A 134,892-nucleotide genomic window follows, 5' to 3' on the forward strand; every position below is an offset into this window, starting at 1 on the left:
TGGTTCTTCTGGGCCCATCTGGGTGTCCATCATCAACTCCTGGAGTCATCTTGAAGTCCATCATCTCCTCCTGGCCCTCTTGGGCCCATCTTGGCATTCATCATCTCTCCCTGGTTCTCCTGGAGCCATCTTGGAGCCCATCAACTCCTGGAATCATCTTGGGGTCCATCATTTCCTCCTGGACCCATCTTGGCCCTCATCATCTCCCCCAGCTTCTCCTGGACATGTTTTGGTGCCCTACCCCTTCTCCAGATCCTGTCCAACCCCTCTTGGTGGCCCAAATCTCCTCCTGGACCCACCTTGGCACCCATCAGCCCCTCCTAGTCCTTCAAAACTCACCCAGGACAGCTCTGCTTGACCCTTCTGGACTCATCCTGGTGTCCATCATCTGCTCCTCCTGCATCCATCCTGGTGTCCATCTCTGCTCTTGCATCCATTCTGGTGTCCCTGATCTCCTACAGGTCATCCAGGACCCACCTGGGAACCCATCTCCACCTGGTTCTGCCCAGCCCACCTTGATATCCCTGGTGTCTTCCAGGACCCATCTTGGTGTCCCTAATCTCCTCCAGGTCCAACCTTGGTGGCTCCCATCTCCTCTGGGTCCTCCAGGACCCACCTTGGTTCCCCCACCTCATCCAGGTTCTCCAGATCCTACCTTGGTGAACCCCAACCTCCTCCAGGACCCACCCTGGTGGCCCCAAATCTCTTCCAGGCTTCACCTTGGTGGCCCCAAATCTCCAGGTCCTCCACATCCCATCCTGATGGAGCCCAATCTCCATCAGATCTCACTTTGGTGCCCCCAAACTTGCTCCAGGTCGTCCAGGTCCCATCTTGGTGCCCCCAGTCTCTACTAGGACCCACCTTGGTGCTCCCAAATCTATTCCAGGTCCTCCACATCCCACCCTGATGGATTCCAATCTCCACCAGGACCCACCTTGGTGCCCCCAAATGTCCGCCAGGTCCCCCCCAGGGCACCCTCACCTCTTCCAGGACCCACCCTGGTGACCCCAAATCTTCTCCAGGTCCTTCAGGTTCTACCTTGGTGCCCCCTAGTCTCTACTAGGTCCCACCTTGGTGACCCCAAATCTCCACCAGGTCTCACCCTGATGACCCCAAATCTCCTCCAAGTCCCCCAAAATGGAGAGATTCTTAAGGCCAGGAGGGTCCCATGGGTCAGGGTAGTGGCCCCAAAATCAAGAGGTCTCCATAATGGGAGGGATCCCCAAGATCCTGGGTGTGTCCCCAAGGTGGGGTGGGGTCTCATGGGTGGGGAGTCCCCAAAGCAGGAGGGAGTCCCCAAAATGTGGGGTCCCCAAGGCCGGGGTTGATCCTCAAAGTGGGGACAACCCCCGAATTATAGGGTCCCATGGCAGGGGTGGTCCTTGAAGCAGGAGGGGGTTTCCAAAATGTGGGGGTGCCCCATGGGTAGAGGGGTCCCATGGAGGGGGTCCCCAAATTGGGGTGTTGGGGGGGTTCCCAAACTGGGGATGGTGGGGACAACCCAGCTCTACCTGCCAGCTCTACTCACTGCCAGGGGACCCCCACTTTTCTGCCACGTCCACTTAATTAAGTTTTAATTAATCATTAATTTCTGGCACACATTCATTAATTTTTAAGTCGTTTGCCCTCCTTTTTTTCCGGCGGTTTTTTTTTTTTATGTGTTTTTTTTAAAACCTCGAGGTTTTTATTTATTATTATTAAAAAAACAAACAAAAAAAAAAAACGACTGGAAAAAATAATCCGAATTAAAGGGATGGACCCACCCCTCCCTCCCCGGGATTTTCCCAGGATTCTCCCCAGTCCCGGGAATTCCCTTGGGAATTCCTTCGGGAATTTTCCTTGCCTTCCCCACAGGGGGGGTTGGATTTTGGGGTCCCCCCCAGGGGCCGCCAAATTCTGTATTTTGGGGGGGGGGCTCCGCCCCCCTCCCCCGCGTGTGAATAAAGCTCCGTATGGAAAGCGCTGCTCATTCTTGGTGCCTTTGAAGCGGGAAAAGCCGGGAATTTGGATTCTCCGTGTCCCCAAATGTCCCCAAGATGTCACTGGAGCCGTGTTCCTTCGGTCCGGCTCTGGCCCGCTGCCGGTTCCGCCCGGATCCTTTTTACTGCTGCACCCCACCGGGGAGGTGCCCCCCGCATTCCGGTCCCTCAGGCAGCTACATCCGGACGCCGCTGTCGCGACAGGGCGGGGTCCCGCGGGGTCGCCGCTCGCTGTCCCGACAGAGAAGCCGTCAGGGGTTTTCTTACCTAGATCAGCAGACACAGGGGTTTTTATAGGGGAATTTATAGGAGAAACCCCCAAAACAGCCCCTCCCATCCCAGGGATTCCCCGAATCTCCCCTAAGCCCCTCCCAGCCCCCCTAAAACCCCATAGGGACCCCTAAACCAGTCCAGCCTCTCCAGCGCCGCAAAACCATCCCACATCCTTTCCCGGGAGCCCCAAAATCATCCCAAAGCCCCCCCATAACACCTCATAGACCGTCTCAGCCCAGGGACCCCCAAAAATGCTCCCCCCATTCCATGGACACCCCAAAAAAGCCCAGGACCCCCTTAAAATAAACCTGCCCCATTCCAGGGACTCTCAAAACCAACCCAAACACCCTCTCAGACCTCAAAATGACCCCAAGGACACCCTAAAAAACGACAGACCCTCCCCTAAACCAAATTCCCCCATTTCAAGACCCCCCTAAACACTCTCCAGTACTCCAAAACCATCCCAGGGACCCCCAAAACAGCCCATACCTCCCCCCACTCCCAATTCCAGGGATTCCCCTCAGGGACTTCCCCCCCCCCCCCCCCACCTCACAAATTCCCGCCGCAGCCCCTCAGGAGCACCTGGCTGGGTTTCCGCCGCCGTTCCCGCAGGAATTCCGCTTCCCAGCGCTTCAGCAGCACCTTCAGCTCCTGCTGCCGCTCCATGGCCGCGGGATCAGGGATGGGGATCGGGACTGGGATCCGGGAATCGAGGGAAGCTCGGGCAGTACTCCAGGGCCGCCTCAGAGCGAACCTCCCGCTCCTGCCGCCCGTTAGCCTATAGAAAGGCAGGGATTAGTGATTGACAGCAATAGGAGCCAATAGGCACCAGGATTCCGCGAAGCGCCCGCCCACAAAGCCACAACCAATGAGAAGTGCTGATGAACCTTGACAGACAGCCGTAAGAACCAATAAAAATGTGTAGGCACACCCCGAGGATGGGTGCTGATCGCTGATTGGCGGATGAAGAGCGCAGACAAGGAGGTGGAGCTTCCGTACCGGCAGGGGCGGGTGGGGGTTGCGGGTAGGCGGTGAGTGGGGGGCGCCATGTTGGGGGGGGCGCCGGGGCCGGTTTCAGGGTTCGGGGGGTCCATGGCGGGATTTAGGAGACTGGGGGGGGCCCTGTGGGAGTTTAGGGGGCCTGCGAGCGCTCCTTGGTTGGACTTAGGGGGGATGAGAAGCGATCCCGGCATGGACTGGGAAGGCTGGGATGGACCCCGTGGGTGGGCCGGGCTGGACTGGGGTCTGCGGGGTCCCTGAGGTGTTTTGGGGGGGCTAGGCGGACCCCAGGGAAGGGAGGAGGGAGCTGATTTTGAGGGAAGGTCCTGAGGAGGGGGGATTGGCTTTTGGGGGTTCTTGGTGTGGTTTATGGAGATTCCAGGGGTGGGTATTGGAGAGGTCGGGAGGGGTCCCTGAGCTGGTTTAGGGAAATCTGGGGAGTCCCGGGTCTGGTTTGGAGGTCCCAGGGCACGTTTATGGGATCACTGAACTGATTTTGGGGTCCCTGGAGTGGTTTGTGATCCCTGGACTGGTTGAGAGAGGTCTGGCAGATCTCTGGGCTGGTTTGGAGCATCTCTAGAGTGATTTAGGGGAGTTCCTGATTGGTTTGGGGGGGTTCCTGGATTATTTAGGCGTCCTGAGATGGTTTTGGAGATCCCTGGACTGGTTTATGAAGGAGTCCCTGGACTGGTTTAGGGATCTCTGTGCTGGTTTAGAGGTCCCTGAACTATTTTTGGGGATCCTTGGACTGGTTTGGGGGATGCCTAGACTGGTTTAGGGGTTCCTGAACTGGATTTGGGTTCCCTGGACCAGTCCAGGGATCCCTGGGCTGGTTTTGGTGGGTCCCTGATGCACTTTGCAGGGGGGGTCCCTGGAGTAGTTCAGGGGTCTCTGGGCTGCTTTAGGTGTCCCTCAACTGGTTTTGGCATCTCTGGACTATTTTGGGGGTCCCAGGGCTGGTTTTGGGGATCCCTGGATGGGTTTGGGGGATACCTGGACTGCTTTGGGGGATCACTGAATGGCTTTGGGATCCCCAGACTGTTTTGGCGGTCCCAGGACTGGTTTAGGGGATTCCTCTACTGGTTTGGGGGTCCCTGGACTGGTTTAGGAGATCTCTGGAAAGGTTTGGGGGGTCCCTGGACTGGTTTGAGGGGTCTCTGGGCTGGTTTAGGAGACCCTATGCCAATTTTGGGATCCCTGGACTGGTTTATGGAGGGGTCCCTGGAATGGTTTGGAGGTCCCAGGGCTGGTTTTGGGGTCCCTAGAGCAGTTTAGGGGATCCCTAGACTGGTTTAGGGATCCATGAACTGTTTTGAGATCCCTGGACGGTTTTGGGGATCCCTGGACTGGTCTGGGGACACCTGGACTGGTTTTGGGGTCCGTGAACTGGTGTGAGGATTCCCTGGGTGATGCTCTTCTGGGGGTGCGCCAGGACCCCATTTTTACAGAATCGCCACTCAGGCTTCCCCTCCCCCAGATTCCCCCTTTGGCTTCCCTTCCCACACCCCATTTCTCCCACAGGTTCCCTTTGCGGCCCAGCGGGAAATCCCTGCATTTCGGGAACATTCCCAAAATCCGCCATGGCACCTTCACGCAGCCGCTCCTCCACCCGAATCCCACCGTGCATCCCAAAGCGCCAACTCCCGCCAGGATATTCAGATTCTCTCCTTTTCCTCTGCGCCCGCCGCATCGTGGCCCACCACCCCCTTCCCATCCTTCCCACCCTTCCAGCACACCTTTATCCCATCCTTTTCCAAGCCGCATTCCTGGATGGAAGACCCCTCGTCCTGCGGGATTTGGTGGCTGCTTGGCCATTCCCAGTGCTCAACTTCCAGCGGCTTGTGGGGAGGCGGGAGCTGCTCCGGGATCATCCCTGCAAGCTCTGTGTCCAGGCCGTCATCCTCGCCGTGGTGGCACAGCTCCGGCGGGAGTTGGAAGAGCCTGGCTGCGATTCCAGGTGGGTTTTGGAAATTTTGGGATGGCCACAACCTGCATTCCTCCAAATCCCTGTGGTATTTTCATGGTTTCTTTTTTTTTTCCAGCGGGTGCCAGCTGCGCGTACTGGATGTGACAGGAGTTCCAGATGATCCAGCTGGCCGCGCTCCGGATGGGATGAGCGTCTGGTCCGGCACCGTAGCTTTGGCCAAGGCTTGCGTGGAGGTGTCCAAACACCAGCGGGAATTCCAGAGGCGCGGATCCAAGAGGCACAAAGGCCGTTCTGGAGCCGCCACGGCAGCAGCCGCTCCACAGCCCCCGGGTGTGGATGTCCACGCTGACCTGTTTGTCAATGGAACGTCCTACGGGATCCTGCGTGACGCGCTCCAGACAGGAGCTGCCGGCCCACTGCGCCTCAAGTGCCGTGAATTCCAAGCAGAAAAGCTCTCCCTGGCTGGCATTGTGAGCCTGCTGGAATCTCTGGATCCATCCTGTGTGCGAAGGGTGGATCTGCGCTTCCGGAATTTGGGATTAACCGGGCTCTCAGTGATCCTGCCGCACCTTTCGCGCTTCCCGGAGCTACGCAGCCTCAAGCTCCAGTACAGCAATGTGGACGTGCGGCGCCCGACACCAGAATCAGCCATTGGTATCCGCTGCCTGGCTGGGCAGCTGGGAATGCTGCCCAGCCTCCGGGAGCTCAACCTGGGATCCTCCCGGCTCTCTGGGAATCTGCGCCAGATCCTCTGGTGAGTTCCCCATGGAGCAGGGCCTTCCCGCACTCTGGGGGGATTCCCATGGGTTGGGCTCTGTGATCTTGGGGGTCTATTCCAACATGAGCGATCCCATAGTTCCAGGCTTTCATTGTCCCAGTGTTCCCATGATTTCATTATCCCAATAGTTCGTGACTCCATTGTCCCATAATTTCACAATCCCAGATTTCCATGATTCCAGGATTTCCAAAGGCTGAACTTCATGAACTTGGAGATTCTCTCCAATCTTAGTGATCTCATGATTCCAGGATTTCATTATGCCAGTATTCCCATGATTCCATGACTCCGTTATCTCAGTCGTTCATGACTCAACATTTCCATTTTCCCATAAAGTCATTATCCCAAAATTCCATAATTCCAGGATTCCCAAAGTTTAGGCTCAATGGGTCTTGAGGGTCTTTTCCAGCCTGAAAGATCCATTGATTCCAGGAATTCATTATCCCAGTGCTTTCACGATTCCGTGATTCCATTATCCCAATAGTTTATGACTCAATTGTTCTGTCATCCCATTATTCCATGATCCCAAAATTCCATAGTTCCAGGAGTCCCCAAGGCTGAACTTCAGAATCTTAGAGATCTCCAGTCTTAGTGACCCCATGATTCCAAGATTTCAATATCCCAATATTCCCATGAGTCCATTATCCCAGTCTTTTATTCCAGCTTTCCCGAAGGTTGGACTTGATGATCCTGAAGGCTTTTCCAACTTTACCTGCTCTGTGACCCCATAACTCCATGATTCCATAATTCCATAACTGTGATCCCAAGACTCTGTAACTCCATAATTCCACAACTGTGGAGTTATCATGGAGTGGCTCCATAATCCCATAATTCTATGATTCTCAAAGGCAAAACCTGATGGTCTTGAAGACCTTTCCCCTCAGCCATTCCATAACTCCATGATCCCTGATCCAGGATTTTCAGAGGTTGAATTCAATGTTCTTGGACGCCTTTCTAAACTTCACGCATTGCATAATTCCATTATTTGATTCCACACCTCAATGACCTGTCGATCCCATAATTCCATTATTCTGAAACCTTGAACTTCATGTTCTTGGAGACCTTTCCCAACCTCACCCATTCCATAACTCCATCACACCATCATGGCAAAATCCCAGGGTTTTCAGGGATCGAACTCGATGTTCTTGAAGCTCTTTACCCACCTCACCCATCCCACAGTCCTGCGCTTCTACTGATGCAAACCCAGCTCTCATTCCCCACATTTCCCCCAGGAATCCTGACATTCCCAGCTCCCACCAATCCTCCCTTGGGCCTCACCTCTCCCTTCTCCCTCCCACCAGCGACCTCCAGGCTCCATTGGAAAGCTTGGAATTGGCCTTCTGCTCCCTCGTTCCCGCCGACCTTGCCTTCCTCTCCCAAAGCTTCCACGCTCCGGCCCTCAAAAGGTTGGATCTGAGTGGCCACGACTTCTCCCAAGGCCTCCTGGAGCCCCTCCGGCTGCTCCTGGAGGAAACCTCGGCCTCGCTGCTGCACCTGGATCTCATGGAATGCCGCATGGCCGACTCCCACCTGGACACGCTGCTCCCGACACTCCGGCGCTGCTCCCGCCTGCGCTTCCTGGGACTCTACGGCAATTCCCTGTCCACGGCCGCGCTCAAGGATCTGCTCCAGAAAACCTTGGAGCTGCTGGATCTCCACCTGGTTGTGTATCCCTTCCCCGTGGATTGCTACAAGCCAGAGCCTCCGCGCCGAGTCCCAGGATCCCGACGGATTTACGAGGAGCCTATGGATGGGGAACGTTTGGCAGCGGCCACCGCAGAGATTTCCCAGCTGCTGGCAAATTCTGGGAGAACCGACCTCGTCTGGACTTACAATCCCTATGGCCACGGAGCCCTGGACTATTTCTCCTTGTGATTTGGGAAAACCTCAGAGACGGGAAAAGCTCAGAGCCTCCATTGCAGAAAAGCATCTCCGCCTCCTTCCCAAAATCCCAGGGAGTTTTCCGCCTCATCCTGGTGCTTATCTGCCTCATTCCAGTGTTTTTTTCCTTTAATTTCGGTGCTTTTCTGCCTGGTTTTGTTAGTTTTCCATCTCATTCCAATGTTTTTCTGCCGCATTCCACGATTTTTCCCTGGTTTTGTAGCTTTTCTGCCACGTTTTGAGGTTTTTCCATCCCATCCTGATAGTTTCCACCTCATCCCAATATTTTCCCCTCATCCCAGTATGTTTCCCCCATTTCATTATTTTTCCAGCCCATCCCAGTGTTTTTTCAGCCCATCCTGTTATTTTTCTGCCTCATCCCGGTAGCTTTCCATCCCATTTCATGACTTTTGCAGCTCATCCTGGTGTTTTTTCTGCCAGGATTGGCTTTGCACAGCCAAATTCCAGGAGGCTCCAGGGCCTGGATTCCATGGGAAGCTTCCAGAAGCTTCTCCCGTGTTTGGCAAATCCTGTTGGGAACAGCGGCAGTGTCTCTGGAATAAGAATTGAGTATGAAGAAAACATACCACAGATGTAAGTCCAGGGCAGGAGTTTCAGAAAGGAACGACTCTGGAGATGATTCCAAGGTGCTGAAGTGGAAATTCCCAAAATTCTGTGGTGCATCCAAAGGGAAGCTCATCCTGGAGCTGGATCTTGGGAGTGACCTGCAGATCCATAGAAAAAGGAGCAGATTCCTGGCAGGAATCCCATGGAGCAAAAACCTTTGGAGCGGGATATTCCCGACTTTTTGGCCCCTTGGAAAAGTCCATGAGGAATTGTCTTCCATGGGAATGACCCATTGGAGAAATCCATGGAAAACTTGCCATGGGATGGATTTGCATTAGAAAATGCATTGAAAACTGACCTTGGGATGGATTCCCATTGGAGAAATCCATGGAAAACTGCCCTGGGATGGCCCCGGCTCCCAGCGCTGCTGGAGGCACTGAGGGAAAGCCGGGAAAGAGTGAACTGGTGGAGGGAAAAGCTGGGTTTGGGGTCTTGTTATCCTGCTCTGATTCCGTTGGAAATAAATCCATCCTATCCCAGAGCATGAGTCTGTTGTGCCAGATGGGATTTCCTGAGGGATCTTCCCCAATCCTTATCCCCATCCATGAATCCTCCACGATTTCCTTCATTTCCACCTCATTTTGGTTTTTTCCATCAAATCCTGCTGGTTTTCCACCTCATTCTGGGTTTTCTTAATTTTTAACCGCTGTTTTTCCACCTCATTTTGGTGGGCTTTGCCTCATCCCCGTGTTTCTCCACCTTTCCCAATGTTTTTCCCCTCAGTCAGGTGGATATTAGCCTCAATTTTGTATTTTCCCTCTCATCCCAGTGCTTCCCGCCTCATTTTGGTATTTTCCACCTAGTTTTGGTTGGGTTTTTTTTCATTATCCCAGTATCATCCCTCTCATGCTGGTGTTTTTCATTTCATTTTTATATTTTTAGACTTACTCAGTTGTTTTCCCACCTTGTTTTGGTATTTTTCCCCTCATCATGGTGTTTTTTCACTTCATTTTGGTGTTTTGGGCTTTATCACATCAAATTTCACGATAATTTTGGAACTTCTCCCCTTATCCCTGCGGTTTTCCCCTCATTCCTGTGATTTTCCACTTCATTTTCATGTTTTTTACCTCATCCCAGTGTTTTTCTGCCTACTCCTGGCACTTTTCTGTCTGATATTGGTGGCATTCTACTTCATGTCTGTGGTATTCCCCTCGTTTTTGTGGTTTTCTTCCTCATTTTGGTGTTTTTCCACCTCATTTCTCTCTTTTCATTGTCATTTTGGCATTTTCCATCTCACTTTGATGTTTTTCCCCTCATTCTGGTGTTTCCCCTTCATCCAAATATTCTCCTGACTCATTTTTTTGTTTCTTCCCCCTCATTTAACATTTCTTCCCCTCATCCTGGTACCTTTTCCCTCATCCCACTCTTTTTCCACCCTATCCCAGGTGATTTTCTACCCCATTGCAGTGATTTTTCCTTCATCCCAATATTTTCCCGCCTCATTTTCCCATTTTTCCCCTCATCCCGCTGCTCCTCCCGGTGCCTGTGGGGCCCTGAGGGGAAAATGGCGGGAAACGGAGATGGGGTGGGGGGGGCACCTATAGGGGATCCATGAGGGCACGCAGCACCAGGAGCCGCCTCTGGGCGATTTTTATGGGGTCCCTGAGGCTCGGTAGGGGTCCCAGACCCTATAGGGAAGCTCTAGAGGGTCTCTAGGGCGGACTGTAGAGTTCTATAGGGTCTGGAGATCCATAGGCGCCCCTATAGCGGCGGCACCAACCCCCGGGCCCTCTCCTTCCACTTCCGCTTCCCCCCGGAACCTTTTCACCGCCGCACCACCCGAGGTGCGCACACATTCCGGTCCCCCTCGCCCGGCCACTTCCGGGTGCCGCCGGTGGCGCTGCTGTCGCTGTCGCCTGTCGCGACAGGGAGGCGGCCCGGCCGTGTCGGGGGTCGCCGGTGGCTGTCGCCATGAGGGTGGGGGCGCTGCTGCGGCTCTGCGCGCTCCCGGGACCCCGGTACCTGCAGGGGCAGCGCCCGGGGCCTGGAACCCGCGAGTATTTTTATTATGTGGATCACCATGGACAGGTGCGGGGGGGATCTATAGCGGATTTATAGGCGATTTACTGGGAATCTATAGGGCATTTACAGGGCATTTATAGGGAATCTATGAGGGATCTCCAGGACATCTATAGGGGATCTCCAGAGTTGTAAAGGCAATCAATAGGAGATCTATAGGCGATTTATAGGGGATCTATAGCAGGCTTATAGGCAATTTATTTGGGATCTATAGGGGATCTCCAGGGGGTTTATAGGGGATTGACAGGAGATCTCCAAGGGACCTATTTGGGATCTATAGGGTATCTCAAGGGGATTTATTGGCAATTTATTTGGGATCTATAGGGGATCTCCAGGGCATCAACAGGGGATTTGGGATTGATAAGGGATCTACTGGGGTTTGATGAGGGATTTATAGGGAGTGATAGTGGGGGTCTGGAGGGTCCTGGGAATAGGATCCTGGGAAGATCTTGCCTGGATTCTGGGCAGATCCCAGCGAGAAGCCCCCCAAAAATGCCAGGGAGAATCCAGGTAGGATCCTGACCAGATCCCAGATTAATACCAGATTAAACCCAGACAGATCCCAGATATATCCTGGAGGGATCCTGGATGGATCCCAGTCCAGTTCCAGACATATCCCAGTCAGATTCCAGAGGGATCTCAAAAAGCCTTCCCATGGACTCAGAGCAAATCCCAGAAAACTCCCAAAAAGCAAATCCAGGCTGGATCCCCCTGAAAATACCCCAAGGGACATCCAAACAGATTCAGGATGGATCCCAAAATGATCCCAGAGAAAAATCCCGGGATTTGTCCAGGGAAACTCGAGCGTTGCGAGGCTTTTTCCCATTTTTCTCCACAGCTTTTCCTGGATGACACCAAAGTCAAGAACTTCATCACCTGCTTCAAAGGTATGTCCCTAATTAGCATCCTGTTGTTAATTGGGACCTGGTTATTAATTAGGATTGGATTATTAATTGGGATTTGAGCCTTAATTGGGATTTAATCCTTAATTTTGGGAGGGGGGGGGGGGTGGGAAGGGGTGGGACCCCCTAATTTGGATATGAATGCCTCATTAATTAATTGTTTCCTAATTAATTAGTCATTCCCTCATTCATTAAATTCCCTAATGATTACATTCCTCATTAATTCCTTAAATAATGAAAAAAATTCTTAATTTTCTCTCACCCCTTTCCCAAATCCCTAAAATTCCCAGAAAAACCCAAAAAGCTCCCCCAATTTGCTTAATGATCCCTCATTCATGAACAATTAATTAATAATTATTTATAATTATGATTATAAGTAATGAATCATTAATTAATTAGATAATCATTCTATCATTTACTAAATTCCTTAATTATTAAATTCCTTATTTAAATACTAAACTCCTTAATTGAAGAAGACAATCCCTCATTAATTAAGAAATTACCTCATTAATTAATTAAGAAATCTGGTTTTAATTTTAAAAAATAATTTTAGGAAGCATTTCCTCTTCCCAATTCCTTTTTTTCCATCATCCCTTTCCCCAAATCCCTAAAATTCCTAGTAAACCACTAATTTGCAAATTAATCACTCAATGTATCATTTCCTAATTAGTGTATCATTACCTCATTCATTAAATCTTCAATTATTAAATTCCTTAATTAATGGAAAAATCCTTAATTAATGAAAAAATTCTTAATTAAGAAATTTAGTCATTAATTATGAAACCCATTTTTAATATCAAAAATTAATTTTAGGAAGCATTTCTTCTCAATTCTTTTTTCCGTCATCCCTCTTCCAAATCCCTAAAATTCCTGGAAAATTAAAAAAACCTGCCCCTAATGTGCATATTAATCTGTCATTAATGAATAATTTCAATTTAATGAATAATTCTTTCATTATGTAAATTCCCTAATTATTAAATTCCTCAATTAATTAAGAAATCCCTTAATTAATAAATTCCCTCATTAATTAATCAAGAAATCTGTTTTTAATGTAAATAATTATTTTAGGAAGACATCCCTTTCCCAAATCCCTAAAATTCCTAGAAAATCCCAAGAACAACCAGAAAAACGCCAGGTAAAGTCTGAAAAAAATAAAAAAATTTAAAAAACCCAGGAAAATCCCCTTTAATCAACCATCCCGGAATTCCTGGAATTGTCCAGGAAAACTTGAGCATTCCTGGAATTCCAGGAGCATTGATCCAGTAATTTCTCCATCTGAACAGATGTTGGATTCCTCTCCTTCTTCTTCAAGCACCTGGAGCGGAACCGGAGTGGGCGCTACGAGGCGGAATTCCCGTTTCTTTCCCGCTGCGGCCGGGAACGGAATTTTCTGCGCTGTGCCGATGTTCCCGTGGTTTTCACACAAATCCTGCCCGGATCCAATGGGAATTCCCTCCTTTCCTACTGCGGAGGTGGCTCCAAGCTGACGGTGCCGTTCCAGCCAGAAATGCTGGTGGTATTCCCAGAAAATGGGCGGCTTTATCACCCAGCTCCGGAAAAAACCGGAGGAGTTGGGTTAGTTCGTTCCGCGCTGGCATCTGAGTGGAGCTCAGAATTCCAGTTCGAGGAAGGGCCAGAAAAGCCCCCGACACATTTTTTGTGGGAAGGGAGGAGGTATCAGCTCTCTGGGGAATTGTTGGGAATTCTGCGGGCAGAAAAATCGGAATTGGAGGTTGAGTCCATCAGATCCTAAAAGGGAATTCTCCCTTATGCAGAATTGGAATTCCCAATTATTGCCCCAGGAGACAGGAGATTCCCAATATATTCCCAAGGAATCGGAGCATCCCTAAATTCCAGGCAGTCGAACCCCCTGGTTTTCCGGTGAAATTCCCCAAAAAAACAAGAGTGGAAGTTGCTGTCAATTCCTTGTTGTGCGAATTTGGGATCAAGGATTTCAGGATTTGGGATGAAGGACTTGGGAATTTGGGATTAAGGACTGGGGGATTTGGTATCAAGGATTTGGGGATGTGGGATGAAGGATTTAGGGATTTGCGATCAAGGACTTGGGGATTTGAAGTGAAGGATCTGGGATGAATGATTTGGGAATTTGGGATGAAGGATTTGGGAGCGATTTGGAAAGAATTTTGGCAGTGGCACCTTACTAAATAATAAATAACTATTAATTAACAATTAATTAATATCCCATGGGAAAAAAGGGAATTCCAGGAGTATTTCCCTCCGGATGTGGCAATAGAAGTTCGGGGAAAAGAGGGGGAAAAACATTGGGATTGGGGTGGAAAAACACCAAAACGAGGTGGAAAAAATCCAGGATGAGGGGAAAATATATAAAAATGAGGTGGAAAAACATCAGGATAAGGCAGGAAAACACTAAAATGAGACAGAAAAATATTGGGATCGAGGAAAAATATCAGGGTAGGGAGGAAATATACTGAAATAAGATGGAAAACATTGTGATGAGTCAGAAAAATAACAAAACCAGGCAGAAAAGCACCAAAATAAAGAGAACAATCCAATGGGATGACACGGAAAAGCAGCAGGATGAGGCGGAAAACGCCTGGATTTTGGGAAGGAGGTCGTGGTGCTTTTCTACAGTGAAGGCTCTGAGCCTTTCCCGCCTCCAAGCTTTCCCCAAATTACAAGGAGAAGTAGTCCAGAGCTCTGTGACCATAGGGATTGTTAGTCCAGACGAGGTCGGTTCTCCCAGAATTTGCCAGCAGCTGGGAAAACTCTGCCTTGGCCACTGCCAAAAGTTCCTCATCCACAACCTCTTCAAAATTCCAACCGGACTCCACCGGTGGCTCCGGCTTGCAGCAGTCTGTGGGGAAGGGATACACAACCAGGTGGAGATCCAGCAGCTCCAAGGTTTTCTGGAGCAGATCCTTGAGCGCGGCCGTGGACAGGGAATTGCCGTAGAGTCCCAGGAAGCGCAGGCGGGAGCAGCGCCGGAGTGTCGGGAGCAGCGTGTCCAGGTGGGAGTCGGCCATGCGGCATTCCATGAGATCCAGGTGCAGCAGCGAGGCCGAGGTTTCCTCCAGGAGCAGCCGGAGAGGCTCCAGGAGGCCTTGGGAGACGTCGTGGCCACTCAGATCCAACCTTTTGAGGGCCGGAGCGTGGAAGCTTTGGGAGAGGAAGGCAAGGTCGGCGGGAACGAGGGAGCAGAAGGCCAATTCCAAGCTTTCCAATGGAGCCTGGAGGTTGCTGGTGGGAGGGAGAAGGGAGAGGTGAGGCCCAAGGGAGGATTGGTGGGAGCTGGGAATGCAAGGATTCCTGGGGGAAATACGGGGAATGAGAGCTGGGATTGCATCCATGGAATTGTGGGATGGTAGGATAGGTAAGATTGGGAAAGGTCTCCAAGAACATCGAGTTCAAGGTTAGAGAATCATGGAATTATGGGATCAAGGAATCATGGAATTGTGTAATTCTGTAATCAGATAATGGAATTCTGAAATTACTGAGGTAGGGAAAGATCTCCAAGAACATGAAGTTCAGGCTTTGAGAATCATGAAATTATGGGATCACTGAGCCGTGGAATGACAGATGGACTGCAATTGGTAAAGACCTCCAACACCCATCAAGTTTGACTTCTGAAAATCCTGCAGTCATGGAGTTACGGAATGGCTAAGGTTGGGAAAGACCTCTATCAAGTTTGACTCCTGAAAATCCTGGGATTTTGGAATGATGGGGTCATGGAATCATGGCATAGTGGAATAACTGAGGTTGGACAAAATCTCCAAGACCATCAAGTTTGTGGTTTGAGAACACTGGGATTATGGAATCATGAAGCTCAGGAATTGTAAAATTGTGGAGTTATGGGGTCTTGGGATCACAGAGTTATGGAATTATGGGATATTGGGATCAGGAAGTCATGGAATTATGGGATCATGGAGTTGTGGGCTGATGGAACCACTGAAGTTGGAAAAGGTCTCAAGATCATGAAGTCCAAATACTGGGAATCCTGGAATCAAGGAATTATGGGATCATGGAGTCACAAAATCACACAGTTATGGGATCATGGAATCATGGAGGCATGGACTATAGGATAATGAAATAATGGGAACTTTGTGTATTAAGGTTGGAAAAGACCTCCAAGAATGTCAGGTTCAGCCTTTAGGAGTCCTGGAAACACTAAATTTTGGGATCATTAATTATGGGATGATGGAATCATTGAGTCATGAACTCAGGGTAAGAGAATCATAGGATCATGGGAACACTGAAATAATGAATTCCTGGAATCGATGGATTTTCAGGCTGGTAAAGACCCTCAAGACCCTTCGAACCCACACTTGGGGAATCCCAGAATCATGGAATACTGGGATCATGAATTTATGCGATAATTGAATTCTTGAGTCATGAACTATTGGGATCATGGAATCATGGAATCATGGGAATATTCAGATAATGAAATCCTGGAATCATGAGATTGCTAAGGTTGGACAAGACCTCCAAGACCCTGACGTTCAGTCTTTGAGAATATTGGAATCATGGATTACAAGGATCATGAAATTATGGGACAGTGGAATCACTGAGTCATGAACTACTGGGATAATGGAATCACAGGATCATGGGAAGATTGGGATAATGAAACCCTGGAACCACAGGATCACTCCAGTTGGAAAAGACCCCCAAGATCACTGAGCCAAACCCTTGGGAATTCCCATGGAACAGGGAAAGACCCCACCCCATGGCAAACTTACCAGAGGATCTGGCGCAGATTCCCAGAGAGCCGGGAGGATCCCAGGTTGAGTTCCTGGAGGTTGAGCAGCATTCCCAGCTGCCCAGCCAGGCAGCGGATTCCGATGGCCGATTCTGGTGTCAGGCGCCGCACGTCCACATTGCTGTACTGGAGCTTGAGGCTGCGTAGCTCCGGGAAGCGCGAAAGGTGCGGCAGGATCACCGAGAGCCCGGTTAATCCTAAATTGTTAAAGCGCAGATCCACTCTCCGCAGAAAGGATGGATACAGAGATTCCAACAAAGTCACGATCCCGGATGCCGAGAGTTCCTCCGCTTGGAATTCACGGCACTTGAGGCGCAGTGGGCCAGCAGCTCCAGTCTGGAGTGCGTCACGCAGGATCCCGTAGGACGTTCCGTTGACGAACAGGTCGGTGTGGATGTCCACGCCCGGGGGCTGTGGAGTGGCTGCTGCTATGGCACATCCAGAGTGGCCTTTGTGCCTCTTGGATCCACGCCTCCGGAATTCCTGCTGGTGCTTGGACACCTCCAGGCAAGCCTTGGCCAAAGCTACGGTGCCGGACCAGACACTCATCCCATCTGGAGCGTGGCCAGACACGGAATCCGGGAGTCCAGTCATGTCCAGCACACGCAGACTGGAAAAACAGGAATAATTCACAGAATTCCTAGGTTGGTAGAGACATTCAAGACCACGGAGTCCAACCCATTCCCTAACACCTCAACTAGACCATGGCACTGAGTGCCACATCCAGTCTTTTTATAAACACATCCAGGGATGGTGACTTCACCACCTCCCCAGGCAGACGATTCCAGTACTTGATCACTCTTTCCGTGAAAAACGTTTTCCTCATTTCCAATCTAATTTTCCCTTGATGCAGCTTGAGGCTGTGTCCTCTGGTTCTGTCAGCTGCTGCCTGGAGGAAGAGACCAACCCCCCCTGACTGCACCCACCTTTCAGGGAGCTGGAGAGAGTGATAAGGTCACCCCTGAGTCTCCTTTTCTCCAGGCTGAACAAGCCCAGCTCCCTCAGCCGTTCCTCACTGGGTTTGTGTTCCAAGCCCCTCACCAGCCTCGTTCCCTCCTCTGGATATGCTCCAGCATCTCAACATCCTAAACTGAGGGGCCCAGAACTGGATACAGCACTCAGGGTGTGGCCTCACCAGTCCTGAGTCCGGGGCAAGAATGACCTCCCTACTCCTGCTGGCCACACCATTCCTGATCCAGGCTAGGATGCCCTTGGCCTTCTTGGCCACCAGGGCACACAGCTGGCTCGTGTCCAGCTGCTGTCCATCAGTGCCCCCAGGTCCCTTTCTGCCTGGGCACTGCCCAGCCACCCCTTCCCCAGCCTATAACACTGCAGGGGGTTATTCTGGCCCAAATACAGGACCCAGCACTTGGACTTATTAAACCTCATCCCACTGGACTCTGCTCATCCATCCAACCGTTCCAGGTCTCTCTGCAGAGCCCTCCTACCTTCCAGCAGATGGACACATGCTCCCAGTTTAGTGTCACCTGCAAATTTCCTGATGAAAGACTCAATACCCTCATCCATGTCATCAATAAAAATATGGAACAGGACTGGCCCCAGCACAGAGTCCTGAGGGACACCACTGGTGACTGATCCCCAGCTGGATCTGTCTGCCACCCTTCAGCACCACTCTCTGCCATCCATCCAGTTCCTAACCCAGCAATAAGAAACCATCAGGTAAACCCGCAAGAATGGATGGAGGAATTGGAGGTTGTGGTCATCCTGGAATTCCCAAAACCCACCTGGAATGGCGGCCAGGCTCTTCCAAATCCTGCCGGAGCTGTGCCACCACAGCCAGGATGACAGCCTGGACACAGAGCTTGCAGGGATGATCCCGGAGCAGCTCCCGGCACCCTACAAGCCGCTGGAAGTTGAGCACTGGAAAAGGCCAAGTGGCCACCAAATCCCGCAGGACGAGGGGTCTTCCATCCAGGAATGCGGCTTGGAAAAGGACGGGATAGAGATCGGCAGGAAGGGCGGGAAGAGGGCGGTGGGCAACGACGCGGCGGGCGCAGAGGAAAAGGAGGGAATCCATGGATTCAGGATGGCTCATGGAATTGGGTGAAATTGGGGGACCCCCAGGATGAGGAAGAACCAGGTGAGAATTCCACTGAAACCCCGAATCCAAGGATATCACGAAGAAAAGGGAGACTGTTGGAGAAGGTGAGGGCCGTATGGTTAGGATACCCCCAGCGCTCTCTAAAAAGGGGGTCCCGGACTTCCCCCACCCCACGTGAGGCACTCCAAAATCCCTCAAGGATCCCAAACCCTTCCGGGAATCTCGAAATTCCCACAGGGATCCCCAAAACTGGCTTCACCTCCTCCCCCCACCACATGCCACCCCCACTAGTCGCCCGCTTTTAACCCCAACTCGCCCCCAGCCCGTGCGGAAGCTCCACTTCCGTGTCTGCGTGTTGTAGCACCCAATCAGCGAGCGAGACTCACCCTGGAGGCGGATTCTTTACTGTTAATTAAACCTTGCAGCTGTCTGTCATTTCTCTATATAATTCTCATTGGTTTAACAGAACTGCGGCCGGACTCCTTCACATTCCGCCCCTCCACTGGTTCATTTCCCTGCCAATCACTACTCCTGGTTCTCCTATTGGTAGACGAGTGGAGAGTGGGAGGTTAGCTCTGAAGCGATCCTGGGGTCCCCCCCGAGCCTCCCTCAGTCTCAAATCCCCATTGCCGATCCCTGATCCCGCGGCCGTGGAGCGGCAGCAGGAGCTGAAGGTGCTGCTGAAGCGCTGGGAAGCGGAATTCCTGCGGGAACGGTGGCGGAAACCAAGACAGGTGCCCCTGAGGGGCCGCGACGGGAATTTGTGGGGGGGGGGAAAGCCCCTGAGGGGCATCCCTGGAATTGGGGGAAAGATGAGGGATGAATTGGTGGTTCCCAGGATGGTTTTGGAGTTCCAAGGGGGGCCTCTGGGGTAGTTTCGGGGGGTCCTAGAATCGAGGAATTTGGATTACTGCGGTTCTGCCGGTTTTTGGGGTGTCCTTGGGGTGGTTGATGGGGTCCTTGAGGTGGTTTTGGGGTAATAGGACGGTCTTTGGGGTGATATGGGGATCCCTGCAATGACAGGTACTGGTTTTGGGGGGTGGGGGGTGCTGGGGGTTTTTGGGGTGTCCTTGAGAGTGGTTTTTGGTGTACTGGGGATGTCTTTGGGGTGGTTTTGGGGTCTGAGGGGGCCTTTGGGTACATATACAGAGTCACTGGAATGGGGCAGGTTTCGTTTAGGGGAGTCCCTGGAAAAATTATTAAATGGGATGAGGTGGAAAAATACAAGGATGGGCTGAAAAAACATGGCAATAAATAAAGAAATGGGAAGAAACATACTGGGATGAGGGGGAGAATATCGGGATGAAAGGAGAACTATCTGGATGGAGCACAAAAACTTCAAAACGTGGCAGAAAAGTTATGAAACCAGGGAAAAATCTCAGGATCAGGCAGAAAAACATTGGGATGAGGCAGAAAATGCCCAGACTTCAGGAGGGAGGTGGTGGCACTTGTTCATGATAGAGGCTCCGAGCTTTTCTGGCCTCTGATATTTTTCCCAAATCAAAAGGAGAAGTAGTCCAGGGCTATGTGGGCATTGGGTTTGTAAGTCCAGACAAGGTTGGTTCTCCCGGAATTCTCCAGCAGCTGGGAAATCTCTGCAGCGGCTGCCGCCAAAAGTTCCTCATCCACATCCTCTTTAAAATCCCAACCAAATCGCGATGGGTCCCCCCTGTAGCATTCCTTGGGATGAGGATACATGACCAGCTGGAGATCCGGAAGCTCTAAGGTTTTCTGGAGCAGATCCTTGAGCGCAGCCATGGACAGGGGATTGTGGTAGAGTCCCAGGAAGCGCAGGCGGGAGCAGCGCAGGAACGTCGGGATCAGCATGTCCAGGTGGGAGTCGGTCATGAAGCATCCCATGAGATCCAGGTACAGCAGTGAGGCCGAGGTTTTCTCCAGGAGGAGCCGGAGCGGCTCCAGGAGGCCTTGGGAGAAGTTGTGGCCGCTCAGATCCAAGATTTTGAGGGCCGGAGCATGGAAGCTTTGGGAGAGGAAGGCAAGGTCGGTGGGAAGGAGGGAGCAGAAGGCCAATTCCAAGCTTTCCAATGGAGCCTGGAGGTCGCTGGCAGGAGGGAAGAGGGAGAGGTGAAGCCCAAGGGAGGATTGGTAGGAGCGGGGGGAATGTTGGGATTCCTGAGGGAAGTGCGGGGAATGAGAGCTGGGATTGCATCTGTGGAATTACAGGATTGTGGGATGGGTGAGAGAGAGAGCTCCAAGAGCTCCAAGAACATAGAGTTCAACAACTGAAAATCCTGGAATTTTGGAATGATGGGATCACAGAGTTATGAAATGGATGCTGTTAGGAATGCTATCCAAGACGATTAAGTTTGAATTACAAAAATCTTGGGATTATGGGAATTATGGGGTCATGGAGTCATGGAATCATGGATTCACTGTGGTTGGGCAGAATCTCTTAAAACCATCAAGTTCAATCTTTGAGAATACTGGGATTATGGGAGCATAGACCGGGAAATTGTGGAATTTTGGAGTTATGGGGTTCTGGAGCCATTATAGTTGGAAAGGGCTTCTGGATCATCAAGTCCAACCTTTGGGAATCTTGGTATCAAGGAATTCTGGAATCATGCAATCATGGAGTCCTGGACTATTGGGATAATGGGATCATGGGAACCTGGGATCACTAAGATTGGAAAAACTCTCAGGGAGCATCAAGCCCAAACTTTGGGAATTCTGGAATCAAGGATTGGAATAATGGAATCATGGGAATATTGGGATATTGAAATCTTGGAATCATGTGATCATTAAGGTTCGAAAAGACCTCCAAGATCGTGAAGTTCAGCCTTCGAGAATCCTGGAATCACAGAATTCTGGCATCTTAGAATTATGGGACAATGGAGTGACAAACTATTGGGATAACACAATCATGGGAATATTGGGACAATTAAATCCGGGAACCATGGGATCGCTCAGGTTGGAACAGACCCCCAAGATCTCTTACGCCAAACCTCAGGACAGGGGAAGGCTCCGCTCTATTGGGAACTCACCAGAGGATGTGGCACAGATTCCCGGACAGCGGGGAAGATCGCAGGTTGAGCTCCCGGAGGCTGGACAGCATTCCCAGCTGCCTGGACACGCAGCGGATTCTCTTGGCCATGTCTGGTGTTGGGTGCCGCAGGTCCACGTCACAGTACCAGAGCTTGAGGCTGCGCAACTCCGGGAAGCGGAAGAGGTGTGGCAGGATCACTGACAGCCCAGTCAATCCTAAACTGCTGAAGCAGAGATTCACCCTCCGCAGAGAGGACGGATCCAGAGATTCCAACAAAGTCACAATCCTGGATGCCGGAATGTACCCTGCTTGGAATTCGCGGCACTTGAGGCGCAACAGGCCGGCGGCTCCAGCCTGGAGCGCATCGCACTGCAACTTGTCCGACCATACATCGATACACAGGTCGGCGTGGATGTCCACACCCGGGGACTGTGGAGCGGCTGTGGCTGCTCCAGAATGGCCTTTGTGCCGCTTGAATCCACACCACTGGAATTCCTGCTGGTACTTGGACACCTCCACGCAAGCCTTGGCCAAAACACCGGTGATGAACGAGGTATTCAACCCAGCAGGAGTGCGGCCAGGCACAGAATCCGAGAGTCCAGTCATGTCCAGCATGCGCAGGCTAAAAAAATGGGAATGAACCATCAGGAAAACACACTAGGATGGACGGAGGAATTGGAGATTGATGCCATGGCAAAATCCCCAAAACCCACCTGGAATGGCAGCCAGGCTCTTCCAGCTCCCGCTTGAGCTGCTCCACCACAGCCTGGATGACGGCCTGGACACAGTCCTTGCAGGAATGATCCCGGAGCAGCTTGTGGTGCCCAACGAGCTTCTGGGAGTGGAGCTCTGAGAAAGGCCAAGTGGCCACCAAATCTCGCAGGACCAGGGGTCTCCCATCCAGGAATGCCACTTGGAAAAGGATGGGATAGAGACCAGAAGGAAGGGCGGGAAGAGGGTGGTGGGCGACGACGTGGCGGGCACAGAGGAAAGCGAGGGAATCCATGGATTCTGGGGGGCTGCGGGAATTAGGTGAAATTGGGGGGACTCGTGAAATAGAGAAGTTGAGAATCAAGCATCAAGAATTGCTTTGACTAAAAGCCGGCTGACAAAACTGTACCTTTACTGTAATTTATGGTGCTTACAGTAGAAAAAGAGGAGAGCAAGGCCCCAGGGTGAGATCAAGAGTTAGAGTGCGCAAAGAGGATGCAAGGACAAAGGCACCACAGGATAAGGCGGTCCTCAGACCCCGGAAACCTGGAAAACTGGTATCAAAGTCCGGAAAATGACCAAAGTATGAAAAAGAGAGCATGGCCAAGGAGGCAAGGTGAAGAGTTCTTCTGATAGGAGACTATTTCCTTCATCCCAAAGACCCCCAGATGACCACCAGAGCAACCAAAAAGGAACAAAGCGCAGCGGCAAAGAGGCGAGGAGTTCATTTCAGAATGAAGCGGCGATAGGCAATGAATCTGTAGGAGGGGTATTGTGTAGTCCCAGTTTGTGGAGAATAAAAGGAGAGGCGCAGGTCGCCAAAGGTGTGCATGTTTTTGGAGGAGCTATCCCCCATGCACCTGTGATAATTGATAAAAGATTCGTGTTAATCTTAAGTTTTGGAGTTTGTATTCAGGTAAGACATGGAACTAGATAAAGTGAAATATATTATTAAAACCATCCTGTTTAAATCCCCCTGTTATATATATTGTGCTTTCTAAGTAATTTATATTTGATACCAGTTTGCAAAACGAGGTTTTCCCACAGCCTGAAAGATTTTGCAAAATCAGATTTCGTGCCTTTGTGTAATCAATTGCAACCTATCTGCTAAGACCAGACTTCCCACTTCTGCTGTTCTTTATCTACCAAAACCAGATGGTTACTTGACAAATTGTCCAGAGATTTAACACAAGCGGTCCCACGAATGTTTTTTTTGACCACCACTGCTTACCTGGCAGAATTATGACAACAAAAAAATAACAATTATTGATTACTACAAGGAAAACCGTACTATAAAAAAGGAGTTGCAAACCAAGGTTCAACGGAGCATGGAGTGGGCAGTGACCCTGCACGTTCCCCAGCGCTGCTTGCTCCGTCTATATCAAATAAAGCAACCTAAATATTGCTAAATTTCGAGATTTTTTGTTTCTCATATAAAACACACCTCAGCGCTGAATCAATACATACCTACTCTTATAACTTATTTTGCGGGTTATAGAATGTTTTTCCGCGATTCATGCCCAGAATGAGGAACCACCGGGGGAGAATTCCTGGGAAACCCCGAATCCAAGGATATCCCGAAGAAAAGGGAAGCTGTGGGAGAAGTGGAGGCGGTGTTGTGAGGGTAACCGCAGCGCTGCTCCCTAAAAAGAGGCTCCCAAAATACCTCCCCTCCCCCCACAATCACTGCCACTCCACAACCCGTCAAGGATCCCGAAACTCACCGGGAATCTGGAAATACTCACAGGGATCCCCAAATTATCCCAAAGTCACCTCAGAGATGCCCAAAAGTGGCCCCGCCGCCGCCCCCCCCCCCCATTGTCTGACGGCAATTCGAATTCGACCCCAGAACGTACGAAGTTACACTTCCGTGTCTGCGCGTGATAACAGCCAATCAGAGAGCGAGACCCACCCTGGAGGCGGATCCTCGAGTTTTAATAGGTTCGCAGAGCTGTCTGTCATTGTTTTAGTTCATCTTATTCACTGCGGAGCGACGTGGGCGGACGCTTTAAAATTCCGCCTTTCCATTTCCTCATTCGGCTGTCAATCACTCCTCACTGCCTTACCATTGGCTGGCGATTGGTGGGGGGCCGGCATTCGTTTTGAAGTGACTGTGGGGTCACGGCCGTGCCTCCCTCGATCCCCGATCCCCGACGACGACCCCTCATCCCAGACCCCGATGCCGATCCCTGATCTCGCGGCCATGGAGCGGCAGCAGGAGGCTGAAGGTGCTGCTGAAGCGCTGGGAAGCGGAATTCCTGCGGGAACGGCGGCGGAAACCCAGCCAGGTGCTCCTGAGGGGCCACGGCGGGAATTTTTGAGGGGGGGGGGAAGTCCCTGAGGGGCATCCCTGGAATTGGGGAAAAGATGGGGGCCTGGTTTGGAGGTTCCCAGGGTGGTTTGCGGCTGCTGGGGTGGGTCTTTATGGTAGATTAAGGGGGGTCCTGGAATTGGGGATGTTGATTTAGTCGGGTCCTTGGTTTGTTTTGGGGTGTCCTTGGGATGGTTTTAGGGTGTGAGGAGGTCTTTGCGTTGTTTAGGGAACGGGGTGAGTTTGGTTTAGGCGGGTCCTTGGGATTTTAGGGTGTCTGGAGTCGTTTAGGCCGTCCTTGAGGTGGTTTTCGGGTGCTGGGGCATCTTTGAGGTGATTTAGGGGGCTTTTGAGGCGTCCTTGGTGTGGTTTAGGGAGTTTGGTGTAGTGGGGTCCTGAAGCTTTTGGGGTTTCCTTCACAGTGGCTTTGGGTTGCTGGGAGGGTCTTAAGGGTGGTTTAGGGGTGTCCTGGAACAGGGGTTGGGTTGCTTTAGGGGGTGGGCTGGATATTTCTGGGGTGTCCTTGAGCTGGTTTTGGGGTCCTTGGGTTGGTTTAGGGAGTCCTAGGAATGGGGAAGGTTTGTTTTAGGGGAGTCCTGGGGCTTTTTGGGGTGTCCCTGGAATGGGGGAGGCGTATTTGGGGGTTCATGGGTTGTTTTATGAAGTTGGAGAGTGTCTTTGAGGTGGTTTTGGGGTTCCTGGAATGAAGGGAGTTTGGTTTAAGGTGGTCCTGAGGATTTTTGGCATGTCTTAGGAGTGTTTGAGGGGGCCCTTGAGGTTGGGGGGGGGGGGCAGGGGGGCTTAGGGGTGGTTGATCCTGACGCTTTTGGGGTGTTCTTGGGCTGGTTTTGAAATACCGGGGGGGGTGGGGTGGTCACTGGCGAGATTTGGGGGTCCCTGCAATGAGGGGGATAGGTTTGAGGGGGTACTGGGGGTTTTTGGGGTGTCCTTGAGAGTGGTTTTTGGGGTGCTGGGGGTGTCTTTGGGGTGGTTTTCTCATCTGAGGATGTATTAGGGTTGGTTTTAGGAATCCCTGGAATGGGGCAGGTTTGTTTCAGGGGGGTCCCGGGGCTTTTTGGGGTGTCCCGCGGTGACCCGGAGCAGGCAAACAGGGCCATGGCTCGGCAGTTTTTGCGCTGCAGTTGGCGCAGGCAGGGCTGCAGGTTTTCTTGCTCATGAGGTTTTCTGTGCGTTGTTTGCTGTGTTTCTATTACAACTATTACTATTATAACTATTATTATTATTGTTATATCATTCCTCCCATCCGCCATCCTCTAGCCAGGTGCCACTTCAGAATAGGTCTGAGGCCCTGGATCTAGAGAGGCAGCCAGATGATTGAGATGATTTAGAAGAAAATGATCTGCCCAGTGAGCCTCCCCCATTACGATTTGTCTGAAACACGGATCAGCACCTCTGAGATCCCAAAGAAAAGAAGGGGAATCGTGGTGGCTGAGTCCCTTGTGAGGGGAACAGAGGGCCCCACATGTGGACAGGAGCCATCCCACAGGGAGCTGTGCTACCTCCCTGGGGCCCGGGTACGGGATATCACTGAGAGACTCCCGGGGCTGATCCAGCCCTCTGATTATTCCCCACTGCTGATAATCCGGGCTGGCAGGGATGAGACGGAAAAGAGGAGCATCAGGGCAATTCAAAGGGACTTCAGGGCACTGGGCCAAGTGGTCGATAGGACAGGAGCACAGGCCCAGAGAGTGGTGCTGCACGGTGGCAGACAGATCCAGCTGGGGATCATTCACCAGTCGTGTCCCTCAGTGTTGTAATGCAAGGGCTCGGTGCTGGGGCCAGTCCTGTTCCATATTTTTATTGATGACATGGTTGAGGGTATTGAGTCTCTCATCAGGAAATTTGGAGATGACACTAAGCTGGGAGCTGAGACGCTGGAGTAAATCCAGAGGAGGGAACAAGGTTGGTGAGGTGCATGGTCTAGTTGAGGTGTTAGGGCAGGGGCTGGACTCGATGCTCTTGAAGGTCTCTTCCAACTCAGGAATTCTTTGAATTCTGTGAAAACGCCATCAAATCCCAAAATCCTCCGAATCCCAAAAAAGCCCAAATTTCAAAAAAACCTCTGCCGCACCATCAGTGAGCCAGGTAGACCAGCTAGTGTCAACAGTCTCAGAGACCTTAAAAACAAATGGTTTTGAACTCGCAAGTGCAAAAATAAAAAAGGGACCATGTATAACCTTTTTGGGAGTGGGAATTTCAAGCTCCTACATAACCCCTTCCCAGACAAAAATACGCTGAGACATCAAGACGCTCCACGTCGTGCAGCAGCTGGTAGGATCCCTACAATGGCTCCGCAACATCGTTCTGATTCCTCCCGAGGTCATGGAACCCTTAAATGATTTCTTGAGAGGAAAACACCCATGGGAGGGGAAAATTCTGACACCAGAAGTGACAAGCTCACTCGATTTTATCGAACAGCAAATGTCAGTGAGCACGCTCGCCAGATGGGACTCGGGCGCATCAATCAATTTATACGTCCACTTTACAAAGAAAGGGGGAGTAGGAGCGCTAGCCCAAGGGCCCCCCGACAAAGCCCAACCAATAAAATGTGTGATCTTCGGAAAGCCGTCACGCGCATTTTCCCCGGGAGTTGAGTGTCTTAGCAACCTTATAATGAAAGGCAGGAAACTTGCCCTAAGGCACTTGGGCAACGAACCCGCCAAGATATATCTGCCCTTCCACAAACAGCTTTCCACGCAATCAACTACAGTATCAGAGCATCTAGCCATAGCCCTTGCTGGTTTTGGAGGAGAGATCCCCTATGCAGCAAAACCCCCTTGGATTCAGCTGCTTGCGATTGTCGACATTAATCTCCCGCCGAAAGTCATTGACCGACTGCAAGCAGGACCGACGATCTTCACAGACGCATCTTCGCTAACCTCAACCGCAACGACGGTATGGCAGTCAGGAGAACAGTGGCAATGCATCAAAACAACCAACCCTACGCTTTCAGCTCAGCAACTCAAAGCAGCCGCCGTAGTGCTGGTGTGTGGACTCTTCCCAGAAGAGCACCTCAACATCGTAACCGACTCTATATTTGTGGCCAAGCTCTGCCTAGCCATGTCTGGGCCCGGTGTGTCAGTGTCCACGGTGGCTGTGATGCTTGAAGAGGCACTTTTTTCGCAAAAAGGCACCATATCTGTCATCCACGTTAACAGCCATAATCCAGTTAAAGGATTCTTTCAAATTGGTAGCGACAAGGCAGACACCGCCGCAAAAGGACCGTGGACACTGAGCGATGCCCGTCAGCTACACGAGTCTCTTCACATCAGACCTAAAGCACTAGCAGAAAAATGCAGGATTTCAACTGCTGATGCAAAACACATCGTAGCCACATGCCCCCACTGCCAAAAGTCACCACTGAGGTCCAGCAGAATCATCCCCAGAGGCCTTAAAGCCTCAGAAATATAGCAAAAGACTTTACCCTATGTCAGCTGCTAAAATCCCGAGCGTGGCTTGCAGTGACTGTAGACACATATAGCGGAGTGATCGTGGCCACACAACACCTAAAAGCTGACTCCAAAGCAACCATCCAACACTGGCTAACAGCCATGGCGTGGCTTGGCGTTCCAAAGCAGATCAAGACAGACAATGGCCCAAATTTTGTTTCAAAATCGAGCCGAGCATTTGTTTCAACATGGGGTATCACTTTAATACATGGCATCCCATACAATAGCACCAGGCAGGCCATTGTTGAGGGAGCAAATCAAACTCTGAAAGCCAAATTAGAAGTATTAGCAAAAACAGAGGGCTTTACTAATTCCATTCCCCCAGGAGACCAAGCGCACATACTGGCAACCTCTCTGTTAGCACTAAATCAATTTCCCAGGGGAGATGAGACAAACAGTCCCGCCCAGAGACACTGGGCCACCCGAGCACTAGAGGAAGGCCCACAGGTTGTAATTAAAAATGAACTGGGGGAATGGGAACAAGGTTGGAGACTAGCGCTCACGTGGCGAGGGTACGCAGCTGTTAGAAAAGACGGTAGAGTCAAATGGTGTCCACTTAAGTCAATCAAATCAGACCTTCAGAGTAGGACTAATGAGAATTGTGAGGCTTTATTTGCAGGACTGGATCCTTGGATGCCCGCGCAATTTGTACACCCCAGTACCAGAGGAAAGTGACGAATCATCGAGCAACCCGACAGTGCCCAAGAATCCCACGCCAGTGAGATCCAGGCAACAATGGTATCTTTGTGTAATTTTGCTTTTAGGATTTGTTGGCAGAGGGCAGGCTGATGCAAGGCATTACCCTCACCAGCCATTCAGGTGGGTTCTACGCCATCTTTCAAGCGATAAGGCAATCAAAGAAACCATCACACCGGACAGCCCATTTTTTGAGTTTGAGTTAAGAGACATTTTTCCCCCACAACTAGGATTCCCCAATTTTCAGGGTTCATCACTGTACCAGACCTATTGGTGCCCTGCCTCCAACCCAGGTAAAAATTACTGTAATTATCCAGGGTACAGATACTGTGGATATTGGGGGTGTGAAACTATCGTGACAAGCGATAGATGGCAACCGCAGCAACCTGATAAGTTCCTGCAAGTCAAGTATGCACCCCATGGCTGTCGCGAACCAAAATTTGGAGCTGACAAGCAAATATATACGCCCCAAGATGGGAGGAGACACACTTGTAAGAACTACATAATGACAATTTTGCAGCCGACCCATAGGAGTTAGGCCACGGGTAAAGTGTGGTCGGTGTTTGTTCGCGCCTTTCGCGACAGCTGGGTGAACATACAAATTATCAGGCTCCTACCGTCAGTATCCCGAGCAATCGGACCCAATCAGATTTTTACAATAAGCGGATCCAAGACAGAGACTGCAACTAGCACCAATTTTATGCCTAATGCACAAATATTAAATCCTACCTCCACCCCATCCAGCTTTTTAGCTAAGTCAGTTCCTTACGATCCATTTCTTAGTGTGATGAACAATACCTTTTTGTCGTTGAACCAATCAAACCCGAACCTTACAAGGTCATGCTGGTTATGCTATGATGCGAAACCGCCTTTTTATGAGGGCGTTGTCCTTAATGTTTCTTTTAATTATTCAACGGCAAAAAATCCACACCAGTGCAGGTGGGACACCCCCCGTAGAGGAATTACCTTGAGTCAGGTCACAGGCCAAGGCAAGTGCTTTGGCAATGCAACCTTAGCAAGACAGATGGGCAATATCTGCACTGAATTTATTGAGCCTACTACAACCGACAAGTGGGCGATCCCATCCGTATCAGTAATGTGGGTCTGCCAGCAATCCGGAGTGAGCCCCTGTGTGCTCCTTGATAAATTCAATAAATCTGTTGACTTTTGTATCCAAGTTTTAATTGTTCCTAGAGTCCTGTATCACCAAGAGGAAGAAGCGTATCACTTTTTAGAGGAACCCAACCGGCTCCACAGAAGGGAAGTAATAACAGGCATAACCATTGCGATGCTCCTCGGCCTAGGAGCCACCGGCGCAGCCACAGGTTTTTCGGCCCTGGTAACCCAACACCAAGGACTTTCTCAGCTGCAAATGACCATTGACGAGGTCTTACAAAGAACTGAGAAACCCATCTCCTTTCTAGAGAAATCTGTCTCCTCGCTTTCGGAAGTCGTCCTGCAGAACGGGCGAGGACTGGACCTCTTGTTCATGCAACAAGGAAGCCTGTGTGCCGCCTTGAAAGAAGAATGCTGTTTTTATGCAGGCCATACCGGAGTCGTACGAGACTCAATGACCAAACTAAGAGAAAGGTTAGCTCACAGAAAAAGAGAAAGAGAAGCCAAACAAGGATGGTTCGAGTCATGGTTCAACAAGTCTCCATAGCTGACCACCCTTGTTTCCATTTTAATAGGCCCTCCTACCTTGATACTCCTGACGTTGATTTTCGGGCCTTGCATACTAAACAAATTAGTGTCACTTGTTAAAAACCATTTAGAAAAAGTTGACATTTTATTTGTTGATCGCCAACAATCGCTTTGAAGCGCGATTATTATAGACACGTTATATCACCTTTTACAACTTATTATGTTAGTTTTACTTACCATTTAATAGCCTTTTTAATAGCCTTTGTATTTTTTATAACGTTCATGTTTTCTACGTTTTTTAGTTAATCATATGGGGGGGAATGTGGATAATTAGGGATAGGCGATCGGAAGGTATCGCGTTGTGACGGAACCCCTCCCCTCAATAGTTAAAGTTACTTAACCCCCTTTAGTTAGCCAGCAACATCCAGTTTACGACGCAAGCAGAAGGAAGTGACGCGGTAAACCCAAGCTATATAACCCCAGTGAACCTACTGCTAAACGCCATTTGCCGTCCACCATACTGGTGTCTGTGAGCTTATGGCCCGAGAGGCCTGCGGTTGGCCGACGTGCCGTTCCTGAACCGGGTCGCCACACCTCAGTGAAGGCAACAAACCTCTATTCCTCTCAAACACCCAAAATCCCACCCAGAAAGCCCAAATCCCATATTCCAAACCCCAAAACCTTAAAAATCCAAATCCTAAAGGCCACACAAAAACCCAAAAAACCCTCAAACCCCAGAAACACAAAATCGTCCCGAAAAAAACTCAGTCCAAAAAACCCAGATCGTCTTGAAAATACCCAAAGCCCAAAAAATCCCAAATCCCACAAAAATCCCAAATCTTCACCTCTGGTCCATTTTTCCCTTCCAGGCTGACATCTAGGAGGCTCCGCAGAAATCCCGCAGTGAGTTTGGGGAAAATGTGGGGATTTTGGTGCCTCAAAACCTCCAGAAAAAATAAAAATCTCTCAATCTTCCCCGAGCTGTCCATGGTGATGCACGGAATAAAAACACTCGCGGGTTCCAGGCCCCGGGCGCTGCCCCTGCAGGTACCGGGGCCCCGGGCGCGCGCAGAGCCGCAGCAGCGCCCCCACCCTCATGGCGACAGCCACCGGTGATCCCTGACACGGCCGGGCCGCCTCCCTGTCGCGACAGGCGACAGCGACAGCAGCGCCACCGGCGGCACCCGGAAGTGGCCGGGCGAGGGGGACCGGAATGTGTGCGCACCTCGGGTGGTGCGGCGGTGAAAAGGTTCCGGGGGGAAGCGGAAGTGGAAGGAGAGGGCCCGGGGGTTGGTGCCGCCGCTATAGGGGCGCCTATGGATCTCCAGACCCTATAGAACCTTCCAGTCCGCCCTAGAGACCCTCTAGAGCTTCCCTATAGGGTCTGGGACCCCTACCGAGCCTCAGGGACCCCATAAAAATCGCCCAGAGGCGGCTCCTGGTGCTGCGTGCCCTCATGGATCCCCTATAGGTGCCCCCACCCCATCTCCGTTTTCCGCCATTTTCCTCTCAGGGCCCCACAGGTACCGGGAGGAGCAGCGGGATGAGGGGAAAAATGGGAAAATGGGGCAGGAAAATATCGGGATGAAGGAAAAATCACCTGAAGGGGGTGGAGAAATGGCAGGATGATGGAAAAAATACCAGGATGTGGGTAAAAAACTTGGAAATGAAGCAGGAAAATATTGGGATGAGAGGGTAAACACCAGAATGAGGGGACAAACACCTCAGTGAGCTGGGAAACACCAAAATGTGGATGAAAAGAGAGAATTGCAGTGGGAAAACACTAAGCATGAGGCAAAAACCCAACAGAATAAGGCTCAAAATATCAAAATTACTTTGGAAACCACTGGAATGAGGTAGTAAAACACCACAATTAAGTGGAAAAACACCAAAATGAGGGAGCATATAATGGGAGAAGAAAAACAAAAGACAAAAAACGAAATGAGTTGTAAAATAAGATAAATGAAGGGGGAAATACGAGAATGAGAGGGAAAAGAATGGGGTGAGGGGTAAATCTCAAAATGAGGCGGATAAAAGTAAAATTAGTTGAAAAACACTGGCATGAGCAGCAGAAACACTGGGATGACGCACAAAATCAACCAGGTGCAAAACCCACCAAAACGAGGTGGAATAGCAGCAGGGTTAGGTGGAAGAACTCCAAAATGAGGTGGAAATGACTGAAAATGTAGAGGATTCATGGACTGTGATAAGGACTGGGAAGGATCCCTCAGGAAATCCCATCCATGCACAAGACTCAGGCTCTGGGATAGGATGAGTTTGTTCCCAGCAGGATCAGAGCAGGATAACAAGACCCCAAATCCAGCTTTTCCCTCCCCCAATTCACTCTTTTCCAGCTTTGCCTCAATGGCTCCAGCAGCGCTGGGAGACAGGCCCATGCCAGGGGAGTTTTCCATGGATTTCTCCAATGGGAATCCACCACACAATGAGTTTTCAATGCATTCTCTAACACAAATCCCTCCCACGGCAAATTTTCCGTGGATTTCCCCACTGCGTCATTCCCAGGGAAGACAATTCCTCCTGGACATTTCCTCAGGGTCAATACTCAATGATCCAAAGGTTTTTTCCTCCGTGGGATTCCTGGCGGCAATCTGCTCCTCTTTTCATGGATCCACAGGTCCCTCCCAGGATTCACTTCCAGGATGAGCTTCCCTTTGGATGCACCACAGAATTTTGGGAATTTCCACTCCAGCACCTTGGAATCATCTCCAGAGGTGTTCCTTTCTCGAATTCCTGACCCAGAATTCCAGCTGTGCTATGATTGGTTTCTTCTGACTCAATTCCTACTCCAGAGGCACTGCCTATGTTCCCAACAGGATTGGCCAAACATGGGAGGAGCTTCTAAATGCTTCCCATGGATTCCAGCCCTGGAGCCACCGGGAACGTGGCTGCGCAAAGGCAATCCTGGCAGAGAAAATACCAGGATGAGCTGGAAAAATCATGAAATGGGATGGGAAAATACTGGGCAGATTTATAAAAATACCAGCATGAGCTGAAAAAACACAGGAAAAAATAATGAAATTGGGGGGAAAATATCAGGAGGAGGCAGTAAAATATTGGGATGAGGGGAAAATTGTCGCGAGGGGGTAGAAAACCATTGGATGAGGTGGAAAACCAACAAAAGCAGTCAGGAAAGTGCAGTAACTGGGACTGACAGCGCTGTGCATTGAATTAGCATGTGCAGTTTGATAACCGCGATGCCTTGGCAAGAGCAAACAGAGCTTGGAAGATTACAAGGAGGTTGGATCGAGACTGGCGAGAGGGAAGACGATGGAACAAAGTAGAAATGTGAAGTTTATCTCTGTGATTTTTAACCCAATGAAGGCAGTAAAAAATTACTAGCCCTCCTGAAAATGGGATATAAGCATAGGTAGCTCAGAGTAAAATTGGGATTCTGATCACGAGTCAGTAGTACCCGTCTGTCTCTCAATTGTCAATAGAAAAGCATCGAAATGAAGGGGAAAATCCACTGGAATGAGGCAGAAATGCAGTGGGATGAGGTGGAAAACACCTGGATTTCAGGAAGGAGGTGGCGTGGCTTTTTCTTGATGGAGGCTCTGAGCTTTTCCCGCCTCCAAGGTTTTCCCAAATCACAGGGAGAAGTAGTCCATGGGACAGTGCTCATCGGGATCGTCAGTCCAGACGATGTCGGTTCTCCCAGAATTCTCCAGCAGCTGGGAAATCTCTGCAGCGGCTGCCGCCAAAAGTTCCTGATCCGCACATTCCATAAAATCATAATAGAATTCCACTGGGTCTTCCCTGTAGCAGTCGATGGGCTCAGGATACACAACCTGGCAGAGATCTGGAAGCTCCAAGGTTTTCTGGAGCAGATCCCTGAGCGCGGCCATGGACAGGGGATTGTAGTAGAGTCCCAGGAAGCGCAGGCGGGAGCAGCGCTGCAGCGTCGGGATCAGCACTTTCAGGTGGGGGTCAGCAATGTGGCAGCACTCGAGAGTCAGGTGCAGCAGCGAGGCCGAGGTTTTCTCCAGGAGCAGCCGGAGGGGCTCCAGGAGGCCTTGGGAGACGTCGTGGCCGCTCAGATCCAAGATTTTGAGGGCCGGAGCGTGGAAGCTTTGGGAGAGGAAGGTGAGGCTGGCAGGAAGGAGGGAGCAGTAGGCCAATCTCAAGCTTTCCAGAGGAGCCTGGAGGTGGCTGGCAGGAGGGAAAAGGGAGAGGTGAGGCCCAAGGGAGGATTGGTGGGAGCTGGGAATGTCAGGATTTCTGGAGGAAATGCGGGAAATGAGAGCTGAGATTGCACCAGTGGAATCGTGGGATTGTGGGATGGATGAGAGAGAGAGAGATCCAAGAGCTCCAAGAACATCAAGTTCAACACCTGAAAACCCTGGGATTTTGGAAAGATGGGATCACGGAGTTATGGAATGGGTGCTGCTGGGAAAGATATCCCAGACCATGAAGTTTGACTTGTGAAAATGCTGGGATTATGGGAATTATGCGGTCATGGAGTCATGGAATCACTGTGGGTGGGCAAAATCTCCAAGACCATCAAGTTCAAGCTTTCTGAATCCTGAGGTTATGGGATCATGGAGCCCGGGAATTGTGGAATTGTGGAGTTACGGGGTCGTGGAGCCATTCTAGTTGGAAAAGGCTTCAGGATCATCAAGTCCAACCTTTGGGAATTCTGGAATCAAGGAATTACGGGATCATGGAATCATGGGGTCCTGAACTATTGGGATAATGGGATCATGAGAACCTGGGATCACTAAAGTTTGGAAAGATCTCAGGGACCATCAAGCCCAAACTTTGGGAATTCTGGAATTAAGGACCGGAATAATGGAATCATGGGGATATTGGAATATTGAAATTCTGGAATCAGGGTATTACTAAGACTGGAGACGATCTCCAAGATTCTGAAGTTCAGCCTTTGGGAATCCTGGAATTATGGAATTTTGGGATCATGGAATTCTGCGATGACAGAATAATTGAATCATAAACTACTGACATAACGGAAACACAGAATTTTGGGTATGTTGGGATAATGAACTCCTGGAATCAATGGATCTTTCAGGTTGGCAAGGACCCTCAAGACTCATTGAGCCCAAACCTTGGAAATCCTGGAATCACAGAACTTTTGGATCATGATTTTATGGGAAAATGGAAACGTTGAGTCATGAACTACTGGGATAACAGAATCATGGCATCATGGGAATACTGCCAAAATGAAACCCTGGAATCATGGGATCGCTAAGGATGGGAAATGGCTCCATGATCCTGAACTTCAGCTGTTGAGAATCCTGGAATCACAGAATTCTGGGAGCATAGAATTATGGGACAATGGAGTCACAAACTATTAGGATAACAGTATCATGGGAACACTGGGACAATGAAAGCCTGGAACCACGGGATCGCTCAGGTGGGAATAGAACCCCAAGATCTCTTAGCCCAACCCATGGGAATGCCCCCAGAGCGCGGGAAGGCTCCACTCCACGGGGAACTCACCAGAGGATCTGGTGCAGATTGCCGGAGAGCTTGGACATTCCCAGGCTGAGCTCCCGAAGGCTTGGCAGCATTCCCAGCTGCCAGGACACGCAGCAGATTCCGAAGGCCGATTCTGGTGTCGGGTGCTGCAGGTCGATTTCGGTGTTCCACAGCTTGAGGCTTCGCAGCTGCAGGAAGCGCGAGAGGTGCCGCAGGATCTCTGAGAGCTCGGTCAATCCTAAACTGCTGAAGCAGAGATCCACCCTCCGCAGACGGGATGGATCCAGAGATCTCAACAAAGGTACCATACTGGCTGCCGGAATGAACTCTGCTTTCAGTTCACGGCACTTGAGGCGCAGCGGGCCGGCGGCTGCCGCCTGGAGCCCGTCACGCAGGGTCCTGTAGGACTCTGTGTCGATACGCAGGTCAGCGTGGATGTCCACGGCCGGTGGCTGCGGAGCGGCCGAGGCGGCTCCGGAGCAACTTTTGTGCTGCTTGAATCCATGCCTTTGGAATTCCTGGTGGTCCTTGAACACCTCGACGCAAGCATTGACCAAAGCAACCGTGCTGAACGAGGCAGTCCACCCAGCGAATACCAACACGGAATCCACGTCATCGGTCATGTCCAGAATGCGCAGTCTGGAAAAAGGTGAATAAACCATCAGGAAAACTCGCGAGGACGGACGGAGGAATTGGAGGTCGTGGCCATGGCAGAATTCCCAAAACCCACCTGGAATGGCAGGCAGGCTCTTCCAGCTCCCGCTTGACTTTCTCCACCACACCCTGGATGACGGCCTGGACGCAGTCCTTGCAGGAATGATCCTGGAGCAGGTCCATGTGCCCAACAAGCCGCTGCAAGTGGAGCTCTTTGAAAGGCCAAGTGGCCACCAAATCTCGCAGCACCAGGGTTCTCCCATCCAGGAATGCCGCTTGGAAAAGGATGGGATGGAGATGGGCAGGAACGGCAGGAAGAGGGTGGTGGGCGACAATGCGGCGGGCACAGAGGAAAGCGAGGGAATCCATGGATTCTTGGGGGCTGCGGGAATTAGGTGAAATTGGGCGGACACGTGAGACAGAGAAATTGAGAATTGAGAATCAAGCATCAAGAATTGCTTTGACTAAAAGATGGCTGACAAAACTGTACTTTTACTGTAATTTACGGTGCTTACAAGAACAGGAGGATAGCAAGGCCCCAGGGTGAGATCAAGAGTTAGAGTGCGCAAAGAGGATGCAAGGACAAAGGCACCACAGGATAAGGCGGTCCTCAGACCCCTGAAACCTGGAAAACTGGTATCAAAGTCCGGAAAATGACCAAAGGATGGAAAAGAGAGCGTGGGCAAGGAGGCAAGGTGAAGAGGTCATCTGATGGGAAGACTATTTCCTTCATCCCAAAGACCCCCAGATGACCACCAGAGCAACCAAAAAGGAACAAAGCGCAGCGGCAAAGAGGCGAGGAGTTCATTTCAGAATGAAGCGGCGATAGGCAATGAATCTGTAGGGGGGTATTGTGTAGTCCCAGTTTGTGGAGAATAAAAGGAGAAGCGCAGGTCGCCAAAGGTGTGCGTGTTTTTGGAGGAGCTATCCCCCATGCACCTCAGCGCTGAAGAAATACATACCTACTGTTATGACTCATTTTGTGGCTAACAGGAAGTTTTTCCCCAGATTGCCCCGAGGATAAGCAAAAACCTGGAGAGAATTCCTGTGAAGCCCGGAATCCAAGGATATACCGAAGAAAAGGGAAGCTGTGGGAGAAGGTGGGGACGGTATTGTGATGGTAACGGCAGCGCTGCTTCCTACAAAGTGGGTCCCAAAGATACCCCCCCCAACCACCCTAAAACCCGTCAAGGATCCCAAAACTCATCGAGGATCTCCAAATTCCCACAGGGATCCCCACATTTTCCCAATGTCACCTCAGTGATCTCCAAAACCGGCCCAGCCGCCCCCCCTCCAACATGGCGACCCCCACTCATCCCCTGCCTTTAGCCTGCACTTCGCCTTGCAGTTTGTACGGAAGCTGCACTTCCGTGTCTGCGGGCGAAAACAACCAATCAGCGAGGTAGAGCCACACTGAAGGCGGGTACACTTTCTCTAATTGGGCCTTGTATCTGTCTGGCATTGCGACTTTAAATTCCCATTGGCTCCGGCTCGTCGGGGGCGGTGTCTTTTACCCTCTGTGCTTTTATTGGCTCATCCTAGTGTCAATCACTAATCCCTGCTTTCCTATTGACTGACGCTCCTCGGCAGCGGGAGGTGGTTCCCACCGAGGGGACTGTGGGGTCACGGCCGAGCCTCCCTCAGTCTCAGATCCCCGATCCCAGATCGCCACCCGAGACCCCGATCCCTCATCCCAGACCCCGATGCCCATCCCTGATCCCGCGGCCATGGAGCGGCAGCAGGAGCTGAAGGTGCTGCTGAAGCGCTGGGAAGCGGAATTCCTGCGGGAACGGCGGCGGAAACCCAGCCAGGTGCTCCTGAGGGGCCGCGGCGGGAATTTGTGAGGTGGGGGGGGGGGAGGTCCCTGAGTGGAATCCCTGGAATTGGGAGGGGGAGAAGCGTGGTGTGGGGGTCTTTAGGGTGGTTTTGGGGTGCTGGGGGCGTCATTGGGGTGGTTTAGGGTATCCCTGGCATGTGGGAGTTTGGTTTAGGGGGTTTCTTTATCCTTTTTCCTTTATCCTTATTCCTTTTTTGGGGTTTCCTTCAGAGTTGTTTTAAGGGGTGCTGGGGAGGTGTTTAGTGTCGTTTAGGGTGTCCTGGAATGGGGGTTGTTTTTTTAGGGTGGTCCTCGATATTTGGGGGTTGTCCTTGAGCTGGTTTTGGAGTTCTTGGCTTGGTTTAGGGAGTCCCTGGAATGGGTAGGTTTGTTTTATGGGAGTCCTGGGGCTTTTTGGGGTCTCCGTGGAATTGGGGGGGGCCATGTTTGGGGGTCCCTTCAGTATTTTAGGGGATCTGAGAGAGACATTGAGGTGGTTTAGCAGTCCCTGGAATGAGGGGAGTTTGGTTTAGGGGTTGCTGAGGCTTTTTGGGGTGTCCTTGGACTGACTGAGGGGGTCGTTCAGGTTTTGGGGTGTCTGGGGGGACATTGGGGTGGTTGGTCCTGCGGTTTTTGGGGCGGTCTTTGGGTGGTGTTGAGGAACTGGGAGGTCTTTGGGGTGATTTGGGGATCCCTGCAATGAAGGGCACTGGTTTGGGGGATACTGGGGGTTTTTGGGGTGTCCTTGAGAGTGGTTTTTAGGACACTGGGGGTGTGTTTGGGGTAGCTTTGTCATCTGAGGGCGTAGCAGGGCTTGTTTTGGGACTCCCTGGAATGGGGCAGGTTTGTTTTAGGGGGGTCCCGGGGCTTTTTGGGGTGTCCCGCGGTGACCCGGAGCAGGCAAACAGGGCCATGGCTCGGCAGTTTTTGCGCTGCAGTTGGCGCAGGCAGGGCGAGCAGGCAGGGCTGCAGGTTTTCTTGCTCGTGAGGTTTGCTGTGCGTTGTTTGCTGTGTTCCTATTGGCCGGTTGGTTTTGGGGTTTGTGTTGGGAACGGTTTTTGCACCGTGGCAAACTGCGGTCGGTACAAGTGCGTGTAAGCAAAATGGAACCCTCCAAAAAGGATGAGTCTGTGCAGACCCATTCCTGCCCGGAGTGTTGGAGCTGAGCAGTGGTTCCGGGGGGCTGCGCTGGGAACAGCTGAACCATCTCCTGTCGCTGCTGGCCTGGGGGAAATGGATTTGTAGAGAGTTCTCAGGGCCTGCCAGAAGGCTCACACTGTGTGCGACCTTGGAGACAAGAAATGCTTGGAGATGAGAGATGCCGTGGAGTAGGACAGGTATTGTGGAGAGACAAACGGAGCTAGAGAAAAGTTTCAGAGGGTGGCCTTGCAAATAAGAGTGGATACTTTGGAGAAACAGAACTGTGGAAGATGTGCTGTAATGGAAGGCACGAGGGGTGATTGTAGAGGATGGGCTTGAAGGCATTTGACAGCAGGATGTGACAAAAGCTGATGGGCCAAGAAACGCTTCTAAATGTATTGGAATTAGGAAAGAGTTGGCTTCTGATTGGGATGGCGTGAATTATAACATCTGTATTGTCTCAGCCTCAAGATTCGTCACGGCAAAATTAGATTGGAAATGAGGACAACGTTTTACACGGAAAGAGTGATCAAGTACTGGAATGGTCTGCCCGGGGAGGTGGTGGAGTCACCATCCCTGGATGTGTTCAAAAACAGACTGGATGTGGCACTCGGTGCCATGGTCTAGTTGAGGTGTTAGGGCAGGGGTTGGACTTGATGGTCTTCAAGGTCTCTTCCATGCCAGTGATTCTGTGAATTCTGTGAGAATTCCATCAAATCCAAAAGAAGCCCAGATCCCCCCAAAAAATCTCAAATCCCTTCAAACACCCAAAATGCCCCCAAAACCCCAAATCCCAAATTCCGCGCCATACCACCAAACCTTAAAAAAAATTTAAATTCAAAATCCCTTAAATCCCAAAATCCCCACATCCTATAATCACCCCATGTCCCAGGCACCCCGTATGCTCCCCAGAAATCCCAAATCCCAGTAAAACCCCAAATCCTGCATAATCCCCAAATCCCCAATTCTGGCCCATTTTTCTCTTCCAGGCTGACATCGAGGAGGCTCTGCAGGAAACCCGCAGTGAGTCTGGGGGGTATTTTGGGGATTTTGGTGCTTCAAAACTACCAGAGAAAAATAAAAATCCATCAATCCTCCCTGAGCTGTCCATGGTGATGCACGGAATAAAAACACTCGCGGGTTCCAGGCCCCGGCCGCTGCCCCTGCAGGTACCGGGGTCCCGGGAGCGCGCAGAGCCGCAGCAGCGCCCCCACCCTCATGGCGACAGCCACCGGCGACCCCCGACACGGCCGGGCCGCCTCCCTGTCGCGACAGGCGACAGCGACAGCAGCGCCACCGGCGGCACCCGGAAGTGGCCGGGCGAGGGGGACCGGAATGTGTGCGCACCTCGGGTGGTGCGGCGGTGAAAAGGTTCCGGGGGGAAGCGGAAGTGGAAGGAGAGGGCCCGGGGGTTGGTGCCGCCGCTATAGGGGCGCCTATGGATCTCCAGACCCTATAGAACTCTACAGTCCGCCCTAGAGACCCTCCAGAGCTTCCCTATAGGGTCTGGGACCCCTACAGAGCCTCAGGGACCCCATAAAAATCGCCCAGAGGCGGCTCCTGGTGCTGCGTGCCCTCATGGATCCCCTATAGGTGCCCCCACCCCATCTCCGTTCCCCGCCATTTTCCCCTCAGGGCCCCACAGGCACCGGGAGGAGCAGCGGGATGAGGGGAAAAATGGGAAAATGGGGCAGGAAAATATCGGGATGAAGGAAAAATAACTGGGTGTGGTGGAAAAACAGCAGGGATGGGTTGGAGAAATAACAGGATGAGGAGAAAACACGTTAAATGAAGGGGCAAAATACAACAGAGTCAGGCAGGACAATATTGGGATGAAGGGGAAAACACCAAAATGATGGATAATATGTCAAAGTGAGGGGGGAAATAGCAAAACGAGCTGGAAAACTCGAAAATGGGAATGAAAGAGGGAACTGAGATGGGAAAATGGCAAACATGAGGCAAAAAACCAACAGAGTAAGGCTCAAAATAACGAAATTAGATGGGAAACCGCTGAGATTGGGGGAAAACCACTGTAGTAGGGTAAAAGGCCCCCAAAATTAAGGCAGAAAAGCACTGTTGTGAGGCAAAACATAAGAAGTCGAGGTGGGAAAAACACCGGGATGAATCCTAAAATATTGAGTAAAGCAAAAAAAAACCAAAAAAACAAACAAAGAAACAACCAAAGAAACCCCCATAAGCATAATGAGGTGGAAAACGACCGAAATGAGGAGAAAAACACCAGAATGGGAGGGGTGGGGTGGGAGGGTGGTGGAAAGGGGATGAGGGGAAAAGAACAAAATGAGGTGGAATCCAGCAGAGTAAGGCTCACAGTACTAAAACGAGTTGGACAAACACCAGGGTGAGGGGAAAATACTAGGTTATGGCAAAAAGACCCCACAAGAACGTGAGATATGATCAAAATAAAGGGGAAACACCCCAGAATGAACGGACAATGAATGGGAAGAGGGGGAAATTGCAAAATGAGAGGGAAACAGAAAAATGAGGTGGAAAAACACGGGGATGAAGCAGAAAAAAAACTGGGGAAATGTGGGAGAGCACCAGGATGCAAAACCTGCCAAAACGAGGGGGAAAACCAGCAGGGTTAGGTGGAAAAGCTCTGAAATGAGGTGGAAATGAAGGAAAACATAGAGGATTCATGGATTGCAATAAGGATCGGGAGAAATCTCTCAGGAAATCCCATCCGGGCATGACACACTCAGGCTCTGGGAGAGGATGAGTTTATTTCCAACGGGATCAGAACAGGATAACAAGACCCCAAACCCAGCTTTTCCCTCCCCCAGTTCACTCTTTCCCGGCTTTCCCTCAATGCCTCCAGCAGCGCTGGGAGCCGGGGCCATCCCAGGGGAGTTTTCCATGGATTTCTCCAATGGCAATCCATCCCAAGGTCAGTTTTCAATGCATTTTCCAATGAAAGGCCATCCATCCCACAGCGGGTTTTCCATGGATTTCTCCACTGTGTCATTCCTGGGGAAGACAATTCCTCCTGGACTTCTCCAAGGGGTCAATATGTCGAGAATATCCTGCTCCAAAGTATTATTCCTTCGCTGGATTCCTGCCAGGAACCTGTTCCTCTTTTCATGGATCCACAGGTCCCTCCCAAGATGCAGCTCCAGGATGAGGTCCCTTTGGATTGGATGCACCACAGAATTTTGGGAATTTCTACACCAGCACCTTGGAATCATCTCCAGAGTTGTTCCTTTCTCGAATTCCTGACCCAGAATTCCAGCTGTGCTATGATTGGTTTCCTCTGACTCAATTCTTACTCCAGAGGCACTGCCTATGTTCCCAACAGGATTGGCCAAACACGGGAGAAGCTTCTGGAAGCTTCCCATGGAATCTGGCCCTGGAGCCTCCTGGAAATTGGCTGTGCAAAGGCAATCCTGGCAGAAAAAGCACCAGGATGAGATGGAAAATCATGAAATGGGATGGGAAAATACCGGGCCGATGTATAAAAATATCAGTAGAAAAAACTGGGCTGAAAAAACATGGGGAAAAGTAATTAAATGGCGGAAAACACTGGGATGAGGCTGAAAAATACGGAGATGAGGGGAAAATATCAGAATGGGATGGAAAAAACCTCAGAACATGGCAGAAAATCGAATACACCTGTGAAAATATTGGAACTGTTCAGAAAACCAACAAAAGCAGTCAGGAAAGTGCAGTAACTGGGACTGACAGCGCTGTGCATTGAATTAGCATGTGCAGTTTGATAACCGCGATGCCTTGGCAAGAGCAAACAGAGCTTGGAAGATTACAAGGAGGTTGGATCGAGACTGGCGAGAGGGAAGACGATGGAACAAAGTAGAAATGTGAAGTTTATCTCTGTGATTTTTAACCCAATGAATGCAGTAAAAAATTACTAGCCCTCCTGAAAATGGGATATAAGCATAGGTAGCTCAGAGTAAAATTGGGATTCTGATCACGAGTCAGTAGTACCCGTCTGTCTCTCAATTGTCAATAGAAAAGCATCGAAATGAAAGGAAAAATCCACTGGAATGAGGCAGAAAAGCAGTGGGATGAGGTGGAAAATGCCCAGATTTCAGGAAGGAGGTGGCGTGGCTTTTTCTTGATGGAGGCTCTGAGCTTTTCCCTCCTCCAAGGGTTTTCCAAATCACAAGGAGAAGTAGTCCGGAGCTCTGTGGTTATCGCGATCGTAAGTCCAGACGATGTCGGTTCTCCCAGAATTCTCCAGGAGCTGGGAAATCTCCGCGGCGGCTGCCGCCAAAAGTTCCTTATCTGCAACCTTTTTAATAACGCCCAATTCTGATGATTCCATATGGCAGCACTCCTTGGGCTCAGGATACACGACCAGCTGGAGATACGGAAGCTCCAAGGTTTTCTGGAGCAAATTCTTGAGTGCAGCCATGGACAGGGGATTGTAAGAGAGGTCCAGGAAGCGCAGGCGGGAGCAGCGCTGGAGCGTCGGGATCAGCGTGTCCAGGTGGGAGTCGGCCATGTCGCATCCTGAGAGATACAGGTGCAGCAGCGAGGCCGAGGTTTTCTCCAGGAGCAGCTGGAGCGGCTCCAGGAGGCCTTGGGAGATTTTGAGGTGGCTCAGATCCAAGATTTTGAGGGCCGGAGCATGGAAGCTTTGGGAGAGGAAGGTGAGATCGGCGGGAACGAGGGAGCAATCATTCAATTCCAAGCTGTTCAATGGAGCTTGAAGGTCCCTGGCAGGAGGGAAAAGGGAGAGGTGAGACCCAAGGGAGGATTGGTGGGACCTGCGAATGTCAGGATTCCTGGGGGAAATGGGGGAGATGACAGATGTGATTCAATCCGTGGAATCATGGGATTGTGGGATGGGGGAGAGAGAGAGATCTAAGATCTCCAAGAACATCGAGTTGAACAACGAAAACCCTGGGATTTTGGAAAGATGGGATCATGGAGTTATGGAATGGCTGAGGTTGGGAAAGGTATCCAAGACCATGAAGTTTCACGTCAGAAAATCCTGGGGTTTTAGAATTATGGGGTCATGGAGTCATGGAATAATGCAATAACTGAGGCTGGGCAAAATCTCCAAGACCATCAAGTTCAGGCTTGAAAATCCTGGGATTATGGGGTCATGGAGCCCGGGAATTGTGGAGTTATGAAGTCATGGAGCTGTTCTAGTTGGAAAAGGCTTCAGGATCATCAAGTCCAACCCTTGGGAATCCCAGAATCAAGGAATTATGGGATCATGGAATGATGGAGTCCTGGACTATTGGGATAATGGGATCATGGGAACCTGGGATCACTAAGGTTGGAAAGATCTCAGGGACCATCGAGCCCAAACTTTGGGAATTCTGGAATCAAGGACTGGAATAATGGAATCATGGGGATATTGGGATATTGAAATCCTGGAATCAGGGGGTAATGAAGATTGGAGGCAATCTCCAAGATTCTGAGGTTCAGCCTTTGGGAATCCTGGAATTTTGGGATCATGGAATTCTGTGATGACAGAATAATTGAGTCATGAACTATTGGGTAACAGAATCATGGAATCATGGTAACATTGGAATCATGAATTCCTGGAATCAATGGATTTCTGATGCTGGAAAAGACCCTCAAGACCCATTGAGGCCAAACGGTGGGAACCCTGGAATCCTGGAATTTTGGGATCATGAGTTTATGGGATAATGGAAACGTTGTGTCATGAATGACTAGGATAACAGAATCATGGCATCATGGGAATTCTAGCAAAACGAAATCCTGGAATCATGGGATCTCTAAGGTTGGAAAAGACCTCTACGATTCTGAAGTTTAGCTGTTGACAAATTTGGTATCATGGAATTATGGGACAATGGAGCCACGAACTATTGGGATCACACAGTCCTGGGAACATTGGGACAGTGAAAGCCTGGAACCAGGGGATCACTCAGCTTGGAATAGACCCCGAATATCCCTGAGCACAACCCTTAGCAATCCCCCCAGAGTGCCGGATGGCTGCACTTCGTGGCAGACTCACCAGAGGAGCTGGTGCAGATTCCCAGAGATCTTGGAGCATCCCAGGTTGAGCTCTCGGAGGCTGGGCAGCATTCCCAGCAGCCTGGACACGCTGCGGATTTTGATGGCCAATTCCGGCGTTACCTGCTGCAGGCCCACGCCTCTGACCTGCAGCTGGAGGCTGCGCAGCTGTGGGAAGCGCAAGAGGTGTGGCAAGATAAACGAGAGCTCCTTAAATCCTGAAAAAGATAAGTAGATATTCACCCTCCTCACACGCGATGGATCCAGAGATCTCAACAAACGCACGATCTTGTATGGGGGAAGTTGCTTTGCTTGGAATTCGCGGCACTTGAGGCGCAGCGGGCCGGTGGCTCTGGCCCGGATCACCTTGCGCAGGGTCTCATAAGAGCATTTAGCAGTACAGAGGTCGGCGAGGACATCCACGCCCGGGAGCCGCAGAGCGGCCGAAGCCCTGGCAACTCCAGAGCTGCCTTTGTGCCGCCTGGATTTGCGCCTTTGCAATTCCAGCTTATGCTTGGACACCTCCACGCAAGCCTTGACCAAAATATCCGTGATGAACGAGGTGGTCAACCCAGCAGGAGTGCGGCCAGGCACAGAATCTGGGAGTCCGGTCATGTCCAGCTCATGCAGGCTGGAAAAAAAGGAATGAGCCATCAGCAAAATGCATGAGGATGGATGGAGGAATTGGAGGTTGTGGCCACAGAATTCCCAAAATCCACCTGGAATGGCAGCCGGGCTCTTCCAGCTCCCGCTTGACTTTCTCCACCACACCCTGGATGACGGCCTGGACGCAGTCCTCACAGGAATGATCCCAGAGCAGCTTGCGGTGCCCAGCGAGCCGCTGGAAGTGGAGCTCTCGGAAAGGCCAAGTGGCCACCAAATCCTTCAGGACCTGGGGTCTTCCATCCAGGAATGCCACTTGGAAAAGGAGGGGATAGAGATCATCTGGAAGGACTGGAAGAGGGTGGTGGGTGACAATGATGCGGGCGCAGAGGAAAGCGAGGGAATCCATGGATTCTGAGGGTCCTGTAAGAATTAGGAGAAATTGGAGGGGGCCCATGAGACAGAGAAATTGAGAATTGAGAATCAGAGATCCAGAATTGCTTTGACTAAAAGAGGGCTGACAAAACTGTACCTTTACTGTAATTTATGGTGCTTACAAGAACAGGAGGAGAGCAAGGCCCCAAGGTGAGATCAAGAGTTAGAGTGCGCAAAGAGGATGCAAGGACAAAGGCACCACAGGATAAGGCGGTCCTCAGACCCCGGAAACCTGGAAAACTGGTATCAAAGTCCGGAAAATGACAAAGGATGGAAAAGAGAGCGTGGGCAGGGAGGCAAGGTGAAAATTTCATCTAGAGGAGGACGATTTCCTTCATCCCAAAGACCCCCAGATGACCACCAGAGCATCCAAAAAGGAACAAAGCGCAGCGGCAAAGAGGCGAGGAGTTCATTTCAGAATGAAGCAGCGATAGGCAATGAATCTGTAGGAGGGTATTGTGTAGTCCCAGTTTGTGGAGAATAAAAGGAGAAGCGCAGGTCGCCAAAGGTGTGCGTGTTTTTGGAGGAGCTATCCCCCATGCACCTCAGCGCTGAAGAAATACATACCTATTACTATGACTAATTTTCTGGGTTATATATTTTCTGCGCTTCACCCCAAGGATGAGAAACCACCGGGACAGAATTCCTGCGAAACCCGGAATCCAAGGATATCCTGAAGCAAAGGGAAGCTGTGGGAGAAGGTGGGGGCGGTGTTGGTGGGGTAACCGCAGCGCTGCTCCCTTAAAAAAGGTTCGACCGTACTCCTCACCGCCACCCACCAGAGGCAACACAAAACCTGTCAAGGATTCCAAAGCTAACCGTGAATCTCGAATTTCCCGCAGAGATCTCCATTTATCTCAACGTCACCTCAGGGAACCCGAAAACCGGCGCCGCCGCCCTCCCTCCAACATGGCGACCCCCACTCATCCCCGCCCTTAGCACCCAACTCCCATGCAGTCTGTACGGAAGCTGCACTTCCGTGTCTGCGGGTGAGAACAACCAATCAGCGAGCGAGAGCCACAATGGAGGTGGGTACACTTTCTCTAATTGGGCCTTGTATCTGTCTGGCATTGCGACTTTAAATTCTCACTGGTTCAAGTCCGTCGTGTTTTACACTCTGTGTTTTTACTGGCTCATCCTACTGTCAATCACTAATCCCTGCTTTCCTATTGACTGACGCTCCTCGGCAGCGGGAAGTGGTTCCCACCGAGGGGACTGTGGGGTCACGGCCGAGCCTCCCTCAGTCTCAGATCCCCGATCCCAGATCGCCACCTGAGACCCCGATCCCTCATCCCAGACCCCGATGCCCATCCCTGATCCCGCGGCCATGGAGCGGCAGCAGGAGCTGAAGGTGCTGCTGAAGCGCTGGGAAGCGGAATTCCTGCGGGAACGGCGGCGGAAACCCAGCCAGGTGCTCCTGAGGGGCCGCGGCGGGAATTTGTGAGGGGGGGGAAGTCCCTGAGGGGAATCCCTGGAAGTGGGGGGGGGGGGGGGAGAAGCGGGGTGTGGGGGTCTTTAGGGTGGTTTTGGGGTGCTGGGGGCGTCATTGGGGTGGTTTAGGGGATCCCTGGCATGTGGGAGTTTGGTTTAGGGGGTTTCTTTATCCTTTTTCCTTTATCCTTATTCCTTTTTTTGGGGTTTCCTTCAGAGTTGTTTTAAGGGGTGCTGGGGAGGTGTTTAGTGTCGTTTAGGGTGTCCTGGAATGGGGGTTGTTTTTTTAGGGCGGTCCTCGATATTTTGGGGTTGTCCTTGAGCTGGTTTTGGAGTTCTTGGCTTGGTTTAGGGAGTCCCTGGAATGGGTAGGTTTGTTTTATGGGAGTCCTGGGGCTTTTTGGGGTGTCCGTGGAATGGGGAGGGGCATTTTTGGGCGTCCCTGCAGTGTTTTAGGGGTTCTAAGAGAGACATTGAGGTGTTTTGGGGATCACTGAAATGACGGGGGATCTGGTTTAAGGGGATCCTGCGGCTTTAGAGGTGTCCTTGGAGTGATTTTTGGGGTGCTGAGGGGGTCCTTGGCTTGGTTTTGGGAATCCCTGGAATGGGGTTGGGTTGGTTTAGGGGGGTCCTGGGTTTTTTGGGGTGGCCTTCGGCTTGTTTTGGGGGCTGGAGGGGGCTTGAGGGTGGCTTTGGAAGGTCTTGGAATGGGTGGAGTTGGATGAGGACGGTCTGTGGACTTTTCGAGTGTCCTTCGGTCCGTTTTGTGGTCTTTGGGCCGGGTTTGGGAGGCCATGGAATGGGGCAGGTTTTGTTGAGGGGACTTCTGAGCAATACTGGGGAGTCCCTGGAACGGGTGTCGTCATTTTTGGAGCTTCCTGAGGCGTTGTAGTGGGTCTGAGAGTGTCTTTGGGGTATTTAGGGGATCCCTGGAATGAGTGGGATTGGTTTAAGAGGTCCTGGGGTTTGCGGTGTGCTCTTGGGTTGGTTGAGGGGGAGACCTTGAGGTGTTTTTGGGGTACCCGGGGGGTCTTTGGGGTGGTTTGGGATCCCTGCAATGAGGGGCACTGGTCAGGGGGAGTACTGGGGGTATTTGGCGTGTCTGTCACAGTGGTTTTTTAGGGTGCTTGGGGTGTCTTTGGTGTGGTTTTGGGGTCTGAGGAGGTTTTTGGGTGGTTTAGGGTATCCCTGGAATGGGGCAGGTTTGTTTTAAGGGGGTCCTGAGTCTTTTTGGCATGTCCGTGGAATTGGGGGGGGCATTTTGGGGGTCCCTTCAGTATTTTAGGGGATCTGAGAGAGACATTGAGGTGGTTTAGCGGTCCCTGGAATGAGGGGAGTTTGGTTTAGGGGTTGCTGAGGCTTTTTGGGGTGTCTTTGGACTGACTGAGGGGGTCGTTCAGGTTTTGGGGTGTCTGGGGGGACATTGGGGTGGTTGGTCCTGCGGTCTTTGGGTGGTGTTGAGGAACTGGGGGGTCTTTGGGGTGATTTGGGGATCCCTGAAATGAAGGGCACTGGTTTGGGGGATACTGGGGGTTTTTGGGGTGTCCTTGAGAGTGGTTTTTATGATACTGGGGGTGTGCTTGGGGTAGCTTTGTCATCTGAGGGGGTAGCAGGGCTTGTTTTGGGACTCCCTGGAATGGGGCAGGTTTGTTTTAGGGGGGTCCCGGGGCTTTTTGGGGTGTCCCGCGGTGACCCGGAGCAGGCAAACAGGGCCATGGCTCGGCAGTTTTTGCGCTGCAGTTGGCGCAGGCAGGGCGAGCAGGCAGGGCTGCAGGTTTTCTTGCTCGTGAGGTTTGCTGTGCGTTGTTTGCTGTGTTCCTATTGGCCGGTTGGTTTTGGGGTTTGTGTTGGGAACGGTTTTTCCACCGTGGCAAACTGCGGTCGGTACAAGTGCGTGTAAGCAAAATGGAACCCTCCAAAAAGGATGAGTCTGTGCAGACCCATTCCTGCCCGGAGTGTTGGAGCTGAGCAGTGGTTCCGGGGGGCTGCGCTGGGAACAGCTGAACCATCTCCTGTCGCTGCTGGCCTGGGGGAAATGGATTTGTAGAGAGTTCTCAGGGCCTGCCAGAAGGCTCACACTGTGTGCGACCTTGGAGACAAGAAATGCTTGGAGATGAGAGATGCCGTGGAGTAGGACAGGTATTGTGGAGAGACAAACGGAGCTAGAGAAAAGTTTCAGAGGGTGGCCTTGCAAATAAGAGTGGATACTTTGGAGAAACAGAACTGTGGAAGATGTGCTGTAATGGAAGGCACGAGGGGTGATTGTAGAGGATGGGCTTGAAGGCATTTGACAGCAGGATGTGACAAAAGCTGATGGGCCAAGAAACGCTTCTAAATGTATTGGAATTAGGAAAGAGTTGGCTTCTGATTGGGATGGCGTGAATTATAACATCTGTATTGTCTCAGCCTCAAGATTCGTCACGGCAAAATTAGATTGGAAATGAGGACAACGTTTTACACGGAAAGAGTGATCAAGTACTGGAATGGTCTGCCCGGGGAGGTGGTGGAGTCACCATCCCTGGATGTGTTCAAAAACAGACTGGATGTGGCACTCGGTGCCATGGTCTAGTTGAGGTGTTAGGGCAGGGGTTGGACTTGATGGTCTTCAAGGTCTCTTCCATGCCAGTGATTCTGTGAATTCTGTGAGAATTCCATCAAATCCAAAAGAAGCCCAGATCCCCCCAAAAAATCTCAAATCCCTTCAAACACCCAAAATGCCCCCAAAAACCCCAAATCCCAAATTCCGCGGCATACCACCAAACCTTAAAAAAATTTAAATTCAAAATCCCTTAAATCCCAAAATCCCCACATCCTATAATCACCCCATGTCCCAGGCACCCCGTATGCTCCCCAAAAATCCCAAATCCCAATAAAACCCCAAATCCTGCATAATCCCCAAATCCCCAATTCTGGCCCATTTTTCTCTTCCAGGCTGACATCGAGGAGGCTCTGCAGGAAACCCGCAGTGAGTCTGGGGGGTATTTTGGGGATTTTGGTGCTTCAAAACTACCAGAGAAAAATAAAAATCCATCAATCCTCCCTGAGCTGTCCATGGTGATGCACGGAATAAAAACACTCGCGGGTTCCAGGCCCCGGGCGCTGCCCCTGCAGGTACCGGGGCCCCGGGAGCGCGCAGAGCCGCAGCAGCGCCCCCACCCTCATGGCGACAGCCACCGGCGACCCCCGACACGGCCGGGCCGCCTCCCTGTCGCGACAGGCGACAGCAGCGCCACCGGCGGCACCCGGAAGTGGCCGGGCGAGGGGGACCGGAATGTGTGCGCACCTCGGGTGGTGCGGCGGTGAAAAGGTTCCGGGGGGAAGCGGAAGTGGAAGGAGAGGGCCCGGGGGTTGGTGCCGCCGCTATAGGGGCGCCTATGGATCTCCAGACCCTATAGAACCTTCCAGTCCGCCCTAGAGACCCTCCAGAGCTTCCCTATAGGGTCTGGGACCCCTATCGAGCCTCAGCGGACCCCATAAAAATCGCCCAGAGGTGGCTCCTGGTGCTGCGTGCCCTCATGGATCTCCTATAGGTGCCCCCACCCGATCTCCGTTTCCCGCCATTTTCCCCTCCAGGCCCTCAGGGCCCCACAGGCACCGGGAGGAGCAGCGGGATGAGGGGAAAAATGGGAAAATGGGGCAGGAAAATATTGGGATGAGGAGGGAAATACCAAAATGAGGGGAAAAATACCAAAGTGAGCGGGAAGACAACAAAATGGGGATGAAGAGAGGGAAATGAGGTGGGAAATCTCCAAGCATGAGGCAAAAAAACAAAGAGTTAGCCTCTAAAAACCAAAATGCGATGGAAACCTATGAGAATGAGGGGATACGCAGTAAAATGTGGTAAATCCCCACCAAAATGAGGCAGAAAACCACCAGAACTTGGTTGGAAAAAACTGGGATGAGACAAAACATAAGAAATTGAGGTGGAAAAATACCAGGATGAGAGGTAAAATAATGGGTTAAGAGAAAAAGAAAAAAAAAAACAAGAAACAAAACAAAAAAAACCACACACACAATAAAATGACACAAAAGCAAGAGAAAAGGAGGTGGAAAACTACTAGAATTAGGAGAAGAGCCCTAGAATGAGGGTAAAATATCAAAATGAGGTGGAAAACAACTAAATAAGTCTCAGAATACCAAATTGAAGGGGGAAAACAGCAGAATGAAAGGAAGAGAGTAGCAGAAGCAAAAAAAAAAAAAAAGAGAAAGAAAATGAATGGGATGAGAGGAAAATGCCAAAATGAGGTGGAAACGAAAAAAAAGAGGGGAAAAACACTATGATGAAGCAGAAACACGCTGGGGAAATGTGGGAAAACACTAGTATGGAAAACCAGCCAAACTGAGGTAGAAAACCAGCAGGGTTTGGTGGAAAAGCTCTGAAATGAGGTGGAAATGAAGGAAAACATAGAGGATGCATGAACTGGAAAAAGGACAGGGAGAGATCCCTCGGGAAATCCCATCCGGGCATGACACACTCAGGCTCTGGGAGAGGATGAGTTTATTTCCAACGGAATCAGAACAGGATAACAAGACCCCAAACCCAGCTTTTCCCTCCCCCAGTTCACTCTTTCCCAGCTTTCCCTCAATGCCTCCAGCAGCGCTGGGAGCCGGGGCCATCCCAGGGGAGTTTTCCATGGATTTCTCCAATGGCAATCCATCCCAAGGTCAGTTTTCAATGCATTTTCCAATGAAAGGCCATCCATCCCACAGCGAGTTTTCCATGGATTTCTCCACTGTGTCATTCCTGGGGAAGACAATTCCTCCTGGACTTCTCCAAGGGGTCAATATGTCGAGAATATCCTGCTCCAAAGTATTATTCCTTCGCTGGATCCCTGCCAGGAACCTGTTCCTCTTTTCATGGATCCACAGGTCCCTCCCAAGATGCAGCTCCAGGATGAGGTCCCTTTGGATTGGATGCACCACAGAATTTTGGGAATTTCTACACCAGCACCTTGGAATCATCTCCAGAGTCGTTCCTTTCTGAAATTCCTGACCCAGAATTCCAGCTGTGCTATGATTGGTTTTCTCTGACTCAATTCTTACTCCAGAGGCACTGCCTATGTTCCCAACAGGATTGGCCAAACACGGGAGAAGCTTCTGGAAGCTTCCCATGGAATCTGGCCCGGAGCCTCCTGGAAATTGGCTGTGCAAAGCCAATCCAGGCAGAAAAAGCACCAGGATGAGATGGAAAATCATGAAATGGGATGGGAAAATACCGGGCCGATGTATAAAAATATCAGTAGAAAAAACTGGGCTGAAAAAACATGGGGAAAAGTAATTAAATGGCGGAAAACACTGGGATGAGGCTGAAAAATACGGAGATGAGGGGAAAATATCAGAATGGGATGGAAAAAACCTCAGAACATGGCAGAAAATCGAATACACCTGTGAAAATATTGGAACTGTTCAGAAAACCAACAAAAGCAGTCAGGAAAGTGCAGTAACTGGGACTGACAGCGCTGTGCATTGAATTAGCATGTGCAGTTTGATAACCGCGATGCCTTGGCAAGAGCAAACAGAGCTTGGAAGATTACAAGGAGGTTGGATCGAGACTGGCGAGAGGGAAGACGATGGAACAAAGTAGAAATGTGAAGTTTATCTCTGTGATTTTTAACCCAATGAAGGCAGTAAAAAATTACTAGCCCTCCTGAAAATGGGATATAAGCATAGGTAGCTCAGAGTAAAATTGGGATTCTGATCACGAGTCAGTAGTACCCGTCTGTCTCTCAATTGTCAATAGAAAAGCATCGAAATGAAAGGAAAAATCCACTGGAATGAGGCAGAAATGCAGTGGGATGAGGTGGAAAATGCCCAGATTTCAGGAAGGAGGTGGCGTTGCTTTTTCTTGATGGAGGCTCCGAGATTTTCCCTCCTCCAAGGGTTTCCCAAATCACAAGGAGAAGTAGTCCGGAGCTCTGTGGTTGTCGCGATCGTAAGTCCAGACGAGGTCGCTTCTCCCAGAATTCTCCAGGAGCTGGGAAATCTCGGCGGCAGCTGCCGCCAAAAGTTCCTTATCCACAACCTTTCTATTTAAAGTGAATCCTGATGATTCCATATGGTAGCACTCCTTGGGCTCAGGATACACGACCAGCTGGAGATCTGGAAGCTCCAAGGTTTTCTGGAGCAGATCCCTGAGCGCGTCCATGGACAGGGGATTGTAAGAGAGGTCCAGGAAGCGCAGGCGGGAGCAGCGCTGGAGCGTTGGGATCAGCGCATCCAGGTGGGAGTCGGTCATTTCGCACGCCATGAGAGTCAGGTGCAGCAGCGAGGCCGAGGTTTTCTCCAGGAGCCACCGGAGCGGCTCCAGGAGGCCTTGGGAGACTTTGAGGCGGCTCAGATCCAAGATTTTGAGGGCCGGAGCATGGAAGCTTTGGGAGAGGAAGGCGAGATCGGCGGGAACGAGGGAGCAATCATTCAATTCCAAGCTTTCCAATGGAGCACGGAGGTCCCTGGCAGGAGGGAAGAGGGAGAGGTGAAGCCAAAGGGAGGATTGGTGGGAGCTGCGAATGTCAGGATTCCTGGGGGAAATGGGGGGAATGAGAGCCTTTATTGAATCCATGGAATCGCAGGATTGTGGGATGGGTGAGAGAAAGAGCTCCAAGAACATCAAGTTCAACACCTGAAAACCCTGGGATTTTGGAATGATGGTATCATGGATTTATGGAATGGCTGAGGTTGTTGGAAAGGTATCCAAGACCATACAGTTTGACTTCGGAAAATCTGGGGATTAAGGGGTCATGGAGTCTTGGAATAATGGAATCACTGAGGTTGGGCAAAATCTCCAAGACCATCAAGTTCAAGGTTTGAAAGTCCTGGGATTATGGGATCCTATAGATGGGGAATTGTGGAATAGTGGAGTTACGGGGTCGTGGAACCATTCTAGTTGGAAAAGGCTTCAGGATCATCAAGTCAAATCTTTGTGATTTCTGGGATTAAGGAATTATGGGATCATGGAATCACGCAGTCCTGGACTATTGGGATAATGGGATCATGGGAATCTGGCATCACTAAGGTTGGAAAAGCTTTCAGGGACCATCGAGCCCAAACTTCGGCAATCCTGGAATCATGGAATTTTGGGATCATGATCTTACGGGATAATGGAAACACTGAGTCATGAACTACTGGGATAATGGAATCATGGCATCATGGGAATACTGCCAAAACAAAATCCTGGAATCATGGGATTGCTAAGGTTGGACAAGACCTCCGAGATCCTGACATCCAGCTTTTGAGAATCCTGGAATCATGGAATTCTGGGATTGTGGAATTATGGGACATTGGAGTCACAAAATACTGGAAATCATGAGAACATTGGTACAATGAAAGCCTGGAACCACAGGATCACTCAGGTTGGAAAAGACCCCGAACATCCCTGAGCCCAACCCTTAGGAATTCCCGCAGAGCGCAGGAGGGCCCCGCTCTGTGGGGAACTCACCAGAGGATCTGGTGCAGATTCCCCGAAAGCCAGGAGGATCCCAGGTTGAGCTCTCGGAGGCTGGGCAGCATTCCCAGCTGCCTGGACATGCTACGGATTTTGTTGGCTGATTCTGCCGTCTGGTTCCTCAGGTCCACATTGCTGTACTCGAGCTTGAGACTGTACAGCTGCGGGAAGCGCAAGAGGTGCGGCAGGATCTCCAAGAGCCCCTTCAGTCCTGAACAGGTGGCATGGAGATTTATCCTTCGCAAACAGGATGGATCCAGAGATTCCAACAAAGGCACGATCTCAGATGCTGGAATGAACTCTGTTTTGAATTCGCGGCACTTAAGGCGTAGTGGGCTGGCAGCTCCGGCCTGGAGCCCGTTGCACACAGTATTGTAGGAACTTGTGTTGATACACAGGTCGGTGTGGACGTCCATGCCCGGGGGCCATGGAGCGGCTGTGGCAGCTCCAGAGCGACCTCTGTGCCACTGGGATCCATGCCTTTGGAATTTCTGCTGGTGATTGGACACCTGCATGCAAGCCTTAGCCAAAACAACTGTGATGAATGGGGTGGTCAACCCAGCGGGCGTGTTGCCAGTCACGGAATTTGAGAGTCCAATCATATCCAGCACGCGCAGCCTGGGAAAACGGGAATAAACCGTCAGGAAAACCCACGAGAATGGATGGAGGAATTGGAGGTCGTGGCCTTGGCGGAATTCCCAAAACCCACCTGGGATGGCAGCCGGGCTCTTCTACATCCTGCTGGAGCTGCTCCATCACACCCTGGATGACAGCCTGGACGCAGTCCTTGCAGGAATGATCCCGGAGCAACTTGCGGTGCCCAAGGAGCCGCTGCAAGAGGAGCTCTTTGAAAGGCCAAGTGGCCACCAAATCTCGCAGCACCAGGGTTCTCCCATCCAGGAATGCCACTTGGAAAAGGATGGGATAGAGATGGGCAGGAACGGCAAGACGAGGGTGGTGGGCGACAATGCGGCGGGCACAGAGGAAAGCGAGGGAATCCATGGATTCTGGGGGGCTGCGGGAATTAGGTGAAAGTGTGAGGATCCGTGAGACAGAGAAATTGAGAATCAAGTATCCAGAACTGCTTTGACCAAAAGGGGGCTGACAAAACTGTACCTTTACTGTGATTGATGGTGCTTACAAGAACAGGAGGAGAGCAAGGCCCCAAGGTGAGATCAAGAGTTAGAGTGCGCAAAGAGGATGCAAGGACAAAGGCACCACAGGATAAGGCGGTCCTCAGACCCCGGAAACCTGGAAAACTGGTATCAAAGTCCGGAAAATGACAAAGGATGGAAAAGAGAGCGTGGGCAGGGAGGCAAGGTGAAAATTTCATCTAGAGGAGGACGATTTCCTTCATCCCAAAGACCCCCAGATGACCACCAGAGCAACCAAAAAGGAACAAAGCGCAGCGGCAAAGAGGCGAGGAGTTCATTTCAGAATGAAGCGGCGATAGGCAATGAATCTGTAGGAGGGGTATTGTGTAGTCCCAGTTTGTGGAGAATAAAAGGAGAGGCGCAGGTCGCCAAAGGTGTGCGTGTTTTTGGAGGAGCTATCCCCCATGCACCTCAGCGCTGAAAAATACATACCTACTGTTATGACTCATTTTCTGGATTATAGAAAGTTTTTACACGCTTCACCCCAAAGATGAGGAACCACCACGGGAGAATTCCTGTGAAGCCCGGAATCCAAGGATATCCCGAAGAAAAAAAGGCAAGTTGTGGGAGAAAGTGGGGTCGGTGTTGTGAGTGTATCCGCAGCGCTTCTCCCTAGAAAGAGGGTACGAAAGCTCCCACCAGGGCAACCCCAAAACCCGTCAAGGATCTCAAAACTCACCGAATATCTCTATTTTTCCACAGACATTTCCAAATACTCCAAGTCACCGTAAAGTCACCTGAGGGATTCCCAAAACCGGCCCCGGTTCCCCCCCCACCTACATGGTGCCCCCCACTCATCTCCGGCGTTTAGCACCAACTCGCCCCCAGCCTGTACGGAAGCTGCACTTCCGTGTCCGCGCCTTGCAGAACCCAATCAGCGAGCGAGGCCCGCTCTGGAGGCAGGGTCTTTACTTTTCGTAGGCTCTCACAGCTGTCTGTCATTGCTTTTGTTTAGTCTAATTCCCTAAAGAACGGCATGGGCGGACGCTTTGACATTCCGCCTTTCCATTTGCTCGCTTCGCTGTCAATCACTCAATACTGCCTTTCTATTGGCTAACGATTGGTGGGACCGCCATTCGTTCTGTGGCAACTTGGGCGTCGCGGCCGTGCCTCCCTCGATCCCCGATCCCAGTTTCAATCCACGACCCGGAATCCCAGACCCCGATGCCGATCCCTGATCCCGCGGCCATGGAGCGGCAGCAGGAGCTGAAGGTGCTGCTGAAGCGCTGGGAAGCGGAATTCCTGCGGGAACGGCGGCGGAAACGCAGCCAGGTGCTCCTGAGGGGCCGCGGCGGGAAATTTGTGAGGGGGGGAAGTCCCTGAGGGGAATCCCTGGAAATGGGGGGAGGAGGGGGGGAGGGGGCTGGTTTGGGGGTCCCTGGGGTGGTTTTGGGGTGCCGGGGGGTTCTTTAGGGTGGTTTGGGGGTGGTCCTGGAATGGGGGATGTTGGCTGAGGAGGGTCCTGGGTTTGTTTTGGGGTGTCCTTGGGAAGGTTTTCGGGTATGAGGAGGTCCCTGGGTTTTTTATAGATCGGGGTGAGGTTGGTTTAGGCGGGTCCTTGGGATTTTAGGGTGTCTCTGAATACCTTGAGGGGGTCTTTGAGGTGATTTAGGGGGTGCTGGGGTGTCTTTGAGGTGATTTCGGGGGTTTTGGGGGCCTCTTTGATGTGGTTTAGGGAGTCCCTGGAATGAGGGAGTGTGGTGAAGTGGGGTCCTGAAGCTTTTGGGGTTTCCCTCACAGTGGTTTTGGGTTTTTGGGAGGGTCTTAAGGGTGTTTTAGGGGTGTCCTGGAACGGGGGTTGGGTTGGTTTAGGGGGGTCTTGGATATGTTTGGGGTGTCCTTGAGCTGGTTTTGGGGTCCTTGGGTTGGTTTAGGGAGTCCCTGTACTAGGGCAGGTTTATTTTAGGAGGAGTCCTGGGGGTTTAGGGAGTCTCCCTGGACTGGGGAGGGGCATTTTTCGGGATCCCTACGGTGTATTAGGGGGTCTGAGACAAACACTGAAGTCGTTTGTGGATCACGGGAATAAGGAGGGTTGTTTCAGGGGCGGTCCTCATGCACTTGGGGTGTCCTTAAAGTGATTTTTGGGGTGCTCAGTGGGTCCTTGGCTTGGTTTTGTGAGTCCCTAGAATGGGGGCCAGGATGGTTTAGGGGGATCCTTGGTTTTTCTGGGGTGTCCTTTGTCTAGTTTGTGTTTTTGGCGTGGTTTAAGGAAACCTTAGAATGGGGGAGGTTTGGTGGGGATTTTTGGGGTGTCCCTGGAATGGGGAAGGCATATTGGGGGTCCCTGACGTTGTTATAGGGAGTGGGAGAGAGACTTTAATGTAGTTGAGGGGCACCTTGAATGAGGGGAGTTTGGTTTAGAGGGGTGTTGAGGCTTTTTGGGGTGTCCTTGGAATGGTTGAGGGGATCCTTCAGATTTTGAGGTGCCTAAGGGACCGTTTTGGAGTTGGTTGATCTTGAATCTTTTGGGGTGTTTTCAGGCTGGTTTTCAGGAACCGCAGGATGTCTTTGGGGTGATTTGGGGATCCCTGCAATGAAGGGCACTGGTTTGGGGGATACTGGGGGTTTTTGGGGTGTCCTTGAGAGTGGTTTTTAGGACACTGGGGGTGTGTTTGGGGTAGCTTTGTCATCTGAGGGGGTAGCAGGGCTTGTTTTGGGACTCCCTGGAATGGGGCAGGTTTGTTTTAGGGGGGTCCCGGGGCTTTTTGGGGTGTCCCGCGGTGACCCGGAGCAGGCAAACAGGGCCATGGCTCGGCAGTTTTTGCGCTGCAGTTGGCGCAGGCAGGGCGAGCAGGCAGGGCTGCAGGTTTTCTTGCTCGTGAGGTTTGCTGTGCGTTGTTTGCTGTGTTCCTATTGGCCGGTTGGTTTTGGGGTTTGTGTTGGGAACGGTTTTTCCACCGTGGCAAACTGCGGTCGGTACAAGTGCGTGTAAGCAAAATGGAACCCTCCAAAAAGGATGAGTCTGTGCAGACCCATTCCTGCCCGGAGTGTTGGAGCTGAGCAGTGGTTCCGGGGGGCTGCGCTGGGAACAGCTGAACCATCTCCTGTCGCTGCTGGCCTGGGGGAAATGGATTTGTAGAGAGTTCTCAGGGCCTGCCAGAAGGCTCACACTGTGTGCGACCTTGGAGACAAGAAATGCTTGGAGATGAGAGATGCCGTGGAGTAGGACAGGTATTGTGGAGAGACAAACGGAGCTAGAGAAAAGTTTCAGAGGGTGGCCTTGCAAATAAGAGTGGATACTTTGGAGAAACAGAACTGTGGAAGATGTGCTGTAATGGAAGGCACGAGGGGTGATTGTAGAGGATGGGCTTGAAGGCATTTGACAGCAGGATGTGACAAAAGCTGATGGGCCAAGAAACGCTTCTAAATGTATTGGAATTAGGAAAGAGTTGGCTTCTGATTGGGATGGCGTGAATTATAACATCTGTATTGTCTCAGCCTCAAGATTCGTCAAGGCAAAATTAGATTGGAAATGAGGACAACGTTTTACACGGAAAGAGTGATCAAGTACTGGAATGGTCTGCCCGGGGAGGTGGTGGAGTCACCATCCCTGGATGTGTTCAAAAACAGACTGGATGTGGCACTCGGTGCCATGGTCTAGTTGAGGTGTTAGGGCAGGGGTTGGACTTGATGGTCTTCAAGGTCTCTTCCATGCCAGTGATTCTGTGAATTCTGTGAGAATTCCATCAAATCCAAAAGAAGCCCAGATCCCCCCAAAAAATCTCAAATCCCTTCAAACACCCAAAATGCCCCCAAAAACCCCAAATCCCAAATTCCACGCCATACCACCAAACCTTAAAAAAAAATTTAAATTCAAAATCCCTTAAATCCCAAAATCCCCACATCCTATAATCACCCCATGTCCCAGGCACCCCGTATGCTCCCCAAAAATCCCAAATCCCAATAAAACCCCAAATCCTGCATAATCCCCAAATCCCCAATTCTGGCCCATTTTTCTCTTCCAGGCTGACATCGAGGAGGCTCTGCAGGAAACCCGCAGTGAGTCTGGGGGGTATTTTGGGGATTTTGGTGCTTCAAAACTACCAGAGAAAAATAAAAATCCATCAATCCTCCCTGAGCTGTCCATGGTGATGCACGGAATAAAAACACTCGCGGGTTCCAGGCCCCGGCCGCTGCCCCTGCAGGTACCGGGGCCCCGGGAGCGCGCAGAGCCGCAGCAGCGCCCCCACCCTCATGGCGACAGCCACCGGCGACCCCCGACACGGCCGGGCCGCCTCCCTGTCGCGACAGGCGACAGCAGCGCCACCGGCGGCACCCGGAAGTGGCCGGGCGAGGGGGACCGGAATGTGTGCGCACCTCGGGTGGTGCGGCGGTGAAAAGGTTCCGGGGGGAAGCGGAAGTGGAAGGAGAGGGCCCGGGGGTTGGTGCCGCCGCTATAGGGGCGCCTATGGATCTCCAGACCCTATAGAACCTTCCAGTCCGCCCTAGAGACCCTCCAGAGCTTCCCTATAGGGTCTGGGACCCCTATCGAGCCTCAGCGGACCCCATAAAAATCGCCCAGAGGTGGCTCCTGGTGCTGCGTGCCCTCATGGATCTCCTATAGGTGCCCCCACCCGATCTCCGTTTCCCGCCATTTTCCCCTCCAGGCCCTCAGGGCCCCACAGGCACCGGGAGGAGCAGCGGGATGAGGGGAAAAATGGGAAAATGGGGCAGGAAAATATTGGGATGAGGAGGGAAATACCAAAATGAGGGGAAAAATACCAAAGTGAGCGGGAAGACAACAAAATGGGGATGAAGAGAGGGAAATGAGGTGGGAAATCTCCAAGCATGAGGCAAAAAAACAAAGAGTTAGCCTCTAAAAACCAAAATGCGATGGAAACCTATGAGAATGAGGGGATACGCAGTAAAATGTGGTAAATCCCCACCAAAATGAGGCAGAAAACCACCAGAACTTGGTTGGAAAAAACTGGGATGAGACAAAACATAAGAAATTGAGGTGGAAAAATACCAGGATGAGAGGTAAAATAATGGGTTAAGAGAAAAAGAAAAAAAAAAACAAGAAACAAAACAAAAAAAACCACACACACAATAAAATGACACAAAAGCAAGAGAAAAGGAGGTGGAAAACTACTAGAATTAGGAGAAGAGCCCTAGAATGAGGGTAAAATATCAAAATGAGGTGGAAAACAACTAAATAAGTCTCAGAATACCAAATTGAAGGGGGAAAACAGCAGAATGAAAGGAAGAGAGTAGCAGAAGCAAAAAAAAAAAAAAAGAGAAAGAAAATGAATGGGATGAGAGGAAAATGCCAAAATGAGGTGGAAACGAAAAAAAAGAGGGGAAAAACACTATGATGAAGCAGAAACACGCTGGGGAAATGTGGGAAAACACTAGTATGGAAAACCAGCCAAACTGAGGTAGAAAACCAGCAGGGTTTGGTGGAAAAGCTCTGAAATGAGGTGGAAATGAAGGAAAACATAGAGGATGCATGAACTGGAAAAAGGACAGGGAGAGATCCCTCGGGAAATCCCATCCGGGCATGACACACTCAGGCTCTGGGAGAGGATGAGTTTATTTCCAACGGGATCAGAACAGGATAACAAGACCCCAAACCCAGCTTTTCCCTCCCCCAGTTCACTCTTTCCCGGCTTTCCCTCAATGCCTCCAGCAGCGCTGGGAGCCGGGACCATCCCAGGGGAGTTTTCCATGGATTTCTCCAATGGCAATCCATCCCAAGGTCAGTTTTCAATGCATTTTCCAATGAAAGGCCATCCATCCCACAGCGAGTTTTCCATGGATTTCTCCACTGTGTCATTCCTGGGGAAGACAATTCCTCCTGGACTTCTCCAAGGGGTCAATATGTCGAGAATATCCTGCTCCAAAGTATTATTCCTTCGCTGGATTCCTGCCAGGAACCTGTTCCTCTTTTCATGGATCCACAGGTCCCTCCCAAGATGCAGCTCCAGGATGAGGTCCCTTTGGATTGGATGCACCACAGAATTTTGGGAATTTCTACACCAGCACCTTGGAATCATCTCCAGAGTCGTTCCTTTCTGAAATTCCTGACCCAGAATTCCAGCTGTGCTATGATTGGTTTCCTCTGACTCAATTCTTACTCCAGAGGCACTGCCTATGTTCCCAACAGGATTGGCCAAACACGGGAGAAGCTTCTGGAAGCTTCCCATGGAATCTGCCCCTAGAACCTTCTGGAAATTGGCTGTGCAAAGCCAACCCTGGCAGAAAAAGCACCAGGATGAGATGGAAAATCATGAAATGGGATGGGAAAATACCGGGCCGATGTATAAAAATATCAGTAGAAAAAACTGGGCTGAAAAAACATGGGGAAAAGTAATTAAATGGCGGAAAACACTGGGATGAGGCTGAAAAATACGGAGATGAGGGGAAAATATCAGAATGGGATGGAAAAAACCTCAGAACATGGCAGAAAATCGAATACACCTGTGAAAATATTGGAACTGTTCAGAAAACCAACAAAAGCAGTCAGGAAAGTGCAGTAACTGGGACTGACAGCGCTGTGCATTGAATTAGCATGTGCAGTTTGATAACCGCGATGCCTTGGCAAGAGCAAACAGAGCTTGGAAGATTACAAGGAGGTTGGATCGAGACTGGCGAGAGGGAAGACGATGGAACAAAGTAGAAATGTGAAGTTTATCTCTGTGATTTTTAACCCAATGAAGGCAGTAAAAAATTACTAGCCCTCCTGAAAATGGGATATAAGCATAGGTAGCTCAGAGTAAAATTGGGATTCTGATCACGAGTCAGTAGTACCCGTCTGTCTCTCAATTGTCAATAGAAAAGCATCGAAATGAAAGGAAAAATCCACTGGAATGAGGCAGAAATGCAGTGGGATGAGGTGGAAAATGCCCAGATTTCAGGAAGGAGGTGGCGTGGCTTTTTCTTGATGGAGGCTCCGAGATTTTCCCTCCTCCAAGGGTTTCCCAAATCACAAGGAGAAGTAGTCCGGAGCTCTGTGGTTGTCGCGATCGTAAGTCCAGACGAGGTCGCTTCTCCCAGAATTCTCCAGGAGCTGGGAAATCTCGGCGGCAGCTGCCGCCAAAAGTTCCTTATCCACAACCTTTCTATTTAAAGTGAATCCTGATGATTCCATATGGTAGCACTCCTTGGGCTCAGGATACACGACCAGCTGGAGATCTGGAAGCTCCAAGGTTTTCTGGAGCAGATCCCTGAGCGCGTCCATGGACAGGGGATTGTAAGAGAGGTCCAGGAAGCGCAGGCGGGAGCAGCGCTGGAGCGTTGGGATCAGCGCATCCAGGTGGGAGTCGGTCATTTCGCACGCCATGAGAGTCAGGTGCAGCAGCGAGGCCGAGGTTTTCTCCAGGAGCCACCGGAGCGGCTCCAGGAGGCCTTGGGAGACTTTGAGGCGGCTCAGATCCAAGATTTTGAGGGCCGGAGCATGGAAGCTTTGGGAGAGGAAGGCGAGATCGGCGGGAACGAGGGAGCAATCATTCAATTCCAAGCTTTCCAATGGAGCACGGAGGTCCCTGGCAGGAGGGAAGAGGGAGAGGTGAAGCCAAAGGGAGGATTGGTGGGAGCTGCGAATGTCAGGATTCCTGGGGGAAATGGGGGGAATGAGAGCCTTTATTGAATCCATGGAATCGCAGGATTGTGGGATGGGTGAGAGAAAGAGCTCCAAGAACATCAAGTTCAACACCTGAAAACCCTGGGATTTTGGAATGATGGTATCATGGATTTATGGAATGGCTGAGGTTGTTGGAAAGGTATCCAAGACCATACAGTTTGACTTCGGAAAATCTGGGGATTAAGGGGTCATGGAGTCTTGGAATAATGGAATCACTGAGGTTGGGCAAAATCTCCAAGACCATCAAGTTCAAGGTTTGAAAGTCCTGGGATTATGGGATCCTATAGATGGGGAATTGTGGAATAGTGGAGTTACGGGGTCGTGGAACCATTCTAGTTGGAAAAGGCTTCAGGATCATCAAGTCAAATCTTTGTGATTTCTGGGATTAAGGAATTATGGGATCATGGAATCACGCAGTCCTGGACTATTGGGATAATGGGATCATGGGAATCTGGCATCACTAAGGTTGGAAAAGCTTTCAGGGACCATCGAGCCCAAACTTCGGCAATCCTGGAATCATGGAATTTTGGGATCATGATCTTACGGGATAATGGAAACACTGAGTCATGAACTACTGGGATAATGGAATCATGGCATCATGGGAATACTGCCAAAACAAAATCCTGGAATCATGGGATTGCTAAGGTTGGACAAGACCTCCAAGATCCTGACATCCAGCTTTTGAGAATCCTGGAATCATGGAATTCTGGGATTGTGGAATTATGGGACATTGGAGTCACAAAATACTGGAAATCATGAGAACATTGGTACAATGAAAGCCTGGAACCACAGGATCACTCAGGTTGGAAAAGACCCCGAACATCCCTGAGCCCAACCCTTAGGAATTCCCGCAGAGCGCAGGAGGGCCCCGCTCTGTGGGGAACTCACCAGAGGATCTGGTGCAGATTCCCCGAAAGCCAGGAGGATCCCAGGTTGAGCTCTCGGAGGCTGGGCAGCATTCCCAGCTGCCTGGACATGCTACGGATTTTGTTGGCTGATTCTGCCGTCTGGTTCCTCAGGTCCACATTGCTGTACTCGAGCTTGAGACTGTACAGCTGCGGGAAGCGCAAGAGGTGCGGCAGGATCTCCAAGAGCCCCTTCAGTCCTGAACAGGTGGCATGGAGATTTATCCTTCGCAAACAGGATGGATCCAGAGATTCCAACAAAGGCACGATCTCAGATGCTGGAATGAACTCTGTTTTGAATTCGCGGCACTTAAGGCGTAGTGGGCTGGCAGCTCCGGCCTGGAGCCCGTTGCACACAGTATTGTAGGAACTTGTGTTGATACACAGGTCGGTGTGGACGTCCATGCCCGGGGGCCATGGAGCGGCTGTGGCAGCTCCAGAGCGACCTCTGTGCCACTGGGATCCATGCCTTTGGAATTTCTGCTGGTGATTGGACACCTGCATGCAAGCCTTAGCCAAAACAACTGTGATGAATGGGGTGGTCAACCCAGCGGGCGTGTTGCCAGTCACGGAATTTGAGAGTCCAATCATATCCAGCACGCGCAGCCTGGGAAAACGGGAATAAACCGTCAGGAAAACCCACGAGAATGGATGGAGGAATTGGAGGTCGTGGCCTTGGCGGAATTCCCAAAACCCACCTGGAATGGCAGCCGGGCTCTTCTACATCCTGCTGGAGCTGCTCCATCACACCCTGGATGACAGCCTGGACGCAGTCCTTGCAGGAATGATCCCGGAGCAACTTGCGGTGCCCAAGGAGCCGCTGCAAGAGGAGCTCTTTGAAAGGCCAAGTGGCCACCAAATCTCGCAGCACCAGGGGTCTCCCATCCAGGAATGCCACTTGGAAAAGGATGGGATAGAGATGGGCAGGAACGGCAAGACGAGGGTGGTGGGCGACAATGCAGCGGGCGCAGAGGAAAGCGAGGGAATCCATGGATTCTGGGGGGCTGCGGGAATTAGGTGAAAGTGTGAGGATCCGTGAGACAGAGAAATTGAGAATCAAGTATCCAGAACTGCTTTGACCAAAAGGGGGCTGACAAAACTGTACCTTTACTGTGATTGATGGTGCTTACAAGAACAGGAGGAGAGCAAGGCCCCAAGGTGAGATCAAGAGTTAGAGTGCGCAAAGAGGATGCAAGGACAAAGGCACCACAGGATAAGGCGGTCCTCAGACCCCGGAAACCTGGAAAACTGGTATCAAAGTCCGGAAAATGACAAAGGATGGAAAAGAGAGCGTGGGCAGGGAGGCAAGGTGAAAATTTCATCTAGAGGAGGACGATTTCCTTCATCCCAAAGACCCCCAGATGACCACCAGAGCAACCAAAAAGGAACAAAGCGCAGCGGCAAAGAGGCGAGGAGTTCATTTCAGAATGAAGCGGCGATAGGCAATGAATCTGTAGGAGGGGTATTGTGTAGTCCCAGTTTGTGGAGAATAAAAGGAGAGGCGCAGGTCGCCAAAGGTGTGCGTGTTTTTGGAGGAGCTATCCCCCATGCACCTCAGCGCTGAAAAATACATACCTACTGTTATGACTCATTTTCTGGATTATAGAAAGTTTTTACACGCTTCACCCCAAAGATGAGGAACCACCACGGGAGAATTCCTGTGAAGCCCGGAATCCAAGGATATCCCGAAGAAAAAAAGGCAAGTTGTGGGAGAAAGTGGGGTCGGTGTTGTGAGTGTATCCGCAGCGCTTCTCCCTAGAAAGAGGGTACGAAAGCTCCCACCAGGGCAACCCCAAAACCCGTCAAGGATCTCAAAACTCACCGAATATCTCTATTTTTCCACAGACATTTCCAAATACTCCAAGTCACCGTAAAGTCACCTGAGGGATTCCCAAAACCGGCCCCGGTTCCCCCCCCACCTACATGGTGCCCCCCACTCATCTCCGGCGTTTAGCACCAACTCGCCCCCAGCCTGTACGGAAGCTGCACTTCCGTGTCCGCGCCTTGCAGAACCCAATCAGCGAGCGAGGCCCGCTCTGGAGGCAGGGTCTTTACTTTTCGTAGGCTCTCACAGCTGTCTGTCATTGCTTTTGTTTAGTCTAATTCCCTAAAGAACGGCATGGGCGGACGCTTTGACATTCCGCCTTTCCATTTGCTCGCTTCGCTGTCAATCACTCAATACTGCCTTTCTATTGGCTAACGATTGGTGGGACCGCCATTCGTTCTGTGGCAACTTGGGCGTCGCGGCCGTGCCTCCCTCGATCCCCGATCCCAGTTTCAATCCACGACCCGGAATCCCAGACCCCGATGCCGATCCCTGATCCCGCGGCCATGGAGCGGCAGCAGGAGCTGAAGGTGCTGCTGAAGCGCTGGGAAGCGGAATTCCTGCGGGAACGGCGGCGGAAACGCAGCCAGGTGCTCCTGAGGGGCCGCGGCGGGAAATTTGTGAGGGGGGGGAAGTCCCTGAGGGAAATCCCTGGAAATGGGGGGAGGAGGGGGGGAGGGGGCTGGTTTGGGGGTCCCTGGGGTGGTTTTGGGGTGCCGGGGGGTTCTTTAGGGTGGTTTGGGGGTGGTCCTGGAATGGGGGATGTTGGCTGAGGAGGGTCCTGGGTTTGTTTTGGGGTGTCCTTGGGAAGGTTTTCGGGTATGAGGAGGTCCCTGGGTTTTTTATAGATCGGGGTGAGGTTGGTTTAGGCGGGTCCTTGGGATTTTAGGGTGTCTCTGAATACCTTGAGGGGGTCTTTGAGGTGATTTAGGGGGTGCTGGGGTGTCTTTGAGGTGATTTCGGGGGTTTTGGGGGCCTCTTTGGTGTGGTTTAGGGAGTCCCTGGAATGAGGGAGTGTGGTGAAGTGGGGTCCTGAAGCTTTTGGGGTTTCCCTCACAGTGGTTTTGGGTTTTTGGGAGGGTCTTAAGGGTGTTTTAGGGGTGTCCTGGAACGGGGGTTGGGTTGGTTTAGGGGGGTCTTGGATATGTTTGGGGTGTCCTTGAGCTGGTTTTGGGGTCCTTGGGTTGGTTTAGGGAGTCCCTGTACTAGGGCAGGTTTATTTTAGGAGGAGTCCTGGGGGTTTAGGGAGTCTCCCTGGACTGGGGAGGGGCATTTTTCGGGATCCCTACGGTGTATTAGGGGGTCTGAGACAAACACTGAAGTCGTTTGTGGATCACGGGAATAAGGAGGGTTGTTTCAGGGGCGGTCCTCATGCACTTGGGGTGTCCTTAAAGTGATTTTTGGGGTGCTCAGTGGGTCCTTGGCTTGGTTTTGTGAGTCCCTAGAATGGGGGCCAGGATGGTTTAGGGGGATCCTTGGTTTTTCTGGGGTGTCCTTTGTCTAGTTTGTGTTTTTGGCGTGGTTTAAGGAAACCTTAGAATGGGGGAGGTTTGGTTTAGCGGAGTCGTGGGGATTTTTGGGGTGTCCCTGGAATGGGGAAGGCATATTGGGGGTCCCTGACGTTGTTATAGGGAGTGGGAGAGAGACTTTAATGTAGTTGAGGGGCACCTTGAATGAGGGGAGTTTGGTTTAGAGGGGTGTTGAGGCTTTTTGGGGTGTCCTTGGAATGGTTGAGGGGATCCTTCAGATTTTGAGGTGCCTAAGGGACCGTTTTGGAGTTGGTTGATCTTGAATCTTTTGGGGTGTTTTCAGGCTGGTTTTCAGGAACCGCAGGATGTCTTTGGGGTGATTTGGGGATCCCTGCAATGAAGGGCACTGGTTTGGGGGATACTGGGGGTTTTTGGGGTGTCCTTGAGAGTGGTTTTTAGGACACTGGGGGTGTGCTTGGGGTAGCTTTGTCATCTGAGGGGGTAGCAGGGCTTGTTTTGGGACTCCCTGGAATGGGGCAGGTTTGTTTTAGGGGGGTCCCGGGGCTTTTTGGGGTGTCCCGCGGTGACCCGGAGCAGGCAAACAGGGCCATGGCTCGGCAGTTTTTGCGCTGCAGTTGGCGCAGGCAGGGCGAGCAGGCAGGGCTGCAGGTTTTCTTGCTCGTGAGGTTTGCTGTGCGTTGTTTGCTGTGTTCCTATTGGCCGGTTGGTTTTGGGGTTTGTGTTGGGAACGGTTTTTGCACCGTGGCAAACTGCGGTCGGTACAAGTGCGTGTAAGCAAAATGGAACCCTCCAAAAAGGATGAGTCTGTGCAGACCCATTCCTGCCCGGAGTGTTGGAGCTGAGCAGTGGTTCCGGGGGGCTGCGCTGGGAACAGCTGAACCATCTCCTGTCGCTGCTGGCCTGGGGGAAATGGATTTGTAGAGAGTTCTCAGGGCCTGCCAGAAGGCTCACACTGTGTGCGACCTTGGAGACAAGAAATGCTTGGAGATGAGAGATGCCGTGGAGTAGGACAGGTATTGTGGAGAGACAAACGGAGCTAGAGAAAAGTTTCAGAGGGTGGCCTTGCAAATAAGAGTGGATACTTTGGAGAAACAGAACTGTGGAAGATGTGCTGTAATGGAAGGCACGAGGGGTGATTGTAGAGGATGGGCTTGAAGGCATTTGACAGCAGGATGTGACAAAAGCTGATGGGCCAAGAAACGCTTCTAAATGTATTGGAATTAGGAAAGAGTTGGCTTCTGATTGGGATGGCGTGAATTATAACATCTGTATTGTCTCAGCCTCAAGATTCGTCAAGGCAAAATTAGATTGGAAATGAGGACAACGTTTTACACGGAAAGAGTGATCAAGTACTGGAATGGTCTGCCCGGGGAGGTGGTGGAGTCACCATCCCTGGATGTGTTCAAAAACAGACTGGATGTGGCACTCGGTGCCATGGTCTAGTTGAGGTGTTAGGGCAGGGGTTGGACTTGATGGTCTTCAAGGTCTCTTCCATGCCAGTGATTCTGTGAATTCTGTGAGAATTCCATCAAATCCAAAAGAAGCCCAGATCCCCCCAAAAAATCTCAAATCCCTTCAAACACCCAAAATGCCCCCAAAAACCCCAAATCCCAAATTCCACGCCATACCACCAAACCTTAAAAAAAAATTTAAATTCAAAATCCCTTAAATCCCAAAATCCCCACATCCTATAATCACCCCATGTCCCAGGCACCCCGTATGCTCCCCAAAAATCCCAAATCCCAATAAAACCCCAAATCCTGCATAATCCCCAAATCCCCAATTCTGGCCCATTTTTCTCTTCCAGGCTGACATCGAGGAGGCTCTGCAGGAAACCCGCAGTGAGTCTGGGGGGTATTTTGGGGATTTTGGTGCTTCAAAACTACCAGAGAAAAATAAAAATCCATCAATCCTCCCTGAGCTGTCCATGGTGATGCACGGAATAAAAACACTCGCGGGTTCCAGGCCCCGGCCGCTGCCCCTGCAGGTACCGGGGCCCCGGGAGCGCGCAGAGCCGCAGCAGCGCCCCCACCCTCATGGCGACAGCCACCGGCGACCCCCGACACGGCCGGGCCGCCTCCCTGTCGCGACAGGCGACAGCAGCGCCACCGGCGGCACCCGGAAGTGGCCGGGCGAGGGGGACCGGAATGTGTGCGCACCTCGGGTGGTGCGGCGGTGAAAAGGTTCCGGGGGGAAGCGGAAGTGGAAGGAGAGGGCCCGGGGGTTGGTGCCGCCGCTATAGGGGCGCCTATGGATCTCCAGACCCTATAGAACCTTCCAGTCCGCCCTAGAGACCCTCCAGAGCTTCCCTATAGGGTCTGGGACCCCTATCGAGCCTCAGCGGACCCCATAAAAATCGCCCAGAGGTGGCTCCTGGTGCTGCGTGCCCTCATGGATCTCCTATAGGTGCCCCCACCCGATCTCCGTTTCCCGCCATTTTCCCCTCCAGGCCCTCAGGGCCCCACAGGCACCGGGAGGAGCAGCGGGATGAGGGGAAAAATGGGAAAATGGGGCAGGAAAATATTGGGATGAGGAGGGAAATACCAAAATGAGGGGAAAAATACCAAAGTGAGCGGGAAGACAACAAAATGGGGATGAAGAGAGGGAAATGAGGTGGGAAATCTCCAAGCATGAGGCAAAAAAACAAAGAGTTAGCCTCTAAAAACCAAAATGCGATGGAAACCTATGAGAATGAGGGGATACGCAGTAAAATGTGGTAAATCCCCACCAAAATGAGGCAGAAAACCACCAGAACTTGGTTGGAAAAAACTGGGATGAGACAAAACATAAGAAATTGAGGTGGAAAAATACCAGGATGAGAGGTAAAATAATGGGTTAAGAGAAAAAGAAAAAAAAAAACAAGAAACAAAACAAAAAAAACCACACACACAATAAAATGACACAAAAGCAAGAGAAAAGGAGGTGGAAAACTACTAGAATTAGGAGAAGAGCCCTAGAATGAGGGTAAAATATCAAAATGAGGTGGAAAACAACTAAATAAGTCTCAGAATACCAAATTGAAGGGGGAAAACAGCAGAATGAAAGGAAGAGAGTAGCAGAAGCAAAAAAAAAAAAAAAGAGAAAGAAAATGAATGGGATGAGAGGAAAATGCCAAAATGAGGTGGAAACGAAAAAAAAGAGGGGAAAAACACTATGATGAAGCAGAAACACGCTGGGGAAATGTGGGAAAACACTAGTATGGAAAACCAGCCAAACTGAGGTAGAAAACCAGCAGGGTTTGGTGGAAAAGCTCTGAAATGAGGTGGAAATGAAGGAAAACATAGAGGATGCATGAACTGGAAAAAGGACAGGGAGAGATCCCTCGGGAAATCCCATCCGGGCATGACACACTCAGGCTCTGGGAGAGGATGAGTTTATTTCCAACGGGATCAGAACAGGATAACAAGACCCCAAACCCAGCTTTTCCCTCCCCCAGTTCACTCTTTCCCGGCTTTCCCTCAATGCCTCCAGCAGCGCTGGGAGCCGGGACCATCCCAGGGGAGTTTTCCATGGATTTCTCCAATGGCAATCCATCCCAAGGTCAGTTTTCAATGCATTTTCCAATGAAAGGCCATCCATCCCACAGCGAGTTTTCCATGGATTTCTCCACTGTGTCATTCCTGGGGAAGACAATTCCTCCTGGACTTCTCCAAGGGGTCAATATGTCGAGAATATCCTGCTCCAAAGTATTATTCCTTCGCTGGATTCCTGCCAGGAACCTGTTCCTCTTTTCATGGATCCACAGGTCCCTCCCAAGATGCAGCTCCAGGATGAGGTCCCTTTGGATTGGATGCACCACAGAATTTTGGGAATTTCTACACCAGCACCTTGGAATCATCTCCAGAGTCGTTCCTTTCTGAAATTCCTGACCCAGAATTCCAGCTGTGCTATGATTGGTTTTCTCTGACTCAATTCTTACTCCAGAGGCACTGCCTATGTTCCCAACAGGATTGGCCAAACACGGGAGAAGCTTCTGGAAGCTTCCCATGGAATCTGGCCCTGGAGCCTCCTGGAAATTGGCTGTGCAAAGGCAATCCAGGCAGAAAAAGCACCAGGATGAGATGGAAAATCATGAAATGGGATGGGAAAATACCGGGCCGATGTATAAAAATATCAGTAGAAAAAACTGGGCTGAAAAAACATGGGGAAAAGTAATTAAATGGCGGAAAACACTGGGATGAGGCTGAAAAATACGGAGATGAGGGGAAAATATCAGAATGGGATGGAAAAAACCTCAGAACATGGCAGAAAATCGAATACACCTGTGAAAATATTGGAACTGTTCAGAAAACCAACAAAAGCAGTCAGGAAAGTGCAGTAACTGGGACTGACAGCGCTGTGCATTGAATTAGCATGTGCAGTTTGATAACCGCGATGCCTTGGCAAGAGCAAACAGAGCTTGGAAGATTACAAGGAGGTTGGATCGAGACTGGCGAGAGGGAAGACGATGGAACAAAGTAGAAATGTGAAGTTTATCTCTGTGATTTTTAACCCAATGAATGCAGTAAAAAATTACTAGCCCTCCTGAAAATGGGATATAAGCATAGGTAGCTCAGAGTAAAATTGGGATTCTGATCACGAGTCAGTAGTACCCGTCTGTCTCTCAATTGTCAATAGAAAAGCACTGAAATGAAAGGAAAAATCCACTGGAATGAGGCAGAAATGCAGCGGGATGAGGTGGAAAACACCTGGATTTCAGGAAGGAGGTGGCGTTGCTTTTTCTTGATGGAGGCTCCGAGATTTTCCCTCCTCCAAGGGTTTCCCAAATCACAAGGAGAAGTAGTCCGGAGCTCTGTGGTTGTCGCGATCGTAAGTCCAGACGAGGTCGCTTCTCCCAGAATTCTCCAGGAGCTGGGAAATCTCGGCGGCAGCTGCCGCCAAAAGTTCCTTATCCACAACCTTTCTATTTAAAGTGAATCCTGATGATTCCATATGGTAGCACTCCTTGGGCTCAGGATACACGACCAGCTGGAGATCTGGAAGCTCCAATGTTTTCTGGAGCAGATTCTTGAGCGCGTCCATGGACAGGGGATTGTAAGAGAGGTCCAGGAAGCGCAGGCGGGAGCAGCGCTGGAGCGTTGGGATCAGCGCATCCAGGTGGGAGTCGGTCATTTCGCACGCCATGAGAGTCAGGTGCAGCAGCGAGGCCGAGGTTTTCTCCAGGAGCCACCGGAGCGGCTCCAGGAGGCCTTGGGAGACTTTGAGGCGGCTCAGATCCAAGATTTTGAGGGCCGGAGCATGGAAGCTTTGGGAGAGGAAGGCGAGATCGGCGGGAACGAGGGAGCAATCATTCAATTCCAAGCTTTCCAATGGAGCACGGAGGTCCCTGGCAGGAGGGAAGAGGGAGAGGTGAAGCCAAAGGGAGGATTGGTGGGAGCTGCGAATGTCAGGATTCCTGGGGGAAATGGGGGGAATGAGAGCCTTTATTGAATCCATGGAATCGCAGGATTGTGGGATGGGTGAGAGAAAGAGCTCCAAGAACATCAAGTTCAACACCTGAAAACCCTGGGATTTTGGAATGATGGTATCATGGATTTATGGAATGGCTGAGGTTGTTGGAAAGGTATCCAAGACCATACAGTTTGACTTCGGAAAATCTGGGGATTAAGGGGTCATGGAGTCTTGGAATAATGGAATCACTGAGGTTGGGCAAAATCTCCAAGACCATCAAGTTCAAGGTTTGAAAGTCCTGGGATTATGGGATCCTATAGATGGGGAATTGTGGAATAGTGGAGTTACGGGGTCGTGGAACCATTCTAGTTGGAAAAGGCTTCAGGATCATCAAGTCAAATCTTTGTGATTTCTGGGATTAAGGAATTATGGGATCATGGAATCACGCAGTCCTGGACTATTGGGATAATGGGATCATGGGAATCTGGCATCACTAAGGTTGGAAAAGCTTTCAGGGACCATCGAGCCCAAACTTCGGCAATCCTGGAATCATGGAATTTTGGGATCATGATCTTACGGGATAATGGAAACACTGAGTCATGAACTACTGGGATAATGGAATCATGGCATCATGGGAATACTGCCAAAACAAAATCCTGGAATCATGGGATTGCTAAGGTTGGACAAGACCTCCAAGATCCTGACATCCAGCTTTTGAGAATCCTGGAATCATGGAATTCTGGGATTGTGGAATTATGGGACATTGGAGTCACAAAATACTGGAAATCATGAGAACATTGGTACAATGAAAGCCTGGAACCACAGGATCACTCAGGTTGGAAAAGACCCTGAACATCCCTGAGCCCAACCCTTAGGAATTCCCGCAGAGCGCAGGAGGGCCCCGCTCTGTGGGGAACTCACCAGAGGATCTGGTGCAGATTCCCCGAAAGCCAGGAGGATCCCAGGTTGAGCTCTCGGAGGCTGGGCAGCATTCCCAGCTGCCTGGACATGCTACGGATTTTGTTGGCTGATTCTGCCGTCTGGTTCCTCAGGTCCACATTGCTGTACTCGAGCTTGAGACTGTACAGCTGCGGGAAGCGCAAGAGGTGCGGCAGGATCTCCAAGAGCCCCTTCAGTCCTGAACAGGTGGCATGGAGATTTATCCTTCGCAAACAGGATGGATCCAGAGATTCCAACAAAGGCACGATCTCAGATGCTGGAATGAACTCTGTTTTGAATTCGCGGCACTTAAGGCGTAGTGGGCTGGCAGCTCCGGCCTGGAGCCCGTTGCACACAGTATTGTAGGAACTTGTGTTGATACACAGGTCGGTGTGGACGTCCATGCCCGGGGGCCATGGAGCGGCTGTGGCAGCTCCAGAGCGACCTCTGTGCCACTGGGATCCATGCCTTTGGAATTTCTGCTGGTGATTGGACACCTGCATGCAAGCCTTAGCCAAAACAACTGTGATGAATGGGGTGGTCAACCCAGCGGGCGTGTTGCCAGTCACGGAATTTGAGAGTCCAATCATATCCAGCACGCGCAGCCTGGGAAAACGGGAATAAACCGTCAGGAAAACCCACGAGAATGGATGGAGGAATTGGAGGTCGTGGCCTTGGCGGAATTCCCAAAACCCACCTGGAATGGCAGCCGGGCTCTTCTACATCCTGCTGGAGCTGCTCCATCACACCCTGGATGACAGCCTGGACGCAGTCCTTGCAGGAATGATCCCGGAGCAACTTGCGGTGCCCAAGGAGCCGCTGCAAGAGGAGCTCTTTGAAAGGCCAAGTGGCCACCAAATCTCGCAGCACCAGGGGTCTCCCATCCAGGAATGCCACTTGGAAAAGGATGGGATAGAGATGGGCAGGAACGGCAAGACGAGGGTGGTGGGCGACAATGCAGCGGGCGCAGAGGAAAGCGAGGGAATCCATGGATTCTGGGGGGCTGCGGGAATTAGGTGAAAGTGTGAGGATCCGTGAGACAGAGAAATTGAGAATCAAGTATCCAGAACTGCTTTGACCAAAAGGGGGCTGACAAAACTGTACCTTTACTGTGATTGATGGTGCTTACAAGAACAGGAGGAGAGCAAGGCCCCAAGGTGAGATCAAGAGTTAGAGTGCGCAAAGAGGATGCAAGGACAAAGGCACCACAGGATAAGGCGGTCCTCAGACCCCGGAAACCTGGAAAACTGGTATCAAAGTCCGGAAAATGACAAAGGATGGAAAAGAGAGCGTGGGCAGGGAGGCAAGGTGAAAATTTCATCTAGAGGAGGACGATTTCCTTCATCCCAAAGACCCCCAGATGACCACCAGAGCAACCAAAAAGGAACAAAGCGCAGCGGCAAAGAGGCGAGGAGTTCATTTCAGAATGAAGCGGCGATAGGCAATGAATCTGTAGGAGGGGTATTGTGTAGTCCCAGTTTGTGGAGAATAAAAGGAGAGGCGCAGGTCGCCAAAGGTGTGCGTGTTTTTGGAGGAGCTATCCCCCATGCACCTCAGCGCTGAAAAATACATACCTACTGTTATGACTCATTTTCTGGATTATAGAAAGTTTTTACACGCTTCACCCCAAAGATGAGGAACCACCACGGGAGAATTCCTGTGAAGCCCGGAATCCAAGGATATCCCGAAGAAAAAAAGGCAAGTTGTGGGAGAAAGTGGGGTCGGTGTTGTGAGTGTATCCGCAGCGCTTCTCCCTAGAAAGAGGGTACGAAAGCTCCCACCAGGGCAACCCCAAAACCCGTCAAGGATCTCAAAACTCACCGAATATCTCTATTTTTCCACAGACATTTCCAAATACTCCAAGTCACCGTAAAGTCACCTGAGGGATTCCCAAAACCGGCCCCGGTTCCCCCCCCACCTACATGGTGCCCCCCACTCATCTCCGGCGTTTAGCACCAACTCGCCCCCAGCCTGTACGGAAGCTGCACTTCCGTGTCCGCGCCTTGCAGAACCCAATCAGCGAGCGAGGCCCGCTCTGGAGGCAGGGTCTTTACTTTTCGTAGGCTCTCACAGCTGTCTGTCATTGCTTTTGTTTAGTCTAATTCCCTAAAGAACGGCATGGGCGGACGCTTTGACATTCCGCCTTTCCATTTGCTCGCTTCGCTGTCAATCACTCAATACTGCCTTTCTATTGGCTAACGATTGGTGGGACCGCCATTCGTTCTGTGGCAACTTGGGCGTCGCGGCCGTGCCTCCCTCGATCCCCGATCCCAGTTTCAATCCACGACCCGGAATCCCAGACCCCGATGCCGATCCCTGATCCCGCGGCCATGGAGCGGCAGCAGGAGCTGAAGGTGCTGCTGAAGCGCTGGGAAGCGGAATTCCTGCGGGAACGGCGGCGGAAACGCAGCCAGGTGCTCCTGAGGGGCCGCGGCGGGAAATTTGTGAGGGGGGGGAAGTCCCTGAGGGGAATCCCTGGAAATGGGGGGAGGAGGGGGGGAGGGGGCTGGTTTGGGGGTCCCTGGGGTGGTTTTGGGGTGCCGGGGGGTTCTTTAGGGTGGTTTGGGGGTGGTCCTGGAATGGGGGATGTTGGCTGAGGAGGGTCCTGGGTTTGTTTTGGGGTGTCCTTGGGAAGGTTTTCGGGTATGAGGAGGTCCCTGGGTTTTTTATAGATCGGGGTGAGGTTGGTTTAGGCGGGTCCTTGGGATTTTAGGGTGTCTCTGAATACCTTGAGGGGGTCTTTGAGGTGATTTAGGGGGTGCTGGGGTGTCTTTGAGGTGATTTCGGGGGTTTTGGGGGCCTCTTTGGTGTGGTTTAGGGAGTCCCTGGAATGAGGGAGTGTGGTGAAGTGGGGTCCTGAAGCTTTTGGGGTTTCCCTCACAGTGGTTTTGGGTTTTTGGGAGGGTCTTAAGGGTGTTTTAGGGGTGTCCTGGAACGGGGGTTGGGTTGGTTTAGGGGGGTCTTGGATATGTTTGGGGTGTCCTTGAGCTGGTTTTGGGGTCCTTGGGTTGGTTTAGGGAGTCCCTGTACTAGGGCAGGTTTATTTTAGGAGGAGTCCTGGGGGTTTAGGGAGTCTCCCTGGACTGGGGAGGGGCATTTTTCGGGATCCCTACGGTGTATTAGGGGGTCTGAGACAAACACTGAAGTCGTTTGTGGATCACGGGAATAAGGAGGGTTGTTTCAGGGGCGGTCCTCATGCACTTGGGGTGTCCTTAAAGTGATTTTTGGGGTGCTCAGTGGGTCCTTGGCTTGGTTTTGTGAGTCCCTAGAATGGGGGCCAGGATGGTTTAGGGGGATCCTTGGTTTTTCTGGGGTGTCCTTTGTCTAGTTTGTGTTTTTGGCGTGGTTTAAGGAAACCTTAGAATGGGGGAGGTTTGGTTTAGCGGAGTCGTGGGGATTTTTGGGGTGTCCCTGGAATGGGGAAGGCATATTGGGGGTCCCTGACGTTGTTATAGGGAGTGGGGGAGAGACTTTAATGTAGTTGAGGGGCACCTTGAATGAGGGGAGTTTGGTTTAGAGGGGTGTTGAGGCTTTTTGGGGTGTCCTTGGAATGGTTGAGGGGATCCTTCAGATTTTGAGGTGCCTAAGGGACCGTTTTGGAGTTGGTTGATCTTGAATCTTTTGGGGTGTTTTCAGGCTGGTTTTCAGGAACCGCAGGATGTCTTTGGGGTGATTTGGGGATCCCTGCAATGAAGGGCACTGGTTTGGGGGATACTGGGGGTTTTTGGGGTGTCCTTGAGAGTGGTTTTTAGGACACTGGGGGTGTGTTTGGGGTAGCTTTGTCATCTGAGGGCGTAGCAGGGCTTGTTTTGGGACTCCCTGGAATGGGGCAGGTTTGTTTTAGGGGGGTCCCGGGGCTTTTTGGGGTGTCCCGCGGTGACCCGGAGCAGGCAAACAGGGCCATGGCTCGGCAGTTTTTGCGCTGCAGTTGGCGCAGGCAGGGCGAGCAGGCAGGGCTGCAGGTTTTCTTGCTCGTGAGGTTTGCTGTGCGTTGTTTGCTGTGTTCCTATTGGCCGGTTGGTTTTGGGGTTTGTGTTGGGAACGGTTTTTGCACCGTGGCAAACTGCGGTCGGTACAAGTGCGTGTAAGCAAAATGGAACCCTCCAAAAAGGATGAGTCTGTGCAGACCCATTCCTGCCCGGAGTGTTGGAGCTGAGCAGTGGTTCCGGGGGGCTGCGCTGGGAACAGCTGAACCATCTCCTGTCGCTGCTGGCCTGGGGGAAATGGATTTGTAGAGAGTTCTCAGGGCCTGCCAGAAGGCTCACACTGTGTGCGACCTTGGAGACAAGAAATGCTTGGAGATGAGAGATGCCGTGGAGTAGGACAGGTATTGTGGAGAGACAAACGGAGCTAGAGAAAAGTTTCAGAGGGTGGCCTTGCAAATAAGAGTGGATACTTTGGAGAAACAGAACTGTGGAAGATGTGCTGTAATGGAAGGCACGAGGGGTGATTGTAGAGGATGGGCTTGAAGGCATTTGACAGCAGGATGTGACAAAAGCTGATGGGCCAAGAAACGCTTCTAAATGTATTGGAATTAGGAAAGAGTTGGCTTCTGATTGGGATGGCGTGAATTATAACATCTGTATTGTCTCAGCCTCAAGATTCGTCAAGGCAAAATTAGATTGGAAATGAGGACAACGTTTTACACGGAAAAAGTGATCAAGTACTGGAATGGTCTGCCCGGGGAGGTGGTGGAGTCACCATCCCTGGATGTGTTCAAAAACAGACTGGATGTGGCACTCGGTGCCATGGTCTAGTTGAGGTGTTAGGGCAGGGGTTGGACTTGATGGTCTTCAAGGTCTCTTCCATGCCAGTGATTCTGTGAATTCTGTGAGAATTCCATCAAATCCAAAAGAAGCCCAGATCCCCCCAAAAAATCTCAAATCCCTTCAAACACCCAAAATGCCCCCAAAAACCCCAAATCCCAAATTCCGCGCCATACCACCAAACCTTAAAAAAATTTAAATTCAAAATCCCTTAAATCCCAAAATCCCCACATCCTATAATCACCCCATGTCCCAGGCACCCCGTATGCTCCCCAGAAATCCCAAATCCCAATAAAACCCCAAATCCTGCATAATCCCCAAATCCCCAATTCTGGGCCATTTTTCTCTTCCAGGCTGACATCGAGGAGGCTCTGCAGGAAACCCGCAGTGAGTCTGGGGGGTATTTTGGGGATTTGGGTGCTTCAAAACTACCAGAAATAAATAAAAATCCATCAATCCTCCCTGAGCTGTCCATGGTGATGCACGGAATAAAAACACTCGCGGGTTCCAGGCCCCGGCCGCTGCCCCTGCAGGTACCGGGGCCCCGGGAGCGCGCAGAGCCGCAGCAGCGCCCCCACCCTCATGGCGACAGCCACCGGCGACCCCCGACACGGCCGGGCCGCCTCCCTGTCGCGACAGGCGACAGCGACAGCAGCGCCACCGGCGGCACCCGGAAGTGGCCGGGCGAGGGGGACCGGAATGTGTGCGCACCTCGGGTGGTGCGGCGGTGAAAAGGTTCCGGGGGGAAGCGGAAGTGGAAGGAGAGGGCCCGGGGGTTGGTGCCGCCGCTATAGGGGCGCCTATGGATCTCCAGACCCTATAGAACTCTACAGTCCGCCCTAGAGACCCTCCAGAGCTTCCCTATAGGGTCTGGGACCCCTACAGAGCCTCAGGGACCCCATAAAAATCGCCCAGAGGCGGCTCCTGGTGCTGCGTGCCCTCATGGATCCCCTATAGGTGCCCCCCCCACCCCATCTCCGTTTCCCGCCATTTTCCCCTCAGGGCCCCACAGGCACCGGGAGGAGCAGCGGGATGAGGGGAAAAATGGGAAAATGAAGAAGGAAAATATCGGGATGAAGGAAAAATAACTGGGTGTGGTGGAAAAACAGCAGGGATGGGTTGGAGAAATAACAGGATGAGGAGAAAACACGTTAAATGAAGGGGGAAAATACAACAGAGTCAGGCAGGACAATCTTGGCATGAAGGGAAAAACACCAAAATGATGGATAATATGTCAAAGTGAGGGGGGAAATAGCAAAACGAGCTGGAAAACTCGAAAATGGGAATGAAAGAGGGAACTGAGATGGGAAAATGGCAAACATGAGGCAAAAAACCAACAGAGTAAGGCTCAAAATAACGAAATTAGATGGGAAACCGCTGAGATTGGGGGAAAACCACTGTAGTAGGGTAAAAGGCCCCCAAAATTAAGGCAGAAAAGCACTGTTGTGAGGCAAAACATAAGAAGTCGAGGTGGGAAAAACACCGGGATGAATCCTAAAATATTGAGTAAAGCAAAAAAAAACCAAAAAAACAAACAAAGAAACAACCAAAGAAACCCCCATAAGCATAATGAGGTGGAAAACGACCGAAATGAGGAGAAAAACACCAGAATGGGAGGGGTGGGGTGGGAGGGTGGTGGAAAGGGGATGAGGGGAAAAGAACAAAATGAGGTGGAATCCAGCAGAGTAAGGCTCACAGTACTAAAACGAGTTGGACAAACACCAGGGTGAGGGGAAAATACTAGGTTATGGCAAAAAGACCCCACAAAAACGTGAGATATGATCAAAATAAAGGGGAAACACCCCAGAATGAACGGACAATGAATGGGAAGAGGGGGAAATTGCAAAATGAGAGGGAAACAGAAAAATGAGGTGGAAAAACACGGGGATGAAGCAGAAAAAAAACTGGGGAAATGTGGGAGAGCACCAGGATGCAAAACCTGCCAAAACGAGGGGGAAAACCAGCAGGGTTAGGTGGAAAAGCTCTGAAATGAGGTGGAAATGAAGGAAAACATAGAGGATTCATGGATTGCAATAAGGATCGGGAGAAATCTCTCAGGAAATCCCATCCGGGCATGACACACTCAGGCTCTGGGAGAGGATGAGTTTATTTCCAACGGGATCAGAACAGGATAACAAGACCCCAAACCCAGCTTTTCCCTCCCCCAGTTCACTCTTTCCCGGCTTTCCCTCAATGCCTCCAGCAGCGCTGGGAGCCGGGGCCATCCCAGGGGAGTTTTCCATGGATTTCTCCAATGGCAATCCATCCCAAGGTCAGTTTTCAATGCATTTTCCAATGAAAGGCCATCCATCCCACAGCGGGTTTTCCATGGATTTCTCCACTGTGTCATTCCTGGGGAAGACAATTCCTCCTGGACTTCTCCAAGGGGTCAATATGTCGAGAATATCCTGCTCCAAAGTATTATTCCTTCGCTGGATTCCTGCCAGGAACCTGTTCCTCTTTTCATGGATCCACAGGTCCCTCCCAAGATGCAGCTCCAGGATGAGGTCCCTTTGGATTGGATGCACCACAGAATTTTGGGAATTTCTACACCAGCACCTTGGAATCATCTCCAGAGTTGTTCCTTTCTCGAATTCCTGACCCAGAATTCCAGCTGTGCTATGATTGGTTTCCTCTGACTCAATTCTTACTCCAGAGGCACTGCCTATGTTCCCAACAGGATTGGCCAAACACGGGAGAAGCTTCTGGAAGCTTCCCATGGAATCTGGCCCTGGAGCCTCCTGGAAATTGGCTGTGCAAAGGCAATCCTGGCAGAAAAAGCACCAGGATGAGATGGAAAATCATGAAATGGGATGGGAAAATACCGGGCCGATGTATAAAAATATCAGTAGAAAAAACTGGGCTGAAAAAACATGGGGAAAAGTAATTAAATGGCGGAAAACACTGGGATGAGGCTGAAAAATACGGAGATGAGGGGAAAATATCAGAATGGGATGGAAAAAACCTCAGAACATGGCAGAAAATCGAATACACCTGTGAAAATATTGGAACTGTTCAGAAAACCAACAAAAGCAGTCAGGAAAGTGCAGTAACTGGGACTGACAGCGCTGTGCATTGAATTAGCATGTGCAGTTTGATAACCGCGATGCCTTGGCAAGAGCAAACAGAGCTTGGAAGATTACAAGGAGGTTGGATCGAGACTGGCGAGAGGGAAGACGATGGAACAAAGTAGAAATGTGAAGTTTATCTCTGTGATTTTTAACCCAATGAAGGCAGTAAAAAATTACTAGCCCTCCTGAAAATGGGATATAAGCATAGGTAGCTCAGAGTAAAATTGGGATTCTGATCACGAGTCAGTAGTACCCGTCTGTCTCTCAATTGTCAATAGAAAAGCATCGAAATGAAAGGAAAAATCCACTGGAATGAGGCAGAAAAGCAGTGGGATGAGGTGGAAAATGCCCAGATTTCAGGAAGGAGGTGGCGTGGCTTTTTCTTGATGGAGGCTCTGAGCTTTTCCCTCCTCCAAGGGTTTTCCAAATCACAAGGAGAAGTAGTCCGGAGCTCTGTGGTTATCGCGATCGTAAGTCCAGACGATGTCGGTTCTCCCAGAATTCTCCAGGAGCTGGGAAATCTCCGCGGCGGCTGCCGCCAAAAGTTCCTTATCTGCAACCTTTTTAATAACGCCCAATTCTGATGATTCCATATGGCAGCACTCCTTGGGCTCAGGATACACGACCAGCTGGAGATACGGAAGCTCCAAGGTTTTCTGGAGCAAATTCTTGAGTGCAGCCATGGACAGGGGATTGTAAGAGAGGTCCAGGAAGCGCAGGCGGGAGCAGCGCTGGAGCGTCGGGATCAGCGTGTCCAGGTGGGAGTCGGCCATGTCGCATCCTGAGAGATACAGGTGCAGCAGCGAGGCCGAGGTTTTCTCCAGGAGCAGCTGGAGCGGCTCCAGGAGGCCTTGGGAGATTTTGAGGTGGCTCAGATCCAAGATTTTGAGGGCCGGAGCATGGAAGCTTTGGGAGAGGAAGGTGAGATCGGCGGGAACGAGGGAGCAATCATTCAATTCCAAGCTGTTCAATGGAGCTTGAAGGTCCCTGGCAGGAGGGAAAAGGGAGAGGTGAGACCCAAGGGAGGATTGGTGGGACCTGCGAATGTCAGGATTCCTGGGGGAAATGGGGGAGATGACAGATGTGATTCAATCCGTGGAATCATGGGATTGTGGGATGGGGGAGAGAGAGAGATCTAAGATCTCCAAGAACATCGAGTTGAACAACGAAAACCCTGGGATTTTGGAAAGATGGGATCATGGAGTTATGGAATGGCTGAGGTTGGGAAAGGTATCCAAGACCATGAAGTTTCACGTCAGAAAATCCTGGGGTTTTAGAATTATGGGGTCATGGAGTCATGGAATAATGCAATAACTGAGGCTGGGCAAAATCTCCAAGACCATCAAGTTCAGGCTTGAAAATCCTGGGATTATGGGGTCATGGAGCCCGGGAATTGTGGAGTTATGAAGTCATGGAGCTGTTCTAGTTGGAAAAGGCTTCAGGATCATCAAGTCCAACCCTTGGGAATCCCAGAATCAAGGAATTATGGGATCATGGAATGATGGAGTCCTGGACTATTGGGATAATGGGATCATGGGAACCTGGGATCACTAAGGTTGGAAAGATCTCAGGGACCATCGAGCCCAAACTTTGGGAATTCTGGAATCAAGGACTGGAATAATGGAATCATGGGGATATTGGGATATTGAAATCCTGGAATCAGGGGGTAATGAAGATTGGAGGCAATCTCCAAGATTCTGAGGTTCAGCCTTTGGGAATCCTGGAATTTTGGGATCATGGAATTCTGTGATGACAGAATAATTGAGTCATGAACTATTGGGTAACAGAATCATGGAATCATGGTAACATTGGAATCATGAATTCCTGGAATCAATGGATTTCTGATGCTGGAAAAGACCCTCAAGACCCATTGAGGCCAAACGGTGGGAACCCTGGAATCCTGGAATTTTGGGATCATGAGTTTATGGGATAATGGAAACGTTGTGTCATGAATGACTAGGATAACAGAATCATGGCATCATGGGAATTCTAGCAAAACGAAATCCTGGAATCATGGGATCTCTAAGGTTGGAAAAGACCTCTACGATTCTGAAGTTTAGCTGTTGACAAATTTGGTATCATGGAATTATGGGACAATGGAGCCACGAACTATTGGGATCACACAGTCCTGGGAACATTGGGACAGTGAAAGCCTGGAACCAGGGGATCACTCAGCTTGGAATAGACCCCGAATATCCCTGAGCACAACCCTTAGCAATCCCCCCAGAGTGCCGGATGGCTGCACTTCGTGGCAGACTCACCAGAGGAGCTGGTGCAGATTCCCAGAGATCTTGGAGCATCCCAGGTTGAGCTCTCGGAGGCTGGGCAGCATTCCCAGCAGCCTGGACACGCTGCGGATTTTGATGGCCAATTCCGGCGTTACCTGCTGCAGGCCCACGCCTCTGACCTGCAGCTGGAGGCTGCGCAGCTGTGGGAAGCGCAAGAGGTGTGGCAAGATAAACGAGAGCTCCTTAAATCCTGAAAAAGATAAGTAGATATTCACCCTCCTCACACGCGATGGATCCAGAGATCTCAACAAACGCACGATCTTGTATGGGGGAAGTTGCTTTGCTTGGAATTCGCGGCACTTGAGGCGCAGCGGGCCGGTGGCTCTGGCCCGGATCACCTTGCGCAGGGTCTCATAAGAGCATTTAGCAGTACAGAGGTCGGCGAGGACATCCACGCCCGGGAGCCGCAGAGCAGCCGAAGCCCTGGCAACTCCAGAGCTGCCTTTGTGCCGTCTGGATTTGCGCCTTTGCAATTCCAGCTTATGCTTGGACACCTCCACGCAAGCCTTGACCAAAATATCCGTGATGAACGAGGTGGTCAACCCAGCAGGAGTGCGGCCAGGCACAGAATCTGGGAGTCCGGTCATGTCCAGCTCATGCAGGCTGGAAAAAAAGGAATGAGCCATCAGCAAAATGCATGAGGATGGATGGAGGAATTGGAGGTTGTGGCCACAGAATTCCCAAAATCCACCTGGAATGGCAGCCGGGCTCTTCCAGCTCCCGCTTGACTTTCTCCACCACACCCTGGATGACGGCCTGGACGCAGTCCTCACAGGAATGATCCCAGAGCAGCTTGCGGTGCCCAGCGAGCCGCTGGAAGTGGAGCTCTCGGAAAGGCCAAGTGGCCACCAAATCCTTCAGGACCTGGGGTCTTCCATCCAGGAATGCCACTTGGAAAAGGAGGGGATAGAGATCATCTGGAAGGACTGGAAGAGGGTGGTGGGTGACAATGATGCGGGCGCAGAGGAAAGCGAGGGAATCCATGGATTCTGAGGGTCCTGTAAGAATTAGGAGAAATTGGAGGGGGCCCATGAGACAGAGAAATTGAGAATTGAGAATCAGAGATCCAGAATTGCTTTGACTAAAAGAGGGCTGACAAAACTGTACCTTTACTGTAATTTATGGTGCTTACAAGAACAGGAGGAGAGCAAGGCCCCAAGGTGAGATCAAGAGTTAGAGTGCGCAAAGAGGATGCAAGGACAAAGGCACCACAGGATAAGGCGGTCCTCAGACCCCGGAAACCTGGAAAACTGGTATCAAAGTCCAGAAAATGACAAAGGATGGAAAAGAGAGCGTGGGCAGGGAGGCAAGGTGAAAATTTCATCTAGAGGAGGACGATTTCCTTCATCCCAAAGACCCCCAGATGACCACCAGAGCATCCAAAAAGGAACAAAGCGCAGCGGCAAAGAGGCGAGGAGTTCATTTCAGAATGAAGCGGCGATAGGCAATGAATCTGTAGGAGGGTATTGTGTAGTCCCAGTTTGTGGAGAATAAAAGGAGAGGCGCAGGTCGCCAAAGGTGTGCGTGTTTTTGGAGGAGCTATCCCCCATGCACCTCAGCGCTGAAGAAATACATACCTACTGTTATGACTCATTTTGTGGGTAACAGGAAGTTTTTCCCCAGATTGCCCCGAGGATAAGCAAAAACCTGGAGAGAATTCCTGTGAAGCCCGGAATCCAAGGATATACCGAAGAAAAGGGAAGCTGTGGGAGAAGGTGGGGACGGTATTGTGATGGTAACGGCAGCGCTGCTTCCTACAAAGTGGGTCCCAAAGATACCCCCCCCAACCACCCTAAAACCCGTCAAGGATCCCAAAACTCATCGAGGATCTCCAAATTCCCACAGGGATCCCCACATTTTCCCAATGTCACCTCAGTGATCTCCAAAACCGGCCCAGCCGCCCCCCCTCCAACATGGCGACCCCCACTCATCCCCTGCCTTTAGCCTGCACTTCGCCTTGCAGTTTGTACGGAAGCTGCACTTCCGTGTCTGCGGGCGAAAACAACCAATCAGCGAGGTAGAGCCACACTGAAGGCGGGTACACTTTCTCTAATTGGGCCTTGTATCTGTCTGGCATTGCGACTTTAAATTCCCATTGGCTCCGGCTCGTCGGGGGCGGTGTCTTTTACCCTCTGTGCTTTTATTGGCTCATCCTAGTGTCAATCACTAATCCCTGCTTTCCTATTGACTGACGCTCCTCGGCAGCGGGAGGTGGTTCCCACCGAGGGGACTGTGGGGTCACGGCCGAGCCTCCCTCAGTCTCAGATCCCCGATCCCAGATCGCCACCCGAGACCCCGATCCTTCATCCCAGACCCCGATGCCCATCCCTGATCCCGCGGCCATGGAGCGGCAGCAGGAGCTGAAGGTGCTGCTGAAGCGCTGGGAAGCGGAATTCCTGCGGGAACGGCGGCGGAAACCCAGCCAGGTGCTCCTGAGGGGCCGCGGCGGGAATTTGTGAGGGGGGGGGGTGTGAGGTCCCTGAGGGAAATCCCTGGAATTGGGAGGGGGAGAAGCGTGGTGTGGGGGTCTTTAGGGTGGTTTTGGGGTGCTGGGGGCGTCATTGGGGTGGTTTAGGGGATCCCTGGCATGTGGGAGTTTGGTTTCGGGGGTTCCTGTAGCTTTTGGGGTTTCCTTCAGAGTTGTTTTAAGGGGTGCTGGGGAGGTGTTTAGTGTCGTTTAGGGTGTCCTGGAATGGGGGTTGTTTTTTTAGGGCGGTCCTCGATATTTTGGGGTTGTCCTTGAGCTGGTTTTGGAGTTCTTGGCTTGGTTTAGGGAGTCCCTGGAATGGGGCAGGTTTGTTTTATGGGAGTCCTGGGGCTTTTTGGGGTCTCCGTGGAATCGGGAGGGGCATTTTTGGGCGTCCCTGCAGTGTTTTAGGGGATCTGAGAGAGACATTGAGGTGTTTTGGGGATCACTGGAATGACGGGGGATCTGGTTTAAGGGGACCCTGCGGCTTTAGAGGTGTCCTTGGAGTGATTTTTGGGGTGCTGAGGGGGTCCTTGGCTTGGTTTTGGGAATCCCTGGAATGGGGTTGGGTTGGTTTAAGGGGGTCCTGGGTTTTTTGGCGTGGCCTTCGGCTTGTTTTGGGGGCTGGAGGGGGCTTGAGGGTGGCTTTGGAAGGTCTTGGAATGGGTGGAGTTGGATGAGGACGGTCTGTGGACTTTTCGAGTGTCCTTCGGTCCGTTTTGTGGTCTTTGGGCCGGGTTTGGGAGGCCATGGAATGGGGCAGGTTTTGTTGAGGGGACTTCTGAGCAATACTGGGGAGTCCCTGGAACGGGTGTCGTCATTTTTGGAGCTTCCTGAGGCGTTGTAGTGGGTCTGAGAGTGTCTTTGGGGTATTTAGGGGATCCCTGGAATGAGTGGGATTGGTTTAAGAGGTCCTGGGGTTTGCGGTGTGCTCTTGGGTTGGTTGAGGGGGAGACCTTGAGGTGTTTTTGGGGTACCCGGGGGGTCTTTGGGGTGGTTTGGGATCCCTGCAATGAGGGGCACTGGTCAGGGGGAGTACTGGGGGTATTTGGCGTGTCTGTCACAGTGGTTTTTTAGGGTGCTTGGGGTGTCTTTGGTGTGGTTTTGGGGTCTGAGGAGGTTTTTGGGTAGTTTAGGGTATCCCTGGAATGGGGCAGGTTTGTTTTAAGGGGGTCCTGAGTCTTTTTGGCATGTCCGTGGAATGGGGAGGGGCATTTTGGGGGTCCCTTCAGTATTTTAGGGGATCTGAGAGAGACATTGAGGTGGTTTAGCGGTCCCTGGAATGAGGGGAGTTTGGTTTAGGGGTTGCTGAGGCTTTTTGGGGTGTCTTTGGACTGACTGAGGGGGTCGTTCAGGTTTTGGGGTGTCAGGGGGGACATTGGGGTGGTTGGTCCTGCGGTCTTTGGGTGGTGTTGAGGAACTGGGGGGTCTTTGGGGTGATTTGGGGATCCCTGCAATGAAGGGCACTGGTTTGGGGGATACTGGGGGTTTTTGGGGTGTCCTTGAGAGTGGTTTTTAGGACACTGGGGGTGTGCTTGGGGTAGCTTTGTCATCTGAGGGGGTAGCAGGGCTTGTTTTGGGACTCCCTGGAATGGGGCAGGTTTGTTTTAGGGGGGTCCCGGGGCTTTTTGGGGTGTCCCGCGGTGACCCGGAGCAGGCAAACAGGGCCATGGCTCGGCAGTTTTTGCGCTGCAGTTGGCGCAGGCAGGGCGAGCAGGCAGGGCTGCAGGTTTTCTTGCTCGTGAGGTTTGCTGTGCGTTGTTTGCTGTGTTCCTATTGGCCGGTTGGTTTTGGGGTTTGTGTTGGGAACGGTTTTTCCACCGTGGCAAACTGCGGTCGGTACAAGTGCGTGTAAGCAAAATGGAACCCTCCAAAAAGGATGAGTCTGTGCAGACCCATTCCTGCCCGGAGTGTTGGAGCTGAGCAGTGGTTCCGGGGGGCTGCGCTGGGAACAGCTGAACCATCTCCTGTCGCTGCTGGCCTGGGGGAAATGGATTTGTAGAGAGTTCTCAGGGCCTGCCAGAAGGCTCACACTGTGTGCGACCTTGGAGACAAGAAATGCTTGGAGATGAGAGATGCCGTGGAGTAGGACAGGTATTGTGGAGAGACAAACGGAGCTAGAGAAAAGTTTCAGAGGGTGGCCTTGCAAATAAGAGTGGATACTTTGGAGAAACAGAACTGTGGAAGATGTGCTGTAATGGAAGGCACGAGGGGTGATTGTAGAGGATGGGCTTGAAGGCATTTGACAGCAGGATGTGACAAAAGCTGATGGGCCAAGAAACGCTTCTAAATGTATTGGAATTAGGAAAGAGTTGGCTTCTGATTGGGATGGCGTGAATTATAACATCTGTATTGTCTCAGCCTCAAGATTCGTCACGGCAAAATTAGATTGGAAATGAGGACAACGTTTTACACGGAAAGAGTGATCAAGTACTGGAATGGTCTGCCCGGGGAGGTGGTGGAGTCACCATCCCTGGATGTGTTCAAAAACAGACTGGATGTGGCACTCGGTGCCATGGTCTAGTTGAGGTGTTAGGGCAGGGGTTGGACTTGATGGTCTTCAAGGTCTCTTCCATGCCAGTGATTCTGTGAATTCTGTGAGAATTCCATCAAATCCAAAAGAAGCCCAGATCCCCCCAAAAAATCTCAAATCCCTTCAAACACCCAAAATGCCCCCAAAAACCCCAAATCCCAAATTCCGCGCCATACCACCAAACCTTAAAAAAATTTAAATTCAAAATCCCTTAAATCCCAAAATCCCCACATCCTATAATCACCCCATGTCCCAGGCACCCCGTATGCTCCCCAAAAATCCCAAATCCCAATAAAACCCCAAATCCTGCATAATCCCCAAATCCCCAATTCTGGGCCATTTTTCTCTTCCAGGCTGACATCGAGGAGGCTCTGCAGGAAACCCGCAGTGAGTCTGGGGGGTATTTTGGGGATTTTGGTGCTTCAAAACTACCAGAGAAAAATAAAAATCCATCAATCCTCCCTGAGATGTCCATGGTGATGCACGGAATAAAAACACTCGCGGGTTCCAGGCCCCGGGCGCTGCCCCTGCAGGTACCGGGGCCCCGGGAGCGCGCAGAGCCGCAGCAGCGCCCCCACCCTCATGGCGACAGCCACCGGCGACCCCCGACACGGCCGGGCCGCCTCCCTGTCGCGACAGGCGACAGCAGCGCCACCGGCGGCACCCGGAAGTGGCCGGGCGAGGGGGACCGGAATGTGTGCGCACCTCGGGTGGTGCGGCGGTGAAAAGGTTCCGGTGGGAAGCGGAAGTGGAAGGAGAGGGCCCGGGGGTTGGTGCCGCCGCTATAGGGGCGCCTATGGATCTCCAGACCCTATAGAACTCTACAGTCCGCCCTAGAGACCCTCCAGAGCTTCCCTATAGGGTCTGGGACCCCTACAGAGCCTCAGGGACCCCATAAAAATCGCCCAGAGGCGGCTCCTGGTGCTGCGTGCCCTCATGGATCCCCTATAGGTGCCCCCCCCACCCCATCTCCGTTTCCCGCCATTTTCCCCTCAGGGCCCCACAGGCACCGGGAGGAGCAGCGGGATGAGGGGAAAAATGGGAAAATGAAGAAGGAAAATATCGGGATGAAGGAAAAATAACTGGGTGTGGTGGAAAAACAGCAGGGATGGGTTGGAGAAATAACAGGATGAGGAGAAAACACGTTAAATGAAGGGGGAAAATACAACAGAGTCAGGCAGGACAATCTTGGCATGAAGGGAAAAACACCAAAATGATGGATAATATGTCAAAGTGAGGGGGGAAATAGCAAAACGAGCTGGAAAACTCGAAAATGGGAATGAAAGAGGGAACTGAGATGGGAAAATGGCAAACATGAGGCAAAAAACCATCAGAGTAAGGCTCAAAATAACGAAATTAGATGGGAAACCGCTGAGATTGGGGGAAAACCACTGTAGTAGGGTAAAACACCCCCAAAATTAAGGCAGAAAAGCACTGTTGTGAGGCAAAACATAAGAAGTCGAGGTGGGAAAAACACCGGGATGAATCCTAAAATATTGAGTAAAGCAAAAAAAAACCAAAAAAACAAACAAAGAAACAACCAAAGAAACCCCCATAAGCATAATGAGGTGGAAAACGACCGAAATGAGGAGAAAAACACCAGAATGGGAGGGGTGGGGTGGGAGGGTGGTGGAAAGGGGATGAGGGGAAAAAAACAAAATGAGGTGGAATCCAACAGAGTAAGGCTCACAGTACTAAAACGAGTTGGACAAACACCAGGTTGAGGGGAAAATACTAGGTTATGGCAAAAAGACCCCACAAGAACGTGAGATATGATCAAAATAAAGGGGAAACACCCCAGAATGAACGGAAAATGAATGGGAAGAGGGGGAAATTGCAAAATGAGAGGGAAACAGAAAAATGAGGTGGAAAAACACGGGGATGAAGCAGAAAAAAAACTGGGGAAATGTGGGAGAGCACCAGGATGCAAAACCTGCCAAAACGAGGGGGAAAACCAGCAGGGTTAGGTGGAAAAGCTCTGAAATGAGGTGGAAATGAAGGAAAACATAGAGGATTCATGGATTGCAATAAGGATCGGGAGAAATCTCTCAGGAAATCCCATCCGGGCATGACACACTCAGGCTCTGGGAGAGGATGAGTTTATTTCCAACGGGATCAGAACAGGATAACAAGACCCCAAACCCAGCTTTTCCCTCCCCCAGTTCACTCTTTCCCGGCTTTCCCTCAATGCCTCCAGCAGCGCTGGGAGCCGGGGCCATCCCAGGGGAGTTTTCCATGGATTTCTCCAATGGCAATCCATCCCAAGGTCAGTTTTCAATGCATTTTCTAATAAAAGGCCATCCATCCCACAGCGAGTTTTCCATGGATTTCTCCACTGTGTCATTCCTGGGGAAGAGAATTCCTCCTGGACTTCTCCAAGGGGTCAATATGTCGAGAATATCCTGCTCCAAAGTATTATTCCTTCGCTGGATCCCTGCCAGGAACCTGTTCCTCTTTTCATGGATCCACAGGTCCCTCCCAAGATGCAGCTCCAGGATGAGGTCCCTTTGGATTGGATGCACCACAGAATTTTGGGAATTTCTACACCAGCACCTTGGAATCATCTCCAGAGTCGTTCCTTTCTGAAATTCCTGACCCAGAATTCCAGCTGTGCTATGATTGGTTTTCTCTGACTCAATTCTTACTCCAGAGGCACTGCCTATGTTCCCAACAGGATTGGCCAAACACGGGAGAAGCTTCTGGAAGCTTCCCATGGAATCTGGCCCTGGAGCCTCCTGGAAATTGGCTGTGCAAAGCCAATCCAGGCAGAAAAAGCACCAGGATGAGATGGAAAATCATGAAATGGGATGGGAAAATACCGGGCCGATGTATAAAAATATCAGTAGAAAAAACTGGGCTGAAAAAACATGGGGAAAAGTAATTAAATGGCGGAAAACACTGGGATGAGGCTGAAAAATACGGAGATGAGGGGAAAATATCAGAATGGGATGGAAAAAACCTCAGAACATGGCAGAAAATCGAATACACCTGTGAAAATATTGGAACTGTTCAGAAAACCAACAAAAGCAGTCAGGAAAGTGCAGTAACTGGGACTGACAGCGCTGTGCATTGAATTAGCATGTGCAGTTTGATAACCGCGATGCCTTGGCAAGAGCAAACAGAGCTTGGAAGATTACAAGGAGGTTGGATCGAGACTGGCGAGAGGGAAGACGATGGAACAAAGTAGAAATGTGAAGTTTATCTCTGTGATTTTTAACCCAATGAATGCAGTAAAAAATTACTAGCCCTCCTGAAAATGGGATATAAGCATAGGTAGCTCAGAGTAAAATTGGGATTCTGATCACGAGTCAGTAGTACCCGTCTGTCTCTCAATTGTCAATAGAAAAGCACTGAAATGAAAGGAAAAATCCACTGGAATGAGGCAGAAATGCAGTGGGATGAGGTGGAAAATGCCCAGATTTCAGGAAGGAGGTGGCGTTGCTTTTTCTTGATGGAGGCTCCGAGATTTTCCCTCCTCCAAGGGTTTCCCAAATCACAAGGAGAAGTAGTCCGGAGCTCTGTGGTTGTCGCGATCGTAAGTCCAGACGAGGTCGCTTCTCCCGGAATTCTCCAGCATCTGGGAAATCTCCGTGGCGGCTGCCGCCAAAAGTTCCTTATCCACAACTCTTTTCCTGGAGCCAAATCCTGTTGATTCTATATGGTAGCACTCCTTGGGCTCAGGATACAAGACCAGCTGGAGATCTGGAAGCTCCAAGGTTTTCTGGAGCAGATTCTTGAGCGCGACCATGGACAGGGGATTGTAAGAGAGGTCCAGGAAGCGCAGGCGGGAGCAGCGCTGCAGCGTCGGGATCAGCACCTCCAGGTGGGAGTCGGTCATTTCGCACACCACGAGAGTCAGGTGCAGCAGCGAGGCCGAGGTTTTCTCCAGGAGCAGCCGGAGCGGCTCCAGGAGGCCTTGGGAGACGTCGTGGCCGCTCAGATCCAAGATTTTGAGGGCCGGAGCATGGAAGCTTTGGGAGAGGAAGGCAAGGTCGGTGGGAAGGAGGGAGCAATCATTCAATTCCAAGCTTTCCAGAGGAGCCTGGAGGTGGCTGGCAGGAGGGAAAAGGGAGAGGTGAGGCCCAAGGGAGGATTGGTGGGAGCTGGGAATGTCAGGATTCCTGGGGGAATTGCGGGAAATGAGAGCTGGGATTGCATCAGTGGGATTCTGGGATTGTGGGATGGGTGAGAGAGAGAGCTCCAAGACCTCTGAGAACATCAAGTTCAACACCTGAAAACCCTGGGATTTTGGAATATTGGGATCATGAAGTAATGGAATGGCTGAGACTGGGAAAGGTATGAAAGGCCATGCAGTTTGACTTCTGAAAATCCTGGGATTATGGGCATTATGTGGTCATGGAGTCATGGAATAATGGAATCACTGAGGCTGGACAAAATCTCCAAGACCATCAAGTTCAAGGTTTGAGAATCCTGGGACTACGGGGTCATAGAGATGGGGAATTGTGGAATTGTGGAGTTACGGGATCGTGGAGCCATTCTAGTTGGAAAAGGCTTCAGGATCATCAAGTCCAACCCTTGGGACTTCTGGGATTAAGGAATTATGGGATCATGGAATGATGGAGTCTTGGACTATTGGGATAATGGGATCATAGGAACCTGGGATCACTAAGGTTGGAAAGATCTCAGGGACCATCGAGCCCAAACTTTGGGAATTCTGCAGTCAAGGACTAGAATAATGGAATCATGGGGAAATTGGGATATTGAAATCCTGGAATCAGGGTGCTCACTAAGATTGGTGTCAATCTCCAAGATTCTGAAGTTCTCCCTTTGGGAATCCTGGATTTCTGGAATTTGGAGATCATGGAATTATGGGATGGCAGAATAATTGAATCATAAACTATTTGGATAATAGAATCACAGTATCATGGGAACATTGGCATAATGAATTCCTGGAATCAATGCACCTTTCATGTTGGAAAAGACCCTCAAGACCCATTGAGCCCAAACCTTGGAAATCCTGGAATCCTGGAATTTTGGGATCATGAGTTTATGGGATAATGGAAATGTTGTGTCATGAATGACTAGGATAACAGAATCATGGCATCATGGGAATTCTAGCAAAACGAAATCCTGGAATCATGGGATCGCTAAGGTTGGAAAAGACCGCTATTATCCTGAACTTCAGCTGTTGAGAATGCTGGAATCACTGAACTCTGGGATCATGGAATTTTGGGACAATAGAGTCAGAAACTATTGGGATCACACAGTCCTGGGAACATTGGGACAGTGAAAGCCTGGAACCAGGGGATCACTCAGCTTGGAATAGACCCCGAATATCCCTGAGCACAACCCTTAGCAATCCCCCCAGAGTGCCGGATGGCTGCACTTCGTGGCAGACTCACCAGAGCATTTGGTGCAGATTCCCAGAGATCGTAGACCATCCCAGGTTGAGCTCCCGGAGGCTGAGCAGCATTCCCAGCAGCCTGGACACGCAGTGGATTCTCTTGGCCAATTCCGGTGTTGGGTTCCGCAGGTACATGAAGCTGAACTGGAGCTTGAGGCTCCGCAGCTGCGGGAAGCACAGGAGGTGAGGCAGGATCTGCAAGAGCTCCTTCAATTCTGAAAAGGTGGAGTTTAGATCCACCCTCCTAACACAGGATGGATCCAGAGATTCCAACAAAGGCACGATCTTGGATGCAGGAATATGCTTTGCTTCAAATTCACGGCACTTGAGGCGCAGCAGGCCGGAGGCTCCGGCCTGGAGCCCATCCCGGTGGATCTTGTTGCACTCTCTGTATATACACAGGTCGGTGTGGATGTCCACGCCCGGGGGCAGCACAGTGGCCGTGGCGACTCCAGAGATGCCTTTGTGCCGCTTGAATTCGCGCCTTTGGAATTTCCGCTGCTTCTTTGACATCTCCATGCAAGCCTTGACCAAAACATCCGTGATGAACGAGGTGATCAATCCACCAGGAGTATCGGGAGGCACGGAATCCGAGATTCCAGTCATGTTCAGCTCGCGCAGGCTGGAAAAACAGGAATAAACCATCGGGATAACGAACTAGGATGGATGGAGGAATTGGAGGCTGTGGCCATTGCAGAATTCCCAAAACCCACCTGGAATGGCAGGCAGGCTCTTCCAGCTCCCGCTGGAGCTGGTCCACCACGGCCTGGATGATGGCCTGGACAAAGTCCTTGGAGGAATGATCGGGGAGCAGCTTGCGGTGCCCAACGAGGCGACGAACGTGGAGCACTGGAAAAGGCCAAGTGGCCACCAAATCTCGCAGCACAAGGGGTCTCCCATCCAGGAATGCCACTTGGAAAAGGATGGGATAGAGATGGGCAGGAACGGCAAGACGAGGGTGGTGGGTGACAACACAGCGGACGCAGAGGAAAGCGAGGGAATCCATGGATTCTGGGGGGCTGCGGGAATTAGGTGAAAGTGTGAGGATCCGTGAGACAGAGAAATTGAGAATCAAGTATCCAGAACTGCTTTGACCAAAAGAGGGCTGACAAAACTGTACCTTTACTGTAATTTATGGTGCTTACAAGAACAGGAGGAGAGCAAGGCCCCAAGGTGAGATCAAGAGTTAGAGTGCGCAAAGAGGATGCAAGGACAAAGGCACCACAGGATAAGGCGGTCCTCAGACCCCTGAAACCTGGAAAACTGGTATCAAAGTCCAGAAAATGACCAAAGGATGGAAAAGAGAGCGTGGGCAAGGAGGCAAGGTGAAGAGGTCATCTGATGGGAAGACTATTTCCTTCATCCCAAAGACCCCCAGATGACCACCAGAGCAACCAAAAAGGAACAAAGCGCAGCGGCAAAGAGGCGAGGAGTTCATTTCAGAATGAAGCGGCGATAGGCAATGAATCTGTAGGAGGGGTATTGTGTAGTCCCAGTTTGTGGAGAATAAAAGGAGAAGCGCAGGTCGCCAAAGGTGTGCGTGTTTTTGGAGGAGCTATCCCCCATGCACCTCAGCGCTGAAGAAATACATACCTACTGTTATGACTCATTTTGTGGGTAACAGGAAGTTTTTCCCCAGATTGCCCCGAGGATAAGCAAAAACCTGGAGAGAATTCCTGTGAAGCCCGGAATCCAAGGATATACCGAAGAAAAGGGAAGCTGTGGGAGAAGGTGGGGACGGTATTGTGATGGTAACGGCAGCGCTGCTTCCTAAAAAGTGGGTCCCAAAGATACCCCCCCCAACCACCCTAAAACCCGTCAAGGATCCCAAAACTCATCGAGGATCTCCAAATTCCCACAGGGATCCCCACATTTTCCCAATGTCACCTCAGTGATCTCCAAAACCGGCCCAGCCGCCCCCCCTCCAACATGGCGACCCCCACTCATCCCCTGCCTTTAGCCTGCACTTCGCCTTGCAGTTTGTACGGAAGCTGCACTTCCGTGTCTGCGGGTGAAAACAACCAATCAGCGAGGTAGAGCCACACTGGAGGCGGGCAACTGTTCTCTAATTGGGTCTTGTATCTGTCTGGCATTGCGACTTTAAATTCTCATTGGCTCCGGCTCCTCGAGGCCGGTGTCTTTTACCCTCTGTGCTTTTATTGGCTCATCCTACTGTCAATCAGTAATCCCTGCTTTCCTATTGACTGACGCTCCTCGGCAGCGGGAGGTGGTTCCCACCGAGGGGACTGTGGGGTCACGGCCGAGCCTCCCTCAGTCTCAGATCCCCGATCCCAGATCGCCACCCGAGACCCCGATCCCTCATCCCAGACCCCGATGCCCATCCCTGATCCCGCGGCCATGGAGCGGCAGCAGGAGCTGAAGGTGCTGCTGAAGCGCTGGGAAGCGGAATTCCTGCGGGAACGGCGGCGGAAACCCAGCCAGGTGCTCCTGAGGGGCCGCGGCGGGAATTTGTGAGGTGGGGGGGGGGGGAGGTCCCTGAGGGGAATCCCTGGAATTGGGAGGGGGAGAAGTGTGGTGTGGGGGTCTTTAGGGTGGTTTTGGGGTGCTGGGGGCGTCATTGGGGTGGTTTAGGGGGTCCCTGGCATGTGGGAGTTTGGTTTCGGGGGTTCCTGTAGCTTTTGGGGTTTCCTTCAGAGTTGTTGTAAGGGGTGCTGGGGAGGTGTTTAGTGTCGTTTAGGGTGTCCTGGAATGGGGGTTGTTTTTTTAGGGCGGTCCTCGATATTTTGGGGTTGTCCTTGAGCTGGTTTTGGAGTTCTTGGCTTGGTTTAGGGAGTCCCTGGAATGGGTAGGTTTGTTTTGTTTTAACCCCTGGGGCTTTTTGGGGTGTCCGTGGAATGGGGAGGGGCATTTTTGGGCGTCCCTGCAGTGTTTTAGGGGTTCTGAGGGAGACATTGAGGTATTTTGGGGATCACTGGAATGACGGGGGATCTGGTTTAAGGGGATCCTGCGGCTTTAGAGGTGTCCTTGGAGTGATTTTTGGGGTGCTGAGGGGGTCCTTGGCTTGGTTTTGGGAATCCCTGGAATGGGGTTGGGTTGGTTTAAGGGGGTCCTGGGTTTTTTGGCGTGGCCTTCGGCTTGTTTTGGGGGCTGGAGGGGGCTTGAGGGTGGCTTTGGAAGGTCTTGGAATGGGTGGAGTTGGATGAGGACGGTCTGTGGACTTTTCGAGTGTCCTTCGGTCCGTTTTGTGGTCTTTGGGCCGGGTTTGGGAGGCCATGGAATGGGGCAGGTTTTGTTGAGGGGACTTCTGAGCAATACTGGGGAGTCCCTGGAACGGGTGTCGTCATTTTTGGAGCTTCCTGAGGCGTTGTAGTGGGTCTGAGAGTGTCTTTGGGGTATTTAGGGGATCCCTGGAATGAGTGGGATTGGTTTAAGAGGTCCTGGGGTTTGCGGTGTGCTCTTGGGTTGGTTGAGGGGGAGACCTTGAGGTGTTTTTGGGGTACCCGGGGGGTCTTTGGGGTGGTTTGGGATCCCTGCAATGAGGGGCACTGGTCAGGGGGAGTACTGGGGGTATTTGGCGTGTCTGTCACAGTGGTTTTTTAGGGTGCTTGGGGTGTCTTTGGTGTGGTTTTGGGGTCTGAGGAGGTTTTTGGGTGGTTTAGGGTATCCCTGGAATGGGGCAGGTTTGTTTTAAGGGGGTCCTGAGTCTTTTTGGCATGTCCGTGGAATGGGGAGGGGCATTTTGGGGGTCCCTTCAGTATTTTAGGGGATCTGAGAGAGACATTGAGGTGGTTTAGCGGTCCCTGGAATGAGGGGAGTTTGGTTTAGGGGTTGCTGAGGCTTTTTGGGGTGTCTTTGGACTGACTGAGGGGGTCGTTCAGGTTTTGGGGTGTCAGGGGGGACATTGGGGTGGTTGGTCCTGCGGTCTTTGGGTGGTGTTGAGGAACTGGGGGGTCTTTGGGGTGATTTGGGGATCCCTGCAATGAAGGGCACTGGTTTGGGGGATACTGGGGGTTTTTGGGGTGTCCTTGAGAGTGGTTTTTATGATACTGGGGGTGTGCTTGGGGTAGCTTTGTCATCTGAGGGGGTAGCAGGGCTTGTTTTGGGACTCCCTGGAATGGGGCAGGTTTGTTTTAGGGGGGTCCCGGGGCTTTTTGGGGTGTCCCGCGGTGACCCGGAGCAGGCAAACAGGGCCATGGCTCGGCAGTTTTTGCGCTGCAGTTGGCGCAGGCAGGGCGAGCAGGCAGGGCTGCAGGTTTTCTTGCTCGTGAGGTTTGCTGTGCGTTGTTTGCTGTGTTCCTATTGGCCGGTTGGTTTTGGGGTTTGTGTTGGGAACGGTTTTTCCACCGTGGCAAACTGCGGTCGGTACAAGTGCGTGTAAGCAAAATGGAACCCTCCAAAAAGGATGAGTCTGTGCAGACCCATTCCTGCCCGGAGTGTTGGAGCTGAGCAGTGGTTCCGGGGGGCTGCGCTGGGAACAGCTGAACCATCTCCTGTCGCTGCTGGCCTGGGGGAAATGGATTTGTAGAGAGTTCTCAGGGCCTGCCAGAAGGCTCACACTGTGTGCGACCTTGGAGACAAGAAATGCTTGGAGATGAGAGATGCCGTGGAGTAGGACAGGTATTGTGGAGAGACAAACGGAGCTAGAGAAAAGTTTCAGAGGGTGGCCTTGCAAATAAGAGTGGATACTTTGGAGAAACAGAACTGTGGAAGATGTGCTGTAATGGAAGGCACGAGGGGTGATTGTAGAGGATGGGCTTGAAGGCATTTGACAGCAGGATGTGACAAAAGCTGATGGGCCAAGAAACGCTTCTAAATGTATTGGAATTAGGAAAGAGTTGGCTTCTGATTGGGATGGCGTGAATTATAACATCTGTATTGTCTCAGCCTCAAGATTCGTCACGGCAAAATTAGATTGGAAATGAGGACAACGTTTTACACGGAAAGAGTGATCAAGTACTGGAATGGTCTGCCCGGGGAGGTGGTGGAGTCACCATCCCTGGATGTGTTTAAAAACAGACTGGATGTGGCACTCAGTGCCATGGTCTAGTTGAGGTGTTAGGGCAGGGGTTGGACTTGATGGTCTTCAAGGTCTCTCCCATGCCAGTGATTCTGTGAATTCTGTGAGAATTCCATCAAATCCAAAAGAAGCCCAGATCCCCCCAAAAAATCTCAAATCCCTTCAAACACCCAAAATGCCCCCAAAACCCCAAATCCCAAATTCCGCGCCATACCACCAAACCTTAAAAAAAAATTAAATTCAAAATCCCTTAAATCCCAAAATCCCCACATCCTATAATCACCCCATGTCCCAGGCACCCCGTATGCTCCCCAAAAATCCCAAATCCCAATAAAACCCCAAATCCTGCATAATCCCCAAATCCCCAATTCTGGCCCATTTTTCTTTTCCAGGCTGACATCGAGGAGGCTCTGCAGGAAACCCGCAGTGAGTCTGGGGGGTATTTTGGGGATTTTGGTGCTTCAAAACTACCAGAAATAAATAAAAATCCATCAATCCTCCCTGAGCTGTCCATGGTGATGCACGGAATAAAAACACTCGCGGGTTCCAGGCCCCGGCCGCTGCCCCTGCAGGTACCGGGGCCCCGGGAGCGCGCAGAGCCGCAGCAGCGCCCCCACCCTCATGGCGACAGCCACCGGCGACCCCCGACACGGCCGGGCCGCCTCCCTGTCGCGACAGGCGACAGCGACAGAAGCGCCACCGGCGGCACCCGGAAGTGGCCGGGCGAGGGGGACCGGAATGTGTGCGCACCTCGGGTGGTGCGGCGGTGAAAAGGTTCCGGGGGGAAGCGGAAGTGGAAGGAGAGGGCCCGGGGGTTGGTGCCGCCGCTATAGGGGCGCCTATGGATCTCCAGACCCTATAGAACTCTACAGTCCGCCCTAGAGACCCTCCAGAGCTTCCCTATAGGGTCTGGGACCCCTACAGAGCCTCAGGGACCCCATAAAAATCGCCCAGAGGCGGCTCCTGGTGCTGCGTGCCCTCATGGATCCCCTATAGGTGCCCCCCCCACCCCATCTCCGTTTCCCGCCATTTTCCCCTCAGGGCCCCACAGGCACCGGGAGGAGCAGCGGGATGAGGGGAAAAATGGGAAAATGCGGCAGGAAAATATCGGGATGAAGGAAAAATAACTGGGTGTGGTGGAAAAACAGCAGGGATGGGTTGGAGAAATAACAGGATGAGGAGAAAACACGTTAAATGAAGGGGGAAAATACAACAGAGTCAGGCAGGACAATCTTGGCATGAAGGGAAAAACACCAAAATGATGGATAATATGTCAAAGTGAGGGGGGAAATAGCAAAACGAGCTGGAAAACTCGAAAATGGGAATGAAAGAGGGAACTGAGATGGGAAAATGGCAAACATGAGGCAAAAAACCATCAGAGTAAGGCTCAAAATAACGAAATTAGATGGGAAACCGCTGAGATTGGGGGAAAACCACTGTAGTAGGGTAAAACACCCCCAAAATTAAGGCAGAAAAGCACTGTTGTGAGGCAAAACATAAGAAGTCGAGGTGGGAAAAACACCGGGATGAATCCTAAAATATTGAGTAAAGCAAAAAAAAACCAAAAAAACAAACAAAGAAACAACCAAAGAAACCCCCATAAGCATAATGAGGTGGAAAACGACCGAAATGAGGAGAAAAACACCAGAATGGGAGGGGTGGGGTGGGAGGGTGGTGGAAAGGGGATGAGGGGAAAAGAACAAAATGAGGTGGAATCCAACAGAGTAAGGCTCACAGTACTAAAACGAGTTGGACAAACACCAGGGAGAGGGGAAAATACTAGGTTATGGCAAAAAGACCCCACAAAAACGTGAGATATGATCAAAATAAAGGGGAAACACCCCAGAATGAACGGACAATGAATGGGAAGAGGGGGAAATTGCAAAATGAGAGGGAAACAGAAAAATGAGGTGGAAAAACACGGGGATGAAGCAGAAAAAAAACTGGGGAAATGTGGGAGAGCACCAGGATGCAAAACCTGCCAAAACGAGGGGGAAAACCAGCAGGGTTAGGTGGAAAAGCTCTGAAATGAGGTGGAAATGAAGGAAAACATAGAGGATTCATGGATTGCAATAAGGATCGGGAGAAATCTCTCAGGAAATCCCATCCGGGCATGACACACTCAGGCTCTGGGAGAGGATGAGTTTATTTCCAACGGGATCAGAACAGGATAACAAGACCCCAAACCCAGCTTTTCCCTCCCCCAGTTCACTCTTTCCCGGCTTTCCCTCAATGCCTCCAGCAGCGCTGGGAGCCGGGGCCATCCCAGGGGAGTTTTCCATGGATTTCTCCAATGGCAATCCATCCCAAGGTCAGTTTTCAATGCATTTTCTAATAAAAGGCCATCCATCCCACAGCGGGTTTTCCATGGATTTCTCCACTGTGTCATTCCTGGGGAAGAGAATTCCTCCTGGACTTCTCCAAGGGGTCAATATGTCGAGAATATCCTGCTCCAAAGTATTATTCCTTCGCTGGATTCCTGCCAGGAACCTGTTCCTCTTTTCATGGATCCACAGGTCCCTCCCAAGATGCAGCTCCAGGATGAGGTCCCTTTGGATTGGATGCACCACAGAATTTTGGGAATTTCTACACCAGCACCTTGGAATCATCTCCAGAGTCATTCCTTTCTGAAATTCCTGACCCAGAATTCCAGCTGTGCTATGATTGGTTTCCTCTGACTCAATTCTTACTCCAGAGGCACTGCCTATGTTCCCAACAGGATTGGCCAAACACGGGAGAAGCTTCTGGAAGCTTCCCATGGAATCTGGCCCTGGAGCCTCCTGGAAATTGGCTGTGCAAAGGCAATCCTGGCAGAAAAAGCACCAGGATGAGATGGAAAATCATGAAATGGGATGGGAAAATACCGGGCCGATGTATAAAAATATCAGTAGAAAAAACTGGGCTGAAAAAACATGGGGAAAAGTAATTAAATGGCGGAAAACACTGGGATGAGGCTGAAAAATACGGAGATGAGGGGAAAATATCAGAATGGGATGGAAAAAACCTCAGAACATGGCAGAAAATCGAATACACCTGTGAAAATATTGGAACTGTTCAGAAAACCAACAAAAGCAGTCAGGAAAGTGCAGTAACTGGGACTGACAGCGCTGTGCATTGAATTAGCATGTGCAGTTTGATAACCGCGATGCCTTGGCAAGAGCAAACAGAGCTTGGAAGATTACAAGGAGGTTGGATCGAGACTGGCGAGAGGGAAGACGATGGAACAAAGTAGAAATGTGAAGTTTATCTCTGTGATTTTTAACCCAATGAAGGCAGTAAAAAATTACTAGCCCTCCTGAAAATGGGATATAAGCATAGGTAGCTCAGAGTAAAATTGGGATTCTGATCACGAGTCAGTAGTACCCATCTGTCTCTCAATTGTCAATAGAAAAGCACTGAAATGAAAGGAAAAATCCACTGGAATGAGGCAGAAATGCAGCGGGATGAGGTGGAAAACACCTGGATTTCAGGAAGGAGGTGGCGTTGCTTTTTCTTGATGGAGGCTCCGAGATTTTCCCTCCTCCAAGGGTTTCCCAAATCACAAGGAGAAGTAGTCCGGAGCTCTGTGGTTGTCGCGATCGTAAGTCCAGACGAGGTCGCTTCTCCCAGAATTCTCCAGGAGCTGGGAAATCTCGGCGGCAGCTGCCGCCAAAAGTTCCTTATCCACAACCTTTCTATTTAAAGTGAATCCTGATGATTCCATATGGTAGCACTCCTTGGGCTCAGGATACACGACCAGCTGGAGATCTGGAAGCTCCAATGTTTTCTGGAGCAGATTCTTGAGCGCGTCCATGGACAGGGGATTGTAAGAGAGGTCCAGGAAGCGCAGGCGGGAGCAGCGCTGCAGCGTTGGGATCAGCGCATCCAGGTGGGAGTCGGTCATTTCGCACGCCATGAGAGTCAGGTGCAGCAGCGAGGCCGAGGTTTTCTCCAGGAGCCACCGGAGCGGCTCCAGGAGGCCTTGGGAGACTTTGAGGCGGCTCAGATCCAAGATTTTGAGGGCCGGAGCATGGAAGCTTTGGGAGAGGAAGGCGAGATCGGCGGGAACGAGGGAGCAATCATTCAATTCCAAGCTTTCCAATGGAGCACGGAGGTCCCTGGCAGGAGGGAAGAGGGAGAGGTGAAGCCAAAGGGAGGATTGGTGGGAGCTGCGAATGTCAGGATTCCTGGGGGAAATGGGGGGAATGAGAGCCTTTATTGAATCCATGGAATCGCAGGATTGTGGGATGGGTGAGAGAAAGAGCTCCAAGAACATCAAGTTCAACACCTGAAAACCCTGGGATTTTGGAATGATGGTATCATGGATTTATGGAATGGCTGAGGTTGTTGGAAAGGTATCCAAGACCATACAGTTTGACTTCGGAAAATCTGGGGATTAAGGGGTCATGGAGTCTTGGAATAATGGAATCACTGAGGTTGGGCAAAATCTCCAAGACCATCAAGTTCAAGGTTTGAAAGTCCTGGGATTATGGGATCCTATAGATGGGGAATTGTGGAATAGTGGAGTTACGGGGTCGTGGAACCATTCTAGTTGGAAAAGGCTTCAGGATCATCAAGTCAAATCTTTGTGATTTCTGGGATTAAGGAATTATGGGATCATGGAATCACGCAGTCCTGGACTATTGGGATAATGGGATCATGGGAATCTGGCATCACTAAGGTTGGAAAAGCTTTCAGGGACCATCGAGCCCAAACTTCGGCAATCCTGGAATCATGGAATTTTGGGATCATGATCTTACGGGATAATGGAAACACTGAGTCATGAACTACTGGGATAATGGAATCATGGCATCATGGGAATACTGCCAAAACAAAATCCTGGAATCATGGGATTGCTAAGGTTGGACAAGACCTCCGAGATCCTGACATCCAGCTTTTGAGAATCCTGGAATCATGGAATTCTGGGATTGTGGAATTATGGGACATTGGAGTCACAAAATACTGGAAATCATGAGAACATTGGTACAATGAAAGCCTGGAACCACAGGATCACTCAGGTTGGAAAAGACCCCGAACATCCCTGAGCCCAACCCTTAGGAATTCCCGCAGAGCGCAGGAGGGCCCCGCTCTGTGGGGAACTCACCAGAGGATCTGGTGCAGATTCCCCGAAAGCCAGGAGGATCCCAGGTTGAGCTCTCGGAGGCTGGGCAGCATTCCCAGCTGCCTGGACATGCTACGGATTTTGTTGGCTGATTCTGCCGTCTGGTTCCTCAGGTCCACATTGCTGTACTCGAGCTTGAGACTGTACAGCTGCGGGAAGCGCAAGAGGTGCGGCAGGATCTCCAAGAGCCCCTTCAGTCCTGAACAGGTGGCATGGAGATTTATCCTTCGCAAACAGGATGGATCCAGAGATTCCAACAAAGGCACGATCTCAGATGCTGGAATGAACTCTGTTTTGAATTCGCGGCACTTAAGGCGTAGTGGGCTGGCAGCTCCGGCCTGGAGCCCGTTGCACACAGTATTGTAGGAACTTGTGTTGATACACAGGTCGGTGTGGACGTCCATGCCCGGGGGCCATGGAGCGGCTGTGGCAGCTCCAGAGCGACCTCTGTGCCACTGGGATCCATGCCTTTGGAATTTCTGCTGGTGATTGGACACCTGCATGCAAGCCTTAGCCAAAACAACTGTGATGAATGGGGTGGTCAACCCAGCGGGCGTGTTGCCAGTCACGGAATTTGAGAGTCCAATCATATCCAGCACGCGCAGCCTGGGAAAACGGGAATAAACCGTCAGGAAAACCCACGAGAATGGATGGAGGAATTGGAGGTCGTGGCCTTGGCGGAATTCCCAAAACCCACCTGGAATGGCAGCCGGGCTCTTCTACATCCTGCTGGAGCTGCTCCATCACACCCTGGATGACAGCCTGGACGCAGTCCTTGCAGGAATGATCCCGGAGCAACTTGCGGTGCCCAAGGAGCCGCTGCAAGAGGAGCTCTTTGAAAGGCCAAGTGGCCACCAAATCTCGCAGCACCAGGGGTCTCCCATCCAGGAATGCCACTTGGAAAAGGATGGGATAGAGATGGGCAGGAACGGCAAGACGAGGGTGGTGGGCGACAATGCAGCGGGCGCAGAGGAAAGCGAGGGAATCCATGGATTCTGGGGGGCTGCGGGAATTAGGTGAAAGTGTGAGGATCCGTGAGACAGAGAAATTGAGAATCAAGTATCCAGAACTGCTTTGACCAAAAGGGGGCTGACAAAACTGTACCTTTACTGTAATTTATGGTGCTTACAAGAACAGGAGGAGAGCAAGGCCCCAAGGTGAGATCAAGAGTTAGAGTGCGCAAAGAGGATGCAAGGACAAAGGCACCACAGGATAAGGCGGTCCTCAGACCCCTGAAACCTGGAAAACTGGTATCAAAGTCCGGAAAATGACAAAGGATGGAAAAGAGAGCGTGGGCAGGGAGGCAAGGTGAAAATTTCATCTAGAGGAGGACGATTTCCTTCATCCCAAAGACCCCCAGATGACCACCAGAGCAACCAAAAAGGAAAAAAGCGCAGCGGCAAAGAGGCGAGGAGTTCATTTCAGAATGAAGCGGCGATAGGCAATGAATCTGTAGGAGGGGTATTGTGTAGTCCCAGTTTGTGGAGAATAAAAGGAGAAGCGCAGGTCGCCAAAGGTGTGCGTGTTTTTGGAGGAGCTATCCCCCCTGCACCTCAGCGCTGAAAAATACATACCTACTGTTATGACTCATTTTCTGGATTATAGAAAGTTTTTACACGCTTCACCCCAAAGATGAGGAACTACCACGGGAGAATTCCTGTGAAGCCCGGAATCCAAGGATATCCCGAAGAAAAAAAGGCAAGTTGTGGGAGAAAGTGGGGTCGGTGTTGTGAGTGTATCCGCAGCGCTTCTCCCTAGAAAGAGGGTACGAAAGCTCCCACCAGGGCAACCCCAAAACCCGTCAAGGATCTCAAAACTCACCGAATATCTCTATTTTTCCACAGACATTTCCAAATACTCCAAGTCACCGTAAAGTCACCTGAGGGATTCCCAAAACCGGCCCCGGTTCCCCCCCCACCTACATGGTGCCCCCCACTCATCTCCGGCGTTTAGCACCAACTCGCCCCCAGCCTGTACGGAAGCTGCACTTCCGTGTCCGCGCCTTGCAGAACCCAATCAGCGAGCGAGGCCCGCTCTGGAGGCAGGGTCTTTACTTTTCGTAGGCTCTCACAGCTGTCTGTCATTGCTTTTGTTTAGTCTAATTCCCTAAAGAACGGCATGGGCGGACGCTTTGACATTCCGCCTTTCCATTTGCTCGCTTCGCTGTCAATCACTCAATACTGCCTTTCTATTGGCTAACGATTGGTGGGACCGCCATTCGTTCTGTGGCAACTTGGGCGTCGCGGCCGTGCCTCCCTCGATCCCCGATCCCAGTTTCAATCCACGACCCGGAATCCCAGACCCCGATGCCGATCCCTGATCCCGCGGCCATGGAGCGGCAGCAGGAGCTGAAGGTGCTGCTGAAGCGCTGGGAAGCGGAATTCCTGCGGGAACGGCGGCGGAAACGCAGCCAGGTGCTCCTGAGGGGCCGCGGCGGGAAATTTGTGAGGGGGGGAAGTCCCTGAGGGGAATCCCTGGAAATGGGGGGAGGAGGGGGGGAGGGGGCTGGTTTGGGGGTCCCTGGCGTGGTTTTGGGGTGCCGGGGGGTTCTTTAGGGTGGTTTGGGGGTGGTCCTGGAATGGGGGATGTTGGCTGAGGAGGGTCCTGGGTTTGTTTTGGGGTGTCCTTGGGAAGGTTTTCGGGTATGAGGAGGTCCCTGGGTTTTTTATAGATCGGGGTGAGGTTGGTTTAGGCGGGTCCTTGGGATTTTAGGGTGTCTCTGAATACCTTGAGGGGGTCTTTGAGGTGATTTAGGGGGTGCTGGGGTGTCTTTGAGGTGATTTCGGGGGTTTTGGGGGCCTCTTTGATGTGGTTTAGGGAGTCCCTGGAATGAGGGAGTGTGGTGAAGTGGGGTCCTGAAGCTTTTGGGGTTTCCCTCACAGTGGTTTTGGGTTTTTGGGAGGGTCTTAAGGGTGTTTTAGGGGTGTCCTGGAACGGGGGTTGGGTTGGTTTAGGGGGGTCTTGGATATGTTTGGGGTGTCCTTGAGCTGGTTTTGGGGTCCTTGGGTTGGTTTAGGGAGTCCCTGTACTAGGGCAGGTTTATTTTAGGAGGAGTCCTGGGGGTTTAGGGAGTCTCCCTGGACTGGGGAGGGGCATTTTTCGGGATCCCTACGGTGTATTAGGGGGTCTGAGACAAACACTGAAGTCGTTTGTGGATCACGGGAATAAGGAGGGTTGTTTCAGGGGCGGTCCTCATGCACTTGGGGTGTCCTTAAAGTGATTTTTGGGGTGCTCAGTGGGTCCTTGGCTTGGTTTTGTGAGTCCCTAGAATGGGGGCCAGGATGGTTTAGGGGGATCCTTGGTTTTTCTGGGGTGTCCTTTGTCTAGTTTGTGTTTTTGGCGTGGTTTAAGGAAACCTTAGAATGGGGGAGGTTTGGTGGGGATTTTTGGGGTGTCCCTGGAATGGGGAAGGCATATTGGGGGTCCCTGACGTTGTTATAGGGAGTGGGAGAGAGACTTTAATGTAGTTGAGGGGCACCTTGAATGAGGGGAGTTTGGTTTAGAGGGGTGTTGAGGCTTTTTGGGGTGTCCTTGGAATGGTTGAGGGGATCCTTCAGATTTTGAGGTGCCTAAGGGACCGTTTTGGAGTTGGTTGATCTTGAATCTTTTGGGGTGTTTTCAGGCTGGTTTTCAGGAACCGCAGGATGTCTTTGGGGTGATTTGGGGATCCCTGCAATGAAGGGCACTGGTTTGGGGGATACTGGGGGTTTTTGGGGTGTCCTTGAGAGTGGTTTTTAGGACACTGGGGGTGTGTTTGGGGTAGCTTTGTCATCTGAGGGGGTAGCAGGGCTTGTTTTGGGACTCCCTGGAATGGGGCAGGTTTGTTTTAGGGGGGTCCCGGGGCTTTTTGGGGTGTCCCGCGGTGACCCGGAGCAGGCAAACAGGGCCATGGCTCGGCAGTTTTTGCGCTGCAGTTGGCGCAGGCAGGGCGAGCAGGCAGGGCTGCAGGTTTTCTTGCTCGTGAGGTTTGCTGTGCGTTGTTTGCTGTGTTCCTATTGGCCGGTTGGTTTTGGGGTTTGTGTTGGGAACGGTTTTTGCACCGTGGCAAACTGCGGTCGGTACAAGTGCGTGTAAGCAAAATGGAACCCTCCAAAAAGGATGAGTCTGTGCAGACCCATTCCTGCCCGGAGTGTTGGAGCTGAGCAGTGGTTCCGGGGGGCTGCGCTGGGAACAGCTGAACCATCTCCTGTCGCTGCTGGCCTGGGGGAAATGGATTTGTAGAGAGTTCTCAGGGCCTGCCAGAAGGCTCACACTGTGTGCGACCTTGGAGACAAGAAATGCTTGGAGATGAGAGATGCCGTGGAGTAGGACAGGTATTGTGGAGAGACAAACGGAGCTAGAGAAAAGTTTCAGAGGGTGGCCTTGCAAATAAGAGTGGATACTTTGGAGAAACAGAACTGTGGAAGATGTGCTGTAATGGAAGGCACGAGGGGTGATTGTAGAGGATGGGCTTGAAGGCATTTGACAGCAGGATGTGACAAAAGCTGATGGGCCAAGAAACGCTTCTAAATGTATTGGAATTAGGAAAGAGTTGGCTTCTGATTGGGATGGCGTGAATTATAACATCTGTATTGTCTCAGCCTCAAGATTCGTCACGGCAAAATTAGATTGGAAATGAGGACAACGTTTTACACGGAAAGAGTGATCAAGTACTGGAATGGTCTGCCCGGGGAGGTGGTGGAGTCACCATCCCTGGATGTGTTCAAAAACAGACTGGATGTGGCACTCAGTGCCATGGTCTAGTTGAGGTGTTAGGGCAGGGGTTGGACTTGATGGTCTTCAAGGTCTCTTCCATGCCAGTGATTCTGTGAATTCTGTGAGAATTCCATCAAATCCAAAAGAAGCCCAGATCCCCCCAAAAAATCTCAAATCCCTTCAAACACCCAAAATGCCCCCAAAAACCCCAAATCCCAAATTCCGCGCCATACCACCAAACCTTAAAAAAAAATTAAATTCAAAATCCCTTAAATCCCAAAATCCCCACATCCTATAATCACCCCATGTCCCAGGCACCCCGTATGCTCCCCAAAAATCCCAAATCCCAATAAAACCCCAAATCCTGCATAATCCCCAAATCCCCAATTCTGGCCCATTTTTCTTTTCCAGGCTGACATCGAGGAGGCTCTGCAGGAAACCCGCAGTGAGTCTGGGGGGTATTTTGGGGATTTTGGTGCTTCAAAACTACCAGAAATAAATAAAAATCCATCAATCCTCCCTGAGCTGTCCATGGTGATGCACGGAATAAAAACACTCGCGGGTTCCAGGCCCCGGCCGCTGCCCCTGCAGGTACCGGGGCCCCGGGAGCGCGCAGAGCCGCAGCAGCGCCCCCACCCTCATGGCGACAGCCACCGGCGACCCCCGACACGGCCGGGCCGCCTCCCTGTCGCGACAGGCGACAGCAGCGCCACCGGCGGCACCCGGAAGTGGCCGGGCGAGGGGGACCGGAATGTGTGCGCACCTCGGGTGGTGCGGCGGTGAAAAGGTTCCGGGGGGAAGCGGAAGTGGAAGGAGAGGGCCCGGGGGTTGGTGCCGCCGCTATAGGGGCGCCTATGGATCTCCAGACCCTATAGAACTCTACAGTCCGCCCTAGAGACCCTCCAGAGCTTCCCTATAGGGTCTGGGACCCCTACAGAGCCTCAGGGACCCCATAAAAATCGCCCAGAGGCGGCTCCTGGTGCTGCGTGCCCTCATGGATCCCCTATAGGTGCCCCCCCCACCCCATCTCCGTTTCCCGCCATTTTCCCCTCAGGGCCCCACAGGCACCGGGAGGAGCAGCGGGATGAGGGGAAAAATGGGAAAATGAAGAAGGAAAATATCGGGATGAAGGAAAAATAACTGGGTGTGGTGGAAAAACAGCAGGGATGGGTTGGAGAAATAACAGGATGAGGAGAAAACACGTTAAATGAAGGGGGAAAATACAACAGAGTCAGGCAGGACAATCTTGTCATGAAGGGAAAAACACCAAAATGATGGATAATATGTCAAAGTGAGGGGGGAAATAGCAAAACGAGCTGGAAAACTCGAAAATGGGAATGAAAGAGGGAACTGAGATGGGAAAATGGCAAACATGAGGCAAAAAACCAACAGAGTAAGGCTCAAAATAACGAAATTAGATGGGAAACCGCTGAGATTGGGGGAAAACCACTGTAGTAGGGTAAAAGGCCCCCAAAATTAAGGCAGAAAAGCACTGTTGTGAGGCAAAACATAAGAAGTCGAGGTGGGAAAAACACCGGGATGAATCCTAAAATATTGAGTAAAGCAAAAAAAAACCAAAAAAACAAACAAAGAAACAACCAAAGAAACCCCCATAAGCATAATGAGGTGGAAAACGACCGAAATGAGGAGAAAAACACCAGAATGGGAGGGGTGGGGTGGGAGGGTGGTGGAAAGGGGATGAGGGGAAAAGAACAAAATGAGGTGGAATCCAGCAGAGTAAGGCTCACAGTACTAAAACGAGTTGGACAAACACCAGGGTGAGGGGAAAATACTAGGTTATGGCAAAAAGACCCCACAAGAACGTGAGATATGATCAAAATAAAGGGGAAACACCCCAGAATGAACGGACAATGAATGGGAAGAGGGGGAAATTGCAAAATGAGAGGGAAACAGAAAAATGAGGTGGAAAAACACGGGGATGAAGCAGAAAAAAAACTGGGGAAATGTGGGAGAGCACCAGGATGCAAAACCTGCCAAAACGAGGGGGAAAACCAGCAGGGTTAGGTGGAAAAGCTCTGAAATGAGGTGGAAATGAAGGAAAACATAGAGGATTCATGGATTGCAATAAGGATCGGGAGAAATCTCTCAGGAAATCCCATCCGGGCATGACACACTCAGGCTCTGGGAGAGGATGAGTTTATTTCCAACGGGATCAGAACAGGATAACAAGACCCCAAACCCAGCTTTTCCCTCCCCCAGTTCACTCTTTCCCGGCTTTCCCTCAATGCCTCCAGCAGCGCTGGGAGCCGGGGCCATCCCAGGGGAGTTTTCCATGGATTTCTCCAATGGCAATCCATCCCAAGGTCAGTTTTCAATGCATTTTCCAATGAAAGGCCATCCATCCCACAGCGGGTTTTCCATGGATTTCTCCACTGTGTCATTCCTGGGGAAGACAATTCCTCCTGGACTTCTCCAAGGGGTCAATATGTCGAGAATATCCTGCTCCAAAGTATTATTCCTTCGCTGGATCCCTGCCAGGAACGTGTTCCTCTTTTCATGGATCCACAGGTCCCTCCCAAGATGCAGCTCCAGGATGAGGTCCCTTTGGATTGGATGCACCACAGAATTTTGGGAATTTCTACACCAGCACCTTGGAATCATCTCCAGAGTCGTTCCTTTCTGAAATTCCTGACCCAGAATTCCAGCTGTGCTATGATTGGTTTTCTCTGACTCAATTCTTACTCCAGAGGCACTGCCTATGTTCCCAACAGGATTGGCCAAACACGGGAGAAGCTTCTGGAAGCTTCCCATGGAATCTGCCCCTAGAACCTTCTGGAAATTGGCTGTGCAAAGCCAACCCTGGCAGAAAAAGCACCAGGATGAGATGGAAAATCATGAAATGGGATGGGAAAATACCGGGCCGATGTATAAAAATATCAGTAGAAAAAACTGGGCTGAAAAAACATGGGGAAAAGTAATTAAATGGCGGAAAACACTGGGATGAGGCTGAAAAATACGGAGATGAGGGGAAAATATCAGAATGGGATGGAAAAAACCTCAGAACATGGCAGAAAATCGAATACACCTGTGAAAATATTGGAACTGTTCAGAAAACCAACAAAAGCAGTCAGGAAAGTGCAGTAACTGGGACTGACAGCGCTGTGCATTGAATTAGCATGTGCAGTTTGATAACCGCGATGCCTTGGCAAGAGCAAACAGAGCTTGGAAGATTACAAGGAGGTTGGATCGAGACTGGCGAGAGGGAAGACGATGGAACAAAGTAGAAATGTGAAGTTTATCTCTGTGATTTTTAACCCAATGAAGGCAGTAAAAAATTACTAGCCCTCCTGAAAATGGGATATAAGCATAGGTAGCTCAGAGTAAAATTGGGATTCTGATCACGAGTCAGTAGTACCCGTCTGTCTCTCAATTGTCAATAGAAAAGCATCGAAATGAAAGGAAAAATCCACTGGAATGAGGCAGAAAAGCAGCGGGATGAGGTGGAAAATGCCCAGATTTTGGGAAGGAGGCGGTGGCGCTTTTTCTTGATGGAGGCTCCGAGATTTTCCTGCCTCTGAGGTTTTCCCAAATCACAGGGAATAGTATTCCAGGGCTCTGTGGTCATCAGGATCATAAGTCCAGATGAGCTCAGTTCTCCCGGAATTCTCCAGCAGCTGGGAAATCTCCGCGGCAGCTGCCGCCAAAAGTTCCTTATCGACGACCTGTTCACCCCAACAGAATTGTGATGGGTCCAGCTTGTGGCACTCCGTGGGGTAAGGATACACAACCATCTGGAGATCCGGAAGCTCTAAGGTTTTCTGCAGCAGATCCTTGAGAGCGGCCATGGACAGGGGATTGAAGTAGAGTTCCAGGAAGCGCAGGCGGGAGCAGCGCAGGAGCGTAGGGATCAGCGCATGCAGGTTGGAGTCGTCCATGCAGCACTCCGCAAGATGCAGGTGCAGCAGCGAGGCCGAGGTTTTCTCCAGGAGCAGCCGGAGCGGCTCCAGGAGGCCTTGGGAGAAGTCGTGGCCGCTCAGATCCAACCTTTTGAGGGCTGGAGCATGGAAGCTTTGGGAGAGGAAGGCGAGGTCGGTGGGAACGAGGGAGCAGTAGGCCAATTCCAAGCTTTCCAATGGAGCTTGGAGGTCCCTGGTAGGAGGGAAGAGGGAGAGTGAGGCCCATAGGAGGATTGGTGGGAGCTGGGAGTTTTGGGATTCCTGGGAGAAATGCGGAGAGTGAGAGCTGGGATTGCATCCATGGAATCGTGGGATTTTGGGATGGGTGAGAGAGAGAGCTCCAAGAGCTCCAAGAATAGAGGGTTCAACAACGGAAAACCCTGGGATTTTAGAATGATGGGATCATGGAGTTATGGAATGGCTGACTTTGGGAAAGGTATCCAAGGCCATTATGTTTGACTTCAGAAAATCCGGGGTTTTTAGACGTATGGGGTCATGGAGTCATGGAAAAATGGATTCAATGAGGTCGGGCAAAATCTCCAAGGCCATCAAATTCAGGATTTCAGAATCCTGGGATTATGGGATCATGGAGCCTGGGAATTGTGGTGTTATGGGGTCATGTACACATTCTCGTTGGAAAAGGCTTCAGGATCATCAAGTCCAACCTTTGGGAATTCCAAAATCAAGGAATTATGGGATCATGGGGTCCTGGACTATGAGGATAATGGGATCATGGCAACCTGGGATCACTAAGGTTGGAAAAGCTCTCAGGGACCATCAAGCCCAAACTTTGGGAATTCTGGAATCAAGGACTGGAATAATGGAATCATGGTAATATTGGGATATATTGAAATCCTGGAGTCATTAAGATTGGAGGCGATCTCCAAGATTCTGAGGTTCAGCCTTTGGGAATCCTGGAATTTTGGGACCATGGAATTCTGTGATGACAGAATAATTGAATCATGAACTATTGGGATAATGTAATCAAAGAATCATGGGAACATTGGGATAACGAATTCCTGCAATCAATGGATGTTTCAGGGAGGGAAAGACCCTTAAGACTCATCGAGCCAAACTTCGAAAATCCTGGCATAACCGAATTTTGGGATCATGAGTTTATGGGAAAATGGAGACGTTGTGTCATGAACGACTGTGATAACAGAATCATGGCATCATGGGAATACTGCCAAACGGAAATCCTGGTATCATGAGATCCCTAAGGTTGGAAAAGACCGCCATGATCCTGAAGTTCAACTGTTGAGAATGCTGGAATCACAGAATTCTGGGACCATGGAATTATGGGACAAAGGAGTTACAAACTATTGGGATAATGCAATCATGGGAACATTGGGACAATGAAAGCCTGGAACCACGGGATCGCTCATGTTGGAATAGACCCCCAAGATCCCTGAGCACAACCCTTAGGAATTCCCCCCAGAGCGTGGGAAAGCCCTGCGTTGTGGGGAACTCACCAGAGGATCTGGCGCAGATTCGCGGAGAGCATGGAGCAGCCCAGGTTGACCTCGTGGAGGCTGGCCAACATTCCCAGCTGCTGGGACACACAGCGGATTTCGATGGCCGATTCCGGCGTCAGGTGTTGCAGGTCCACTTTGCAGAGCCAGAGCTTGAGGCTGCGCAGCTCCGGGAAGCGCGATAGGTGAGGCAGGATCTCCGAGAGCCCCTTCAATCCTAAATTGGTGAAACAGATTTTCACCCTCCACAGACAGGATGGATCCAGCAATTCCAACAAAGGCACAATCTTGGATGCCGGAATGTCTTCTGTTACAAACTTGTGGCATTTGAGGCGCAGCAGGGCGGCGGCCCCGGCCTGGAGCCCCTCGTGCACGGTATCGTAGGTACTTCTATCGATACACAGGTCGATATGGACGTCCACGCCCGGGGGATATGGAGCGGCCATGCCTCTGACAATTCCAGAGAGGCCTTTGTGCTGCTTGAATCCACGCCTCTGGAATTCCTGCTGGTGTTTGGACACCTCCATGCAAGCCTCAGCCAAAACACGCGTGGTGAACCAACTGGTACGCCCAGCCCTTGGCAACACAGTATCCCATAGTCCGGTCATGTCCAGCACGTGCAACCTGGAAAAACGGCAGGAAACCATCAGCAAAACCCGTGAGGATGGATGGAGAAAGTGGAGGTCGTGGCCATGGCAGAATTCCCAAAACCCACCTGGGATGGCAGCCGGGCTCTTCCACATCCTGCTGGAGCTGCTCCACCACAGCCTGGATGACAGCCTGGACGCAGTCCTTGCAGGAATTATCCCGGAGCAACTTGCGGTGCCCAAGGAGCCGCTGGAAGTGGAGCTCTGAGAAAGGCCAAGCGACCACCAAATCTCGCAGGACCAGGGGTCTCCCATCCAGGAATGCCGCTTGGAAAAGGATGGGATAGAGATGGGCAGGAACGGCAGGAAGAGGGTGGTGGGTGACGATGCGGCGGGCACAGAGCAAAGCGAGGGAATCCATGGGCTGTGTGTGACTGTGGGAATTAGGTGAAATTGTGGGGACACGTGAGACAGAGAAATTGAGAATTAACCAACACACATGAATGAATGAAAAACTGTACCTTTACTGTGATTGATGGTGCTTACAAGAACAGGAGGAGAGCAAGGCCCCAAGGTGAGATCAAGAGTTAGAGTGCGCAAAGAGGATGCAAGGACAAAGGCACCACAGGATAAGGCGGTCCTCAGACCCCGGAAACCTGGAAAACTGGTATCAAAGTCCAGAAAATGACAAAGGATGGAAAAGAGAGCGTGGGCAGGGAGGCAAGGTGAAAATTTCATCTAGAGGAGGACGATTTCCTTCATCCCAAAGACCCCCAGATGACCACCAGAGCAACCAAAAAGGAACAAAGCGCAGCGGCAAAGAGGCGAGGAGTTCATTTCAGAATGAAGCGGCGATAGGCAATGAATCTGTAGGAGGGGTATTGTGTAGTCCCAGTTTGTGGAGAATAAAAGGAGAGGCGCAGGTCGCCAAAGGTGTGCGTGTTTTTGGAGGAGCTATCCCCCATGCACCTCAGCGCTGAAGAAATACATACCTACTGTTATGACTCATTTTGTGGGTAACAGGAAGTTTTTGTGTGCTTCACCCCGAGGATGAGGAACTATCAGGGGAGAATTCCTGGGAAATGTCGGATCCAAGGATATCCCACAGAAAAAGGAAGCTGTTGGAGAAGGTGGGGTCGGTGTTGTGAGGGTAACCCAAGCGCTGCTTCCTTAAAAGAGGGTCCCAAAGTACCCTCCCCCCAACCAGAGCCACCCAAGAACTCGTCAACGGTGCCAAAGCTCAGCGGGAATCTCGAAATTCCCAGAGGGATTCCCGAATTGTCCTAAAGTCACCTCAGGGAACCCCAAAACCGGCCCGGCCGCCCCGCCCAACATGGTGACCCCAACTCACCCCCAGCCCGCACGGCGGCTGCACTTCCGCGTCTGCACGTGATAACAACCAATCACCGATCGAGACCCAGCCTGGAGACGGATTCCTTACTTCCCATTGGGCATTTCAGCTGTCTGTTTTTGATTTTTTTCATTTCTCATTGGCAGAAAGCCGACGTGGGAGTAGGCTTTTACACTCTCCCTGTTCATTGGCGAACTCGTACTGTCAATCACGAATTGCCGCTTTGCTATTGGCTGAGACTTGCCGGGAGCGGGAAGTTTGCTCGGAGGCGTTCCCGGCGTCCCCGCCGAGCTTCCCTCAGTCTAAAGATCCCCGATCCCTCATCCCAAACCCCGATCCCTCATCCCAGACCCCGATCCCTCATCCCTGATCCCGATGCCCATCCCTGATCCCGCGGCCATGGAGCGGCAGCAGGAGCTGAAGGTGCTGCTGAAGCGCTGGGAAGCGGAATTCCTGCGGGAACGGCGGCGGAAACCCAACCAGGTGCTCCTGAGGGGCCGCGGCGGGAATTTGTGAGGGGCGGGAAGTCCCTGAGGGGAATCCCTGGAATTTGGGGGGGCGGGAGGGGCTGGTTTGGGGGTCCCTGGGGTGGTTTTGGGGTGCTGGGGGCTTTTTAGGGGGGTACTAGGATGAGGGGTTTTGTTTTAGGGGAGCCTTGAGGCTTTTTGGGGTGTCTTTGGACTGTTTTTTTTTTTTGTGGTGCTGGGCGTGTTTTGGGGTCTGAGGAGATCCTTAGGTTGGTTGGGGAATCCCTGGAATGAGGGGGACTGGTTTAGGGGGGGGACGCTGGGGCTTTTTTGGGGTATCCTTGGGGTGGTTTTGGGGTGTCGGGAGGGGTTTTTGCAGTGGTTTAGGGCGTCCCTGGAATTAGGGAATTTTGTTTAGGGGGGGGTCCTGAGGCTTTCGGGGTTTCCTTCAGAGCGGTTTTTGGGGTGCTGGGCGTCTTTAAGCTGCTTTAGGGGCGTCCTGGAATGGGGGGGATTTGGTTTCGTGGGCTCCCCCTTTTTTTTGTTTTTTTTTTTTTTTTGGGGTGTCCTTGGGTTGGTTTTGAGGTCTTTGGGGTGGTTTAGAGACTCCCTTGAATGCGGCAGGTTTGTTTGGGGGGGGGGGGGGGTCCTGGGTATTTTGGGGTGTCCCTGGAATGGGGGAAGGATATTTGGGGATCCCTGGGCTTGGAGAGAATCTTTGGGGTGGTTTTGGGGTCCCTGGAACGAGGGGAGTTTGGTTTAGGGAGGTCCTGGGGTTTTTTGGGGTGTCCTTGGGTTGGTTGAGGGAGTCCCTGGAATGGTCAGGATCGGTTTTGAGGGTCCGTGAGGTTTTTGGGGTTCCCTTGGAGTGGATTTGGGGTACTGGGGGGTTGGGGGGGGGGATCTTCAGTTTGGTTTAGGGAGTCCCTGGAACGGGGCAGGTTTGTTTTAGGGGAACCCTGGGGTTTTTTCTTTTTTTGGGGTGTCCCTGGAGAGGTTGAGATGATCCTTGAGGTGATTTTGGGGTGCTGGGAGTGGTTTAGGGGATCCCTGGAATGGTGGCAGGTGGTTTGAGGAGGATTTATGGGATTTTTGGGCTGCCTGGGGGTGGGGATTTGAGGGGGTTCAGGTCGCTGAGTGCGTCATTGGGGTCTTTTGAGGGGTTTCAGGGTGGATTTTAAAAAACCCAAATCCAACCTAAAACCCCCAAACCCTCCAAAAGAAGCCCCCAATCCCAAAAACCCCAAGGTCCCAAAAAAACCCCCCTAATCCCCCAAAACCCCAAATCCCGTTTTCTTTCCCTAAATCCCAAGAAACCCAGAATCCCAAAAAGCCAAATCCCAAAAAAAACCCAAATCCCAAAAAAACCCTAATCCTAAAAAAAAATTTCAAATCCCCCTTAAAACCCCCAAATCCCCCACAAAAACTCAAACCCCCAAAAACCCCAAATTCCAAAGAAACCCAAAATGCCGAAAAACCCTGAATCCCATAAAAAAACCCAACTCCCAAAAAAACTCACGCCACAAAAACCCCAAATCCCCCAAAAAATCCCAAACCCTAAAAAATAAAAAACTCAACATCCCCAAAAATGCCAAAAAAACCCAAATAACCCCAAAAACCCCAGACCCCAAAGACCTCCAAATTCCCATAAACCCCAAACCTCAAAAAAACCCAACCCCTAAAAAAAAAAAAAAAGTCCAAACCCTAAAAAATCCCTAAATTCCCAAAAAAAACCCAAATCCCAAAAAACCTGAAATCCCAACAAGCCCCAACCCTAATACCCAAAAAACCCTAATCCCCAAAACTGAAAAAGCCCTAAATCCCAAGAATCCCAAAAACCCCAAATCCCCAAACCCCAAAATCTGCAAATCCCATTTTCCACCCAAAGACACCAAACCCCAAAAACCCCAAAACCCCAAAAACTGCAAATTCCCAACCCCCAAAATCCCCCAAAACCCCAAATCCCTTAAAAAACCCCAATCCCCAAAACACCGAGAACCCTCAAAATCCCCAAACCCCTAAAACCCCAAAAAATCCCAAATCCCAAAAAACCCCCAAAAAACCCCCAAAAATGTCAAACTCCCAAAAACCCCACAAATCCCAAAAAGTCCCAAACCCCTAAAAACAGCAAACTGCCAAAAACCCCAAATGGCCAAAAATCCCAAAAAAACCCCAAACCCTAAAAACCCCAAACCCCTAAAACCCCCAAATCCTCCAAAGAAACCCCAAAAAAACCCAAATCCAAAAAAAACCCCAAACCCCCAAGAAAAACGCCAAATCCCAAAAAACCCCAAATCCCAAAAAACCTCATACCCCCAAATCCCCAAGAACCCCAAATCCCAAAAACCCTAAACCCAAAAAAAACCAAATCCCCCAAAACCCCAAATCCAAAAAAAACCCACACCCCCAAAAATCCCAAACCACAAAAAACAAAAACCCTAAAAACGGCGAACCCAAAACTCCCCAAAATCCCTAAAACCCCAAATCCCCTAAAAACCCCAAATCCCCCAAAACCCCCAAATCCCCCAAAGAAACCCCAAGAAACCCCAAATCCAAAAAACCCCAAAACCCCTAAAAATTGCAAACCCCAAGAACCCCAAATCCCAAAAAAACCCAAATCCCCCAAAACCCCAAATCCAAAAAAACCCCACACCCCCAAAAATCCCAAACCACAAAAAACAAAAACCCTAAAAACGGCAAACCCAAAACTCCCCAAAATCCCTAAAACCCCAAATCCAAAAAAACCCAAATCCCCCAAAACCCCAAATCCAAAAAAACCCCACACCCCCAAAAACCCCAAACCACAAAAAACAAAAACCCTAAAAACGGCGAACCTAAAACTCCCCAAAATCCCTAAAACCCCAAATCCCCTAAAAACCCCAAATCCGAAAAGAAACCCAAATCCCCTAAAGAAACCCCAAGAATCCCCAAACCCCAAAAAACCCAAATCCCAAAAAAAACCCAAAAAATACCCCAAGAAACCCCAAATCCCTCAAAAAATCCCCAAACCCCAAATCGCCAAAAATCCTCCAAAACCCCAAATCCAAAAAATCCCAAAACCCCTAAAAATTGCAAACCCCAAAAACCCCAAATCCCAAAAGACCTCATACCCCCAAATCCCAAAAACCCTAAACACAAAAAAACCCAAATCCCCCAAAACCCCAAATCCGAAAAAAAAAACCCCAAATCCCCCAAAGAAATCCCAAAAATCCCAAAATCCCCCCCAAAAAACCCAAAAAAACCCCAAATCCGCCATTTTGGGTCCTTTTCCCTTCCAGGCCGACATCGAGGAGGCCCCGCCCGAAACGCGCCGTGAGTTTGGGGGAAATTTTGGGGTTTTTGGGATTTTGGGGTTTTTTTGGGGGTTTGGGGTTTTTTTGGGGGTTTGGGGTTTTTTTGGGGGTTTGGGGATTGGGGTTTTTTTTGGATTTGGGTTTTTTTGGGGTTTAGGCTTCTTTGGGATTTGGGGGTGTGAGGTTTTTGGGATTTGGGGTTTTTTGAGGTTTGGGGTTTTTTGGGGTTTTTGGGATTTAGAGTTTTTTTGGGGTTTGCTGTTTTTAGGGGTTTGGGGTTTTTGGGATTTTGGGGATTGGGATTTTTTTGGGGGTTTGGGTTTTTTTGGATTTGGGGTTTTTGGGGTTTGGGGTTTTTTGGGGGGGGGTTTCATGGGGGGTTTTTGGGTTTTTGTTTGGATTTGGGGTTTTTAGGGGTTTGGGGTTTTTGGGATTTTGGGGATTGGGATTTTTTTGGGGTTTGGGGTTTTTCAGATTTGGGGTTTTGGGGTTTTGGGTTTTTTGGGGGGGTTTGGGGGTTTTTGTTTGGTTTTGGGTTTTTTGGGGGTTTAGGCTTCTTTGGGATTTGGGGGTGTGAGGTTTTTGGGATTTGGGGTTTTTTGAGGTTTGGGGGTTTTTTGGATTTGGGTTTTTTTGGGGTTTTTGGGATTTAGAGTTTTTTAGGGGTTTGCTGTTTTTAGGGGTTTGGGGTTTTGGGGATTGGGATTTTTTTGGGGTTTGGGTTTTTCGGGGGGGTTTTCATGGGGGGTTTTTGGGTTTTTGTTTGGGTTTGGGGTTTTTGTTTGGGTTTGGGGTTTTTGGGATTTAGAGTTTTTTTGGGGTTTGCTGTTTTTAGGGGTTTGGGGTTTTTGGGATTTTGGGGATTGGGATTTTTTTGGGGTTTGGGTTGTTTTGGATTTGGGGTTTTTGGGGTTTGGGTTTTGTTGGGGGGGTTTTTCATGGGGGGTTTTTGGGTTTTTGTTTGGATTTGGGGTTTTTAGGGGTTTGGGGTTTTTGGGATTTTGGGGATTGGGATTTTTTGGGGTTTGGGGTTTTTTGAGGTTTGGGGTTTTTGGGGTTTTGGGTTTTTTAGGGGTTTGCTGTTTTTAGGGGTTTGGTGTTTTGGGGATTGGGATTTTTTTGGGGTTTGGGTTTTTCGGGGGGGTTTTCATGGGGGGTTTTTGGGTTTTTGTTTGAATTTGGGGTTTTTAGGGGTTTGGGGTTTTTGGGATTTGGGATTTTGGGGATTGGGATTTTTTTGGGGTTTGGTTTTTTTTGGATTTGGGGTTTTTGGGGTTTGGGTTTTTTTGGGGGGGTTTTTCATGGGGGGTTTTTGGGGTTTGGGTTTTTTTGGGGGGGGTTTTTCATGGGGGGTTTTTGGGGTTTGGGTTTTTTTGGGGGGGTTTTTCATGGGGGGTTTTTGGGATTTTGGGGATTGGGATTTTTTGGGGTTTGGGGTTTTTTGAGGTTTGGGGTTTTTGGGGTTTTGGGTTTTTTGGGGGGGTTTGGGGGTTTTTGTTTGGTTTTGGGTTTTTTGGTGTTTAGGCTTGTTTGGGATTTGGGGTTTTTTGGGGTTTGGGGTTTTTCGGGGTTTGGAGTTTGGGGATTGGGGTTTTTTTGGATTTGGGGTGTGAGGTTTTTGGGACTTGGGGTTTTTTGAGGTTTGGGATTTTTGGGGTTTGTTTTTTTTAGGGTTTTTTCTTGGGGGGTTTTTGGTTTTTTTTGGATTTGGGGTTTTTAGGGGTTTGGGGTTTTTGGGGTTTGCCATTTGTAGGGGTTTGGGGGTTTTTGGGGGTTTGACGTTTTCTTTGGGGGGTTTTGGGTTTTTTTGGGGGGTTTGGGGTTTTTGGGATTTTTGGGGGTTTTTGGGATTTTGGGTGTTTTTGGGGTTTGGGGTTTTTCAGTTTTGGGTTTTTGGGATTTGGGTTTTTTTTGGATTTGGGGTTTTTGGGTTTTTTTGTTTGTTTCTTCTTGGGGGAGGTTGGGTTTTTTGGATTTGGGGTTTTTAGGGGTTTGGGGTTCCTTGGGATTTGGGGCTTTTGGGGTTTTGGGTTTTTTGGGTTGTCCTTGGGGACTTTGGGTATTTTGGGTTTGGGGTTTCTTGGGATTTTGGGTTTTTGGGGTTTTTAGGGGTTTGCCTTTTTTGGGGTTAGGGGTTTTTGGGATTTTGGGTTCTTTGGGATTTGGGGGTGTGAGGTTTTTGGAATTTGGGGGTTTTGGGATTTGGGGTTTTTTGGGGTTTGGGGTTTTTTTTGGGGTTTGGGGTTTTTTTTGGGGTTTGGGGATTGGGGTTTTTTTTGGATTTGGGTTTTTTTGGGGTTTAGGCTTCTTTGGGATTTGGGGGTGTGAGGCTTTTGGGATTTGGGGTTTTTTGAGGTTTGGGTTTTTTTGGGGTTTTTGGGATTTAGAGTTTTTTTGGGGTTTGCTGTTTTTAGGGGTTTGGGGGTTTTGGGATTTTGGGGATTGGGATTTTTTTGGGGTTTGGGTTGTTTTGGATTTGGGGTTTTTGGGGTTTGGGGTTTTTTGGGGGGGGTTTTCATGGGGGGTTTTTGGGTTTTTGTTTGGATTTGGGGTTTTTAGGGGTTTGGGGTTTTTGGGATTTTGGGGATTGGGATTTTTTGGGGTTTGGGGTTTTTTGAGGTTTGGGGTTTTTGGGGTTTGTTTTTTTTAGGGTTTTTTCTTGGGGGGTTTTTGGTTTTTTTTGGATTTGGGGTTTTTAGGGGTTTGGGGTTTTTGGGGTTTGCCATTTGTAGGGGTTTGGGGGTTTTTGGGGGTTTGACGTTTTCTTTGGGGGGTTTTGGGTTTTTTTGGGGGGTTTGGGGTTTTTGGGATTTTTGGGGGTTTTTGGGATTTTGGGTGTTTTTGGGGTTTGGGGTTTTTCAGTTTTGGGTTTTTGGGATTTGGGTTTTTTTTGGATTTGGGGTTTTTGGGTTTTTTTGTTTGTTTCTTCTTGGGGGAGGTTGGGTTTTTTGGATTTGGGGTTTTTAGGGGTTTGGGGTTCCTTGGGATTTGGGGCTTTTGGGGTTTTGGGTTTTTTGGGTTGTCCTTGGGGACTTTGGGTATTTTGGGTTTGGGGTTTCTTGGTATTTTGGGTTTTTGGGGTTTTTAGGGGTTTGCCTTTTTTGGGGTTAGGGGTTTTTGGGATTTTGGGTTCTTTGGGATTTGGGGGTGTGAGGTTTTTGGAATTTGGGGGTTTTGGGATTTGGGGTTTTTTGGGGTTTGGGGTTTTTTTTGGGGTTTGGGGTTTTTTTTGGGGTTTGGGGATTGGGGTTTTTTTTGGATTTGGGTTTTTTTGGGGTTTAGGCTTCTTTGGGATTTGGGGGTGTGAGGCTTTTGGGATTTGGGGTTTTTTGAGGTTTGGGGTTTTTTGGGGTTTTTGGGATTTAGAGTTTTTTTGGGGTTTGCTGTTTTTAGGGGTTTGGGGTTTTTGGGATTTTGGGGATTGGGATTTTTTTTGGGGTTTGGGTTTTTTTGGATTTGGGGTTTTTGGGGTTTGGGGTTTTTTGGGGGGGGGTTTCATGGGGGGTTTTTGGGTTTTTGTTTGGATTTGGGGTTTTTAGGGGTTTGGGGTTTTTGGGATTTTGGGGATTGGGATTTTTTGGGGTTTGGGGTTTTTTGAGGTTTGGGGTTTTTGGGGTTTGTTTTTTTTAGGGTTTTTTCTTGGGGGGTTTTTGGTTTTTTTTGGATTTGGGGTTTTTAGGGGTTTGGGGTTTTTGGGGTTTGCCATTTGTAGGGGTTTGGGGGTTTTTGGGGGCTTGACGTTTTCTTTGGGGGGTTTTGGGTTTTTTTGGGGGGTTTGGGGTTTTTGGGGTTTATGGGGGTTTTTGGGATTTTGGGTGTTTTTGGGGTTTGGGGTTTTTCAGTTTTGGGTTTTTGGGATTTGGGGTTTTTTTGGATTTGGGGTTTTTGGGTTTTTTTGTTTGTTTCTTGGGGGAGGTTGGGTTTTTTGGATTTGGGGTTTTTAGGGGTTTGGGGCTTTTGGGGTTTTGGGTTTTTTGGGTTGTCCTTGGGGACTTTGGGTATTTTGGGTTTGGGGTTTCTTGGGATTTTGGGTTTTTGGGGTTTTTAGGGGTTTGCCTTTTTTGGGGTTAGGGGTTTTTGGGATTTTGGGTTCTTTGGGATTTGGGGGTGTGAGGTTTTTGGAATTTGGGGGTTTTGGGATTTGGGGTTTTTTGGGGTTTGGGATTTTTTAGGGGTTTGGGGTTTTTGGGATTTGGGCATATGAGGCTATTTGGGGTTTTTGGGATTTTGGCTTTTTAGGGATTTGGGGTTTCTGGAATTTGGTTTTTTTGGGGTTTTTCTTGTGGCATTTGGGGTTTTTATGGGTTTGGGGTTTCTTGGGATGTTTGGTTTTTTTGGGGGTTTTTGGGGTTTTTGGGATTTTGGGTTGTTTGGGATTTTTTGGGATTTTTTGTTCTTTGGGGTTTTGGTTTTTTTGCAGGGTTTTTTTTTTGGGGGGGGTTTTTTTGGGATTTGAAGCTATGAGGTTTTTTTTAGGGTTTGAGTTTTTTTTGGGATTAAGGTCTTTGGCGATTTGGGAGTTTTTTTGGGGGGTTTTGGGATTTTTTTGGCTTTGGCTTTTGATTTTTTTTGGGGGGGGCGGGGGGGGGGGTGTTTGATTTGAGGTTTTTTTGGGGTTTTCCAAACCTCAATATTGCCTAAAAACCCCAAAATTTCCCCTAAAAAAAATTCTGGAATTTTCCCCCAGAGCTCTACCAGGAATACCGGAAGCTGAAAACGTCGGGAAAAACTTCGGGATCCCAGGAAATCCCAAAAGAGGAGCAGGTCCTAAAAACCCTAAAAAGCTTTTGGGGTTTTTTTTTTAGGGTTTTTTTGGGGATTTTGGGATTTGTTGGGTTTGGGATTTTTGGGACAAACGGGATCCCAGGAAATCCCAAAAGCTGAGCAGGTCCTAAAAACCCTAAAAAGCTTTTGGGGTTTTTTTTTTAGGGTTTTTTTGGGGATTTTGGGATTTGTTGGGTTTGGGATTTTTGGGACAAACGGGATCCCAGGAAATCCCAAAAGAGGAGCAGGTCCTAAAAACCCTAAAAAGCTTTTGGGTTTTTTTTTAGGGTTTTTTTGGGATTTGGGATGTTTGGGACAAACGGGATCCCAGGAAATCCCAAAAGAGGAGCAGGTCCTAAAAACCCTAAAAAGCTTTTGGGGTTTTTTTTTAGGGTTTTTTTGGGGATTTGGGGTTTTTGGGATTTGTTGGGTTTGGGATTTTTGGGACAAACGGGATCCCAGGAAATCCCAAAAAGCTGAGCAGATCCTAAAAACCCTAAAAAGCTTTTGGGTTTTTTTTAGGGGTTTTTTGGGGAATTTCTGGAAAGTTTTTGATTTTTTTGGGATTTTTTTTGGGGGGGGTTTTGGGTTTTTCGGGATTTTTGGATGATTTTAGATTTGGCATTTTTTTAGGGTTTTTTTGGGATTTGGGGTTTTTGGGTTTTGAGATTTTTGTAGTTTGGGATTTTTAAGGGTTTTTTTGGGATTTGGGTTTTTTTGGAGTTTGGGATTTTTGTTGGTTTTGGAGATTTGGGGTTTTTTGGGATCTGTGGAAGTTTTTAGATTTGGGAGGTTTTTTTTAGGTTTTCTTTGGGATTTGGGGTTTTCTTGGGATTTGTGGAAAGTTTTTGTTTTTTTTCATGTTTGGGGTTGGGATTTTTGGGATTTTTTTGGTTTTTTTTGGTTTGGGATTTTTTTGGGTTTGGGGATTTTGTTTTTTTGGGGATTTATAGGATATATTTTATTTATTTAGGGTTTTTGGGGGGGATTTGTGGAGGATTTTAGATTTTGGGGTTTTTTTGGGGTTTTTTTAGTGTTTTTTAGGATTTGGGTTTTTTTGGGGGGGAATTTGTGGTGTTTTTGTTTTGGGGGATTTGAGTTTATTTGGGGTTTTTTGGGTTTTTCTTTGGGGTTTGGGTTTTTTCCAAAGGATTTGGGTTTTTTTTGGCGGGGTTTTGGACTTTTTTAAGATCTGGGCTTTTTTTTGAATTTGTAGGATTTGGGATTTGTGGTTTTTTTGGAATTTTGGGTTTTATTTGGAATTTGATAATTTAGGAATTTGAGCATTTCGTTGGAATTTGGGTTTTTATTTTTTGATTTGGGTTTTTTTTTGGGATGGGGGAAATTTTGGGGTTTTGGGGTTTTTTAGGATTTGAGGGTTTTTTTAATTTTTATTTTTATTTTGATTTTGGGTTTTCTGGAATTTGGGAGTTTTGGGATTTAGGGTTTTTTAGGTATTTGGGGCTTTTTGGAATTCAGGGTTTTTAAATTTCAGGTTTCTTGGTGGGATTTGGGATCTTTTTTTGGGATTCCAGGTTTTGGGAAATTAGTTTTTTTGGGGGGAGGATTTTGGGTCTTTGGGGTTGGTTTTAGCATTTGGGGATATTTGAGAATTTGGGTTTTTTGGGATTTGGAGGTTTTTTTGGGGGGATTTGTATTTTTTTGGAGGGATTTGGGATTTTTTTTGAGTTTTTGGAGTTTTTTTGGGATTTGGGATTTTTGGGAGGATTTGGGGAAATTTTTATTTGGGTTTTTTTAACAGACTTGGGATATTTTTACAGATTTGCTTTTTTTTGATTTGAGTTTTTTTTTTTTTTTTAGGATTTCAGTTTTTTAATTGGGATCTTTAATTGGGATTTTTTAATTGGGATTTTTTTTTTTTTTTGGATGGGGTTGGGATTTTTTTGCTGGGATCTAGCAAATTTGGGGGATTTTTTTGGGGATTTTTGTCTCGTTTCAGGTGGAGGATTCAGGATTTTGGGGATCCCACCTGAACCGGGCTCCGAAAATTCCTGGGAAAAGTCGGAGCGAGAATCCCAGGCTGGGAATTTCATCAGAATTTTATGGGATGAAACTCAAAGCCAAACTGGGAACGATTGGGAAGGTTGGAAAAAAAGGGGGAAAAAAAAAAAAAAAAAAAAGGAAAGAAGTTTTCAAGGGAGGATTTTGGGGGATTTTTCAACCTAAAATTTGGGATCCCAAAAGTTGGAGAATCCCAAATCAGAAATCCTAAAAAGTCAGGAAGGCAAAAATGAGAGATCTCAAAAATGACAGATCCCAAAATCTGGAACTCCAAAAGTTAAAGAATCCCAAAAATTTGAAACCCCAAAAATTGGAGAACCCTAAAATTTGAAACCCCAGAAATCAGAAACCCCAAAACTGGAGAATCCCAAAATCAGGGACCTCTAAATCAAAAATTCCAAAATTAAGGACCCCAAAAATCAGAGACCCCAAAACCAGGAAACCCCAAAAATTGGAGTATCCCAAAATTGGAGACCCCAAAAACTGGGAGAACCTCCAAAAATCAGAAACCCCAAAACTGGAGAACCCCAAAACTTGGAGAATCCCAAAATTGGAGACCGCAAAATCAGGAAACCCCAAAAACTTGGAGACCCAAAAATTGAAGAATCCCAAAATCAGAGACCTCAAAATCAGGAAACCCCAAAAATTTGAGACCCCAAATATTGGAGGACCCAAAAATTGGAGATCCCAAAACTGGAGAATCCCAAAATCAGAGACCCCAAAATTTGAAACCCCAAAAATCAGAGACCCCAAAACTGGAGAATCCCAAAATCAGGAAACCCCAAAAATGGGAGACCCCAAAAATTGGACAATCCCAAAATCAGGAAACCCCAAAACTTGGAGAATCCCAAAATCAGGAAACCCCAAAACCTCGGAGAATCCCAAAATCAGAGACCCCAAAACTGGAGAATCCCAAAAAAGGGTGACCCCAAAAATTGTAGACCCCATAAATTGGAGAATCCCAAAATTGGAGACCCCAAAAACTTGGAGACCCCAAAAACTGGAGAATCCCAAAATTGGAGACCCCAAAATCAGGAAACCCCAAAAACTTGGAGACCCCAAAAACTGGAGAATCCCAAAATCAGACACCCCAAGATTTGCAACCCCAAAAATCAGAAAGCCCAAAACTGGAGAATCCCAAAATCAGGAAACCCCAAAAATGGGAGAATCCCAAAATAAGAGAGCCCAAAATCAGGAAACCCCAAAAATCAGAAACCCCAAAACTTGGAGAATCCCAAAATCAGGAAATCCCAAAACCTCGGAGAATCCCAAAATTTGAGACCCCAAAACTGGAGAATCCCAAAAAAGGGTGACCCCAAAAATTGGAGACCCCATAAATTGGAGAATCCCAAAATTGAAGACCCCAAAATCAGGAAACCCCAAAAACTGGAGAATCCCAAAATCGGACACCCCAAGATTTGCAACCCCAAAAATCAGAAAGCCCAAAACTGGAGAATCCCAAAATCAGGAAACCCCAAAAATGGGAGAGCCCAAAAATGGGAGAATCCCAAAATAAGAGAGCCCAAAATCAGGAAACCCCAAAAATCAGAAACCCCAAAACTTGGATAATCCCAAAATCAGGAAACCCCAAAACCTTGGAGTATCCCAAAATCAGAGACCCCAAAACTGGAGATTCCCAAAAAAGGGTGACCCCAAAAATTGTAGACCCCATAAATTGGAGAATCCCAAAATTGAAGACCCCAAAATCAGGAAACCCCAAAAACTTGGAGATACCCAAAAATTGGAGACCCCAAAATCTGTGACCCCAAAACTTGGATTCCCCACAATCCTTTCTGCCCCCAAACCCAATCCTTGCTTAATTTAGGATTTGAAATTCCAAAGGGGGAAAAAAAAAACCAATTCCGGATCCGATCCCTCCGTTCCTTCCAGGAACCCCCCATGAACCCTCGGAGGATCCCAAATCCCAGAAGAATCCCAAAAACTCCCCGATCCCAAAAAACCCCGGAGCGCGCGTCCGAAACGTCGGCGTCGCTGAACGAGGAAAAATGGGAAAATCCCGAAAAATCCCAAAATCCCGAAGAATTCCGAGACGTCGTCGTTCCTTCGCTGCCGGGACGGCGAACTCTCAAATTCCCCGTGGGAGCAAATCCCAAATTTTCTCCCGGTCCCGAAAAATTCCGACTGATGAAGGAGAAGTTGGCGCAAACTTTGGGATCTTTGGATCCCGCTTGGATCCAGAGGTGCCAAGAATTCCCGGAAAAATCGGAATTCCCCGCGGGGAAAGTGGAAACGGCGACCGAATCCGTCGGGAATTCCGTCGGGAAAAGGCCCCGGGAAGGGGGAGGAAGCGCGGAGCTTCCGGCCAAAATCCCAAAAAAAAGCCCGGGAACGAATCCCGGAATTTTTGGGATCGAGGAAAAGCGAGAGGGAAAGGAGGACGAGGGAGAGAGGCCGGAATTGCGGGACGGAGCTGGGAAGGAGAAGGACGGCTCGGAAGGAATGGAGGGAAAGAAGGAAACGGCCGGAGCTCGGCGCGCGCGGTAACGGAACGGCTGCTTCCGGGTTTTATTGGGGTTTATTGGGGTTTAATGGGGTTTTATTGGGGTTTTATTGGGGTTTATTGGGGTTTTATTGGGGTTTTATTGGGGTTTATTGGGGTTTATTGGGGTTTATTGGGGTTTATTGGGGATTTTATTGGGGTTTATTGGGGTTTATTGGGGTTTATTGGGGTTTATTGGGGTTTATTGGGGTTTATTGGGGTTTTATTGGGGTTTATTGGGGTTTTATGGGGGTTTTATTGGGGTTTATTGGGGTTTATTGGGGTTTATTGGGGTTTAATGGGGTTTATTGGGGTTTAATGGGGTTTTATTGGGGTTTTATTGGGGTTTATTGGGGATTTTATTGGGGTTTAATTGGGGTTTAATTGGGGTTTTATTGGGGTCTATTGGGGTTTAATTGGGGTTTATTGGGGTTTAATGGGGTTTTATTGGGGTCTATTGGGGTTTAATTGGGGTTTATTGGGGTTTATTGGGGTTTATTGGGGTTTAATGGGGTTTTATTGGGGTCTATTGGGGTTTATTGGGGTTTATTGGGGTTTATTGGGGTTTAATGGGGATTTTATTGGGGTCTATTGGGGTTTTATTGGGGTTTATTGGGGTTTATTGGGGTTTAATGGGGTTTTATTGGGGTTTTATTGGGGTTTATTGGGGTTTATTGGGGATTTTATTGGGGTTTATTGGGGTTTTATTGGGGTTTAATGGGGTTTTATGGGGGTTTTATTGGGGTTTATTGGGTTTTATTGGGGTTTTATTGGGGTTTTATTGGGGTTTATTGGGGTTTATTGGGGGTTTATTGGGGTTTATTGGGGTTTATTGGGGTTTTATTGGGGTTTATTGGGGTTTTATTGGGGATTTTATTGGGGTTTTATTGGGGTTTATTGGGGTTTATTGGGGTTTAATTGGGGTTTATTGGGGTTTATTGGGGTTTTATTGGGGTTTTATTGGGGTTTATTGGGGTTTTATTGGGGTTTATTGGGGTTTAATTGGGGTTTTATTGGGGTTTATTGGGGTTTATTGGGTTTTATTGGGGTTTATTGGGGTTTTATGGGGGTTTTATTGGGGTTTATTGGGGTTTATTGGGGTTTTATTGGGGTTTATTGGGGGTTTATTGGGGTTTATTGGGGTTTATTGGGGGTTTATTGGGGTTTTATTGGGGTTTAATTGGGGTTTATTGGGGTTTTATTGGGGTTTATTGGGGTTTATTGGGTTTATTGGGGTTTATTGGGGTTTTATTGGGGTTTATTGGGGTTTAATGGGGTTTTATTGGGGTTTATTGGGGTTTTATGGGGGTTTTATTGGGGTTTTATTGGGGTTTATTGGGGTTTATTGGGGTTTATTGGGGTTTATTGGGGTTTTATTGGGGTTTATTGGGGTTTATTGGGGTTTTATTGGGGTTTATTGGGGTTTATTGGGGGTTTATTGGGGTTTATTGGGGTTTATTGGGGTTTATTGGGGTTTTATTGGGGTTTATTGGGGGTTTATTGGGGTTTATTGGGGTTTATTGGGGTTTATTGGGGTTTATTGGGGTTTTATTGGGGTTTATTGGGGTTTATTGGGGTTTATTGGGGTTTTATTGGGGATTTTATTGGGGTTTAATTGGGGTTTAATTGGGGTTTATTGGGGTTTATTGGGGTTTTATTGGGGTTTATTGGGGTTTATTGGGGTTTTATTGGGGTCTATTGGGGTTTATTGGGGTTTATTGGGGTTTATTGGGGTTTTATTGGGGTTTTATTGGGGTTTATTGGGGTTTTATTGGGTTTTATTGGGGTTTAATTGGGGTTTTATTGGGGTTTATTGGGGGTTTATTGGGTTTATTGGGGTTTATTGGGGTTTATTGGGGATTTTATTGGGGTTTATTGGGGTTTTATTGGGGTTTATTGGGGTTTTATTGGGGTTTATTGGGGTTTATTGGGGTTTTATTGGGGTTTATTGGGGATTTTATTGGGGTTTATTGGGGTTTATTGGGGTTTAATGGGGTTTATTGGGGTTTAATGGGGTTTTATTGGGGTTTTATTGGGGTTTATTGGGGATTTTATTGGGGTTTAATTGGGGTTTAATTGGGGTTTTATTGGGGTTTTATTGGGGTTTATTGGGGTTTATTGGGGTTTATTGGGGTTTATTGGGGTTTAATGGGGTTTATTGGGGTTTATTGGGGTTTTATTGGGTTTATTGGGGTTTATTGGGGTTTATTGGGGTTTTATTGGGGATTTTATTGGGGTTTAATTGGGGTTTTATTGGGGTTTATTGGGGTTTAATGGGGTTTTATTGGGGTTTTATTGGGGTTTATTGGGGATTTTATTGGGGTTTAATTGGGGTTTAATTGGGGTTTTATTGGGGTTTATTGGGGTTTTATTGGGGTTTATTGGGGTTTATTGGGGTTTAATTGGGGTTTATTGGGGATTTTATTGGGGTTTATTGGGGTTTATTGGGGTTTATTGGGGTTTATTGGGGTTTTATTGGGGTTTATTGGGTCTATTGGGGTTTATTGGGGGTTTATTGGGGTTTATTGGGGTTTTATTGGGGTTTATTGGGGTTTATTGGGGTCTATTGGGGTTTATTGGGGTTTATTGGGGTTTTATTGGGGTTTATTGGGGTTTAATTGGGGTTTATTGGGGTTTATTGGGGATTTTATTGGGGTTTATTGGGGTTTATTGGGGTTTTATTGGGGTTTATTGGGGTTTATTGGGTTTATTGGGGTTTTATTGGGGTTTATTGGGGTTTATTGGGGTTTATTGGGGTTTTATTGGGGTCTATTGGGGTCTATTGGGGTTTATTTGGGGTTTATTGGGGTTTATTGGGGTTTAATGGGGTTTATTGGGGTTTATTGGGGTCTATTGGGGTTTATTGGGGTTTATTGGGGTTTTATTGGGGTTTATTGGGGTTTATTGGGGTTTATTGGGGTTTAATTGGGGTTTATTGGGGTTTATTGGGGTTTTATGGGGGTTTTATTGGGGTTTATTGGGTTTTATTGGGGTTTTATTGGGGTTTATTGGGGTTTATTGGGGTTTATTGGGGTTTTATTGGGGTTTATTGGGTTTTATTGGGGATTTTATTGGGGTTTATTGGGGTTTATTGGGGTTTATTGGGGTTTTATTGGGGTTTATTGGGGTTTATTGGGTCTATTGGGGTTTATTGGGGTTTTATTGGGGTTTATTGGGGTTTATTGGGGTTTAATGGGGTTTATTGGGGTTTAATGGGGTTTATTGGGGTCTATTGGGGTCTATTGGGGTTTATTGGGGTTTATTGGGGTTTATTGGGGTCTATTGGGGTTTAATTGGGGTTTATTGGGGTTTTATTGGGGTTTATTGGGGTTTATTGGGGTTTATTGGGGTTTATTGGGGTTTATTGGGGTTTATTGGGTTTATTGGGGTTTTATTGGGTTTATTGGGGTTTTATTGGGGGTTTATTGCGGTTTTTATTGGGGTTTATTGGGGTTTATTGTTTTTTTTTTTAGGATTTTCTAAATGGCTTTTTTTTTCCTTATTTTTTTTAGTTTTTTTTCCAGGGTTTTTTTAATGACTTTTTTTTCCCCTAACATTTTTGGGTTTCTTTGGGTTGTTTTGGGGTTATTTTAATGGCTTGTTTTTTTTTTTCCTGTGTGTTTTGGGGTTTTTTTAATGAATTTTTTTAGGTTTCTTCTGGGTTTTTTGGGGCTTTTTTCCAACTACTTTTGGGGGTTTTGTCCCAGCTTTTTTGGGGTATTTTTCCAGCCTCTTCCATTTTTTTTTTTCCTGGCTGTTTTTGGGGCTCTTTTTGGGCTTTTTTGGACTCTTTTCCTCCTTTTTTTCCAGCTTTCTGGGGCTGTTTTGTGGGGCTTTTTTGAGTTTTATTCCCAGTTTATTTGGTGGTTTTATTTTTCTTTTTTTTTTTTTGGCTCTTACCAGATTTTTTTTGGCTTTTCCAAAACTGGAGAACCCCAAAATCAAGGAGTTAAAAAAAAAATGCCAAAAATTAGACTCTAAAAGTTGGAGAATCCCAAAATTTGGGGATCCCCAAAATTAAAGACCCCAAAAATCGGGGATCCCAAATATACGAGAGCCCTAAAACCAGGGACCCCAAAATCAAAAATCCCAAACTTGGAGAATCCCAAAATCAGGGACCCCTCAAATCCAACACCCCAGATTTGAGACCCCAAAACCAGGAGACCCCAAAACCAAAAATCCCAAAATTTGAAACCCCAAAAATCAGAGACCCCAAAATCAGAGACCTCCAAAATTTGGAGAATCCCAAAATTTCAGACCCCTAAAATTGGAGATCCCTAAAATCAAAAACCCCAAAATTGGAGAATCCCAAAATTTTGAAATCCCTAAGTTGGAGAGTTCCAAAATTTGGGGTCCCAAAACTTGGAGACCCCAAAATCCAAAAAGCCCAAAATTTGAAACCCCAAAAACTGGAGACCTCAAAAATCAGAGACATCCAAAATTTGGAGAATCCCAAAATTTCAGAACCCTAAAATTAAGGATCCCCAAAACGGGAGATCCCTAAAATAAAAAACCCCAGAATTGGAGAATCCCCAAAATTTTGGGACTCCATAAGTTGGAGAATCCCAGAATTTGGGATCCCAAAACTTGGAGACCTCAAAATCATAAAGCCCAAAATTTGAAACCCCAAAAACTGGAGACCCCAAAAATCAGGGATCCCAAAATTTGAGACACCAAAACCTGGAGACCCCAAAATCAAAACCCCAAAATTCGAGACCCCAAATCAGAAATCACAACTATTGGAGCCCCCAGAAGTTGGAGAATCCCAAAATTTGGGGACCCCCAAAATTATAGACCCCAAAAATCGGGGATCCCAAAAATTGGAGACTCCAAAACTCAGGGGTCCCTCAAATTTAGGGAATCCCAAAAAATTGGAGATGAGAAAACCAGGGACCCCAAAAATTGGAGAATCCCAAAATCAAAAAACCCAAAATTAGAAACCCCAAAAACTGGAGACCCCAAAAATCAAGAGACGCCAAATATTGGAGATCCCTAAAATCAAAAACCCCAGAATTG

The 134,892-nt window shown here is 50.1% G+C and overlaps 13 protein-coding genes across 18 annotated transcripts in view; 3 read left to right on the top strand and 10 right to left on the bottom strand.

Moving 5' to 3' along the window:
• The first annotated feature begins 3,267 nt into the window (after positions 1 to 3,267).
• On the top strand, positions 3,268 to 8,934 carry LOC134043720 (leucine-rich repeat-containing protein 14-like). 3 transcript variants are annotated; one of them, XM_062492401.1, is made up of 4 exons: positions 3,268 to 3,276; positions 4,773 to 5,208; positions 5,294 to 5,932; positions 7,255 to 8,934. In XM_062492401.1, exons 2-4 carry the CDS (start codon positions 4,832 to 4,834, stop codon positions 7,826 to 7,828), a joined length of 1,590 nt encoding a protein of 529 aa, XP_062348385.1. In that variant the 5' UTR covers positions 3,268 to 3,276; positions 4,773 to 4,831; the 3' UTR covers positions 7,829 to 8,934. The 3 variants fall into 3 exon arrangements, with proteins under 3 accessions (XP_062348385.1, XP_062348393.1, XP_062348374.1); XM_062492409.1 differs by lacking the exon at positions 3,268 to 3,276 and adding an exon at positions 3,279 to 3,283; XM_062492390.1 differs by lacking the exon at positions 3,268 to 3,276 and having other exon boundaries at positions 4,343 to 5,208.
• Positions 8,935 to 10,248: 1,314 nt separating this feature from the next.
• On the top strand, positions 10,249 to 13,304 carry C1H8orf82 (chromosome 1 C8orf82 homolog). Its single transcript, XM_062492434.1, has 3 exons — positions 10,249 to 10,489; positions 11,319 to 11,367; positions 12,666 to 13,304. Exons 1-3 carry the CDS (start codon positions 10,373 to 10,375, stop codon positions 13,133 to 13,135), a joined length of 636 nt encoding a protein of 211 aa, XP_062348418.1. The 5' UTR covers positions 10,249 to 10,372; the 3' UTR covers positions 13,136 to 13,304.
• Positions 13,305 to 13,544: 240 nt separating this feature from the next.
• On the bottom strand, positions 13,545 to 18,575 carry LOC134043731 (leucine-rich repeat-containing protein 14-like). The gene is made up of 4 exons (XM_062492422.1): positions 18,566 to 18,575; positions 17,863 to 18,271; positions 16,098 to 16,727; positions 13,545 to 14,601 (listed from the first exon to the last, which is right to left on the bottom strand). Exons 2-4 carry the CDS (start codon positions 18,171 to 18,173, stop codon positions 14,037 to 14,039), a joined length of 1,506 nt encoding a protein of 501 aa, XP_062348406.1. The 5' UTR covers positions 18,174 to 18,271; positions 18,566 to 18,575; the 3' UTR covers positions 13,545 to 14,036.
• A 764-nt stretch (positions 18,576 to 19,339) lies between these two features.
• LOC134043744 (leucine-rich repeat-containing protein 14-like) lies at positions 19,340 to 23,765 on the bottom strand. Of its 4 annotated transcripts, none has more exons than XM_062492475.1 (5): positions 23,640 to 23,690; positions 23,362 to 23,487; positions 21,897 to 22,202; positions 21,182 to 21,805; positions 19,340 to 20,241 (listed from the first exon to the last, which is right to left on the bottom strand). In XM_062492475.1, the coding sequence occupies exons 3-5, from the start codon at positions 22,187 to 22,189 to the stop codon at positions 19,680 to 19,682; spliced, it is 1,479 nt and encodes a 492-aa protein (XP_062348459.1). In that variant the 5' UTR covers positions 22,190 to 22,202; positions 23,362 to 23,487; positions 23,640 to 23,690; the 3' UTR covers positions 19,340 to 19,679. The 4 variants fall into 4 exon arrangements, with proteins under 4 accessions (XP_062348459.1, XP_062348448.1, XP_062348440.1 ...); XM_062492464.1 differs by having other exon boundaries at positions 21,897 to 22,754; XM_062492456.1 differs by lacking the exon at positions 23,640 to 23,690 and adding an exon at positions 23,751 to 23,765 and having other exon boundaries at positions 21,897 to 23,487.
• Positions 23,766 to 33,314: 9,549 nt separating this feature from the next.
• On the bottom strand, positions 33,315 to 95,493 carry LOC134043772 (leucine-rich repeat-containing protein 14-like). The gene is made up of 6 exons (XM_062492506.1): positions 95,443 to 95,493; positions 94,728 to 95,351; positions 85,942 to 86,067; positions 36,200 to 36,505; positions 35,491 to 36,108; positions 33,315 to 34,185 (listed from the first exon to the last, which is right to left on the bottom strand). The coding sequence occupies exons 2-6, from the start codon at positions 95,333 to 95,335 to the stop codon at positions 33,624 to 33,626; spliced, it is 2,220 nt and encodes a 739-aa protein (XP_062348490.1). The 5' UTR covers positions 95,336 to 95,351; positions 95,443 to 95,493; the 3' UTR covers positions 33,315 to 33,623.
• LOC134051308 (leucine-rich repeat-containing protein 14-like) lies at positions 41,801 to 46,732 on the bottom strand. Its single transcript, XM_062504984.1, has 4 exons — positions 46,649 to 46,732; positions 45,763 to 46,069; positions 45,045 to 45,674; positions 41,801 to 43,770 (listed from the first exon to the last, which is right to left on the bottom strand). Exons 2-4 carry the CDS (start codon positions 46,053 to 46,055, stop codon positions 43,212 to 43,214), a joined length of 1,482 nt encoding a protein of 493 aa, XP_062360968.1. The 5' UTR covers positions 46,056 to 46,069; positions 46,649 to 46,732; the 3' UTR covers positions 41,801 to 43,211.
• Positions 53,094 to 57,297, bottom strand: LOC134048210 (leucine-rich repeat-containing protein 14-like). The gene is made up of 5 exons (XM_062499841.1): positions 57,166 to 57,297; positions 56,943 to 57,000; positions 55,663 to 55,960; positions 54,948 to 55,571; positions 53,094 to 53,961 (listed from the first exon to the last, which is right to left on the bottom strand). The coding sequence occupies exons 1-5, from the start codon at positions 57,295 to 57,297 to the stop codon at positions 53,403 to 53,405; spliced, it is 1,671 nt and encodes a 556-aa protein (XP_062355825.1). The 3' UTR covers positions 53,094 to 53,402.
• On the bottom strand, positions 61,623 to 66,927 carry LOC134048317 (leucine-rich repeat-containing protein 14-like). Its single transcript, XM_062500031.1, has 5 exons — positions 66,796 to 66,927; positions 66,573 to 66,630; positions 65,293 to 65,590; positions 64,578 to 65,201; positions 61,623 to 63,591 (listed from the first exon to the last, which is right to left on the bottom strand). Exons 1-5 carry the CDS (start codon positions 66,925 to 66,927, stop codon positions 63,033 to 63,035), a joined length of 1,671 nt encoding a protein of 556 aa, XP_062356015.1. The 3' UTR covers positions 61,623 to 63,032.
• LOC134048339 (leucine-rich repeat-containing protein 14-like) lies at positions 71,958 to 76,571 on the bottom strand. Its single transcript, XM_062500064.1, has 5 exons — positions 76,440 to 76,571; positions 76,217 to 76,274; positions 74,937 to 75,234; positions 74,222 to 74,845; positions 71,958 to 73,235 (listed from the first exon to the last, which is right to left on the bottom strand). Exons 1-5 carry the CDS (start codon positions 76,569 to 76,571, stop codon positions 72,677 to 72,679), a joined length of 1,671 nt encoding a protein of 556 aa, XP_062356048.1. The 3' UTR covers positions 71,958 to 72,676.
• On the bottom strand, positions 81,094 to 85,142 carry LOC134043782 (leucine-rich repeat-containing protein 14-like). Its single transcript, XM_062492518.1, has 2 exons — positions 84,338 to 85,142; positions 81,094 to 83,063 (listed from the first exon to the last, which is right to left on the bottom strand). The coding sequence occupies exons 1-2, from the start codon at positions 84,988 to 84,990 to the stop codon at positions 82,505 to 82,507; spliced, it is 1,212 nt and encodes a 403-aa protein (XP_062348502.1). The 5' UTR covers positions 84,991 to 85,142; the 3' UTR covers positions 81,094 to 82,504.
• Positions 95,494 to 101,835: 6,342 nt separating the features above from the next.
• Positions 101,836 to 106,892, bottom strand: LOC134058020 (leucine-rich repeat-containing protein 14-like). Its single transcript, XM_062515081.1, has 4 exons — positions 106,786 to 106,892; positions 105,506 to 105,811; positions 104,791 to 105,414; positions 101,836 to 103,804 (listed from the first exon to the last, which is right to left on the bottom strand). The coding sequence occupies exons 1-4, from the start codon at positions 106,890 to 106,892 to the stop codon at positions 103,246 to 103,248; spliced, it is 1,596 nt and encodes a 531-aa protein (XP_062371065.1). The 3' UTR covers positions 101,836 to 103,245.
• A 4,751-nt stretch (positions 106,893 to 111,643) lies between these two features.
• On the bottom strand, positions 111,644 to 116,598 carry LOC134051315 (leucine-rich repeat-containing protein 14-like). The gene is made up of 4 exons (XM_062504997.1): positions 116,472 to 116,598; positions 115,608 to 115,913; positions 114,893 to 115,516; positions 111,644 to 113,613 (listed from the first exon to the last, which is right to left on the bottom strand). The coding sequence occupies exons 1-4, from the start codon at positions 116,486 to 116,488 to the stop codon at positions 113,055 to 113,057; spliced, it is 1,506 nt and encodes a 501-aa protein (XP_062360981.1). The 5' UTR covers positions 116,489 to 116,598; the 3' UTR covers positions 111,644 to 113,054.
• A 631-nt stretch (positions 116,599 to 117,229) lies between these two features.
• RECQL4 (RecQ like helicase 4) overlaps positions 117,230 to 134,892 on the top strand; it is a 58,508-nt gene continuing 40,845 nt past the window's right edge. Inside the window, 6 exon segments of the mRNA XM_062492527.1 lie at positions 117,230 to 117,313; positions 120,576 to 120,609; positions 125,278 to 125,337; positions 125,444 to 125,478; positions 127,315 to 127,458; positions 129,267 to 129,877. Coding sequence (XP_062348511.1) covers positions 117,230 to 117,313; positions 120,576 to 120,609; positions 125,278 to 125,337; positions 125,444 to 125,478; positions 127,315 to 127,458; positions 129,267 to 129,877 — 968 coding nt within the window.

Source organism: Cinclus cinclus, chromosome 1, assembly GCF_963662255.1.
Source record: "Cinclus cinclus chromosome 1, bCinCin1.1, whole genome shotgun sequence".
In the NCBI taxonomy this organism is placed as follows: domain Eukaryota; kingdom Metazoa; phylum Chordata; class Aves; order Passeriformes; family Cinclidae; genus Cinclus; species Cinclus cinclus.

Excerpts from the sequence above, each read along its gene's own strand:
- LOC134043720 (XM_062492390.1), top strand. The coding sequence starts at position 4,661 with ATGCTCTTCTGGGGGTGCGCCAGGACCCCATTTTTACAGAATCGCCAC. Across the intron at positions 5,209-5,293 it reads GAGCCTGGCTGCGATTCCAG|CGGGTGCCAGCTGCGCGTAC; the intron begins GTGGGTTTTGGA and ends TTTTTTTTCCAG. Across the intron at positions 5,933-7,254 it reads AATCTGCGCCAGATCCTCTG|CGACCTCCAGGCTCCATTGG; the intron begins GTGAGTTCCCCA and ends CCCTCCCACCAG.
- LOC134043731 (XM_062492422.1), bottom strand. The coding sequence starts at position 18,173 with ATGAGCCATCCTGAATCCATGGATTCCCTCCTTTTCCTCTGCGCCCGC. Across the intron at positions 16,728-17,862 it reads GAGCCTGGCCGCCATTCCAG|TCTGCGTGTGCTGGACATGA; the intron begins GTGGGTTTTGGG and ends CTGTTTTTCCAG. Across the intron at positions 14,602-16,097 it reads AATCTGCGCCAGATCCTCTG|CAACCTCCAGGCTCCATTGG; the intron begins GTAAGTTTGCCA and ends CCCTCCCACCAG.
- LOC134048317 (XM_062500031.1), bottom strand. The coding sequence starts at position 66,927 with ATGGCCGCGGGATCAGGGATCGGCATCGGGGTCTGGGATTCCGGGTCG. Across the intron at positions 65,202-65,292 it reads GAGCCCGGCTGCCATTCCAG|GCTGCGCGTGCTGGATATGA; the intron begins GTGGGTTTTGGG and ends CCGTTTTCCCAG. Across the intron at positions 63,592-64,577 it reads AATCTGCACCAGATCCTCTG|GGACCTCCGTGCTCCATTGG; the intron begins GTGAGTTCCCCA and ends CCCTCCTGCCAG.
- LOC134051315 (XM_062504997.1), bottom strand. Across the intron at positions 115,517-115,607 it reads GAGCCCGGCTGCCATCCCAG|GTTGCACGTGCTGGACATGA; the intron begins GTGGGTTTTGGG and ends CCGTTTTTCCAG. Across the intron at positions 113,614-114,892 it reads AATCTGCGCCAGATCCTCTG|GGACCTCCAAGCTCCATTGG; the intron begins GTGAGTTCCCCA and ends CCCTCCTACCAG.
- LOC134043782 (XM_062492518.1), bottom strand. The coding sequence starts at position 84,990 with ATGGCTCATTCCTTTTTTTCCAGCCTGCATGAGCTGGACATGACCGGA. Across the intron at positions 83,064-84,337 it reads AATCTGCACCAGCTCCTCTG|GGACCTTCAAGCTCCATTGA; the intron begins GTGAGTCTGCCA and ends CCCTCCTGCCAG.
- LOC134051308 (XM_062504984.1), bottom strand. The coding sequence starts at position 46,055 with ATGGATTCCCTCGCTTTCCTCTGCGCCCGCATCATTGTCACCCACCAC. Across the intron at positions 45,675-45,762 it reads GAGCCCGGCTGCCATTCCAG|CCTGCATGAGCTGGACATGA; the intron begins GTGGATTTTGGG and ends CTTTTTTTCCAG. Across the intron at positions 43,771-45,044 it reads AATCTGCACCAGCTCCTCTG|GGACCTTCAAGCTCCATTGA; the intron begins GTGAGTCTGCCA and ends CCCTCCTGCCAG.
- LOC134043744 (XM_062492456.1), bottom strand. The coding sequence starts at position 22,189 with ATGGATTCCCTCGCTTTCCTCTGTGCCCGCCACGTCGTCGCCCACCAC. Across the intron at positions 21,806-21,896 it reads GAGCCTGGCTGCCATTCCAG|CCTGCGCATGCTGGACATGA; the intron begins GTGGGTTTTGGG and ends CCATTTTTTTAG. Across the intron at positions 20,242-21,181 it reads AATCTGTGCCACATCCTCTG|CGACCTCCAGGCTCCATTGG; the intron begins GTGAGTTCCCAA and ends CCCTCCTGCCAG.
- LOC134043772 (XM_062492506.1), bottom strand. The coding sequence starts at position 95,335 with ATGACTGGAATCTCGGATTCCGTGCCTCCCGATACTCCTGGTGGATTG. Across the intron at positions 36,109-36,199 it reads GAGCCTGCCTGCCATTCCAG|ACTGCGCATTCTGGACATGA; the intron begins GTGGGTTTTGGG and ends ACCTTTTTCCAG. Across the intron at positions 34,186-35,490 it reads AATCTGCACCAGATCCTCTG|CCACCTCCAGGCTCCTCTGG; the intron begins GTGAGTTCCCCG and ends CCCTCCTGCCAG.
- LOC134048210 (XM_062499841.1), bottom strand. The coding sequence starts at position 57,297 with ATGGCCGCGGGATCAGGGATCGGCATCGGGGTCTGGGATTCCGGGTCG. Across the intron at positions 57,001-57,165 it reads GAATGGCGGTCCCACCAATC|AGCGGGCCTCGCTCGCTGAT; the intron begins GTTAGCCAATAG and ends CCCTGCCTCCAG. Across the intron at positions 53,962-54,947 it reads AATCTGCACCAGATCCTCTG|GGACCTCCGTGCTCCATTGG; the intron begins GTGAGTTCCCCA and ends CCCTCCTGCCAG.
- LOC134048339 (XM_062500064.1), bottom strand. The coding sequence starts at position 76,571 with ATGGCCGCGGGATCAGGGATCGGCATCGGGGTCTGGGATTCCGGGTCG. Across the intron at positions 76,275-76,439 it reads GAATGGCGGTCCCACCAATC|AGCGGGCCTCGCTCGCTGAT; the intron begins GTTAGCCAATAG and ends CCCTGCCTCCAG. Across the intron at positions 75,235-76,216 it reads GACACGGAAGTGCAGCTTCC|AATCCATGGATTCCCTCGCT; the intron begins GTACAGGCTGGG and ends GCAGCCCCCCAG.
- C1H8orf82 (XM_062492434.1), top strand. The coding sequence starts at position 10,373 with ATGAGGGTGGGGGCGCTGCTGCGGCTCTGCGCGCTCCCGGGACCCCGG. Across the intron at positions 10,490-11,318 it reads ATGTGGATCACCATGGACAG|CTTTTCCTGGATGACACCAA; the intron begins GTGCGGGGGGGA and ends TTTTCTCCACAG. Across the intron at positions 11,368-12,665 it reads CTTCATCACCTGCTTCAAAG|ATGTTGGATTCCTCTCCTTC; the intron begins GTATGTCCCTAA and ends CCATCTGAACAG.
- LOC134058020 (XM_062515081.1), bottom strand. The coding sequence starts at position 106,892 with ATGACAGACAGCTGTGAGAGCCTACGAAAAGTAAAGACCCTGCCTCCA. Across the intron at positions 105,812-106,785 it reads GACACGGAAGTGCAGCTTCC|CCCCCCAGAATCCATGGATT; the intron begins GTACAGGCTGGG and ends TAATTCCCGCAG. Across the intron at positions 105,415-105,505 it reads GAGCCCGGCTGCCATTCCAG|GCTGCGCGTGCTGGATATGA; the intron begins GTGGGTTTTGGG and ends CCGTTTTCCCAG.